This window comes from Vanellus vanellus (assembly GCF_965231255.1).
Source record: "Vanellus vanellus genome assembly, chromosome: 1".
In the NCBI taxonomy this organism is placed as follows: Eukaryota; Metazoa; Chordata; class Aves; order Charadriiformes; family Charadriidae; genus Vanellus; species Vanellus vanellus.
The window spans coordinates 40,027,133-40,149,028 of NC_138905.1; the positions used below are offsets into that span (position 1 = coordinate 40,027,133).

Genomic DNA, 121,896 nt, shown 5'->3' on the forward strand with positions numbered 1-121,896 from the left:
TGAACTCATTGAAATGAATTTTGGTCACTTCTGTGATAATTGGGTGTTGTAGTTTAGGGAAAACAACTTTTTGAATAGTGGGTGAAAATCACTCCCGAGCAGAGAGGTTTGCAAGACCACTTTAATTACCTGAACCATTGTTTAAATTCCTTGTAAATACTAAACTACAGTTAAGATAATACTTAATGTGACTTTGTTGGTTTTATTACATGTATGTTTTTCCTATGCAAATATCTGAGGTGATTTAATCAGTGATATTTTGAGGAATATCTGGTGAAAGTATCATTAAGGTAGAGTAACTAACGCTGTGTCTTCATTTTATTAAACACAAAGAGAGAAACTGGTTAGTGTAGTGAACTGGCCTCACTTCCTGCTTAGATTTCTGAAAAAAATATTTGGGAAAAGGCTTAATCTTAGGAACAAATTAGTTAAAATAGTCATGTTCAGCTGCTCTGGCAAGTTTAAATTTAAAATGTGGCGGTGTACAAGTGTGTTTCTACAGCATCACAAGCTGATCAAAATTGGACCTTCTGCCTTCCCAGCATCTTTCCTCCTCCTTTCTTGTGCCGTTAAGGATTGCACTGGGAGCTGGTTCAGGAAGCTGAACTGGCTGAAAACTAGCAACATTTTTTATTTTTTGGTAGAGTTAGTTTTTAAAAGACTCAGTGCCCTGGACTGACTCACCCTGGAGTTGTGTACCTGTCCGTGGCTGTGTGATCCAAGAGAGGGAGGGGAAGAGTGGCACTGCATAGGCCTGAATGGGTGAGAGACTGATGTTATGGGACTCCAGCCTGCAACCCGCTGCTTTGCATAGGTGTACAGCTGGCATGGACCAGCTCCACCATTGAAAAACATGGTCCTGTTTGTTTCCACACTGCTTTGCTGCTTCCTCCTTTGTGCAGGCAAATACTTGTATGGTTATGTGGTGAACTGGGTTGAGGTTTGAACTGACTTGGGGGAGGGGTGGGGAGGGGAGGGGAGGGTTAGGTTTAAGCTGGATCAGTTTGCTGCACAAACATTTGTGCTGGCACAAAGATGGGGGTGGAAGCAAGCAGTAAGGGGAGCAGGGTGTGTCTGTTTCTTTTGGTGACAGTGACACATTATGCCAGTTTAAAGTATGTTCGATACTGGCCTAATTCAGTGAGGTTAAGCTCGTAGGGCATTGAGGGTTTGAAGACATTGTTCAGTTATGGTTCATGGGCATATTTTACATCTAAGACCCCTTAATCCATAGCAGTGTGTCTCTGATTTCATTATGTACTTTAAAGGAATTTTAAGGAAAGAATCTGGCCTTTTGTATAGTAACTATTTTTTTTTTAAATTATTTTTGTTTGGTACCTATTGTTTCATTTAGATATACTTAATGGGGAAAATATGCTCCTGTTTATAACTGTTGTTCATCCATCAAATTCCTGAAACAATGAATTTGTTCAGCATGTATGCTGAGTTTTTAAATTTAAAAGACTAAAATCAGAAAAGATATTGATCAGAGTATCCACTAAGAAAACTGCAAGGTATTTTGCAGTAATAAGTAGATTAAAAAAAACAAACGACCAAACTTATGAAAATTATGAGGCTGACCTAAGACGTATATTATAACTTCAGGCAGTTTTCTAGGAGGCAGTGTGTGACTTTTCTTCTTAACTAACTATTTAAGGTTAGCGGTTTTCAAAATCTGTCTTAAGCCTTTCAGGCTATCACAGAAATTGTGTTTAATGTTTCAGGATATGGATAGGCATTCTTTTGGTTGGTTTTTTTTTCTTTTTTTTTTTCTCTCCAAATATCTGTTAAAATTGTAGACACTGTGTCCCCCAGCCATTTGCCTTTACTGCTGTGCCGTAGATTACCACGCTTAATGATCCTTTCCACCAAAGAAGCTGTATGCAGTGTTATGTGCTTTAGACATCATCAGCAGTTAAATCTGCTCAGATTTAGGTAGACTCAATCTACCTTCACTGGTCAGTTACCTTGATTAATTTTTCCTGAAGTGGGTTAGTGTGCTCTTACATGATTCACTCTGTTGCAAGTCTGTATGGGTGGTAACCTCTCTGCTGGGTGGCGATGAGTAACTCTGGGCAGTAGCTACTGCCAGAGGAGATGACCTATCTGCAGCTTTTCAGTGACTTTTTCTGAAACAAATGTAATGGGTTTTATTTTTGTCTGCTACTGAATAACATAATTTTTTTATCAAGCCTATTTTAGGAGCTGTTGGATGAGAACTGCTGTCCAGGATGTGTGTAAGTTGTGTAAGATTAGTTGTGTGTAAGTTGTAGAACAGCAGTCTTAATGTAACAGACTTTGAATTTTCCACTCGTGAGCATAGTCTTTTCTTGTTGGCCCTTCTGTGTAATCAGTGTTAGATGTGAACATTCTTTTTGAACTTGAACTGGTGATAAACTGGTGTGTGGTATTTTCTCATATAAGTATGTATGCCTATAAATGTGTGTCTGTATATGTTATGTATTCTCCAAGTATAATGTACTCTTCAAAGTTTCCTCTTCACTGCTTCTGGCAGGGTGGCAACAATCATGACAACCAATTTAGCTCACTTCTTATTGAGGCCCATCTTCCTGGAGCCATGTGATTCTTCAGAATTTCAGTCTTTCCCTCAAGCTTGAAATGACAACAGAAATAATTATCCCTTGGCTTCAATGAAAAGAACTAATAACTTATTTCTGATGTTTATACAATAAAATTTCATGATTAAAATTTCATGATTATTGCATGCTTGGGACTGACTATATGCATTCTTTTCTAATTAGTGGAAATGGTGTTGTGATTACTGACTGTTTCCTCCTCTTGTCTTAGAGTACTCTAATTTCATGTCTTATTTGTTCTTCTAAAATGCTTTCACATCCATATGTAGGGTAGTGAGATGAGAAGCTTCTTGTCACGTGAGCTGTACTTAGTCTGTCAGTAACTTGTCAGGTGGTCCAGGATAATCCCCAAACTTTTTGCCTGAATCTCAGTCGACAAAGTAATACTAATATCTGTGATAGGCGGTGTGTTCCTCTGAATTACTGCGATTGTACAAGCATTGTTGTGTGTCATTGCTATCATAGCTGCCCATGCTGGAGGGCCACCTTTATTTACTTCAGCTTCCAGAATCAGCCACAGTTACTAGACATCTAGACATGCCACTTCTCACAGAACTTTTTTTTTTTTAATGTAAATGTTCAGTTTCAGTATTGGCTGTTGGTAGAAACACCTCTGTGTTGATACGTTTTTGAACCATGATTTTTAAAAAGAATCCCAAATGTAGGGTTTAGCTTATCCTTTTTCTTTTCTCTTATTTATGATAAATGTGTATCTTATGGCAAACGTACTTAAGTATTTCTTGCTATTCAGCTTTTTCTTGTAAATGCGTGTGTTACTTTTCTGTTAAGGAAAATGTGATTCAGAAATACTGTATGAATTGTCTATGCTTATAATAAAAGCTGAGAACTGTAGGGCAGTTGGCATATCTGAGATAGGGATAGTTTTCCTGGACTGTACTCCAAACTCAGGAGAGACTGGGGCACCGTGTTTTTAGTATGAAGAACTGATTTTTTTTTTTTTTTTTTCCTTGACTTTTCTTCGTAGGGATTTTGGTCCTGGCAGGGTTGAGATGCTACTGCTGTCATTCATACAGTGGTGATGGTTACTGTAAACCACTGATCCATTACTGCGTGCTGACTCAATGGTGAAAAGTTACTTTAATTTCCTGCCTTTTCAAGGGTAAAGTAGACCTCTCTATCCTGTATGCCAGTACCTGGATTCCTGTGTTTCTGATGGAAGATATAGAACTTCAATCTATCTTTCACTGGAGCTGCGGTTTAAACTGGTGTATTGGTATTTCCACTGTTTTCCTGTGGCTGCTGCCAAAGAAGTTAAACTGCGTAGTAGTTCTTATCAGCTGGGATAACTCACCTTGACACAAATGAAGCATTTGTCTTTCAAGCAAATTTTCTTAAATGCTTTGCACAGGGATATTATCTTCTTGTACATTAGTATGACACCTGACGCAAGAAGCAGGTGGGGACATTTCATTCTTACCATAATTTGGTCAGTAAAAGTGCTTGCAGTAATACTGCTTGTTTAGAATCATAGAACCAGAATATTGAGAGTTGTAATGGACCCATTATGTGAACATTGGAAAGATGTTCATCAGCACAATATTAGATGTATTTCTGAGATGGAATGTCTTTATTTCATGGCTTGTAAGATGATTGACAGGGTGGAGAGTTGACTGGTTTTGCCATGCCTTAGGACAATGTGGCATCTTTTCCCCAAATGGAGATGTTGAGGCAGTAGCTTTAAAGGGAAAACTCCCACTGTTTTTTTCCCCTGCAGAAATGCAAACTTTGGTTTACATATAAACTTAAAGTGAAAAATGAACATTCTAGTGCTGTGTTCGATCTTGGTAGCAATGTATCTTACGCTGAGCTTTTCTGAAATGACACAGTAGCTTTTTGCTTAGCTGCACAACAGAGCAAAACAGAGCTGACTGTGCAGCAGTTATCCTTCAGACATGTCTAAATTTTTCAGTCTATTTATGAGTATCAACAAACACTTTGTGCATACTTTTGCCATGCGTTGAATGCTTCTATTTTCCTTTAATTTAGCTTAAAACTAGTAATGGAATTCCTGAGGTTTTGAAAGGAATAGCTCTTGGCAAGCCTAGAGTTTTGAAACCAAAGGCAAATTAAGATACCAAGCAAACACAGGGAGGGCTACTTCTTCAGGGAAGTATGTCAAGATTCTTCCGACATCTTAGAGTTTGTTGTATTTATGTTTTCTTTAAAAAAAAAATCTCTCTTTGCATTACTCCTTTAAAGCACAGTTGTTGTTATTTTTCTTTAAAAAAAAAAATCTTACTGGAACACAAGGGCACTTTTTTTTTCCCCTTGATGTCACTCAACAAGTTTTTCCTTTTCAGCTAACCATTAGAAGTAGAGGGTGCAATACTCCTTTCTTTGTAGCTGTCTGTATTTTTTAGTAATTCATACACTGATTGAAGCATGTAATTAGATTACAAATTTTATTTTAAATAAAATATGCTCTTGCTTTTAAATCACCGCAGTAATTGTAATTGAAAGTAGTTGTTATGCATCTGTCAGGTGGTACAATAATACAATCAAAAAATGTATTTACCTTTTCAAAGTGTAGTTGCGCTTTTTATAAAGTGTATAGCTAAGCTGCTTCAACTTTGTGGAAATAAGAGGAGATATGATGTAGTGAAACTTGCCTGGCTGTCACAGTCTTGTCCCTCTTCGGTGTCTGTGGTACAGCTTGCTGCAAGCATCTTCCCTCTTTTGTGCCCTCTTCCCACTAGTCCCGAGGTGTACAGTGTCCGTAGAAATCTTGCATGCTATCACCTTTATGTAGGTTTCTGCATTTCTTTGTAGAGTTTCGTGGCTCTGTGTGCCTTCATTCAGTCCTGTATTTCCTTGCAGTGTTTCTTATCGTAAACATTTTGAATGTCTCAGAGCTCATTGTTATCTCTCTCAAACTTAACTCGTTTGCTCGCCATTTAAGATGCTGCTGGCAGTGTTATAATCCTCTCTCGCCCAGGGCAGTTGTTTGGGAGTAGCCCTCTTTCCTCTTCTCCTTGAATCCACAGTTATGCTTTATTCATATCCTCCTTCTTCCTTGTCCAAACAACATTTTCAAGACCACATTTTCTTTTTCTGTCCTTACAAATGAAGCTTAGGCCTGTATCTGTCATCTGGAGTACTTCAAGTACCTCCTCCCTCTTCTGATATTCCTGTATGTTTAAAATACAGCTGGTACAATTTTTCAGTAGTCTGACTGCTAGTTTCCCTTGTCAAGCTAAAGCTCTTTGTCTTTGAATTCAAAGATCTGCATCTTGTGTTTCTGCATCAGTCATCTTTTTCCCTGCTACTTTTGGGGTTCAAATTTATCTCCCCCCTGTCTTCATTTATGTTTCATGTCATATTCTTCACTTTGATTTAGGAAACTTTTGAGTATAATTGTTATGTTATATATGTTAATGCTACTACAAGCGAAAATGATTGCACCTCTGACTTTTCTTCATGGGTGTTAGCGTATCCTGTTGTCTCTCTGCTTATACAGATGAACTACGTTTTTATCACCAAAGCTGACAGAGATCTTTTCTTACAGAGACCCGTCAAATGTATGTTGCTGTATATCTTCCAAATATGGTTCACTTGTCTGGTGACTACACTCTTTACTTTGGAGTAAGCAAAGAGCTCTGGTGGCATGCTTTAAACTCTATTGTGTGAATACGATGTCAGATTTTGTGGACTTTTATTATCGTATGTGATTTCAATTAGTAAATATTTTTTCTACACTTGGCAGGTTTCTTTGCTGAGGCAAATCAGATGTAATCTGCAGCTTTTATTTAAATGATACACAAATTGAGTTAAACTGGCAATAAAAGTAGTATAAAGTGCCATGTCTTATACTTGACTTATTGCAGAACTAAAGCTAATATTAACAGAGGTAATATTTTTTTTTTAATAAGGAAAGCCAAGTGACTTAAATTTGTGGTTTTTTTTTTTTTTAAAGTCTTGTGAAACTTTGGGTCTGAAGATTTCTGTGACTTGTGTTTTGGTTTTTGTTTGTGGTGATTTGGTGTGTGGTGGTTTTTTTTTTTTTGAGAAAGTTTAACTTTTGGGGCTCCTCATTATTTGAATGTTTTTGGCTGGTAATACAATGAAAAAGTAAAACAATTATAATGGCTAAAATAATAAATTTTAACATATAGCTTGATATACCTGTCTTAGAAATATTTTAGGACAGTGGAGTTAAATTGTGAATCTCTTTGGGTCATGGCAGCTGCCTTGTGTTTCATTCTGTTAAAATCTACTGACTAGACTTTAATGCCTTGAACTTGAGAGTGCGCTGCACATGTTACTCACCAATTTGTATTGCCATAAATGTAAAAGGACTAGGGCATTGGTAGTTTTAGTGTTCATTCTTGCAGGTGTACAACTGTTAATGCTAAAGTAAGCTGAATATTTCATGTAGGTCTATACAGTGTTTGTGCAGCTAGACTGGAGGTATTCTTAAATAATTAAATAATTTAAGGTTCCTAAAAGCATTTAATTGGCAAATGTTTGGATGCTCTGAGTGAGTGTGAATGCCTGCTTTCTTATCTTCCCCATAGCTGTCTCTTTCTTCATTTACTGTGTAAGTTTTGGGCAATAGTATTCAGGTCCTGAGCGAGCTTCCTCTGCACTTGCAGTTTTACTAGGAAGGATACCATTATGTTAATCTTTGTTACTAAAAAGCATTTGGTTAAGAGATTTTAGATTTTAAAAAGTCATGAACAAGCTAATATTAAATACAATATTATCCAATAAATTGATCTCTAAACTTGAACTTTGTGGTATTTATTTAATATTATTATAATAACATTGATGTGCCTATATTTAGAGAAATTCTAAGTAATACATGCCAATCGGTCAGTCCTGCAACTCCAGAGAGTGCTCCATTCCTAAAAATTGCTGGACTAGAAAAGAATGTATACAGGAAGGGAAAAAAGGAATGTGCTACATAGGTTTCAGAGTAACTGTTTTATTTTTTATTTTTTTCTTCCCTCCTCCTCCCTTATTTGGTAGCCAGGTAGATGAGTGAACCTTTCTTATCCAGTGCTTACATCCTTGCTCCCCAAGTTCCTGAACTTTTTCTGATAACAGAGGTGGGGAGAGCTAGTCTTCTGGGTCTTTAGTTCTAGAGCAATGTGTGTTTTGTCTCAGAGGTATAACATATACCAGAAACTTAGATAAGCTTCTAGTTTCTGTAAGACTCTTTGGGTTTAAGTGTATATTATAACTGTTATTTTAAGATACTTCTGGCCACTTAGGGTCTTGAAATATTTCTGCTAGTAAAGGGCAACAAAGTGCCTTTCAAAATCTAAAGTTCAAGTTATTTGTCTTGGATTTTCTGTGCCTCCAGTGAATGCGGATCATCTGACCTTCACAAATGTGTTTTCTTTTACTATGACTTTAGCCTATAAGTGTTAGTACATTTGCTTAATAAATATTTATTTCTTCCTCCTTCAGGGTTCCTTGTTAAGTTCCTATAAACTGGTCCTGTAGAGCACAACTTCATGTTTGTCTGCTAAATTTAAGTTTACTTCTCTTGCAGAGTTTGTATTTCTTATGTCAGCTGTAATATAGAATTCTATTTATTAAATGTATGTCACTTACTAATTTTAAATGGTGTTGTTTTTAAATAGTTTCATATCAAAGTAAAAAGTAGTTTAACATTGTCAGTGGTGTGAAAGTAAAAAAAACAAAAAACAAAAAACAAAACAAAACAAAAAAACAAACAAACAAACAAAAAAAAAAACGACTCAAACCCCTACCTTTCTAAAGGCTTGGTTGTGCCAATACCATATCGGTTTAGCATTTTTCTGTGAATTCGTCACTTTTGATATTAAAATAAGTCAACAGTTACTTATACTAAAGCCTGTGACCTATCCTGTCTCCCCCCTCCAAGGACTAAGTACTTCTGATTTACTCTGGGGCTCAGCCTGAGGCAAGCTGTGAATGGTTGTGTCCAGGTTTAAATATTGGTGAAGTGTTAAGGTTCACAGATACAAGCATGTAAAAATATTAATTAGCAAGCAGTTAAATTAAGTCTTATGTTCATATCTCAACACTGATAGCTTCCTATACTCTTATCTATTGATAAGTAAATTGGAGCACAATTTTGAGCAGCTCTTTATTTAGATTCTGATTCATGTAAGAATTGGATTAGTGTTTTGATTTCTCATTGAACTATAGGTGACAAAACTTAGCAAGATATGTTGGAAGAATAAGGTTCAACTTAAGCATATACTGGTCGTTTTGGAATTTGCTGGTTATAAGCTCTCCTTAGAAAGGATGATTTCTTTGTAGTTTGGAGTAGGAAGATGTCTGAAGAGGAGGAAACCTGTTCAGCTGAGGCTTTGAGGACAGACTGAAGTACTTAATGATAAGTGGTGTACTCTAGGGAAAGCTCTTAATAAAATGATTAAATGTTGACTACCATGAGATACTTTTGTGCTACTAAGTAGAGTTATATTAACCAGTTGTTATGTGATATGTCAAACTGCTCTTGCATTCATTTTAAGATGCCTCGTTGCCGTGGTATTATTAGGTTGATTGGCTCTAGTGCTGACTTAGAAAGCGAGCAGTGCATTAAAGATGGTGCATTGGATTCTTATGAAGTGTTCTATCATAAGCATAAGTTTTCATATTGTACCTGAAATACGTAGTTTTAGGCTTTTGCACCAAGAAAGTTAAGTATTTGTTTCAACATGCTATGCATTTAGTAGCTAATTGTTTTGAAATTGTCTGATTTTTTTTATGAAGTGCTCTAGTGCTTGATTACATAAAGTTCTAGATTTTTTCAAGAAAATAAACATATTTGAAATAAGACCTGTTTTCTAATCCTGCTGTCAGATGTCAAAATGTCTAGAATAGTCAGATCGTATTTCTTTATGTTGCCTTCCAGTGCCCCACATAAAAGTGTGTGACTTAGATGTATGTGGCTTTTGTTTTTTCTTTAAATGGAGTTATGCAAGTTAACATAGCTTTTATTGTTGATTAATAGCTAATATTATTGGTGAGGGGTAGGATGGGGAAGGAACAGCTAGTGTTCATTCTTCTATAGAAAGAAAATCTTCAGCTCTCTTCCATCACTTGTGTGCTTTCAGCTTTATGTTCTGCTCTGTCATTAGTCTGTAGAAATGCTAGCATTCAGATTGTCAAAAATTGGACATAACCCAGGAGCTGAAAAGAATGTAAACACTTGTATAATGAAATATATAAAACCTCCTTGTCAGCTAAGGAGGAATAAGTAAAATACTGTGTTAATGAGTTTTTTAAGTAGTTAGATATTAGGTTTGTTCTGTATGAAATGTTATTTCTCAAGTGTGCTATACCAATGAAATGTAGATTCAGAAGGCATTCTATATTCTTGACTTCAGAACAAACAAGGAAATATCACAGAAGAATGCTTGAGATGATGGAATAATAAAGCCTAGCAGTGTATGGTGAACAGTAGAAGTATTTTACGTATTACTTTAAATAGTAAATATTGTGGGCTGACTTAGCGATTTTAGAGAGATCTTGGTTTGCATTCATTGTAAAGGCTTTCTATGAATTAACTCCAATACCAAACACAACTTAAGTGAAGTCACATCATTGATTACCTTTCATTATGAATAGACTATTTTGAGGTGGGTAGTTATAGGAAATTTTGTAACTACATAGGGGCATGTTAAAAAGAACATAAAACAAGAAAGAATAAGGTGGTGGTGTTCTTGAAGTGCAAGTTTAGAGTTATGAATAAAATGTAACTAAAACTGTCACCAAAATGTTTGATGTTTAATTTTGTATGTTAAAAGCTACTTGTTGAGTTACTCATAGGCTAACCCTAATAACAAACTTTATTTAAATAGTCTTTGGGATTCAAGTCTGTATTTGTGAATATACTGCTTTTATGCTACTAGTGAGAGTAAAACCACTGTCGAATAGAAATTTTGTAAAATTTCAGGAATCTAGAAGCTGAGTTTCTTTTGCTCTGTGCTAAAATCCCATCACACTTTCCACACTTTCTTTCCAAACTGTGATATGGAGAAATAAAAATCCACCTTTTTTTTTTTTTGTGTGTGTAAAATAGTGTGTAATTTGGCAGTCGGGACTACTGCTTTTTTATATACCTTTTTTTTAAAGAAACACATTATTACTGAGACTTGAATTTTTGTGCTGGTGCAGATACACAGTGAGTAGTAGATCATTCCCACTTTCTCTAAATATATTTTTAAGTTGTTTGAATGGCACAGTTTAGCCCAGCTGCTTTACACTTGGGTGAAGTGTTAACAGTTAAATTGGATGGCAGGTTTTGGGGTTTTATTTTAACTCAAAAATAGTGACAGCGTAGCTTGGGGCAGGCAGTGCACTTTTTTCTACAGTTTGCTTTGCACAATTATCTTGTACATGCATGATTAAATTATTTGTAAATCAGTTTACACTATGCCTGACAGTATATTTTTTTGTTTATTTGTTTGCTTTAAGAGGCCATGATGTGAACTGCAGCAATTTAGTAGCTGATTCGTGAGTGGTTCAGTGTTTGTCTGCTGAATGAGGTAGGGATTTTGCTGGGGGGCTGGCACCTTGTTAGGATAGTGAATTTATCCACTGGCTCCTTGGTGATGGTGGTTGCTACTTCCCAGAACTTAATTTTATTTCCAAGAAAACTGTAAATGCTTCCCTATGAAGTGTGTGCATTCATAGGCACATATTAGGCCTGTGCCTAATGTAATAAATTGTACCAATGGGTTATGAGGTACCCTGTGATTTTTCATACAGATTTTATGCATTATTTATACATCTATTTTAGTACTTTTTTTTAAACTAAGCTACTAGATGTGCTTCATCTAAGGTTATATTTCACTATTGATGGCATAAAGTCTATAGTCTTGGCAGAGATTTTAAACGCTTCAAAACGTAATTAAACTTCTCAAAAGTGTCAGCTATAGGTGATTCTCAAGGGAAACTCTCAAATGAGTCGTGTACAGTACCACACAAGTAGGAAACTGAGTTCTGAGGATCTTATGATTACTTCTTGTTCCCTAGGCTATTTGATGGCCTAGATGTGCTAGAGATTAAAGAACTGGGCTATCACTTCAGTACACAGTGAGTTAGAAAAACGGCTAAAATTAACATACCCATACAAATTTGTTCTATCCAGTTTGGCCCTAGTTCAGTGAATATAGTAGACAAAATGTATCCCCTCAGCATCCAAGAATTAATGCATTTTAGATTGAATAATGTAAAAATTACACCACTGGGGCTAACTGATCCATGTTGCTGCTGTGTAGGGCTGTTAGAATGGGGGAAGTTAACATGCTCATGGTCCTGTTTGAACTAGGCTAGTGTGGTAGAACTGACTGCAAAAGTCACTGTCTCTGCTGCAATAGAAGAATTTGCATCAGTCTGCAGCACTAGGCAGGTTTCAGAATTTGACGGCAGCCCTCCTTGCAGCATACCACAGGCTTTCAGTTGCTGGCACAGCAGAAGCGAGGGATGAATATCATCTGGCTGCGGTTCCAACATATATTTAAAAGTTTTCCAGCTGTTTGTTTTCCCTTCTGCACTACAGTTTGCTGCCTTCTCACTTGTGATGTTGTAGATGTGTATAGGGTGACTGAAATAATGTAAATTAAAAGTCCTCTCTCCTTCCCAAGGAAAGTAACACCAGTACACGTGCTTTGCATAATGTTCTTGCTTCTCCAGTTACTTTCCAGAAGACTAGTTAAGTAGTATTGATTTCTAACTTAAACCCAACAATTTTCTCCTACTGTAGTTTTTAGGGGGGTAATGTACAGAAATCGATCTGTATATTCAGATAATCAACATAAATGGGTTGGAATTTGTGAAGGAGTTTAGGGATGTTAGGTGAATAATCTTTGAAATATTCAGGGTTAAATAATTTACTTGAAGTTGTACAACAGTATCAAAGCACATAGCATGTTTAGAATAAGCAAATTATTAGTGTGTTGTAATGATCAGCTACTATAGAGAATAGATCCAATTCAGATGTAGAACTGGAGCTGTGGAAACCTAGGGTGTTTCACATAGGTGAGCAGCCTAAAGGTTGGAGGGTTAAACAGAGGGTGTAGGAGCTGGGCAAGATAAGGTGAGGTGGTGGATGAGCATAGGGAATTGAATGGGAACTGATAAAGAAAGCAGGCTAGGAATCAATTAGGAAGAAGCTTGATTTTGTGAATATTTTGAATTTTGGGTGCTTGACTTAATAGGTGGTATTAGGACAAATTACATATAGAATTTGAATTACAGCATTTTACTGTCTTAGCCGTACCTAATTACGACATTTCTTAGTTCTAAATTACTTTCAAAATATCTGCATTACTGTTAGGCAGGGATAAGTGGCTTCTGTGTTTTTGTTTTGGGGTGTCTTCCAGTGTAGACAAAGGGGCTGCAATAAATCCCAGAGTATCTGGGATTAAAGTGCACTCTAATTAGCACAATGATTATTTCACACTCCTTCTGTAACTGTGCCTAAATTTTCTTCAGTTCCTTTCCATTTCTGTTCTAGAAAATAATGTAGCTTTTGCAGCTTATTTTGTTGGATTGCAGTTTCTGTGACATACTCCTGTTGACTAATTCAATTATATCTGGATGCAATGTGTTGTTTGACAGAAGCTTGTGTTTTGTTTGCTTGTACAGTCTGAGACACACCATTTTAATTTGCTTTTGAATTTTTTATATTAACTGCAAAAGTACAGAGAGAAAGAATAGGAGTCATGGTTTATCTTGGATTATCCAAACTTGCTTTGGAACATTATTGCCAAAGGCTATTACGCTTAGTGATTATTATGTTTATGAAGTTGTTGTATTTTCTCAAACCACAATTCTTGTAAAAGGATAATTAAGTTAAAGCTTGGGCTATTCTTTGCAGATTCTGTGCCAGCGCCAAAATATTTTCAAACAATATGTAGTTACAATTTCAAAGATATCTTTTAAACTTGAAATACTAAGTAGTGTAATAAGTTCTTAAAACACACTACTGTCCTTCCAGTTTACTGAATATTAATTTTAAGGTGAAAGTAAGCCGTTTATCTTGCACTGCCATTAGAAATCAAATGTGAAATGTGCTACTTCATATAAAGGTCTAAAGTTTATGTTCTTGCTCTAAATAAATCTTTGTGCTGTCAATCTTTTGTGGAGCAGAGAGACAAAAATCTTACTGTTTGTAGTTATCATTGCTGAACACTCTAATAATCAGGTTTACCAAATCACAAACTTCCAAAGGTTTCATGCTGTGTGTTAATGTAAAGCATAATTTGAGTTGGATAATGCTTGAGCTGGAGTTTGTAAGCATGCTTGACACCTATAGTTGACTTTTTGAAAAATGATGGGAATGACTTCCATCAGTCGAGTGAAACAGCTTAAATGTCAGGAGCTTAATCTTAACTTGCAGACTTAAGTGAAGTTTTGTGTTCTTACTTTAAAGAAAATGCAAATGTAAGCGGACTTTTTTTTTTTTTAAAAAAACAAAATCTGTACTGGCTAAATGATCGCTAATCCTGTTCCTAAACATTTAGGAACTTTTGAAGCTGTATTTGTGCAGAATTTTTGACACTTTTGACTTTTGTTGAAGTTGTAGAATGCCAACATGCTATTTGTGTAAGTCTAGATTTAACAAGCCTTTTCAATACCATTCTTGTTGTTGCAACTGAAATACTGTGCTTTTTATAGAAAACTGACTATTCCCAACTTTTAATCAGATTTAAGTATTTTCTTGAAATTGTACTTTGCACACGTAACTGTAGCTTTATATGAACTTACCTTTGCATAAAATATGTTGAAAGAAAGCAGTTTCAGAGGCTACGGCCTGTTTTCATTTCCTTTAGGTGTTCTATAGGTTTCTGTAAAAGTGATATACAAGTTGATCTATTTTAGCAGATGTCCGTAATATCTCTTTACATTATAATGAAGCTGTGTTTTTATGACCACTTTGAAATGGTCAAAGTATGACCTGTTGCCAAAAAAGAAGAGTGTGATTTCTCCTTAGTCTTCATGGTCCGTCCTCCCTTTTCTTGGCACTAGTAATAGTGTGACCTTCTGATCAGCAAGATCAGTGCAGTGGTCTGTATTGAAGCTTGTCTGACTAATTAGAAGATAGTCAGAGCAGGAGAGACCACATCTTTCAGCTGCAATTACCGTTAGATCAGCTGAAGGTAACACAAAATAGCATTCTGAGAAAGAAGAGCATAGAAGTTAATTTAAAATATCCCATCTCACAATGACTATCTAATTCACAAAAGGAAAACTTCACACTTCTTGATAGCTGTGCACCTATTTTCTATACATGGGAGGAAGCAGTATGTCCATGTTATAAATGGAATTTGTATTACCTAAGAAACATAGGCTTAGTTTTGAAAGAGGTGTTTTTGTTATCTCCTATCTCCTGTCTGTTCTAGTAGACATAATTCTAGCAGAGAATTACAAATTAAGAAAAGGCTCCAGGGAGATCTTATAGTGGCCTTCCAGTACCTAAAGGGGGCCTACAGGAGAGCTGGGGAAGGACTTTTTACTAGGGCATGTAGCGATAGGACGAGGGGGAATGGCTTCAAACGGGAAGAGGGCAGGTTCAGATTAAACATTAGGAAGAAGTTTTTCACTTTGAGGGTGGTGAGGCACTGGAACAGGTTGCCCAGGGAAGTTGTGGAGGCCCCATCCCTGGAGGTGTTCAAGGCCAGGCTGGACGTGGCCTTGGGCAACCTGGTCTAGTGAGAGGTGTCCCTGCCTATGGCATGGGGGTTGGAACTTGATGATCTTCAAGGTCCTTTCCAACCTAAATCTTTCTATGATTCTATGATTTTTGGCATTTTTCTGAGCTTCAGTGTCAGCATATAAAGAAGAACAAGTTCAGGGGGGGACAGATATGTAAATATTAGTATTGATTCATTTGGATTTCTCTGTGATTTCACAATAGTAAGAAAACTTTTTTTCAGGGAAGCAAGCAGGGTTGGCCGTGTAAAAGTGTATGGAGTGGCCCAATATTTAATCTGCAGTATTTAGAGTGGTCTTTAGTGAGTGTTACACAACTGGTTTAATTATCAATATTCACTGTTTTGGCTTTTTTTCTTTTTTAAAAGATGTACTGTCATCTTAGTTATTCCCTTTATGTAACTAATATCAAATGCTCTGGTTAAAGTACATAGGTACTATTCATAATACAAATGATGCATGAATAGAATATCACTGAATTTCTCCTGTTAATGGGATTTTTTACATCCTTCTGCCCACCTCCCAGTCATTCCTGTACCACACATACTTAAATGTGGCTACTGGGACACAATTAATGTACTGTGGTTTTTTAAATTGTGAAAGAGAATATTTAAGAGAAACTGAAAACTTTTAAAAGTTTAGCTTTAATGTTGAGTATATGGTCAAAAGACCTTTCACAATTCCAGCGGTTTTGAAAGCTGTCTGTCTGTAATGTAATGTCTGTAATGTAATCTTTGACATAAACCATGTCCCTTATTAACATGAGCATCTACTTATAAGAGTAGAAATAGCACCCGTTTTGTTTAACCTTAATATTTCCATTTCAGTATAAATACTTGTTGCTACCTATAAAATAATTGTGCTTTTGGTTATGTTCTACCTGGATTAGTGCTAATCCTTTGATGTGCAGAATAAATTAAGATGCAAAATTATTTGAGATTTCTCACTATTAAGTTCAGAATGATGGGAAGATTATTAGATGAAACTTATTCTTAATGCTAACTTGCAGCTTTACTGACTGTGAGGAGTGGTCTTAGACACAGCTGTTCGCAGGAATTTTTTTCTCTGTTCTCCACAGGAATGTATCTGTCCCTGTTGCTTGAAGAGAAGAGAAATCCCAGGTTTCTGGGTTTGCACTGAATCAGTAGCAAGCTTGTGATGTTAATTATGTATTATTGATAACATCTGGTTTTGCTATTCATAGGGCTGTCCTTTTCTGGATAGACTAAATAAGTAAGAACACTTAAATATTTTGAATTTGGAAGCATCAGTTTGTGGTAACTGAAGATGTGGCTTTTAAGGAATGACTTGGAAAATACAGATAAATCTTAATGGCATCTTTTAATGGTTTATGTTTACCTTGATATTGTTTAAAATATTATTATATTGTGTACATAGGTAAAGTTCTATGAGAAAAGGTGCATAGAGTATGATATACGTGCCTGTGCTGTCATGAATTTCACCAGTTTTGCTGGTGCTTTGAGGGGGTGTCTGTTAACTCAATGTGAAATGATCATCCGCACGTCAGTGTTAGTCCTCACAGGTTTGTTACAACACATGAGGATCTGTATTTATTTTTACAAGTAGCATGATCTATCTAGCTGGCACAGATAGCAGTAGCAGTGAAGAGATGGAGGCGCAGGCAGTTGGTGCCATAAAGTTTATAGAAAGCTCAAGGAAACAATTCCTTTTTATGAAATGAAGACTGGCAACCTATTTCAGAATCAGTGGAGTAAATACTATATTTGTGTGTTGTGAGACCACGTGTAAAACCCATCCTGCTTAAAATCCCTCACGCACGGTAACTAGGGGGTTCTTGTGTGTAGTAAAAGCTTTGGAATAGAGAAACAGCATGCTCAGGAACTAGCTGTGTCTGTATTACCATGCCGGGGGTACAAATGATTGTGCCCTTCTGCCTGTTTATAGCTTTGGTAAAGATTGAAATTTTTGCATTAGAGACTGTTAACTTGGATAATTCTGTGGGTTTGGGGAATAGGTAATTAATGGATGTTTCAGTCCAACTAATGACCAAAGTTCTTTGAACTAGTCAAGCATGCTTGCCAATATGTTTCCAAAACATGCCAATATCCAAAATTACAAGCTTGGTGGGCCATTTAGGCAGATTGATGAGATAATTTTTGTGTATTTAGTAAAACTAAGTTGCACTGTCCTAATGACTATTTATTCATTGAAGTTCTCACTGGTTGTTTACAGTGTAATCCATACTGATACATGCTTCATTTACCATGTAGGAACAATTTTTTTAAATGTTTGATGGGTACGTATTCTCCTGACCCATCTTTTCTCCTTGCCACGTATATATGTATAGCTTTCAGATTGTAAGGGAATGGTGGGAGACCTTTCGACAAAGTGCCCTTTTTGCCTTAGTATATATGAACAAAGCTCTAAAAATGGTTATGGAAAAGATTTTAATTTCACATGATCGAGCCTCCTATGTATGGACCTTTGGACTAGTTGTATTATCTCTAAGAATATAGTTCCTGTAGGTAAACTACTGTTGGCACAGCATGTCTTCATTTCAAAGTATTTCACCATTGATTTTTCTTCCCTTGTCTCTTGTACTATTGCAGGCAAATGTTTTAAACATAAAATTAAAAAGTGTATTTGTCAGCACTGTGTGCTGACTGTAAGTAGGGTATAGCTGGAGTTCCTTAGGAAATTTTGTGTATGTCAAGTTTACTGACAAGTTGTATGCTTTCCCCTTTCCAAGCCTGTATTCATCAGCTGTGTTTGATGTCTTTACAGTTGTGGGTTTGAAGGGTTATAGGCAGTACAATATCGAATAATACTTCTGTAAGTATAGAATTGCATATAAAAACTTGTAACTTGTACTCAAATTAAAAGTGAAGTGCAAGGCACTTAAATTGTATGATAAGCATAACAATGTTTTAACACAGTGGAAATTAGTCTGGTCATTGCCAGTTCTTGGACGGAGAATATATTCGCTGCACGGGAACAGACAAAAGCAACAAGATAGCTGTGCCATAAAATGAGGATCCTGGTTCAGACTGGCAGAGCGTTCCTCCTGAGGAATTGTGGCTGGACTTACAGTTTTCATGTCTGTTACAGTGTGTGTTGTGTTCAGCTGGACCTACCTCTCTCTTGTGGTAGCTGCAGTATAAATATTAGGTCAGGGATTACCAACAACAGTTGGTTTTAGAATTTATAGCCTAAATGGATAAGACAGGCATGCAAAACAAGAAAAATACATGTATTACATAAGTGATTGTAGATGGTCAGCAACGGTGGTAGCAAGGTCTTGGGTATGGACTAGGAATGAGCTGAACAACAAAAATGGAGTGAGAGGCAGATAGCTGAGATGAGGTGTGGTGAGAGGAGGAGCAAGGAAGTACGATGAAGACAAGAAAAGACAGAAAGTAAAGGTCAAGCAAATGTAGGAAAGACGGTCAGTGAGATTTACAGAGAATTTTCCAAATGTCCTGGAAACCAAAGGTCCTGGCCTTAGTTGCCTCTCATCCTGTCACCTGGGGTACTTGTCTGGCTTCATGATTGGTGATTGATGATTGGTGATTGATACTTATCACCCAACTAATCCACTAAACCCCAAAATTGGTAAAAAAGGGCCAATTGTTATTTTCAGGATATTTCCAAGTGGCAGTCTCTGTGGCAGGAGGTGGAATGCTGTAAGAAAGACAGGGAAAAAAAAATAATTGAGGTAGACAGAAAAGGAAGGAACACCATGTTCAGTCGTCATGCTTTATGAATCAGTTGTCATGTAAAATTGTTACTTGAACTGTGTGCTTCTGGAAAACCTCCCTTTATGCAGTACAGCGAGGTTTGTTTTTTTACTTTACTGACTAGGTGAAGCTCATTATCAAATATACTAGATCAAAAGTACCAGTTATGTTAATGAAACCTTAAAGTTTACACTTCAGGCTTCGTAGCTCTGTTACAAAGCAAACATTTTGATTTTTCTATCCAAAGTTGCACATACTTTAAAACTGTGTGTGTTCATTGATGTTATTTCCACTGTTCGATGTTTTAAAATACAGAGTAATCACTCTGTAATTTGTGTCAGTCTTGTATGTAATACAGTGATATTCTAAAATGTAGTCCTTGGCAGGAATATATTTCAACACAAAGTTCAAATGTAGTTTTTATTCTAAACCTGCTTTTGAAAATCTTTAAATAGTGGAGAAAAGGGTTGTTTTTTTTCTTTGATTGGTTTTTTAATGCCAACATTTATTCTTAGTCATAAGTTGCTTAAGGCTAGAGTGGAGGAGCCTAGTCTGACTCCTTTGTATTCTGATAAGATACTACATCTCACCCATTTACTCTTGAATTGAAAGCAGTTAACTTTCTACCTAAATAATGTATTCCAGAAAGTTTTCTGACCTTGATTTTGGATCTACTCAAGACATCAAAGCTCTACCAGTTTTCTTGTCAGCTTATTACAGACATTATTACAATGTGTTAATTATTTGGTGGTTATTTGTATATTATTATTGTATATTATAATATTGTATATTATTTGGTTAATTATTTGTATTTAATTATTTGGTGGGTTTTGTACTTAATGTTTTTTAAGAACTTTTTTTTTAATTCTCAAAGATTCTATCAAGTTATCTCATCTTGAAGTGTAAACTTTTTTTTCCCTTTGACCAATGGTTTCTGGGTGTAAATATTTATTAAACTAACTTATAAACCCATCTTAATCCATTTGTAATGCATTTACTGGCTTAGGATAGAACAACTCAGGTATCTGGCAATATCCCACATCTCTCGAACACATGAAACCAGCTCAAAAATCCTTACTGCATTTCTTCATAGAATAAAACACCATACAGGGGTCTTGGGTGACAGAGTGTTCAGCTAATAAAATTTAATTTCTGCGGAAGTCTTTCGTATATTTTTTAATTGCTGTATTTCATTGTGATAACTAGTAAAAACAAATTCCGTCTGTGGACTGTAGTGGTTCAGTTTAGCTGGTTTAGACTTTTTTTTTTATATCATTTCCTGGCCTTTCCTGAGCAGTTGAAATGTGTTGGAGGGAGTGAGGAGATCCTTTAACTACTTTACCGGAGTTTGAATATTAACAATGGTAACAAGCAGTTTCCCTTAAAAAACAAACAAACAAACAAACAAAACAAAACATGAAAATGTTTAGTTCACTGCAGAAATGCTAATAAGCTGGAGTAGAGAAACGTAATACAGGAAGTCAGCACATTATATAGCTATTATTCAGCTTTGAGTTTTCACCTACGGCATAAATCTGGAAGGGACTTAGTAAGTCCACTTACTTACACTTAAATGTGTATTTTAAATTGTTTTTTAATTTGCATTCATGTGTACTTAAAGTCTAGTTTAAGTTGTTGAATCATATAAATGAATACAAAATTTAAAATACAAATCATAGAATCATAAAATGGTTCAGGTTGGAAAGGACCTTGAAGATCATCAAGTTCCAACCCCCCTGCCATAGGCAGGGACACCTCTCACTAGACCAGGTTGCCCAAGGCCACGTCCAGCCTGGCCTTGAACACCTCCAGGGATGGGGCCTCCACAACTTCCCTGGGCAACCTGTTCCAGTGCCTCACCACCCTCAAAGTGAAAAACTTCTTCCTAATGTTTAATCTGAACCTGCCCTCTTCCCGTTTGAAGCCATTCCCCCTCGTCCTATCGCTACATGCCCTAGTAAAAAGTCCTTCCCCAGCTCTCCTGGTGGCCCCCTTTAGGTACTGGAAGGCCACTATAAGATCTCCCTGGAGCCTTCTCTTCTCCAGGCTGAACAGCCCCAACTCTTTCAGCCTCTTGTCATAGAGGAGGTGCTCCAGCCCTTGGATCATCCTTATGGCTCTCCTCTGGACATGCTCCAGCAGGTCCATGTCCTTCTTGTGTTGGGGACTCCAGAGCTGGACGCAGTACTCAAGGTGGGGTCTCACAAGAGTGGAGTAGAGGGGCAGAATCACCTCTTTTGACCTGCTGGCCACACTTCTGATGCAGCCAAGGATATGGTTGGCCTTCTGGGCTGCGATCGCACATTGCTGGTTCATGTTGAACTTCTCGTCAACCAGCACCCCCAGGTCCTTCTCCTCAGGGCTGCTCTCCAGCCATTCCCTGCCGAGCCTGTGTTTGTGCTTGGGATTGCCCTGACCCAGATGCAGGACCTTGCACTTGGCCTTGTTGAACTGCATGAGGTTGGCTTGGGCCCACCTCTCCAGCCTGTCCAGGTCCCTCTGGATGGCATCCCTCCCCTCCAGTGTGTCAACCTCACCAAACAGCTTGGTATCATTGGCAAACTTGCTGAGGGTGCACTCAACCCCACCGTCCATGTCACTGACAAAGATGTTGAACAGTACAGGTCCCAGTACTGACCCCTGAGGAAGGCCACTTGTCACTGCTCTCCACTTGGACATCGAGCCGTTGACCGCAACTCTTTGAGTGTGACCATCCAGCCAGTTCTTTATCCACCGAGTGGTTGATTTGTGGAATCCATGTCTCTTCAATTTAGAGACCAGGATATCATATGGGATGGTGTCAAATGCTTTGCACAAGTCCAGGTAGATTACATTGGTTGCTCTTCCCTTGTCCACTGCCACTGTAACCCCTTTGTAGAAGGTCACCAAATTTGTCAGGCATGACTTACCCTTGGTGAAGCCATGCTGGCTGTCACCAATCACCACCTTGTTTTCTGTGTGCCTTGGCAGAGTTTCCAGGAGGATCTGCTCCATGATCTTGCCAGGCACAGAGGTGAGACTGACCGGCCTGTAGTTCCCTGGGTCTTCCTTGTTTCCATTTTTGAAAATAGGGGTTATGTTTCCCCTTTTTCAGTCGGCAGGAACCTTGCCAGACTGCCACGACTTCTCAAATATGATGGCTAGTGGCTTAGCGACCTCATCTGCTAGCTCCCTCAGGACCCGTGGATCTATCTCATCAAGTCCCATGACTTGTGCACCTTCAGATTCCTCAGGTGGTCTCCCACTTGATCTTTACCTACAGTGGGCGGTTCTCCATTTTCCCAGTCCTTGTCTTTGCATTCTGTGTCAAGGGTAGTGTGGCTGCAATCCTTGCCAGTGAAGACTGAGGCAAAAAAGTCATTGAGTACCTCAGCTCTGTCTCTGTCCTGGGTAACCAGTTCTTGCGTTTCCTTCCGGAGAGGGCCCACGGTTCCCCTAGTCTTTCTTTTCTTGCTGACATACTTAAAGAAGGATTTTTTGTTTGTCCTAATGTCCCTGGCCAGATTTAGTTCTATCTGGGCTTTAGCTTGTTTAACCGGATCCCTGGCTGCTCGAACTATTCCTCTGTATACCTCCCAGGCTACCCGCCCCTGTTTCCATTCCCTATAGGCCTCCTTTTTCCTTTTGGTCATGTCCAGGAGCTCCTTGTTCGAATTAGAATAGATCTTTGTTTTCTTTCCATTCTTGTCTAAGTAAGTGCCAGCAAGCGTTATGGGCTTGTTATTTAAATGGGTTTTGTGCCAAAACATTTTATATCCTACGTTTTTAAACAAATTGTGCTGTTTTGCTAGAGTCCACTGAGTTTTCGCCCACAAAATGCTGTAGTTGTAGAATCTGTGAACAATTGGTTTTTATATCGTCTTTCTGCAGGCTTCTGAAGCAGCAAACTGTCTGTTTAAACTATGTAACTGAAGTTATCTGTCCTCTTCTAGAAAATTGTTGGATTGGAGTGGTATTTTGGTTGTTGCACCTGCTTTAAAATTAAGCTGCAAGTCCCATGGATGGTTCAGAATTGTAACTTTTTAAATGTTTCTGTTTAAAAAAAAAAAACCTGCCTAAATCTGTATTCTTCTGTGTTCTGTCTTTTCAGGTTTTCTGTGACTTTGAATTGACAATAAGGAGTGATCGCTTATTTAACTGCAGGACAGAATAGCTACAAAAGTGTATCTGTGGGCATAGTTTCAAAGGGCATTTCTCTTTGTGGCACTGTTGGTATAAACAGTGCTACCCCCTTGTTTGTGTTTGGCTGTTCATGTGGTGAACCTGATCAGGAAGCTGGTCCAGATTAAAAAATAACTGAGCAAGGAAAATAATGATTATTTTTAACCCAGAACAGCTAGGAGTGACATACTGATGTTTGGAAGTGATGGATAACTGAAGAAACATTTCTAGAAAATAAAACCTGAAATAGCTGAAATTCAGGTGGGTTTTTTGTTTGTATTTTGTTTCTCAGCAGCAATAAATGATATTTTTCATACATTTAGGTGAAGATGTACATATTAGCTGGAGGAGGAATGTAAGTCAATTTATCTCTGGTCAAGTTGTGGGAATGAAGATATGATCTGGGTATGGCTTGAAGTCCCAGCTGACCTAAGCACACAGCTAGTTGTAGTCCTTCTCCCCTGCACATTCCTGCCTTCTCTCGGTTGTGCCAGCTTTGTCACTAGGCCAGTGTGGAGGCAGCTGAGGAAGCTAAACTGGCTGAGACGTAACCTTCCAAAAATATATTTTCTGCTGGCCTTACTCCCTGAAGCAGCTCACCATGGTGACTGATAAGAGCCAGAGTTCACCTGTGGCCAGGAGCAGTAGGAGAGCACTTTGCTGTACCTCCAACTTGTGTTACGGTGTAGCCTTCAGACAGCAGGAGTGTCACTTGAAAGGTGGCTGCATGTATTTCTAAGGAGTCCTGCTCTCTGCACTGACCGCCTGTCCCTTCACGCTACTGTTGCATTACCTCTGCCTGGTTTTGGCAATCACCTCTCCCTTCTGTTCCCTTGGCACCCTTGCAGTTCTTCATCGCCTCCTGCAAAGTGCTGCTCAAACTGGAGGGGAAAGGAGAAGGGATGGGAAGGGGAATGAGCCTTGAGCTTGCAGACTTCAGTTTGAGGAATGCTCATTTACGAGATGTGGTGGCTGGCGTATGAATAGGGACTCTTCATAAGGGGACAACTTGTCTGCTTTAGCCAATAAAGCAGTTAATGTCAAGAATACTTCAGAATTGGGAACTCCTGTGAAGGTCTGCAGGACTTTCAGAGCATCAGTAGTACATTTATTTTGGTTTCTTGTTTGGAAGGCCTTTTTGAAGGCTAATAATAAAAAAATGTAACAGAAGAGCTACTGTTTGTACCTTTTAAGCTAACATACTCTACCAAGTGGTACTACTTCAATATCCATTAAATAGCACAGCTGGCACAGAATAATGTGTGTGTGATCTGTTTGGGTAGTGTTATTGTTGAAAGAGAGTATAATATAAATATGAAGAATTAATGTAGTGTACCCTGGGAGCACACATGTTGGTTGCATGTTGCTTGGTGTGGTGGCCCCCCCCAGCCTTCAAGTTACATGTTTTCCACTGTGGGAGTTCATAAGAAAAAACCCCACCAAATTGTGTAGTTGTGGAGGGTAAAGTTTGGAGGCTTTAGTCCCAAGTAAAGACAAGACCCTGTTGTGAAATTGATATAATTTTCAAAGGGTGCTGTGGGTGCTACTTTGAAATAGTCATGGCTCGAAATGGTACTAAAGTCTTGGCATCTTCAGCAGCCTCCAGAATTACTCCTTTAGGAGAGAAAAGGGGCATTCAGTATAGCCATCAGATGCTAGCAAAATGGATGGGCAAGGACATGCTTGTCCATGCTAGCTATAAACCAGCTTGTTTTCCATATGCAAGTTTTATTTTAAACTACATCAACCTTATTCTTAGTATCTAGAAGTTGCAGCAGTTTCAGCACAAAAGATTTGCTCACAAAGTAATACATAAACACAAAGCCAGCGTGAACTCGTATGTAGAGATTACCACTGGATGCAGTTGGTAGAGAAACAAAAAATCTATATGAGGGCTTTGAGGGCTACAGTATTTCAGGCAATATTTGACACTACGGTACTCAAAATTTTCCAGGTGTGTGAGGTTTGTCTGAGGCTGAAACTTAAGGCGACTGTCCCAGCACCAGGAAAGTTCAGTGCACTTCTTAAGCCTTTCATTTAGGATTTTTTTTTTTTTAACAGAATTGTGTCACTCTTTTATTCATTCAGAGGGGATTATAGCTGAGTCTTCATATTTGCTTATAAATCACAATCTTGGGATGACTGCTGTGTGAGAGCATGTGCTGCACATATTCAGGCATCATAGTTGTTGATTAGAAAACATGCATGTGTTATCAAGGCAAGAATCCAGAAAGGGTTTTTTTATACTTAAAGATTATCTGCCACTTAAGATAACAGGTGATTATTTCAGTACAATAAGGTGAATATGACTTTTCTGTGTAGTTGAAAGTACCAATGCTTATAAATGTAATGTGACACACAAAGTTGGCAGTTTAATGCTGAAAACCTTCCACAGAAATTATTTTCTAAATGACAGCTAGTCAAACTTGTTAATGGAAGGAATCTTATGGAAGGACTTGTTTAAATAAAAGTATATATGACTTTTTTTGGAGAGGGAAGCTTCCTTTTATTGTAAACTTCTGTTCTTCAAAACAGGCACCTTCACTGTACAGTCTTTCCAGCTACAAATTTGGGACAGCAACATGTCTGAAGACAAGCCTTCAGTAATGTTTTGGGAAGAGTTAAGTCTTAAAAAAGAGGAATAAAATATTTTTTTTTTCATTTCCCACCATCTCAATCATTTTACCCCAGATAACACGCTTCCAGGTGATAAAGATATAGTTGGTAATAGAGATTAGAAAGGTGTCCCAGGGGAAAAAGTAATTATGTAAATAGCAGCAAATCATGAGGTCCACAACTGATGGTATTGAAGAATTTTAAAATGTGACTGGGTTTGTGACCCATGTGTGCATTCTTACATTACAATTCATTATTTTGAAAAGTAAAAGAGAGCAAATGGTTACTAGCTTTGTAATGAAACCAGTGGTTCTGTGACAATTATTTTACAATGCTAATTAAAGATAAAATTAGCAATTTTAGGAAGAATGGTATAACAAAATTCAGTGCAAGATCCTACAGAGGAGCAAGGTAGTATTTGTTTCTCTGATCTCTTAAGTTACTTGACACTTGTTCTCTGACAGATTTCATATGCTTGCGCTCTTGTGTCACTTCCTCAACAAGCGGCAAGACTTGTGCCCAACTGGTTTAGCCAGGATCCCTTGTGAGTGACACAGGAACAAGAAAAAAGTTGTTAAAGCTGTCTCAACCTTCAGTTTCCATAAATCTTAGGATAGGTAGCTGTTCATTGTCAGTTTTTGATTTTTTTTTTGTTTTGTTTTTAATATATGTTCTAAATATCTGTCACTAGTCTGATTTGAAGGTGGGCTAACAGGAAGAGGAATGATATATGCAATGTGATGCAACGACAGTGCTATCCTCCTTGTCTTCGGCTGCAGGCTTTTCCACTGTCAAGTTGTCTGTGCTGTGGTCTGATCAGAGGACAAGTCTTACTGCTGGGACGACTGTTGTGGGAACAGTGATCTATCTTATCGAGACATGTTAGACATTAATCCTTGTTCTGCTGCTTGTTCTGGTGTGTAGACACTGATATAGGCACACACAAACACCCATGTTTCCATTGATGTTGAATGTCCTTCTAATACTGCTTTTACAGATCTTTACAATATTAGAAAGAGATTTATAAAAACGGGCAATTCATTATGTATTCTGTAGAAATGTATGTTTATCCTCTGCTAAAAGAAAATGCGGCGTGATGTTAACATTGGACAGCAGTTATCTAATGTGGTATAATAGTCATCCAACAGAATAAGGCTTTGTAGGGCTCTATATTGAGAGAGCTGGGTCGCTACAGAAGTTTCTCTAGTGTTTCACCACCGTTCAAGAAAGAAACATTTTATAAGACCCAGAAAGGAGCTTTATGAAAAAAAAAAAAAAAAAGGAAATCTAATACAAGGAGACAGACCTTTAAGCTGTGTTAGTTGTAAAGCACTAAGAAAAAATATTTTTCATTTAACAGAACTTTGCTCTCTACTGTACAAGTAGATCAAACTATAGTTTTTGGTAACTTCCATTTCAAATAGGAAAATACTTTTTAGGGCATGGATCAGCTAGACTAATGGGAGGAGTATGTTAAATCACTAACAAAGGAGTACTCGAAACTAAAGATGTAGGGGGGATGACAAGTTATTTAATTGCATAGAAGTTGACTGTAAGAGATTCAGCAGTGAAAAGGAGAAAATGGTTGTTTGGATGCAGAAATATGATTCTACTTGGGTTTTACTTAAATCTGCGGGGTAGATCCTCATAATCAGAATTTTAATCTGTTGGTGTAGCCCAGAGCATGGACAGGCATCTTCACAGTCAGGTTACCGTGGTTTAACAAATCAGCCACGTTAACTAAATGTGCTTATGCTCTTTTTCATTGCAAATGCAAAGAAAAAAACTTAACCTAAACCTGCTTTTTGGCAGATGCAGTTCAGTGGTCACAAAAGGTACCCTAAGATTGTACATCTTACTTATCAGCTACCAGTGAAGAGTCTATGTAGCTTTGATTTAGAGGAGTAAATAGCGATGGTTAATCTTCCCCTTTTATACAATGAATTGGGGTCACAGGGGAGGTAAAGTTCAATGATTATTAGAATTTCTTCTTGAAGTGGGAAGAAAAAATGCAGAAGTACATAAGGAGGCATTTGCAGAGAACTAAGAAAATCAGGAGTCTTAAATGTGATGAAGAGAGTTCTGTGCTGAAAAGGAAGAAATAGTAAATACAGAAGACAACCTATTTTTGAAAGAACCCAGATTTAATGATAACTTCGGAGGGTGGAATTGTCAGTTTTCCAAGAAACAAAAACCATGTATGAAAGCTAGATGTTCAGGTAAGGCCAGGTTTTCCTTGTATCCAAGTGCTAAGAGCTTGCTGATAGTGAAAGAGGAACCAATGAGTGGATGAAGAATGGCACATATTGCCAATGCATACTGAAACTGTATTTATCTATTTATTTATTTTTATAAATTTGGCATGGTCTTAGTTTTGATAACATCTTACTGAATCTGTTTAACATTTCAGTAAGAAAGACCTTGCAGGCTTTTCAGTGTTGTTTCTGTTAATGTATTACAAGACTGTGTGCAAAACATGTCAAAAACATAAAAGCAAAACTTAACCTTTCCTGAAATGTCTGAATGAACAATATTTCAGAGATTAAAATATTACAAAATATAAACTCAATGCTATTTACTTAATTACAAAATTTGGCACTTTGCTGGCTTTGAAGACTTGGCAAGAGCTGTGGGCCTCGAGTTTTAGGAGGCATTTGTGGTTAAATGTTGGAGAGCTGACTCACTATTTAAACAGTTTCAAGCCAGGCATCCTTTTCAAGAATTAAGCTAGATTCTGTCTTCCTCTTAGGGTCCATTACTTGACTGACTTGTTGTAGCCTTCTACTTTATTTTCCCGTCTCCTTGCCTTTCTCCTTGATCCTATATCCCAAAAGTTTTTCTGTAGCAGCGATGCTTAAAACTTCAGTTCTGTTTCTGCTGTTTTATTGTAAAAACGATGCTTTTTGTATAAGCTGTTCCTCAGAGGATATTTTTAAAGACATTCACAATTTCTAAGAATAAAATAATTTAGTAGTGCTTCCTTGTTTAACCTAATGTCGCGGTTTGGAGTTTGATGTTTTGGCTGTTTCTTTTAAAAGGATGTAGTTAATCTGGCAGACATTCACAGAAAACTATATGGTGGTGTGGATCTGGAGAAATTGTTTTAGTAAGAAATTGAAAAATATTTGCATGTGTGTAAGTTGTTTTAAAAATGATACCAAGTAAAATATAAGTCTTGTTTCTCTGGAAGTTTAGAATAGGATTGTTTAGAGGATTGTTTTTTTGGAGAGCAATTAAAGACTAGAACAAGGAATGTAGTCCCACATCCTCAAAAGGATTAATGTGGATGGTAGAGCAAACAGTTTGTGTGCTCCTGCTCAAGGTGCATTTTCATTAAAGACCTAGAGTTTTTGAACTGTACTGAGGTGAAGATTTGAAACTCCATTTAATGCTGTGTATATGTATGTATGCACCCATTGAATGGAACAGTTGTATCAACCTAGTACCTGGATGAAATGAGAGATTACCTTTTATATCACATTAGGATAGGCTAAAATAGGGGGTGCCACACCTCAGGGTAAAGAAACATGGGTCTTAACATGGCTTGCTAGAGTGAAGTGGAGAGGTGTACGATCAGTGTCACATAAATTAGTCTTAAACATCATGAAGTTTTTCAGTGTTGGCACAACGTTGCTGCCTGCTGCAGTTCTCTCTGCTCATCTAACTCAGCTGTTTGAGTTGGTCTTTAATCTTCAGTCCTACTGTAATTGTGGTGAATATAAGAGCTTTTCTATCAGAATGAGCATGTTTTTTTAAGGAATTACTGACGAACAGTGTTCCAACAAATGTTTAACTAACTTACCTAAATTTGAGTGTTTTGCTAAAATGATCACTTTTTAGGAGAACTGTAGATTAGTTTAATACTAACATGCTATTTCAAAATTTTATGTAATGACTTTTCAGGATCAGTTGGCAGTCCTGAGTTTCAACAAGCCAACAAGGCTCCTGATTTGCTTTTCTTTATGTTTTTTCCTGTTTTTTAAAATGGTATTAGGTATTTTTATACGGCACCAAAGCAGGGCGGGGTGAGGGGGAAGAAGTAAAAACATTACTGATCTCTCTGAATCCAAATATACTGAAACATATACAACAAACCAGACTGAGTCGTGAGGATCTGGGATTTACAAAGGAGGAGTAAGAACAGCAAAGAAAGCCTCCTGTGAGTTTGAGGAGCAGGCAGCTGGCAGCGGCAGGAGGTGCTGGTGGAGGAATGCTGCTGAGAGGGCGAGTTCCCCGTGCGATCCTGCATCAGCCTCCTTGCTGCGTGTTCAAAGAAGGCTCTGAGGGCAGAGCGCCGAAACGGCAAGCTTGTGTGCTGAAGCTTGTGTGTGGTTGCAATAATTTTGTTTTCATAGGAGCCAGAAGGCTTTACAGTTTAGCTTGGCTTTTGCCAGTGTTTTGCTTTGTTTTTTGTTTTTTGTTTTTTTTTCCTTTGTAAAGGGCTGAAGAGAGAAAAGGAGTGTACATTTATTACTGTATTTTAATCATAAGTCTGACAACATGCTTATTTAATAAAAATCTTGAGGTAAAACTCCACCTGTTAGTATAGGCAAAGTTAGAAACTAGATTCTGCAACTTCACCTCTACCATTCATAGTTTGTTTTCCATAATTGCAGCCAGCGGCACCAAACTCTTTCTCAGCATGTTTAGTTTCTTCTTAGATCTCCTTTCTCCTTCATTGTCGTTTTAAACTCTGTTATGATTTGTTAGCACTGCTGCTTTTTCATTCTTCTAGTACTTAGGCACCTTCAATATTAATTTTCTTAGTAATCGTTGCCAAGTGGATGAAGGGCAAGGATTATATCTGACCTTAGTTCAGCTTGCTTTACTATTGAAATGCCATCTCCTCAAAATGCATTCTTTGTTTGAGGGTGAATTGTTGTTATGTCGTTGTTTGTCAGATTGTGCAAGGCAGGGACCTTCCAGAACACCTGAAGGGAGTTGATTTGAAGGATGGCAGCATGCATGGGCAGACAAGGAGTTTTGTGCTGCTTTCTTTTGCTGTATTTCTCAAGAGTTTCATCCTGTTCTGCTGAACACTCGTATCCCTTTAAACCCCTGTGTTTTCACGGGAGAACATTCCAGCTCTGGCACCTCTTAGGTCTTTCTGTCTCCAAACATTAAAGTGAATTAGTCAGTCTTTGCTGATGTACAGAAATCTTTCATTTTTTTTCCAAGTAATTATAAAGTGAAGAGGTCCTTTTTGTGACCATTGGGGGAATGAGGCTCTTGGAGCTGACCACACTCAGTAATTACTAGTTCAGGGCAAATGCTTTATTTTAGTGCTGCATCTCTTATGTGCATGTGAGGTCTGGTACGTGGGAGTCCCGTGTTCTAGAAACCTAAGTTTTGTTTTCCATTTCAAAGAACTTGGCTTTATGGTAGTGAAGATATGCTAGCCAAAATAAACAGAAGGTCAAAGCATGGGCTATTTTAAGTCCTAAGTAGGATACCAGGATTCTTAAATCATATAGAATTTGCCACCATGGATTACATGATGACTCTGAAGATGCAGGATTTGCCACATCAGATAAGTAGGTTATCCATTTAATCCGTTGTATTAGCCAGTTATGAAATGGGCAGTATTCGGCTACCAGCAAAACGCAAAGGACTGATTGCAGTATAATTTCAGCCTTCTTCACCTATCTTCTGGAAGGAATAACATGACAATAAACCAATCGTTATTTTACTCAGTAACGTTTTTCTGGCATGGTAAGTTGATTCCTCTGTTTATTAGTCTGTTTGCCGTCTCAAATGCCTGTAGGACTTCCACTTTCATCCAAAATTTGTTTTGTGCAGAAAAATTAAAGCTGCTTCGCTGTAGTGACAACTCTGGTTAATGAGCAGAGGGTGTAATGTGTTACTTAGAAATTGTGTATGTATAACCTGAAATGCTCAGGTTTATACTCTGTTTGTACCTTATCTCTGAGGTGACAGTATCCAGGGGAAATTATTCCATGCTGTAGAATAACCATTAGCACCAAGAGTACTCAGAAACTCTGAGTTGAGAAAATTACTTATCATAATGTATCCATAGGGATTTGGCTGTCTTTCTTCAAGTATTTCCGATTGTGAGAGTTTAAAAGAGGAGAAAGATGTACTGGAATGAGCTTCAGGGAGGGGTAGGTTCTATGCTGTGTGGCTCATCATAGGGCAAACAAAAACAGAGACCAGAAGTTGAGTGGAGTTGCTAGCGTTCGAAGGAATCGAGTATGTAAGCTTCAGGTTGTGTCACAAGAAGATTTTGGGCTGGTAAAGGTAATGCAAATTTTGCCATTGTTTGGGGTGAATTTTTAAAGAGAGGATTTAATCCGCAATTCATGCAGTAACTCTTAAAGCATGTTCTCCTTTTGACATATTATGTTGTCAGTATCCTTCATGAAGGATCTAGAAAAATAGGCTGCTTTATAAATTGCATCCCATCCTTGCTGCTTAGATATTTGCAAAGTGAAAATTCACTGTTAAACAAATTACATATACCAGTTGTAATGAAATTTCAAGCAATATTTAACATGGTATGAAAGGGTGGAAATGGTAAAACATGAAGGATGTCAAATCTGAAATAAATCACTTTATATTTAGTATCATTCTGTAAAAAGGTGAGGTAAAAAATTTTGCCCGGGTGAGGTAGAAAAAAAAAAAGGATCTGTAAGAGGCAAAATCTCAAAATGTGATGAGTCAATTCCTACAGTTATTTTAAGTGTTAGCTCTCTTAAGTAATAGTTTTGAGGAGAATAATTCTTATTTTAAGGAGTTTTATAAGAGATGACAAAATTAACATCCTTGGAGGAAGGAAGAAGGGGGAGTTTTACTTCATACTAAGCAATTTGTGCATATTTTTATATAGATACAAATGATTGACCATTGTCATCACTTCTGATAATTCCTGAACTGCAAGGCATCAGGAGAAAGCCCTTTCTTGGCTTGGGATGATCCTTTGTGGAGACTTAATTCTACCTTTAAGCTGCAAATACAACAGACTTCATGTCTCTTAGGGGAGACTTTATGGGTTTTTAGAAAAAGAAAACAACCTAAGAAAAATCATTGTCTCCCATTTGCTTCTGTAGTTTGTAGTTTGAGCCTACATTCTCTTACCTGAGAGGAGGTTACAGAGGGGCACCCTCAAACTCTCCTGTTTCAAACAGGCTGACGCAACAGGCATCAGGGAACAAAAAACCTGCTTGTAGCTTCCCTGTGATACAGATTGTGGAGAGGTTCAGCTATGTTGCGGGAAAATATGGCTCCAATCTGGCATAAAGCTTAAGTCCACAACAAGGCAATTGTAAAGGCTTCAGGAAGGCTTCCCAGGAGCCTTCTGGTTTTCCTAGGAGGTCCCTACTTCTCTTAGGGCCATCAAACAGAAGGATGAAATTTGGCTCTCGGCCAAACGTGCTCTGCTTCACACCGGTTATTATATCTGCAAGGTCACGGTTTCTATGAAAAGTACAATTTTTGTTAGGTATTCAAGTAAACTTCTGTATTTCTATTGTGTGGGCTATTGCCAGTTTTTCTTGAGATGAGAATGCTTCGTGCTGAAAAGTGCCCAACATTGATGACTCTAGGGGTGGAGAGTCACATGCAAGTTACAATTTTTCCCTTTTGTGCTAAAGTGTCTTTTACATGGTAGATGTAAATTGAAATGACGCAATTTGAGCGTGAAGTAGCTTGTAGAGTCTGTTCTTTCAAAGTTTTAAGAACTTAGGAAGAAAACATGCTAGCCACAATTTTCACAAACGCTGGTTTCAGCTGAATACTTAACTTTTTCAAGTAACAGTCATCTTTTCTTATGTGTGTCTCATATTCCCAAACAACTTTAATTTTTAAAGAGGACCCAACATGGGGAGGAAAAGAAATGGTTAGTCTCCTGCGTTGTCACTATTAATAATCAGGTAACATTAAATTGAAAAGAGCTAGCAAACAAAACTCTGCAGCTAAAAGAACAATTTGAAAAAGTAAATATGAAAATATCTGAGAACTTGTTTTTTAAAAATAAATAAATGTTTGTCATTCTGACTGTTCCCCCATCCCACACAACAACTTGAATTTATTTCACAGAAGTTATCTATGATATTGACACCTTCCTAGCCTTGGTACAGATGACAACCACTATGTTGTCTGTTCCTTCCATTCTCCTCCCAAGTGTTGGGCTTTTCCTTTTAAAAAACTTAAGGATTTCTCCTGAAGCTGCCAAGTACAAGTTACTTTAATTTTTTTGTTTGTTTGTTTACTTGATTGATCTGAGCATTACTTATGAAGTTAAGAAATAAGCAGGTGTTGAAACCATTCATAAAACTTGCATTTAAAGAGTGTGGTAATAAAACTTGAAATTGAACATTGTCTTTTTGTTTGTTCTTTGATAGTAAATAGCTGTGAGAACCCAGTTCTGTAGTTCTGGAGTACGCAAGTATTATAGTGCTGGTGCAGCTAAAAAAAAAATAATCTTAAACGGACTTAATTTTTGAGCTTTCTGAATTGTAATGATTGATTTCGGTGTTGGTATAAAACATGGTGGCTAACATGTTTCAAAGTTTAGGTAAGCCGTGGCTAACACTTTACAATGATTATGGAACCCATTTTGAGAAACGTATCTTAGGAAGTGGCAGAGTTTCAACTATGAAGGTTACATCCTTGCATTGTTACTGAAGACAAAAGAAATATGAAGTGCCTGGCAATTTCAAGTTTTTAAAATAATTAACAATTTGAAAAATATTATTCTACTCACTATGCTAAATAGAATTATTTAAAGAAATTGATGACAAAGGTGAAATACTCCTCATTTTGATTTATCCGTCAATGAGTTTGCAATTTTAATATACTTCCAAAACTCGCAGCATTTCTGTTGGTTTGATTTTTATCGTAACTGCTTTAATTCCACAGAAATTGATGTTAGATGTGGAGGGTTTGATAATACTTCCTTTTACTCTACCTTTTAAAGCAAATATTTTAAATAAGAGCAGGAAATAAAAGTGCAGAGGATTTTGGTGTTCTGGTGGTTGGGATTATGTCCTTTTATTTTCTTTTTAAATCGCATAGGCCAAACAAGAAACAGTCTTTGAAAATGTTTGATGCTGACAATTTGAATTTAAAAAGTAGATGTAGTCTTCTAAATTGGGGGATTTAGAATGTTATAGGCAAAAATGGCAGTATAAGTGTGTGTTTATATCACTTAGCTGTGATCAAAATATTATCAAGTGGTTGCTAATATGCTTGATAATATGTGAATTAATAGGTTCAAGTGCTTGTCAGCCTGAGTACTAACAACCTGTACACAGGCACCTTTCTCCATTTCTGAAGAAGCTAAAAGCCCTAGTCATCTTTTTTTCAATTTTTAAAAATTTTTAAAGTACAATTTTGTGGTATAAAATGCCTTAAAATCATGTTAATGCACTTTAGAGAGCAGAAAACCTAACTACTTGTAGGTCTGAGAGCAAGACCTACAGAGGATCTAGCACTGTGGCAGCTAGTGGTTTGAAAGGCCACTTTCATTTGAAAAGAATATATGCAAAAGATTGGTTTACAAACAAGGCACATTTGCTTGTCCCTACCTCTTCTGAGGCATGCTATGGTTTGGGATTTTTCCTTCTCTGATTTTTAAAAGGTGTATGCTAGGAAGTAATGCATAAAGAAAATATCCCCCAAAGTTAATGTTTGATTTTGCAACCAGAGCATGTAGAACTAAGTTAATGCCAGTTTTTAGATCGCCTTTGCAACCGCGAGCTGACTTTAATGGGGCAACCAGTTATCATGAGCGAAAGGAGGAGTACAATTGCAGCTTGTCTATGTGCTCTTTCTTACACAAGGGGAACGTGCACGTTGTTCAGACCATTCCCAACCTGGGGAGATCGGAGAATTGCAGATGTTGGAATTTCTGTAAGTTTTTGACTGTGACTTTTTTTTTTTTAAAAAAAAAAGAAGCATCTACTGTGTTTACACACAGTCAAGATCCTTGACTTTTGAGATAGCATAACTTGTTGCCACTGCTTAGTCTATGAGGGAAAGAGACATGTTTTACTTTACCAAGACGAGTAATAAATCTTAGTGAAGTTATGGCAGTTCCTAACTTTCACTCCTGTTAACAAGGTTTGGATAAGGGCTGGTCCTGGTTTGTCTTGCCTGGGATTTTTACCTTGCAGTATTAGGGAGAAGCAGAAAATACTCTCCATCCCCTTCCCCCTCCTTGCATGACTGCATAGGAAATTCATGAACAGGAAATTACGGCTTCTAAATTTGACATTGTAGATATAACTGAAAAGAATAACTTTTAGGGTTGGGATTGTGAAAATGTCTACTTCTCTGTGTATGTTTAAGTTTGGGTAAATATTTTGCAATCGGGCAATATTTAAGAAAATCCCAAACAGAGTAAATAGCCAACTTGTAATTGGAAACAACCGGTTGGAGAATTTTGTTATTGCTTTACAATTAAAGGAAGTTAGGTGCTGTAAATTTATCTGCTTTCTTTTATCCATTATAACTCTGTTTGGATGACTTAAGAATCATTCTTAGGTAACTAAAACAGGCTAGTCTACTTTAGGTAGCTAAACCATGTGAAGGCTTTAAATCTTTGCTAGAGAAATCTCAGGGTAAATACCAGTGCAAACACACCTGCATTAGTGTAGCTTGACTGTGAAAATTTTTAATTTTATTATTTTTCTAGTGACTACCTGTAAGATTCCACCAGAGTGGGTGGGTCAAGCTTTCTGCTCCCTCTTTCCTTTCTCCCATCCTGAAGATTTTAGAAGGGAATTTTGTAAACTAAGTAAATCCCAGTAGTTGGCGAAGGGGCTAAGTTTTCTGAAAACTGGGCAGAGGTGACTAAGGCTGTGATTCTGTCCCCAGCTGGCTCTGGCACTTTGCTAGACTCTCCATTGAGCTGGTTTGGTGTGCTAAGCCAACAAAAATCTAACCTGACCAAAACCCGGAGTTAAATAATACAAGCTAGATTGGGTAAGGCCATCATAGAACCAGAGCCTGTGCAGATGGGTAAGTCTTGAATACAACTGTGTACAATTTTGTCCTAGATCAAAAAGCTTTTCTCTAAAGGGCAAATAAATTATAGGAAGGTTGTGTAATTTGCTGCAAGTTTCTGATACTAAATGCAACTCATGCACAGCAGAGAATCTTTGTTTAGTATGTGTATGCAAATACACATCTTTCAAGCAGTTCAATAAGTTTATCCTTCTGTACCTTTGTGAAATCTAGGTTTTAGTTTCAAGTTAAATACAAGTTGTTAATTATTTCCTTTTTTAATGTCTTATGACAGTGCGCTCAAAAATTCATGTGGAGTCCATGTCCTCCTTTTATGTTAACCAGAATGGCTTTATTGGGTCAGACTTGAAGTATTGGTTTGTACAGTTTCCTGTTTCTGACAGTAAACAGTAAATTCTGACAGCCAATAGTAAATATATATGGAATGAAAGTAAGAAGGAGCATTTTATGGTGATTCCCTAAGACCCTTTGAAATATCTGTAGCTTAGAGACTTTTTGAGCCAGATGTGACATCCTTGAGTTTATAAGCTTGTTATGGAGCTTGCATTTGTCCAATTACTTTCTGAATCTTTAAATTTTTGGAACTCATTCCCACAAGGTGTTCTAGATCACAAGGTTTAACTGCATACCATGTATAAAAGGTACTTCTGTGTAGTTTTTTTGAACCTGCCCCTTAATAATGTCAACTTCTCCCTAATGCTTGCATTTGGAAAATAGTTGTGCTTTATTTATCTTTTCCACGTCACCTATAATTCCGTACTCATCTTTTCTGTACTGTGTGGTCCCTTTTTCCAGGCTGAGCAGTCCCAGTAGCATATTCCTAGTTCTACTCTTTTTTTTTTTTTTTTTTTTTTGACAGGGGAGGCACAATTGCATACATTACAACATCTGGGGGTGCACTGTGGATTCACTGTGGATTCATACAATAGCATTGTATTTTTGTTTTGGCTCTTCTGGTTCTTTCCATAAAATTCTGTTTCATGTGCTTTATGGTAGCTATTGAGCTACTGTTTTCATTGAACTGCGTGACTACATGACTGATCTTTCCTAACAGGTAGAACTCTCATGCTAGGTGTGTTATTTTGCATTTACCGGTATTGAATTTCTGCCGTTCTCTTGCATAATCCTTCCTCAGTAAGTGTTCTGCAACTGTTATCATGATGCCTAGGACCTGGGATGAGTTTGGGACTACATTACACTTGATCTATGCAAAAAACAGAAGAGTGCTCTGGATTCCCGAAATGCTTTTAATCTGGGTGTAAGGCAGAGGACAGCAGCAGTATTGATAAGCAGAGCTGCAGAGGTCTCACACAAGTTTGCATAGACATCCTGAAAGGCTGATAAGAAAGGCTAATAATAAAGGTTTTTTTCCTGAGAATTTAGCCCTTCTCTCAAGTTTAAGCAGTGTCAAAGCAAACATCAAGTGCTCGTTTGGCAATTTTACAGAGAATGGAGGCTGCCAACTGTTAGCCTGATGGAAGCAGCCGTTGAGTTTTTGGTGTTAAATGTGAGTGGATAGTTAGTATAACAGTATTCCGGGTGGCAGGGCGAAGTGAAAACAGGCAATTTATGGTTAATGTCATGGAGCAAGAATCATGAGGGAAGCAGAGAAAGGGCGATGTGTTAGCCATACAAGTCAGCATTTGTGTATGTTCAGTAGGATAAGCAAGAGGGAGTAAGTTGTATGTGTTCTTCTGTTTGTCTGCTGTGGTTTGGTTCAGTATGTGCTAAGGATAACGGGAGCTTAGCATCTGTCATTTCGACACACTAAATTGGGTAAAGAGTGAATGGAGAATGAGTGGAGTCTCCAGTGTGACAGGCTATACGGCAAAAAGGGACACCAGATGATTTTCTTCAAAGACCCAGCTAGGCATTGAAATGCTGGGGAAGCTCTAAGAGACCAGTCTCTTGTCTGAAACTTCACTTAAGATGCATCCTAGCCATGAAGACGTCACTTGACATATTACTGCCAAAATAGGAAAAAAAAAAATTTTATTATTTTGCTACTGGCATCTTAAAAACAAGAAAAATTACATTTTAATGTACTTTTCTAGTTCTAGGTCAAATGATTAGTCCTGTGACAAGACATCATGACGCTTTGAGTATGACAGAAGCCCTGATGCTGCAGCAGAGGTTGGGAATATTAATGGCCAAATCTAGGTGAGTGATTTTTAATTCTGTCAGTTCCCTCCCCGATTCATTTCTCCTTCATAGTCTCGGTTCACATCTCTTCTTTGAAGTAGCATTGTAGTTCTTGGTTTTCTGAAGTATTGATATTACAATATATTGGAGGCAATAACGAGCTTGTATGATTATTGATTATGAACCCTTTCTTTGTCATTCTTGACATACAGTGCCTACACTTCATACATCTTCATATACTACAGCTTTCTACTTTCAACTCTAGTGATTTTTTCCAAACTACTTTGCAGGTTTTTTCATTGTTTTTTAAGTTTGCGGGCACCTGCCTCCAACAGATTTGATAAGTTATTTTATGCTGAATGCAAAGAAAGTTATGATACTATAACAGCATGCTGCTTTTTAGTTCTGTTTTCACTTTGTCAAAATGTTTGGGGAGATCTACAACTGGGCTTTATTAAATGCAAGCATCTGTGCCTGAAGGCTCCTAGAAGCATCTGGAGCCATGACTGCTGTATGGACCAGAGCTTGAAAACCTTAGCTGCAAATAAATGAGGTAACATTAGTAGGCTAACAAGACCAACATCTGAACATTACTGTAGTGAGGCACTGTGGGGTACCAGGGTAGGAAATTAGTAATAGGTGTTATTACCTGTATCTCCCTTTCTAAGCAAAATGGGCAGAATTCATAAGCAAAAAAATGGAATAGTTAAAATAGCAATGGGAAGCATGCGTGAAGACTTAAAAATAGTCTGTAATTGAGAGTGATTGGACTGATTAATAAAATTCAGGATTTCTCTTCACTATGCAAAAAAACAGTTGTGTATAGCATAGCTTCTCTCTGCAACACTAGAAGCAAAGAACAACCCACCCAGTTTCATGTTGAGTTGGGAAAAAGCTCTGTCAAATTAATGCATGTTTTCATGTTATGGCCAGAAATGACATTAGAGAATCTGTGACTTTGACTATGTGTCTGGCACTCTGTCTCTTTCTTACTGGATTAATCCAAGCCGTGTTGTTACCCTTTCTGTTAAGTTCTCCATTTCACCTCTGTAGGGGTTTGGTGGCAGATTTATACACGTTTATCTCTAGGGTAGCAGTATGTCTTTTGAGTGGCTTTTCTGGTCAAGAAGAGAAGAAGAGTTAGCTGCTCTTCATTGTATTCCTTGCACCTTATTTCTCAGCAGACATAGTGCAACTTGGATACTACTGCTGCATGCTAATACAAATGCCTGTCTAGAAAGCAAGTCCTGGTTTTCTTAAGGTGACATCAGATTTTTTCCCTATTTTGTCAGGAAGAGTTATCAACCAGTTCTGTTCTTCCTTCTTCTTGATTCCTAATGTCATGTCTCTTGTCTTGCTAGCTCTCTTCCAGGATTTTGCCCCACTTCTCATTTGTGTAGTGGAAATTTTAGTTCTTATCCAATATAAAGATGATGTAAGTGGGTTAAGTTTTCTTTTGTCTGACTTTCTTGTATTTAAGAAACATGAGAATTAAAACGCTCTGCAAGGTGGTGGAGGGAGGAGAAGCAAGTTGTGAGACTTGGTTCTATGAACATTTTATCATACTGTTTTATGAAAGTTTTACCATACATACAAAAATCTTTAAATGAAAATATATAAAAAAATCAAATTTTTGGTTTCCTTAATTTAGCCATGCTGTTCTGTGTTAGTTCAATATTTTACTGTTTTAGACCAAATGAAATAGACTGTGTAACACAATTTAATCCAAATGGAACTTAAATAAAAAAAAAACAAGTTTTAAAATATCAGTGTTGAATGTGGGGTTTTTTCCTTCCCATGACTTCAATTACATAGTTTTATGTACATTGCTATATGGGAAGTATTTAAAACTGGAAGCACAGAGAGAACTTCACTGCACGGCTGCCAGCACAGGGGCTGCCTGCGGGCCTGGAACACCTTCCACCCTCTTTTGCCAGCCAGCCCTGGAGCTGCTGAAGCCAGGGCAGCATTTCAGGATTGCCATGTAGGCTGGTTGTGTTGCCTGTGCCTGGTAACGTCCTACAGCCCAGGGCTTGTATGGGCGTCACTAGGGCTGTGCTCAGCAATCTAAGCCAGGGAGTGCTCATTTAGCCGGAACTGGAATCCAGGTAGTTGCCTTGCGTAAAGGCCCTGGTTTAGGAGATGAGAATAGCACCCAGTAAGTTGTTGGGTTTTGTTTTTCCCCAAGCTGCTACCATGGGAATTAAGATGACAAATCAAATGGGTCTGTTTGGTAGTAACCTGAAGTTGAATTATTGGTAGGACTTTAACAGCTTGGTGTTGCCACTCCTTAATGCCAAATCTAAATTCACTATTTAAAAATATTTGTAATATTTATGTTGATTTTTTTATTCCTTATGACTGCAAAATTCATCATAAAGAATTGTAATTTCAAAGAGCAATTTGTATTAGGTTGTTTTGTTGATGATACTCTATTTTTACTTCAACTAAATAATAATTTTGTTGGCTTTTTTCCCCCTTTAGAGATCACATGGTCTTCTAAAGAAGTCATGGGTAGCTGTTGTAGCTGTCCAGATAAAGAAACTGTCCCAGATAACCATCGAAACAAGTTCAAGGTAAGCAACGGATACGCTGTTCTGTGAATTATTTTGTTGCTTTCTTGCAGAGTAGGTTTGTGATAGAAGAAATTTTTATGAAAATAGGGTGGGAATTACTGAACAGTTAAAACATGGCAGAGTCTCAGGTGTCTGTGGCTACAGGTTTCTCTTGTCCCATTAGAAGTCCTCTCTTACCAGCAGTGGCAGGAATTCTGTAGACAGGGTAGGCTTTCTTATGACTATTTTGATCTTCAGGAAGGAGAAGAAGCCCTGTGGGTTTGGTCCATCTCCATTTCAGTTGGTAGGGCCCAAGTAAGTGTTGTTGCCTCTGGGAGGTTATGGAAGTTAAGAAGGGAGTCATAAGCATAAGGGAAGAGCTATTGGAGAAGTATGATTATGAACCTGGATGCGGGGTCAGCAATGGAAGATTTTACTTGAAGATCACTACTGATTATAGCATTTTGAGAACTTTTGTCCTTTACTTGAAGAAATTTTATTTATAAACGTGCTTCTGTCCCTGGAATTTCTAAGCTTGTGAACACTTGTTCATGTGCTTAACATGCTTAACGTGAAGCTGCTGAAGTCAGTGACTGTAAGTAAACATACCTTTGCATGGTCACACAAGTCAGATTTGCTTCTGTGCTCCAAACTGTCTCTGTGAGTTGGCAAAGGAATGTAATGCTTCCATAGTGAAAAATGATTCATGCGTTGCCTTAGGGCAACACTGAAATGAGCTTTAAAGCCATGGGAATTTCTGGAAATGTTTAATATTATCAGTACAGAAAGCTGAAGGATAAAATATTTTTCTGTTTTCTTGCTTTTTATGAATTTGACATCACTTTGTGTAACTAGTTCCTATTTTTCTCATTGTAGAATTTCTCTATTGTTTGTGTGGGTCGCTGATTTAGCAGCAGGGGGGAGAAGATGAAAGAATGTAATTTTCAAAATTAAGAAAGTTGGCATAAGCCTCAGTGGCAGATGAAACTATTCCTAATTCTTTTCAGTTGACTAGATTTCAAGTTGAAAATGCCTCTTTAAGGAGTAACATTAATTGATACCATAGGGAAGATTTTTTGGTAGCCTTTTTATTAAGTAAGAAATAATCCCACTAAAAGCAGTAGTGTGAGGTAAAATACATGTGGAAGAAAATATACGTTGTTTGAATTCCATAAAGGATGCAAATGACCTCCAACTGGTTTAAAAGCAGAAAGACTAAGAGTTTAAGCTTTATACACATGTTTTCATGCAAGATAACCATAGGCAATTTGAATTATTTGTTGACTTTAAAAAGGCAGAAAAAAAATCTAAAACAGTCTGGTGATTCAGCATAGTGGAAGGCTATACAGGTATGTGAAGGAAACTTTATCTTGGAGCCCCTTATCCTTTTTCATTCCTTTTTCCAACTGTAAGTGGAGTTATATGACAAAGCAAATATTTTTTTTTTTTTTTTTTTTTTTTTTTTTAGAAATGGGGCTCTGAAAGAGCCTCATTATCTGAGGTATGCCTTATCTGTGTGGAAATACTAGAATATGTACATAAAGCCAGTTTAAAAAAAATAAAATTAGACTTATGAATCTCTTCTACTTTTAAATTTCTTCTCAGATTTTACAATAATGTTATGCAGTCTCTTTCATACTGCTTTTACATATTATTTTAATTCTGGTTTGGGGAAGCAAAGGAGCTAGTTTGGTGAGGTTTTGGGTTTTTTTGTTTGTTGTTTTTTTTTTTTTTTTTAAACTTTTACCTTAAGGATTGCAACTTATATGACAGAGCAGATGGAGTGCATCAGTGAAACTTTAAGATTAGTAGTAGTAGTATTGGTACTCAAAAGAGTCCTTACCTAATGCTATTTAACTTCCTTTTTATAGGTTATTAATGTGGATGATGATGGTAATGAACTGGGTTCTGGCATAATGGAACTTACAGATACAGAACTAATTTTGTACACCCGTAAAAGGGACTCTGTAAAATGGCACTACCTCTGTCTCCGTCGCTATGGCTATGATTCAAATCTTTTCTCTTTTGAAAGTGGCCGAAGGTGTCAAACTGGACAAGGTATGTGGAAGTTTTGCATATAAAGCTTTGTGAAAATTTATTTGATGTTGGAAGACAATTTTCTTTAAAAAGAAAAAAAGTATATTTGCCTGTCCTTTGGCAAGGGTTATAAAGTCTATAGTTTTATAAGTGAATGTGGTTTCTGGATAAAAAGTAAGTTATGTTATGAGGAATGGTCTTAGAGTAAAATGAGGATTTGAGTTGCATGTAGTTTTGGGGATTGTAGGTCTGGAACACTTCATGCTTGTATGTGTGGATGCTTCTGGTCAACTTAGGAGGTGGTTTTGAGAGGGAAATTCTCCTACCTCAGAGATTGACTTGACTTTTAGGGAGGGGCAGTGAAACCTGGAACTGTGGAGGAATCTTCTCAGAACTCAAACTCTCCTTTTTTAAAATTTTTTAAAGACTGGAGCACTGGTATGAACTGGATATCGCTACCCTGTTACTGTCTTCAGTTACACACTTATGTTTCATCCTTTTCCTAAAACAAATACCACTTTCATTTATATCAATGACATAATTCTCAAATTTTGACGCATTTTTGTATGAAGCATATAAACTCCAGCTATGCTCATTTATTTTCTGTGTGGCTTTAATTGGAAAAACATAGTTACCTTTCCATTTCCCAGATCATGCTTGCCTTGGCCAAGGTTGGCTCCCAGTTAGAAGATCTAGGCTTTTCTCTCTCTCTTCACTGCAGCAGTCCATGAGGGAATAGCTGTTTTGTTTGACATCGCAGCCTTGTTTTGCATCTTTCTATTGTGATGTAGCTGTGTGTAGTTGGAATTCTTATGTGTTCATATGTTGTGAAATTAAGTTTCATTTTATTTTTAGCATTTACTAGTGTTTTTATTAGTAATGATGTTTAGCAATTGCAATTTTTTTTTTTTATTTCACTGTAAAAAATCAGGAACACTAAAGAACTTGATCATAAGCAAAGCTAGTCAATCTTCATTGTCCAAGGAGAGGTAAGGGCATACAGGGTTTTTTGGGGGAAAAGTTTAGAAGGCATTCTCAGTTCATCTCGTAATGAGAAATAGGGATGTTTTCAAATGTTACAGTATACTTCATACTAAATTAAATTTTCAGACTTCTGAGAAGAAAGTAATTAACTTTGTTTTGAAGAAAATCACTTCAATTGATTTTGCAGGTTTAATTTACTGCTGCTTCTAAACATGTAAAAGAGATACTAATAAAATTCAATTGAAAATACTATTTTGAAGGGTTTTTTTCCATGGCCTATTAGCAAGTCTGCAAAATTGTTCACCGAGTCTAATTGACTTCTCTGCTTCCCTTTTAATTACTTTTTTTTTTTCTTTTTTTAAATAGAGAAGATTAAGCAGGCTGTGTGAGCCAGCAACCCTTTCCTCCCTCTTTTGTTTCTTGCCTTCCTTACGTAATACTAAAATACTGCGAATATTGAGAAAAAAGAAATCTGGCTTAATATGTTCTCTCTGCTGCCATTTTGCAATGGAGCATTGTTCCTGAGACCTACACTGGGTTTTGTGGGCACAGTTGCAAAACTTCATCTTCACTTGGCAAGATGTTCAAGAAGGTTTTCATTTGAGAATACCCTGAATACTGCCCAGCAACTTTTACTGATTACATTAGTCAGTATTCTTGTTTGTGTTTTCTATTTAATCTTAAATTATATCTATTGATAAGTTGTCAGAATGCACTGATGGCGAAACATTGAGTTTGTGCTAGGTTTTAAAAACACTGAAGATGTGTTTTGGGAGCAAAGCTAATAGATAATTTAGGATGGAAAACTTGAAGTATCTGGTGTGTCACCAGATACACCAAATGATAGCTCATTTGGTATATTGTGTGACAGATCACATTAAATACAATGTGAATGTATTTAACAAAAATCAAGGTTTCATCAACTCTTTTTTGCCTGCAGTTTCAGTGCCTATTTAGTTCACCTCATCTTTTAAGGAATCAGCAATTGGAAGCACTTTTTAAACAAAGGGGCAAAGGCAGCTGAATTTCTCAGAAACATACTGTGAGCTTTTTAAAGCTTGTGAACCTATACTATTTTTTTTTTTAAGTTTATTTTTTTTGTCCACTGATTTAAGTATCCAGCGTGAATTTTCAGAAATACATGGAAAATTAAACATGGACCATTGTACTTGAGCTGGATCATGGATTGGGGAAATGTACTAGACGCAGCTCTACAGCTGCTGTGTTGCAAGCATGAAGCTTATTCATTGCACCAGCTGAATATTAATTGTTGAGCGTCATTCCTCTTAGCTCATTTGGTATATTCCCAGCTGGGTTTTTGTGAACTTCTGCCATGTGAAGCATTTCTGGTAGTTCTGATCTGTCACAGTTCTGTATCCTTAAATAAATATATGATGATGATAATTGCCACATATTAACATAATTGCACTTACAGAACTAGCTATTTAGGTAGGTAGTTTTTAGTAAAGAGTGTTTTAGGATTGTAATACTCACTTTAAAAAATGAGCACCTGCACCCACGTTTAACAAGCATGTCAACTTTAACTTCATGCTTTCAATGGAAGAATAATCCAAAGCTGCGACTTTGCTGGTGAGGGTAAGTTGGGGCGCTCCCTGCTGTTTAAAGGCAAAGTGGCACAATACACGCACAAAATACATGGTATTGCTGCTAACTTTGTGTTCTGTGTCTATCCTTTAGCCTAAAGCAAGTGGTTTGTTACTGTCTGTTTCACACAGTTTGTCCTACTAGCTTTCCATTTTAATCTTATTAAAGAAACTATACTTTTTCCCAGTGTTTAAATCCTTCTTTCCTATTGTGCAGGTATCTTATTTTTATGGTAATTTAATAGAAATCTGGTTGAAAAAATATGACCTTGTAGCACCACAGTAGTTTCATTTAGTGGTTTTTTTTTTTTTTTTAAAATTTATTTATTTAACAGATACCCTTTTTATCAGCTTAAAAAAAGAAAAAATCTTGCCCTGTTTGGTGATTTGTTTGTGGTTTGGGTTTTTTTTGTTACCCTTCATTTAGCACTCAAAACTTAGTTTTGCTCTTAACTGAACCAGTTTTCTGTTCTAATTTAACTTTTGGTGCATGGGAATCTTACTCTTCTATTAAATAAACATTCTAAAGGTTCTCACAGTAATTTTGTGTGCTTTGGTGCAATAAAAATTTCTTAACATTTTTGCTTCTTTAACAGGTATTCACTATGTGGATTCCAGTTCTATTTCTTGAAAGTTATATACATTGTAAGTCATGTTTCTTTTGTTAAGGGATTTTGATTTTTTTTTTCTTGTGTATTTATAGGAATCTTTGCTTTTAAATGTGCCCGTGCAGAAGAGCTATTTAATATGTTGCAAGAGATAATGCAGAATAATAGCATAAATGTGGTAGAAGAACCAGTAGTAGAAAGAAATAATCATCAAACGGAGTTGGAAGCTCCAAGAACCCCTCGAACACCTACCAGTAAGTATGGTTATAACGTCAGATGACATACCTGAATTTAATGTGATACTTAGCTGAAAATATAATTTAATTTGCATTAAATCTTTAAGTAGTTATAAAGAAAACTAATTTAAAGCTAAAAGGCTAATTACCAGTAATGCATTCTCTTGAGGTACTTGCTGAGGATTCTCTTTTGAGAATTCTAAGTCTTGGGAGCAAAACTGCTATAGTAAAGTTCTTCAGCTTTAAGAAATAAGTTCTGGGAACTTGGTTATTGCATAAGAACACTGCTTCAGTGAAGCAGTGTTCTTATGAACACTTACGAATACACCTATTGAATTGCTTTATAATATATCACCGTATTTTACTTGTAGCATTTCTGAGAAATGTTAATGTTGGGCAGTGTTCCAACCTTTTTATTAGGGAAGAAAGTAATGGTAATATCACACCTACAGTGGATTTGAAATCTTTCTTTTGCTGTGAGTAAATGGACGGGTAGAGTGAAGTCCTTTCAAAAATACAGGAGGATTTTAGGTCATCTCAGGCAGATGGCTTGATATTTGAAACTAGGAATTCCAGGTTGTTGATGATTTCAGAGAAATGGAAGCTTACCTAAATAAGTCCCTGTTTGTTAGGGAGACATGTTGTTAATGGTAGAAAGAGAAGTTGGATAAGGAGTTTACTGGGAGGACTGCAGTGTGTAATACACCTAGATTTCAGTGGTTGCTTCAGACATGTTTCCCAGTAAATATGGGGATGCTGTAGTCTGCAATTTGCTTTCTCTTTCCTTCCCTGCAGCTAAATTGAGTCTTGTGAATATTTAATACTGTTTTACATATTCTAATTTCTCTTTTGAAAATTGAAAATTAAGATATAAAGCATCTTACTCATATACAGTAAAATGTTCTATTTTAATATGGTTTTGCTTGTTTTCTAATTGAATCAGCTCCTGGGTTCAATGCACAAAGTTTACCTAATGGCTATCCGAGATACCCATCTTTCGGAGATGCTTCATCACATCCTTCCAGCAGACATCCTTCTGTCGGAAGTGCACGCCTCCCCTCTGTTGGTGAAGAATCAACGCATCCTTTACTTGTACCAGAGGAGCAAGTGGGTATTATTTTCCCCTCATATAACTTAGGTTTTACATTATTTCAGATTTTTCTAATGCTTGTTGTGTAGGCTTTCATTTATGATTTTTGATATCAGGTGTAATGTATTTCTGCTGTATGTTAACTACCTCACAAAAGTGTTTGCTTTGTCTCTTTGAAATGATATTTCAGTAGTTATTTTTAAACACATAAATTGTACTTTATAATGAGATCCTCATCAAAAAGCTTCTTTACATGTAAGTCTTCTACTTGGCAAATAGAAATCATGGAATAATTTAGGTTAGAAGGGACCTCTAGAGTCCTCTGGGTCAAATTTCAAAGTTAGGGGTGGCTGCACAGAGCCTTGTCCTGTTATGCTTTGAATACTCCAGATGAGGGAATTCCACAGTGTCTGAGCCATGTGTTCCTGTGTTTCACCACCTTTGTTGTGAAAGCATTTCTCCCTAATATGTAATCAGATTTCTTCCTGTTACAGCTGGTGTCCCTTGCCCCTTAGCCTTTTGCTGAACATCTCCAAAAAGGGTCTGGCTCTCTTTTCTTTATCTATTAGGTAGTTGAAAACAGCTATTAGATGGTTTCCTGGCTTTCTCTTAAGACTGAAAAAGGATCGCTCTCTCAGCTTCTCCTTATATGTCACATGCTCCAGCCCCTCTCTAATTATGGCCCTCTACTGGAATTGCTCCAGTCTGGTGATGTCTGTCTGGGAGCCCAGATTCAATCTCACAAGTGCTGAATTGATGGTAATAATCACTGTCCTTAACCTACTGCTTGTGCTTTTGATAACACAGACCAATGTACATTTGGTTTCATTGCTGCAAGGGCACACTGCTGACTCACATTCAACTTACCATCCACCTGGACTCCTGGTGCTTTTCTGCAAGGCTATTTTCAAGTCAGTTGGTGCCTAGCCTGTACTGTTGGTGTTGTTCCACACCAGGCACTGGACTTTGCATTTGCTTTTGCTGAACTTCATGAGGTTTCTATGAGGTCAGTTCTCCAGGCTGCTGAGATTCCTCTGAGTGGAAACCCTACCAGTCTGGGATAGACTGAAAACTTTCAGAGGGTGTGTTCTATATCATTTGGGTTGTTAATGAAAATGTTAGTCAAGTTTAATGAAATGTAGTGTGGTTTAGGAAGACTCCCAGGTGTGACAAGAAACAGTGTTGGAAACCAGAGAAGGTAACCAGGGCAAAGTGCAGTGAACTGTCTTGTGGGAAAGGATTTGTTAGGAGCCTCTAAGGAAGAGTCCAAGTGTTATTGTTGGAGTTATTGAAGAGTAAATGATTTTAAAGAATCACTGTAGGAATCAAGTGAGCTGTAAATAACACTTCTGCTTGTGGAGCTTGACAGAGAAGTTGGGAAGGCTAGATGCCTGCTGCTGTAAAATGCTACTTTTGCTGTTTGGGTATCCAGACAGAATTAAAACTTAGAGAAGGAATCCATTACTCCAGTCTTTCCCATTCAGTCTTGTGTTGATCCACGGTGGGAACTTGGAGGGGTAAACTAGTGGTGTATTCCTGCCTTTCCTAGTGGCACCTGGTGCCAACTCCTGCTCCTTTTTAATTCTGAGTGCCACAGTTTGTATGGAATTGTATATTTTTCTACCTCAGTTTCTGGTGTTACGAGGCTGTTGGCTCTTCAAGAAAGAATGGACTGTTCTTCCAGTAGAGCTAACCTGTCTTCTTATTGCTTAAGTCATACACAAGGTGAGATTGTGGGGTGTGTTAGGTCTTGGTTTGTGTTGTGGTGGGTTTGGTTTTTTTTTTTATGGCCAGTAAATTTCCTTTGCAGTGTGGAAATTACAAAGACAAATTTAGCAGAAGCAACTATTGAACTGTTGGTCAGTGTCACGGTAAGGGACAACAAAGTAGAGCTCTGCTTCACTGATTTGTCCAAGTGGACTAATGAGCTAAGTTGGAGCAGCCCAGGTTGCCCTGACCAGAGCAGAGCTGGAATAGAACCTGAAAAGCTGTAACTAGAGCACAACTGAGCTAAAACATCAAATCAAAATAATTATTAATGTAGGATGTAAATTCTATTCTTTTGTTAAAGTAATACTAACAAAACCATCAATGAAATTGCAGGTAAAAAAACCCAAAGCTGAGCACAGCTCAGCAAAATGTGAGAGATGACCTTTGCTCTTAAATAGCTGCTATCACAAGATTTAGTTTTCAGGTATTTTGATTAGAAAAGTGGGGAATTAAGAAGGAAACTTAAGAAGGAAAGAAATTTGGAGGGGAACACACACACACCACACCCCCCCAAATAGCATTTGAATTTCTTTTTTTTTCCCTTCCCCTTTTAGGTGCACACTTATGTCAACACTACTGGGGTACAAGAGGAAAGAAAAAATCGATCAAGTGTGCATGCGCCACTGGAATCAAAGCTTTCAAACACTGAAACAACTAAAATGAAAGAAGATCAGATGTGTACGGATGACAGAGATGGTCGGGTTCTCCTGGAGCCTGAAGGAGTTAAGTTTGTTTTAGGACCAACACCCGTTCAAAGGCAGTTAATGGAAAGAGAGAAACTGGAGCAACTTGGGAGAGACCAAGTTAGTGGCAGCAGCACAAACAACACTGAATGGGACACTGGGTACGACAGTGATGAACGTAGAGAAACACCATCTGGTAATAAATTTGTGTATGAAAATATAAATAGGTTATCAATCCCTAGTGCCTCAGGGGTCAGGAGAGGTCGTTTGACATCAACCAGTACCTCAGACACCCAGAACATTAACAACTCTGCTCAGAGAAGAACTGCACTGTTGAATTATGAGAACTTGCCATCCTTGCCTCCTGTTTGGGAAGCTCGCAAGCTGAGTAGAGATGAAGATGACAGTTTAGGACCAAAGACCCCATCTCTGAATGGCTACCACAATAACCTAGATCCAATGCATAATTATGTCAATACAGAGAATGTAACAGTACCAGCAAGTGCTCATAAAGTAGAATTTACACGACGTCGGGACTGTACCCCAACAGTCTTTAACTTTGACATTAGGCGTCCAAGTTTAGAACACAGGCAGCTCAACTATATACAGGTTGACTTGGAAGGTGGTAGTGACTCCGACAACCCTCAGACTCCAAAAACCCCCACCACTCCACTTCCGCAAACTCCAACCAGGCGCACAGAGCTGTATGCTGTGATAGACATTGAAAGAACTGCTGCTATGTCAAGCTTGCAAAAAGCACTGCCCCGAGATGATGGTACTTCTAGGAAAACTAGACATAACAGTACTGACCTGCCTATGTGAGCCTGGGAAGCATTAAATCATTTGCACCTTTTGTGAAGTTTATAAAATTGAAGATGCAAGTACTTTGCATTTCTTAACACTAACGCCTTTTATAGACTAATAGAACTTTTTCTGCATACTTCATGTACTTGTCTAACTAAAGGGAATTAATGTAGAGCAAATATTCATTTAGGTAACACTATTTCATTCTACAGTAGTAGTAATTACTGCATAGCAGCATCACCACCTTTCACAGTGCCTCTTTAAATTGATTACAGTCTGAGTGACATGCCAGTTTTGAATTTATAAATATTCTGGTCTGGTGCCTATACTTGTTAATGGCATTTATAACACTTTTTAAAGCCTCTTGATATGTGCATTATTAGCAGGTAAACCTAATCTTTCAAGATATGTATCTTATGTTCATTCCTCATTGAAGTGGCTCCTCCGGAAAGAAATGTATGTAATAATGCATTAATTCACTCAGTTTGACGTACACAAGATATATTGGTTCATCTCAAGGGTTATAAACACCACACCTTTTTTGTCTGGTTTGTTGTTTTGTTGGTTTTTTTTTTTTTTTTTTAAGACTACACGGGCAAGAAGGCCTCTAATTCCCAATAGTTTTCTTAACTTGTGTGATATTGGAGAGGTCACATCAAAGTTTGTTGATAGAGCTATAAACGCATCTAAACTCAGCCTTAAGCTCCTTCCTCTAGAAGAGAACTCTGAGTGGCTTATCAAGTTCCCTGTGACATCTGACAGAATTTTAATCTCATTAGAGTTTTGGGTTTGGGTTTTTTTTGCGAAGGAATTCACAGGTTGGCTGTACGAATTAAGGTTCTCTTGTCATTTCTTAGTTCAATGTGCCTTCCTTTCTTTGCATTTGTCTGTTTCTTTATCTGTTCCATAACGTCTTGTTTTAAAAGTCAAAATTTTGTACATAGCTTTAATTATTGTTCAGGGTCACTTATGTGTTTGTCTTTCTGCATTTGACAAAGAAAAACTCTTGAAGGTCAAATGGTTGTCTTTGTCCAGTGTTCTACTTTTTTATGCCTGACAGAAATATCCCAGCTCTCCAGCAGTATGCGTTATTGCACAACTGGAAAGGTTTATTATGCAGTTATTGTCTTCCTCTAAAGCATCAGACACAGGTTACACGGGAGGCAGGGTACTGGTCTTAGTTCTTTATAGAAAATTGCACGTTCTAGCAATGTGCATCCATAGTTGATAGTATACTTTAATTTAGAAAGATATGTAGTAAATTATCTGAAGGTAGTGTTATCTACGAGCATACTTCTTTTCCTTTTGCAGTTGGTCACAATGATGGCCGTTCAGCGTTAGAGGTACATCCAGGTAGAAAGTTGTTTGTTGAATATGCCAGATGCACCCTTAGCAGAAGTTTTTGGGTTTGGTTTTGTTTTGGTTTTTTTTTTTTAATACTCTGAATAATTTTAGAACTCTGGCAGTATTGCAGGTGCACCTTGGTACTAGCAGCAGCAAAGATTACTCTTGAGTCTGTGATTGCAAAGGAACAGATGCTTCTGTGAACTGGTGTGATGTAAAATAACCCTTGAACTGTGAGGAAAAACATGCAAGAAAAGCCATTTGGAGATCTGAAAAAGAATTAAGGGTCTTCAGGCAATATTTGAATTGAAGTTTTATAAAAAACAAACTACAATTATTTTAAGTTTTTTGAGTGTATTCCTGTTCCTTTGTAAACTTTTTCTTTGGTCTTCTCTCAGTTTAGTAGTAGCAGCAGAAGTAGCACCTGGCATACATGTGTCTTGCCACACCATTAAGGGATATCAGGCAACCTTTTCACTCTGACTTTCATTGTTCTTTACAGACTGTATGGTACTGAAATACTAGATGCGCAAAGAACATAATTTGCAGAAGTAAAAGATGGGAGTCATTGAAACCATTATGAGGAACTTAAATGAGATTAAAAAAAAAGCTCATTAATGATTTTGTGGTCAAACTATGCATACTCTTGTGATAAACTCGCTGACTTATGGGGAGACCTTGGTACTCCAGAAGGTAATGACTACCTAGAGCTAGACGTTTTACAGGTCTGCAGTGTTAGTGCTCCTTCACATCTTTGCCATTGCCTCACCTTATGCTATGGACCAGTCTTGGTCTGTACTGAAGAGAAATTGCCAGGTATTGCAAAATATTTACTGGGTTAATGATACCGGTGTGATAATTGTTCTTAGCTTATAGCTCGCTTAAATTTGTGAGCTGAACTAATGCTTCAGCATGTGTTTTGAGGCAAACGTGTTTGATCTAGCTAGCTGCCTAGAAATATTTGGTCCTCATCTGTATAGTATGAGTGTTTCAGAAATACTAATTAATTGGACCCTTAAAACACACCTTGTGAGGCAGGGAAGTAATTGACAAAGAGGGAAACAGAAGCTTCAGGTAGATGTGACTGAAGTGATCTGCTGAAATTACAACAGCCAGTCATATCCCCCTTTAGTTCCGGTGCACTGTCCTATGCATTTATCTGGAATAGTCTCAGATACAAGAGATGGTCTGAGTAATTTTTTTTTACGTTGTTGCAAGTTTTACAGTACTTCATAGGGGGTGTCGTCTTAGCTCTGGTCCCCAGAATTGAGAACATACTAAAATTTCAAATTTCTGTAGTCTTAATTATATTAACGAGCCTGATGATACATTTTCCAGGACTATTTTTTTACCCTCTTACATTTGATAGGTGGGATAATGCTTTATTGTTTTGTGTATGCTGCAAACATACTGGGTGGTCACCGTTACCTGTGCTACTCATCTTTAGCATTCCTTATTTTCTGCCCCTTGAAGTAGATGTAGTTGCAATGCACTTTACCCTTTGAGACTTGGTAGATATTTTTTCGATTCAGTCTCTTTTGAAGGCTGTGATATTAGGTTTAGTGTCTGTAATCTAGGATTCAGTTATGAGCTGAAATCTCTCCACAGTATTTAGATCATATTTATTTTGGGTCCACAGGTATATAGACAGAGAAACTACACATATGTAACCATTTTCTTTAGTAACTGAGACGTTAAATTTATATAAACTAGGTCCCACAAAACTGGCAGAATCTCCAGCAGTTCTACTTTTCATCCATAACATGCAGTTGGCTGCTACCCTTCAAGCACATTTGACAAGAGAAAGCCTTAACTGTAGGTATTCCTTTAATGCAGTGATTTTAGAGAGACATACATTAGTGTACCTTTGAAACAAGGAAACTAAGTTGACAAACCAGCTGAAACAGTGATCAAAAGTACGTAATAAAGGTGGTACTAGAAATATAGTTAGTGAGAATTTAATCCATTAGTTATATCAGAATTTTTTTTTCTCAAATTGACGTAAAGAGGCAAACCAATTTTTTTAATTTTGTGGTGTTTCTTGGTGACTCCATAAAACAATATAAAAAGACCATTCTGAAAACCTTAACTCTTGTTGGAACATTTTTTGCATACGACCGGGGTTGAACATGATGGTGTGCGTTGAAGCACTATTCCTGTTCCTATTAAAGTCTATAGAACTTTTACAGAAAACTTACGTGTTCAAATAGACATATCACATCATAAACTGCTTAATTCCTCCCTGCCCTCCCCCCCATATTTGGATATTTGTGTGTGTGTTTACACCTCTGACTAGGTTTGGGTGTAAAAAGTGCCACAGAAAGTTGTCAGCTGTACAAAGTCCAAACCAATGTCAAAACAGGGCTGCTCTTTTGCTGGTGACAGACCAGATTTTGCTGGTTTTATAACAGCATGTATTGGCTCAAAATCTGGCTATCCTTGTTTTTGTTTTATATTTAACCACTTCTCAATGAGACAGAGTCAGGAGAGAGCAGATTGTCTTTTTTCACTGTCGGTGAAGTAAAAATGCAAGTTCTGATTAATATCAGTTACTGCTTTGAGCATATAACGATGTATCTGATTTGGACCTCTATTTCTAAGCAGTATTCTCTTTGTGTAAGGTGGGATCAATGGTGAAATTCCTTTTCTGCACTGTACTAATTTATTTAATGGCTGCAAACAAGATGAAACTGATTTAGTAGGAACTTAATAGTGAATTTAAATCTGCAATTCTCCTCTTTCCCCTAAAGAAGTCTGGGTCTTCATTTGGATAGATAGAATTCAGTATTTTTGGAGTTGAATTATAAGAACTTTCCCATCTTTTCCTTGAGGTAGCATTCAGGCATTTATATTTGACAGTATTTACTTAATATAAACATAAGTTCATTTATGATATCTTTATTTTAAATTCATATACACTCCAAAAAAAAAAAAATCCAGAAGAAATTCCACCACAAAAAACTGCGTTAAGATGGAGTCAAGGTTGCTGATGTCCTTCTTGCAGAGCATATATGAAAAAGACAAGAAGTCATGAGTTAAAGATTGCGGAAGAACCTTAGGAATTGCTTCCTCTTTTCAACAAGATAAGTGAATAAGAAAAAAAAGAAAAAACCCAACAGCTTAGCAGCTGCAACTCTGACCATGTATATGTTATTTCTTGTGATACTGTACTGTGAGGTATGTGACTAAGTCTGTCAGATGTCTTATGAGGATATTATCCTAATATGGTGTTTACTCCAGATTAACGCAGTATTTTGTTTGGAAGTATGTAGGTGTACAGATAGAAATAGAATATGAGAGATAAAGTTACCTTTAAAGTTGATGAAACAAGTGTTGGACATTTCTATATTTTTATATAATACAAAGGGCATTCTGAAATTTTTCTTGCAGTTTTAGTAATTATTTAGTGTGGTAATATACATATATGTGACAATGTTTTCTGCTATATCCATTACTTTGGTGTAATTCTATTTTATGTAGCAAATATGTGTATATACAAAGGAGATTATGTACAAAATACAACTAAGAAATAGGTTCGAGCCCTTCAGAACAGGGACCGTCTTCCTCTGCCTGCAAAGTACTTAATGCCTTGGGGTCCCAGCCATAGCTCATGTCCGAGACCCGTGGTGACCGAATTGCCAAGCGATGAGCATGGAGGAGCAACTCCTTTGCTTTCCACGAGAAGCCTTAGTACAAAAGGTGCCGTGAAGCTCACCTTGCCGCTCCCCAGCGCTGGGGCTGTGCTGTATGTGGTCATTCCCAACGCCACCTGCCAACAACCCAGAGACCCTGAAGTCCATCTGTCCTTTGCTCCAGTCTTTCCCTTTGGCACTAGGAAAGGAAGTCTGAGGTAGGAGCTTTGATGTCATCAGGGAATCTTCCTTGTTAGCAGGGTGATCTTTCCGGAGCTTGTTCGGGCCTCATGCAGCATCCTTTGGAGCCAAATGAATGACTCGTGTTGACTTCAAGGGCCACTGGGTGTGTTCCTGCAAGATCATGTTCTGCTGACATAACAGCTCTGTTACACCTGAGGACCTGGTTGGTCAAGTTCTTCAGGAATGGTCTAAAAATACTGTAAAAATATAAATATATTTAATTACATGTACTGAAAAAAAAAATCCTATTTGTTGTGGTCAGAGTTCAGATTACTATGTGAATTTTGATTTCTTAGTCATACTTGCATATATATTACTTTAACTATTATGTATGAAAGAGGAAGTGATTCTAAAATGTGTGAAAGATCAGGATTACACCTGTTTTTTAATGGTTATATTATTTAGGAATGGATGTCAGCAAATTTAACTCCATATTAATGCAGTTTTTTTGCATTAGAATATGTGTGTATATCATACACCCACATTTTATATATAATATATTATATATTTGGTACTAACTTTGTATTTTCCTTGAAATTTTGCCAAATCTTGAACACAGATGTTCTCACTTGTAAGACTTTGGTACTTAATAACTGAATGTATAAGAAATGCTCTGGTATGAAAGGAAAGAGTGTTGTATGGTGTCCCACAATACAGATATCTCGACCAGCAGGCACATTGCCTTTTTCACATCTCGCTTCATTGCAGCGTCATCTTTCGTCTCCTGAAAAAGTCTGTGTTTTTAACTAAACTGCAGACCTGCCATTACAGTACAGCTGAATACCGCTCTAGCATGAAAGCTGACTGGTAGTAGTAAAAATACAATAGTCACCAGTGTGCCACAAATGCATTTATTAAATGCAGAAATAGACATTTCCACAAAGGCCAAAATCTTATGTTGTATGTTCCTTTCTTGTCATTACATTGTATGATAGTGTAAGATTATTGTATGTCCTAATTTGCATTATAAAATGTTTTTTCCTACTTAAAGGCATAAATATAGCAACTTTGTATAAAGGTAGCTTTCTAGATTTTTATTTCTTTTATATAAAAAAAAGTCTAAACAGTGGGAGTACCATTGCCAAATTGTTTATAAAATTTCAATTTGCCCTGTTCAATGAATTTGTTTTTACAAACATTCCTTATTTCTTTTTTGAAAAAAGTGATATTATACTATGCAGAAAGAGTGTATTTTTATGCCATTCCATGTTAATCTTAGAAAAAACTAATTTCACTTGTTTTAAGCTGTCATTAATGAGAAAGCTTACCAAATGTGCATTTTAAAAAAAATATATTATGTATTATGACAACATTTTTCCCCTTTACCAGTGCCAACTTCATTTTGGAAAAAAAAAAAAAATTGTAGCATGGCAATAAACTATTGATTTTTACATTGAAAATCGCCTGTGGGTTACTTCAGTATTTCCCAGTGTTAAGTGTTGTTGTATTGTATTTTGTTAGTATAACCTTTTTTGCTTTTCTTTAAATTGTTGCTTCGGATACCTATTCCTCCCTTCTCCTCCCTGCCCCTTGTATTCCACTCATTACTCAGTGATAAAAAAAAAAAAAACAGCACCCAGAACATGATGACCTGGAGTCTGTAAATTTTTCTCCAAGCTTTTGTTTCATTTCTGTTAGTGTTCTGTCACATCTTGCTCGTGTACTTAGATGTTTTTGTTGTTGTTGTTGTGGTAGTACTGTTGCTATTGTCTACTGGCTAATTAATCACGTGCCAGCAATTTGAATGTGCTCCTTCCTCAGTTATTAAATGACTGTGATTTCACAAAACCCAAATGGACTGTTAGCATTGTACTGATAAATTCAGAAAGAAAGTAATAAGAAAGTACAAGGCTGAAGTCCTGTCCAGATGGCCTTTTCTCTTTCTTCTGGAGACTATAAAATACTGTGGTGATTTATCAACATTCAGTATTTCCTCTCTTCTCCCTCCCAAGTCACAGTTTTAAGGCATAATTTCAATAAAGATGTTTCTAGCCAACAAATGAACAAAACCCTAGAAATGCCAGGACATGTTTTGTTTTCAGAACTTCTTAAGAAACAACATTATGTGGTCCTTGCATAGTGTTGCTAGATAACTTGGACATCTGAAAATTCAGTTCTCAAGAAGTTTTTCACGTCCCTGGCCAACAGTTTTGCAGCTTCCCTAACGGGAATGGCTGCTTAGCAGTCCATCACACTTCATGTTTCCATACAAAGATGATACAGAGTTCAGTAGAAACTTTGGGGTTTTATGCTTTCATTTAATAAAGCTTCCCAGTAATGTTTGGTTGAAATGCTTCAGTGCATGAATTCTGATGTGACAGTAGGTAAAATATATGCAGTTACAGAATTAATTGCTAGCAATATTCTAACTCAAACACCATGCAACTGATAGAAGTGCTTCCAATTAAAATATGCATATGATTTGCATTCTTGACCTAATGATGCTTTGTTCTGAAATAAAATTCTGAAGCCAGCTCAAAGTAGGTGGCATTGAACAGCCAAGTGTCAGAGAGCTGACCTTGCAGCTGTATGTGTACTAGGATTTCCAATAATTATATAAACTAGCCTTGTTAAAATCCTTGTACGTAAATTACAATAATACATGTTAGTTTTTGGTTTGGAGCACCCAAAGAGTTGGATTTTGTGAAGAGTCTCTGTTTTCCTTCCTTCCTTCCTTCCTCCCTCAAATTCATACCTGCTCAGAGGCTTAAGTGACTGGTTTGACTGAAGTTAAGCCTCAAGCGAGATACTGTGATCAGTTCCTGAATTACTGGTCCTGGAGAAACCAAGGAACAGTTGCTGCTCTATTATTCCTACATCATAAATAGCTTAGCTGTAAGCAGAAGGTCTCAATCTGAATTAAAGCACTATCAGTAGAAATGGAGACACATGGAGGTCTGATTGAGAATTCATCCTTGAGCAACTGAGCCTGTGCTTCGCTGGGCTGTCTGGTGTGTCGCATGGTCTTTGGGACTGAAACACACCCTCTTCCTTAATCCTGAAAAAGATGAGGTGATTTACAAATTATACGTGTTTATGAAAATATTAAAATGAGGCACTTTTTTTTTTCCTTCACTTGTTCACAGTGTGACCTTAAAAATTTGCATGAGCACATCAGAGGTGAGGGCACTGCACAGCTGGAAGTGAGAGGCAGGAACCTGTAACTAGCACTTCTGCTGGGCTCTTCCTATTCTGGTGTCGCTACTTTTACACATTATAAATCATACCTTAGCAATAATCAAAACTGTCTTAAACCAAAGTTTCGAATTCTGTGTAGTAGTTTTTTTCTATAAGAATTTAATCTTCCAAAGGCCATAGCTCGGTTAATTGTCTGAGGCACTTTAAAATCTTTTTTCCCCCAGCTCACACCACAGTAGCAGCAAATGTGAATTAAAAGGAATCATTAGTTCAGTACAAATCTTTATGAATGCTCTAATTCTGAGATAAAAAAAGTTAACATCATTTTAGTTGGGTTATTAGCCCTAGCCAAAACTTAAGATATTTTTCTACATAACTATGAGGAAAACTGAAGCTGTTCCAAGTTCAATTAGTACTCTTAATTTTCAGAACAAGATTACGGGGGAAACATACTTAACTCTTTGAAGAAAACAAAGCAAAAAGCCCAAAGAAGTTCAGAAAAAATCCAAACAAGAGACAGATGTGAAAGTTGGCAGAATTTTACTCATGTTCTTTTTTGCTATCTCCATGGGGATGGATACCTGTCTTTGGCCAGTTTGAAACAGTAACAAACAGCTTTGCAAATATCCCAAGAGATTTGTATCTGGCAGCAAGACGAGGAATACCACCTGGAATTAATTCTTGAGGAACAAGTCATACAAACTAATTAACTTATATATATGACCAGGTAACTAACAGTCCTTTTGCGTGGAGGAAAAGTAGTGATGGAACAAGGCTTGGATGTGGTCTCACACATCTGCAAAGCTGCCAAGACAGTTGTTACCAATTTTTTAATATTGAAATGAAGAGCGTATTGAGTGGGATAGTGCCAGGGTATCTCCTGTTCACAGCTTTTAATTGGAGATGTGGATGATACAATAGCAGAGATCTGGGACAGCCTGGCAGATGCAGTGCAGGCCAGGAGCAGTCATTTAAAATGCTTTTGACTGGTTTGAGAACTGACCTCCAGCAATATGATGAATTTAAACTGGGGAAACTCCAAGCTCCTTTGCTGAGGCAGAAATAACTTTGTACAGAAATACAGTAGAAAATAAGCGCCGAGATGGCAGCTCCTGGGAGAAGGGCTGCCGTGAGAGGCCGGCCTTACACAGAGCGCGGGAAGAGCCAACAGGCCTCCGAGTGGCCTAACTCATTACAAATAAAGCAAGCTCCTACGGCAGGGCTGTGCCTGCCGCGCACAGCCGGTGAGGAAGCCGGGCCCGGGCCCGGGCCGAGGCCCGGCAGGCGCAAGCCCGCACGGCACCTCTGAGCTCCGCCGCCTCCTCCTCAGGCACAGACTGCGAGTCCCAGCATGCCCCGCGCCGCCGGAAGCGCCGGCTCCTCAACGCCACTTCCGCCGGAAACTGTCCGGGGTGCTGCGGACCTGCGTGTTGGTTCTATCTGGTGGAGGCGGCGGCGGCGGCGGCGGCACCGGCACCGGCATCGGCACCGGCACGGACACGGGCACTGGCACCATGGTGAGCGGCGGCGCCTGCGGCGCGGGCGGCGGCGAGGAGGCAGGGGGGGGCTTTACGGCAGGGCGGCGGCCGCGCTCCCCGTCGCCACGCGTGTGAGGGCCCGTCGGCCGCGCCCCTCCCCTCCCCACCGCGCTTTGTCTGGCAGCGCTCGCGTGGGGGCGGCCTCGCGCCCTGTCCCGCGCGCGACGGACGGACGGACGGGCGGGCGGGCGGGTGGTGGGGGAGGTGGAGGCGGAGGCGGAGGCGCCTTGGGCCTGGAAGGTTCTAGAACGCGCGCGAGGAGGGTCCTTCAGGGCGCGGCCGGGCCGGGCCTGGGCTTCAGCGGGGAGGCCGCGGGCGGTTGCCGGTCCCGCAGGAGAGGCTGGCCGGGCCTGTCCGTGCCGGGCATCCGCGGCATGGCAGGCAGGCAGGCAGGCAGGAGGTGGGAGGGAGGGAAAGGAAGGCCCGTCTTCCCTCCCCTCAGTCTTCGAGAAGACCTGGAGAGACAGCGCCGGGTCCCCGAGCGTGAGAGGCCGCGGGCAGTGGCCTGCAGAGAGCTGCCCTGGGGAGTCTCCTACCGCACCCCTTCGGTTTTTCTTGCCAGAGGGAGGATGAACGGATACGAAGCTCTTAGCAGAAGTCTTGTGCTGATCACGCAGCAAAGTAAAAACTCGCAGAACTCCCTTAAGAGGGTTGATACATTTGTTCTTTTGGGATTTGATCCTAACTCATTGAAGGCCTTCAGTTCTCTGCAAGTATTAGTCTTTAACGGCATGTATTCATTACTGATAGGATTAATTGGCATGAAAATGCAAAAAAAAAATACTAGCGTTCAACAAAAATATCAAAACGTTAAAGCCCCAGCATGCTTGACAACTAGACTTTTTAGGTTCTCCTGGTTGTACCTATCTTCCGGTTGTCTGGATCTGATAGCTAGCCATGCAGAACAGCAACGCAGACCAGCAAGACAGATGTTGCCATAAAATAAGGTACTGGTAGCGAGTTTTCAGGCTAATAGATCTTATCAGAGGATATAGTGTGCAGTTTCTTGGAGTAGATTGCAATCTATCTTGTAACTCTTCACGTGATGACAAGAATGCAAGATAGATTTTTAAGAAGGAATCAAGGTGAATTTATCTTGAATATACCTTTTATCAAAACCAAATGGAGTAAAGAATGAAATCATTTTAATAATAAAAACATTGTTTATGTTGTTAGTGCCAGGGTTGTGTTTTTATTAAAGCTAAAGGAATATGCTTTTTTTAATTCTCTTTTAGGCATCCATTTCCCTTGCTCCTGTGAACATTTTCAAGGCAGGTGCAGATGAAGAAAAGGCAGAAACAGCTCGGTTGGTAAGTTTAATTCTCTAAGAAACTGGTAATACTTGGAGTAATTAAACTGTCTTTTCTGCTGTTAAATGTACTTTCAGTTTATGGTGATGTGAAACTTGATCTGTCTTACTGTTTTTTCTTGTTGCATGTATGTGAATAGAAGGTAGGAGGAGTGTTGTTTATACTAACAATTAGAGAAACTCTTTGTAAGTGTTCAAAACCCAAGTGCCTTAGCTCAGAAGACTGATGTTCATTGGAGGGCATTTCTTTTGGCTGCAAGACAGGCTGTTATGGTTTCTGTGAGAATTAAGTATATTTGATCTACTTATCAAGATGTAGCAGTTGAGAATCTTGAACTCAGACTCTCCTGAAAGGAGTGTGGCTGTGGAAGGGTTTGGTTAAGATGTCTCCTTGGACGTTATGGGCTAGTGTCTACTTCCTGTGCTAGTAGAAATATGTCCATTTCTAAGGTGTATTTGCTTTCATTGCAGTCATCCTTTGTTGGTGCCATTGCTATTGGTGACCTGGTGAAGAGCACTCTGGGGCCTAAAGGCATGGTAAGACAGCTGCAAGTTCTCAGTGGTCATACTTGTTAATTTTGTTTTAATAGTTACAGTATGTTTTCAAGCAGTATTCTAAATCTTCTATCTTTTAGGACAAGATTCTTTTAAGTACTGGAAGAGATAGCTCAGTAACAGTGACCAATGATGGTGCAACCATCCTGAAAGCTATTGGAGTTGACAACCCAGCTGCCAAGGTTTTGGTTGGTGAGTTTTTAACAGCTTGTCATTGGAGTACTTGGCATTTCTTCATTTGTAACTTTATCATATAGTTTTTATTTCCTCTTGGAAAAGTATTGAAATAATGTGAAAAATTGAAGGGAGGTGGGAGCAGAATTCCTGAAGTAAGGACCCCAAGGTGATGCAGGAGTTGTGGTATTCTGCAAAAGTGAAATTGGGGTATATGCTGCTGTTGTAAAACTATTCTGGTGTTTCATCGTTCTCTGTCAACCCTCGTTTGTCCCAGGAGTCAAAAGGGACAAAAGGCAGCTATGTGCCCTTCTTTTTTCACCAGGAAAACTCAGAACAAAGGTCTACTGGGCTACAGAGGTTTTCTCTGGTTCTCCCTGATTTAAACCTCTTTTTAGTACTTAATCAGCATTGTACTCTCTCGGAGTTACCTCTGTGATGTGTGCCAGAGGTCCAGTTCTAGTGAAAAGCAGGACCCTGAACAATTTGGTGTCAAGTTTCTTATGATTTCTTGTTTGCTGAGTCCTTGTTTATCAACGGTTCGTGTTGGATATTTGGTTATTATATTCTATGATCCTATGTGTATAGCTTAGTGCTTCTACCTGGCCCTACTTCCTTTTGATAACCATCTTTAGGAATGAGCAGAGGAGTAGTTCTTGACCATCACCAGACTGGAACTGGTGTCTAGATTGCAGATGTAAAGAAGGAATTTGAAGGATGCTGAGTTTGATTTGCATCTTGGGTTTTTCTGTGACTTAAAAGTGATCCCTCTAAACTATTGAGGAGTTAAGATTCTTTTCTCCAAACTAATGTGAGATAAAAATATTTGTGTAAAGCTGGTACTGGTGAGCAAGGTATTTTGAATCAAAACATTAATGTAGTAGCTTCTTTCTTTCTTTAGATATGTCAAAGGTTCAAGATGATGAAGTTGGTGATGGAACTACATCTGTTACAGTGTTGGCAGCTGAATTACTGAGGGTGATGTATTAGTTTTTCAGATATGTTTTTATTTGGCAATGTACCCCTGTGATACCAATAGGGAATGTGCTATTTGATGTTTATGAGGAGAGCTCCCAAAGTATAGGGATACCTTGCTCTGTTGCTGTTGAAATTGATAGGGGAAAAAGAAACCCTTAGATAAGGTGCCATCATTTTTTTTTTTTTTTTTAAGCTATCGTCCTTATTTTATTATTTATAAATTCACAAGTGTTTTAATTTGGTACATTTTAGAAAGTTATTTTATTTCACTATGCAAGTGAAACAGAAGTATCACTCTCACAGGTCACTTCCTGGATGTTGTGCCGGGCAGCGTTCAGCACTGCTTAGTTGTGAAGTTCAGTCCTCCAAAATCCTTTTCATAACATTAATGAGAAAAAAAAGTAAGGCATGTTAAATTCTGTTATTCTGTGCACAAGACCTGACTTCATACTGTTCCTTTAAATTGTGCATACAGAGTTTACACTGCCAAACTCTAAATCTGAAGTTACTATTATAGAGACTTCAGAAGTGATGAATTCTTGTTAGCAGAGCTTTGTGAGTAAGTCTAATCATCTCAGATCCAGGAACTGTGATCAAGAGCGTCTGAGAAATGATCCATGCCAAGTTCCTCAAAAAAAGTGAATTTGAAGATGGTGTGGTTTTTTTTCAACTACACTTGAAGTGAACAGGAAACTGATCTCAAACATGAAGTGAAAGATTGCTATTTTGAAGTATCTGTCTGGTTGCTATTCATATTGGAGTTAAGAAATTTTTTTTTTTTTGCATTAGTCAAAATTTCTTGATGATATTCCAAGGGCAGACTGTATTTGCCTAAATTGGAAAAAAAAGGCTGTCAGCAGCATGACTTTAGTTTCATTGTTATAGCTCTCTGGCTTTTGCTGCTATTCAGATTTTTTTGATTATTTGGAAGTGTCTTTCCTAGTTAAGTGTAAATGTACCTTGGGGGAAAAAACTAATTATTTCATTTAAATAGGAGGCGGAATTACTCATTTCAAAGAAGATTCATCCTCAGACCATCATTGCAGGCTGGAGGGCAGCCACGAAAGCTTCAAGAGAGGCACTTTTGAAAGCAGCTGTGGATCATGGGTTAGTGATGTACATTTGCTGTAACTCTTTATAAACCAGTCAAGATTAAAACATCAGTGAGAATTACTTACCATTGGGAAATTCTTTGCTGTCTTTTAAGTAATGTAAATTCTGAATTTATGAATTTTAACAGTTAAGATAAAAAGACTGCTTTTTCTTTTTTAGATGAACTACTGAAGCTTTATGAAATTATTTAAAATTATTTATGATGTGCAGAAACAAAATATGAGCAATAATTTTCTCCCTAGAACAAAAATCTGAGCTGTTATTTCAGATTTCATGACTATTTTCTTTGCCTCACACTTAGAGAGCACAGACTTTCTAAAGCTGAATGCAAAGGTTCTCCTAATTGAACTAGTATTTCAAACAGAAAGTTGTATTCTGGGACACTGGAGGGATTATGTGTAGCATTCCTCAAATTGGAACATGGTACACATAGATATAGGCTAGAAGAAGCGGGGAGAGGCTCACAGTGGTAGTTTAATGATAGATAGTTAAGGCTTTCAGACTTTCTGTTTTAACTGTCCTGACTTTATTTTAGTGATGACGAGGTGAAGTTCCGTGAAGACTTGATGAACATTGCGGGAACGACTCTTTCATCAAAATTACTTACTCATCATAAAGATCACTTTGTCAAGCTAGCTGTAGAAGCTGTTCTTAGGTTGAAGGGTTCCGGTAATTTGGAGGCTATCCACGTCATTAAGAAACTTGGTGGAAGTTTGGCTGATTCCTACTTAGATGAAGGTAAGTCTTTGTATCTTGGCTGTTGAGTGTGCTTGAGAAATGAAGCTGTTGAAAGTTACACTTCTATACAGATTTGTTCTAGGAAACATTGTTATGCTATTATTAAAGTGATTAATAAATATGAGGGGGTTTTGTAATAATTTAAATTAATTGTTCTTCTTTTCCAATGCAAAGTCTTACAAGACCTTTCTGTTACTACAGGCTTTTTACTTGACAAGAAGATTGGTGTAAATCAGCCAAAAAGAATTGAAAATGCAAAGATTCTTATTGCAAATACTGGTATGGATACGGACAAGATTAAGGTATGTGTATTACTGTTGTGAAACAATGTTTTTGTAAATGGAATGAATTTTTAGATGAACTCTTTGTTTTATTTGATTTAGATTTTTGGCTCTCGTGTTAGAGTGGACTCAACAGCAAAAGTGGCAGAAATAGAACAGGCAGAAAAAGAAAAAATGAAGGAGAAGGTAGAGCGAATTCTTAAGCATGGAATAAACTGCTTTATTAATAGGTATGTATTTTCTTGGAAAGAGTTATGAAGTAGCAAGATTTTAATGTTGTATGAGTGTGAAGAACATTATGCCTGTTGTCTGTAAAATTAGGTGGTCTTGTCTAATGCTTAATTGATTCACCTCACTGAGGTTGATGTTAATTTCTGTGCTTCCTCTTGTGCACCATGGCTCCTCTCTTTTTTTTTTTTTTTCTTTTTTAAAGAGGAAGAACTGATGTTATTTAATCTGGTGTCCATGTTTAAGTCCAGTTGAAGCAATGTCACTATGTTTTTATACTAACAGATTTATTTAGTTGTAAGTGCTAGCAGTGTTGTTCACATCCCTAATTCCCCTTTTTGGGGGAAAATTGGTGCTGAAAGTCTGTGCTGCTGAATGCATTTAGTTCAGATTGAACCAGCTATGTTTTGTCCTCCCTTTAAATGCTGGTGCTGGAGTGATGCTCCAAGTTCAAGGCGGCCTCTGTGCTCCCTGCCATGAACCTTTTACACGCATCTTTGGAACTGTGAATGATAACCATTTTCATATAATGATTCATTCAGCTCATAAGAAATGTCACAATCTGTTACTTATTTTTGTTAGCAGTGAACTTCTCTTTTAAAGTGTCACAGTGCAAAAAAAAATATTCAGTTATTTAATGATCTGAGAATTGCTTCTGCCTTTCAGTAATTCTCATTTGAGCGCAACTGCCATACATACGAGCAGGTTGACATCTGGTGCTTCAGCTCATCGTGTAGTCTATTAGTAAGCTGATTAGCTGGTGCTATAGTGAAGGATGGAGTTGTAAGAGCACTGTTTTCCCCAGTAGCAAATATTTACTTGTGCATCTTAAAACTCACTTTCAAAATTTGTATTAAACATCTGTAAGAACCTGTATAATGAATATCATCGTCTCTCCATCTATGTCACGTTTCACATACATTGTGTGCAAGTGAAGGCAAAATGAGTATTCTGTCCAGTGGACATGGTACAAATATAAAGACTCCTAGAGTCAGGCGCGTTGGCAAACTGATGGAAGAATCCTTTGAGGTATGCAAAAAAAAATCCTTAACTCCACAGCTGTTATCCAGTCTGCCTGTAACACAAGTAGTTGTTCAGGTGGGGTAGCAGTCAGTTGGTGTAGCCAGGCTAGTGGTATTCCAGTTAGGTTGACTCTTGACTTTCAGATTCATTCCCTTACAAAATTTACTTCTGCTTATAGTCATACTGTAGTTCCACTTCAGATCGGATACTGTGAATGTTAGCCAGTTAAATACGTCTGAGGAGATGCTTGGTAAAGGTCAAGGCTATATGGATGCAGAGTTGGTAGAATCTTCTCTGTGCGTACCCAGCAGCACCAATTATCTCTTTTGAAGATAGATTAGAAACTTCTTTTTTGACAGAGGTGGTGTCTCCCAGCTCCTGCTGAATGTCTGCAACACTCATCTCTAATTCGAAAGGGAAAAGTTACTTGGCATAGCGCTCTTGAATGGTTGTTGACCATTCAGCTTTAGATGACTACTTTGTTCTAGAGAGAATGGGATGCATATTAATATGGCAGTGCATACTCTTCTCTGTGGTCTGCTATTTGTGTATGTTAGAAGCCTGGCCATTTATGGTTCCCATAGAGTTGTCTACTGTTCGGATTTTGTAGTGCTGAAGGAATTAAAGATGTTACTTAACATGTTACTCAGTGCACTCTGCTAGAATAGGCAGTTAAGTACCCAGCAGGCCCTTAGGAGCAAAGGACTTAAAATTTAAAGTGTATGGGCCCCTGATAGTGTGTCTTGAGGGGAAGGGTATGTCAAAGAGCTATAATGGTTTGAATTCTTTTTTTTAACTTTGTATGTTTTCCTGTCACTGCATTTGCTTCTGTGTGGTGTAACACTCCGTGTGTGACAGGTGTCTCATACTGTCTGCTTTTATAGCTTACAGAAATCTGTCCATGTCCATGCTACTGAGAATAGGGTGTCCTTTTTTACTCTGGTATTTAGAAGGTTTGTTCGTGTGTAATGAGAAGATGTGCCTGTGTTTTAATTGTAGACAGTTGATCTACAACTACCCTGAACAGCTCTTTGGAGCTGCTGGTGTCATGGCTATTGAACATGCAGACTTTGCTGGTGTAGAACGTCTAGCTCTTGTTACAGGTATGTAGAGTACCTTGTCATATGAAACCTGGAACGTCACTTTATTTGTTTGATCTTTACTAAATGTTAATGCTTGATCACCTAGTTTGTAATTTTTGCTATTAAGTGGCTCTGTGAATGTGAAAAATGCTCCAAATAAGCTTTATTTTACAGCACTTAAATAGAAACATATATGGAGGACCCTATGAAATTGCCCATAAGAAACTTTGAAATTACTTTGTTGATTTATCAACTGCTATATAACTGTCAGTATTTTTTTAAGAAGCAGGAACAGGTTTCTATCTTTAGCATGTTATACTTTACATGTAAACTTTTGATTCTGAATCCTCCCTGTGTAGTGACACAAAATTTATTCACAGTTGCTAGAGGAAAAAAAAAAGGATCATAATGCTAACTGTGGAATATAATTTAGCCAGTTGGTGCCAGTTAGTAATTTTCTTTCGTATTTAAAAAATATTTTCAGTTAAGTCCCTGCTTGATAAACTTGTGAAATGGTTGTTTTCTAGGGAAAAGATGAAACTTAGAAAGAATAAGGTGATAAATCCACAAGTTAATTAATACAGTATTGTTATAAATGGCTGTTGTTGGTTGTAATAACAGAGAAAACTAAGAGAGTCATCCTTTGTTAAAAATGTGGGCCTGAGTCATTGACTTGAAGTGGACCTCAAATGACATGAGCAACCTGGATATTTTTAGTTGTGGTTGGTGTAAATGTGACTCCAGTAACTAATAAAAATGAAACATCTGGAATGCTACAGATGATTCTCATTCTTGAAGTTTGAGGTGGTTATCTGGAACACCATAAAAAATTAATGAAAGTGATCAAGAGAACGGATAACTTGTTTTGTTGGGGGAAGGGAAAAGATACCAACTTGTTTAGCTTACCAAAACTGAAGTAGCAATTGTGTATAACTGTGTAAGCACATTGACACAGGCAAATGCTTGATTGAGAGGAACATTGCTTATGTTCTGGAACAAATTCAAAGCAAATTTTGTAGGCAGAGCAAATGGACCATATCAGACCACACTGGATCAAATAGTATAGCTGAAAAAATGAGGCAAGCTTTTAGTAAGCAGAAACTGTCTACTACAAATCTTGTCTTTCCTTGTACTGTGACAACTATAGCAGTGCTGCAAGCTAATGTGGAATAACTGAGCATACATTGGGAGTGAATACATGTAAATAGTTTTCTAATTTGAAGAGCCAAGTACTAGAACAATATTCCATTCTGAGGCATTTTTGTCTTTCTAATACCAGTTTTGTTTATGATATGGGAGTTTACAAATGGTGCACTATGTCACTGCTACGACATGGCACAAGACTTGTGATTCAGGAGAGCAGTGGCCAGCAGTTCTTGGCCATCATTGGGCCAGCAAAATGAATGTTGGCACAAGCTCAAGTTTAAAAACATAACAAACTTGTTTTAGTATTTTATAACTACTTCAGTCTGTTTAAAGTTTTGGTAGTATTTACTGATGATGTTTTAATACTGGCAAATAGCAAAATTTAGTCTCTAATCCAGACAGAACTCAAAAGCATTACAGCTATTGTAGTTCTTGTGATGTGAAACAAAGTATTGGTGTTTCAAGGACTTGTCAACATCAATGGAAGGTTTCTAGTGTCATAAGCTGACATTGGAAAAATTTGGCTTGTCAATATTGTTAATTTCAATCTATTTTTGTGCAATTAAGATGACTTTTTTTTTTTCATACCCCCCCCCCCCCCCAGTTAGATGGATGCTTTCATTGTGAGCTCTTTGACTTTTGTATGATCTTACGTTTGTAGGTGGTGAAATTGCATCAACCTTTGATCACCCTGAGCTAGTAAAACTAGGAAGCTGCAAGCTTATTGAAGAAGTTATGATTGGAGAAGATAAACTCATTCATTTCTCTGGAGTGGCAATGGGTAAGTTTTACCACTACTGGCATGTTGTAACATTTCTGTTAACTCTCTGTTAACACTGTTCATTTACCAGGGTAGCATAGGAATTTTGTAATGATTCATGTAACCATTTCTATTAAAGCTTTGCTCTTCAGTAAAAATGTTGCAAAGATGTTCATGGTTGAAATTGTTCATCTGCGTAACATTAAACATATGCATAAACATTTGTAAGGATGAGAATTAAAATTTCTGCTTTGGGAGATTGAATTGACAAGAAAAGTAACAACCTGTCATACTTCAAGAACTTGAGAGCTTGTTCTGTAAATGCCAATATTGTAAGTTTCCAAGGAGGTGTTTTCAGATAACATTCATTTTCTAGTAAATGAAGTACGGTGTTGTGGAACAGTTAATTGATAAAAGCAATAGCATAGTGTACATCACTTGATTCTACCTGTCTTCATGCTTTCTTTTTGCCCCAAAATTGATCTTATGTAAAACTTGACTGCAGTGATAGCAAAACCATTACAAATGCTTTGTGATACCCTCTTTTTGTGTCTTTGGTTTTGTTTTTTAACCTTTTCACATTTGCACATTTCAGGTGAAGCTTGCACCATAGTGTTGCGTGGAGCAACACAGCAGATTCTAGATGAAGCAGAGAGGTCTTTGCATGATGCTCTCTGTGTTCTTGCCCAGACGGTGAAGGACACTAGAACTGTGTACGGTGGAGGTGAATATTAGATTCTTCGTACTTTGTACATGATATATGTTTTGTATTATTGTTTGTCAGGTATAAAACATCTTTGTGTCTTCAATTAATAGGTTGTTCAGAGATGCTGATGGCTAACGCTGTTGCAGAACTTGCCATCAGAACACCTGGCAAAGAGTCTGTTGCAATGGAGTCCTTTGCTAAGGCTTTACGAATGGTAAGTTTGGTTAGTCAGATTGCTGGATTAATAGACATAAAGCTTCACTAAGTTTACTAACTTCTTCAGATAGTTGCTTCTCTTCCAGAGTTTTGCTTTTCTAAAAGTAAAAAAAGGAAATTTAGCAACATATCTTGGATGAACAAAGGGGGAAAGGTTACTGTTTTCTCTCTTAAAAAAAAAAGTATTGGTGTTTTAATAATTCTGCATGTTATAGAATTCTGAATGTTGATATGCTAGCCCTCTTCTAATTGATTCTTGCTTCTCTTAACCTGCAAGGTTAAAAGTGCAACAGAAATACCACGTAAAATCTGGGCTGATTCAGTTGACAACTGATTTAGAAAAGAGCAACCCTTCTGTTCTATTGATATCCTAGTGATATTTGATTGTATTCATGCTCTAGTACTATCTAGAAGTTTCTAAACTTGCACTGGAGATTGCATCTTAGTAGGAAAGAAGAGTATCACAGTAAACATTTATAGAATATTACTGCGTTAACAGACTGTCAATTTGAGAAAAATTGCCTTCCTGTATTTTAAATTAGGGAAAACCTTTCTTAGGAAATGAAAGACTGTAGGAAAACATTTCTCCCAAGAAAATTAAAGAGCATGGTAAGACTTGGCATTACCTCTTCAGTCAGCACATGTAATTTGCACTGCTGTTACTTAAATGGTTGTCATGGTTTAACCCCAGTCAGCAACTAGGACCAGGAAGTCACTTGCTCATTTCTCCAGATGCACACACAGACACCCACCCCGCAGTAGGGCAGGGAGAAGAGGGAGAAAAAGAAGGGAAAGGAAAAAAAAACCACCTTGTGGGTTGAGATAACGGACAGTTTAATAGAACACTAACGAAAGAGGAAAATTACAATAATAATAATGGTAAAAGAATATACAACATAACGTGATACAACACAAGTTGCTCTCACCATCTGATGATTGATTGCCCAGCCTTTCCCAAGCAGCAGTTGTGGTTTTCTAGCTCCTGCCAGCCCCCATTTATATACTGAGCATGACGTCTGTGGTATGGAATATTCCTTTTGCCAGCTTGTCCTGACTATGCTCCCTCTCAGCTTCTCTGGGAAGCTGAAAAAGTCCTTGACTAATGTAAACATCACTTAGAAACAGCTAAAACAATGTGTTATCAACATTCTCCTCATACTAAATCCAAAATGCAGCAGCTACAACAAAGAAGATTAACTCCGTCCCAGCTGAAACCAGGACAACTGTGAACAGAACGATCTGGTGGTTAACGTTTACCAGCAAGCTTATGTTCTTAAAATGAAACCATTTCTCCAGTTGTAGTCGGAAATTATAAGAAAGAGACAGATTTCTTTCTGTCCGTGTGCAGTGAACTGACAGATCTGCTAACACGCTTCTGTCCTCTCAACCACTGTCTTAACAGGGTCTTAAACAAAATCCTTAGAAAGGTAGTGTGACTTTTTTCTTTTTCCCTATCTTCTGATCACTGTAACAGATCATCTGCCATGTTTTTGAAACTTCCTCTTCTTGAAACTGAGTAGTAAACTAGTAATATCAAAGTAAGTTTCGTGTTTAATACAGGGATTGATCCCTAGTAATTTAAAACATCCTGTGTTTGTCCCCTTAGATCCCTACAATAATAGCTGATAATGCTGGTTATGACAGTGCAGATTTGGTTGCTCAGCTCAGAGCTGCTCACAGTGAAGGGAAGACTACTTATGGACTTGGTAAGGATTTAAAATTACTTCTGTTACTGGACTGCTGTTTGGGAGGGGGATTAGGCTTATTAAACTTGGTTGCATCTGTTTATCACTGGTATATTCAGCTGGAAAACTGGTGTTGATTTCTGTTTGCTTTGTGTAGAACGTATGCATACAATGTTACGTTCCTTTATTGTTCTAACAGGCTTTTCACAATAGAGTGAAAAGCTTTGGTTTTGAAGGGGATGGTTTCCGCCTGTGAAAACCACTTTCCTTACTTACATTGAGTGTAGTTATGTGAAGCTTAAAAAGAAAGGCATTGATTTAAAAATAAACAAAAACCCGACACAACCAAACACCTCCTCCCCCCTGAAAAAAAATTTAAAAAAAAGCTCTGGAGAAGAACTCTGAAGTTGATATACCTAAGGAAATAGCTCTGAGAGTCCTGTTAGGATGTTTCTCATCTTCCCAGTGTATAAACTTTTCACCAATAATTTTTTGTATGTAAATGCAACATGTTAGGCTTAAATCAGGAACCTTGAAGTGAAAGACTATTTAATACTTCCCTTACTATCAATATGTTGATAAAACCACGACAATATGGTTAATTTGAGCAGGTAAGTTGCCTTACTGTCAGCTGCTTGTAATTTCCTTGAAAAAAACAAACAAACCCAAAATTAAAAAGAAATAAAAGCAACCTTTTAATGTATCTCTTCTTCCAGATATGAAAGAGGGTATCATTGGAGACATGGCAGTCTTGGGAGTAACAGAAAGTTTCCAAGTCAAGAGACAGGTTTTGCTGAGCGCAGCTGAAGCAGCAGAGATGATTCTTCGTGTAGACGACATTATTAAAGCAGCACCGAGGTATGACCTGAGTATCTGCATGGGTCAGTTACGGTGGCATAGAGCCATTTCCTTCATGGAAGAGTAACTGTGCAGAAAAGACTTGTTCTACAGATGTGTTATTTGAAATGAAGACTGAGGTCTGACCCGCTAATGTTCCTGTCACATTATTTCTTTGCATCAGGAGCATGAACAGGCCTTTAGAGCCATCAGTGTGCCTGAGCAATGCCTTGGGTCACCAGCTACTCATGTGCCACACATAGTACTAAAACATCTGCAAAAGCAGCTGACCAAAATGTAAAGGATAGTGCTGCTTTTTTTTTTTTTTTTTTTTTTCTTTTGGCAAGAACTGTAGTGAAATGCCCCGCTGCTTCTGAAGTAGAATCTGCAGCTAAAACAAAACCACATTTGTTAAAAAGTTTGTGAAGAAGTGCCACTTGCGGGCAGGTTATCCCATGCGTGCCTGCTACAAGGTAGTTTGCACCAGTTTGTGAACCACAGATTTTTGCTGTGGTCAGAGGCGGTGTATTAGCTGTGAGACAATACTGGTTCTGTGCTGTGAGATAAAGCTAGCACTGAACACAAAATACCAACTAAAAAATAAATACAAAGGTGGGTGGGGAGGCTGGTGGACATCGGCGTGAGGAGGAATTTTCTGATTTTTCTTTTTCTCCCCAGAAAACGCGTACCAGACCATCGCCCTTGTTAAACTTTCTTCAGTACCTGAGGATATGTGGACCAGATCTCACCTAGTAATTTTTTTAATGATCTAGTTTTTGTGAGGTTATGGAACAGAAGCTTGAGACGAGCAGATCTCCATCAATGACATGAAATTGTCTTCAGTTGGTTTTAACTTATTTCAGTTTATAAGTGTTGTGGGGAAGATTCACTTCAAGTAAAACAGGGGTTTTATACAACCCTATTCCTTCTGTTCCTCTCCAGGTTCCACTTAAAACACACAGAAATAAAAAAAGTAAATTCAAATTCATCAAAGTTGTATTTGTCTTTGTGTAGAACCAAGAAGGGCAGTTTCATTAGAAAAGCCGCAGTGCTCGTCTTCAGGTACTTCAAACAGCGACCAGGCAAGACAGCACAAAGGCTATCCTCGGGTCTTTGGAGCTTCCTGGTTTGGGTCGATTCGTTGTGTTTAGTGTGAGTGGTTTATTCCAGTCCTGGCCATATAGGCTTTGAGTTGGGATCCTAGAAATATGTTCTGAAGTGAACTGTTACCCTTTTCTAGGGATGCTGGAGTACTACTCGTTTTTTGATGATGAAAGGAAGAGAAAAAGCAGAAAAGGGACCTTGGTCAATGCCCAGAACTACACCTTGAGGGAATTTATAGCTTTTTACACCACAAATTTTCTGTAGATAGGGGTTCTGCAGGGGTGGGGGGTGAGAGGAAGATGCAGTTTGGGAGAGAGATCAGCATCCTGGACCAAACAATCCGTGTTTGACTATAAAGTACTGGACTGGGGCTGACTTTACAAACACTTATAATAGAGGGCAGTTAGTGGAAAATGTGCCAGACTTTCCTTTTTTTGTTTTCCCCCCTTTCATACCAGTTGTGGCCTACCTTTATATTCTCTTCCCTTTTCCAGTGGTTGCTGCAAAGGCAACGTGTTTCTGAATTGGACTAGTTTCTCAGGTCATAAAGATGTTTGTTGTGCCTGCGCCACTCTGTATGCAGATCCTTAATGACTGTAGGCAGAGACAAGCGGAGGTGCCAGCTGGGCGTTGTGACCCTCCTGGCCCTGACACAGCACCTTGGCCAACAGTGGGGGACGTCTGCCAAAGCAGGAAGATTGCACAGATACTTTCTTGATTTCGAGTAAACATTTTTCTCCCTTAGGTTTCCTGAAATGAAGAGAATCTGCTTACAGAATGTTCTTCCAAACTCTCAAAACAGACTCTTCAGATCTCTAAAAGTAACACTACTGTGTGGAGTGCTGTGTTAAATACAAACCATTGACAAGCAGGTGAAAGCATCTTCTAACCCACCCCCTCAGATAAAGTACCAATCGGTTCCATAGCAAATAAAACATCGCACTTGGATGTTAAAAAAGACCCGCACTCTTGTCCTGCTGAATAATTTTGTAGGAAAAAATAGTTTGTTGGAAAAGGTTAGGTAAAAAATTTGGAAAGGGGGAATTCGGTTAATTACAAAGAAGGATGGCTTAACACAGTGAGACACTAGTACATTTTATTTAATTTAACGACTAGTATGCACACTACATGGGTGCCAGCCAGATCCAAATTCAGACCTCATTTAACAAGACAGCAAGCGCTAGTGGAGTTTATGTATTTCCAGATAATTTTTCAAGCATGTAAATGACATTAAGCAGTCATGAACTGGCATTGAATCAAACCTTTTCTGGGAAGTCAACTGTGGCTCTGCAGGCTGCGCTGGTAAGACGGTTCCAGTGATGAGCAAGGCAGAGAGGGAAGGGGCTGTTCTGCGCCACTGAGGGCTCCCCAGCCTTTTTAAAACAGGCTGTCTTTTACCAAACTCAGTGATCCATGCTAGGGAATCAAATGATAAAAATGTCATTTTGAGCCAGATTTCTTTTCTGTGTAACACAATTAAAGCACAACATACTTTAAAAAAAAAAAAAAAAAAAGAGTTCAGTGTATTTTGAAGGGAATCAGAACTGGTCTGAGTTGCAAGCTGGAGAAATACTCAGCTGAAGTCAACTGAGTAAAGTTTCCCTCGGCTTCAAGGTCCGTGCAAGCCTGTCGCGGCAGGCTCCCAGCCCCGGCTTTTATTCATGCGAGTCTTTGCAGCTCTCGTGGATTTTCCGTTTCAGTCAGGCTTTGATCTTCTTCTTTACTACCGCATGAAAACTCATTGTGTCCAGCTGCCCTTATAGGCAGCGTTGTTGGTTATGTTAAAAAACATCATTTAAAATGCCTCTTGGCAATAACAAAACAAGAGCGGTCGTTAATTTTCCAGGATGAAGGTGGCAGCTGTAAGAGGAGAGCTCGCTGGTACTGTTTCCTTGATAGCGCAGCCAGGGCTCCGCTACCGCTTCCCACGCAGCCGGCAGGGAAACCTCCAAGCTGTTGCTGCTGCGTTTTGGAGAATTCATTTGAGACAAACCTTGAGGGTTACTTTAGAGCTGTGACTCCCGGCAGCGATCACCTTGAACAGTGGTTTCCAGCTGAGCTTGGACACCTCAGCAAGGTGGAAGGGAGACGAGCAAGCCCATGGGCTTCCCATGGGTGAAGAGCAGCAAGTCCATACGTGCTCTGTACAGTCCACCCATGGAAAAACATCTAAACTGTGTCTTCATCTCTACTGCAAACTCTGAGTGGTCCCCGCATGGGAGGAGGGGGAAAGGGAGGAAGTCTTTGCTTGAGAGAGAGTGCTGGGTGCTACGCAAAAGGGGATGTCTGTACAAAAGCGTTTTGCTGTCTAAGCTGGTGCACCTACTCCTGAAGACTAGCCGGGCGGTGTGGTGCTCCCTAGACACCAGCAAGTGAGGGAGAAGTAGAGGGTGGGCAGCGTTGTGGGTGCGCTGCCACCTTTGCCAGAGCGGGCAGCTGAGCATCAGCAGGGCTCGGCTTCTGGCTCGGGCTTGGCGGCAGGAGGTGGTGACGGTTTCTCATCAAGCGTGATTTCTATCACCGCCCCTGACCGCTTGCGGGGTTCGGGGGTCTCCTCTGACCATCTCCCCACCCTCCGCACCCCTTTGGCCACTTTGGGCGCGTTCCTGCAGGGGTTGTGGTCGTAAATCACCAGCTTCAGGCCGGGGAGGTGAGCCAGGCTGGGGAAGAACCGGATGGAGTTGCGGTCCACGTCGATCACCTCCAGAAAAGGCATGTCCAGGAGCACGGAGGGGAACTCGGACAACAGGTTGCCCGACAGCCAGATGGTGCGGAGCTCCTGCAGGCACCGCAGCTGGGAGGGGAGTGTGCGCAGGGCGTTGGAGCCAGCGTGCAGGGTCTTGAGCAGGCTGAGCTCGCACACCACCTCGGGCAGGCACTGCAGGCAGTTGGACTCGATCCAGAGGGTCTTGAGGTTCTGCAGGAGCCGGAGCTCGAGGGGCAGGCTGCAGAGCTTGTTGTTGCCCAGGTAGAGGATGCACAGCTGCTTCAGCGTACACACGACCAGGGGCAGCGCTTTGAAGTTGTTGAAGTCCAGCGCCAGGATCTGCAGGTTTTGCAGCTGCTCCAGCTCGGGGGGCAGATGGTTCAGGTTGTTGTCGCTCAGGTACAGCTTCACCAGTTCCCTGAAAGAGCAAATGTGCAGCGGCAGGCGCCGCAGCTGCCTGCCGCTCAGATCCACCATCTTATCCACCGGCATCTCTTCTAGGTCTTCCAGGAGGTACTTCTGGCACTCGTCGGAGGGCACAAAAGCAACTATGGCTTTCAGACTGTTGCCCATCCCGGGACTGACTTTGTTTGGGGACCGTGGGGACTGCAAGGGACAGGGACCCGCCTTGGTCTTCTCCTGCTGTGCACTGGCCTGCCGGTAACTCTGTCTTCCCAACATAAGGCTCTGTTTACACGGCACCAGCCATTAATCTCAAGGGCTTTGAAATGTTTCTGATAACCGAATGAGTGTTTGGTGACGGGGATTATGGACAGGATGACTTACAGCACAGGTCTCCCTCTCCCGCCCACACTCCCGCGCACTCCCCCGAAAACATTCCTTCTTGCCTCTTCCTGCAATCTCTAAACGTTCTCGGATTTTGCCCCAAACCATCGCCCCGATGCCCCCAGCCCCTCACGTCTCGCTCCGGCCGGGCTGGCTGTGCAGCTGGCGCTGGCGGCGGGGATTGGCTCGGGAAAGTAAACACCACAGAAGACGACAGTTTTAAACACAGATGTTTAGCTTTCATGAAACTTTCAGCGAAAACGTCGGATGTAATCGAATTGCTGTTTAAAATACCTGTCAAGACTTGACTGACTTTCCAGATGAGTGGCGCTTTTAGGGATTTACTTTGCAAGGTGCCAAATACATAATTTCAGAGTGTAACTTGCCACCCAGTACTTATCTTAAACCTTTAACACAAATACTTGGCAAACCGCTATCTTGAGCTGTTCTCCTCTTTATGTTCCTAATTTAATGGTGTTTACCATAGCCTCTGGCACTCTTGACTCTGTAGGGCCTTTTTCGTTACATTATGTTTTGCTTCTTGTCTGAATCCCAGTTTAATACGCTCGCTATCGCAACCTGCCAAGGCTGTTCTCCTGCCGCCTTCCGACTCTGCTACTGCAGTTTCCATGTCCGTATCAAAATCTGGTGAGAAACCGCCATGGATTTAATTCCATCAAGATTCTCGCTTGTTACGAGTGAGAGGAATACGATGTTAAAAATTATGACTATTTAGATGCGATGGTGTAAACTGTTCCCCTCCTCCTCTCAGCGACACCCACCGCTATTCAGGCCAGGAGCAGCTCTGATTTCTAGGAGGAGCCTTCCCATGTGTAGGCACCTCTGCACATACTTTGGCTTCTTGAGCCGCTGCTGTTTTAAGCTTTCTTGGGGTTTGTCCTACCTGTGTGTTGGCCACGGCTGTACCACCGTCTTTGGGTGCGAAAACAGGCAGAGTGTTTTACGGTGAAATAGCCTTTCTGACAACTGCCTCTCTACTTTGACATCTACAGCTCGTTGCTGTCATTTTCCACGCTTACCATAATTTAGGGAAGATGCTTTCTTCAAGCAATCTGCAGTCAGTTTCTGGGCGTCAGGTGCTACACAACCAAAACACGTGACTGCTGGGAGCCGTGTATTCTTAGAAAAACAAAAGGCAGAGCAAACAGAAGATTGAGAAAAAGGCAATATCAAACAGTGGTGGCCTCTGGATCTCTGGTCAAATCTGGTAATAGATTTGCTTTCAAATGTAAAACAGCTCTTAGTTATCAATTGAGTATAGGCTATAGGTTGTTTACTGGTCTTTTCCCTGCAAGACGAGTGGCTGTGCCATGCAGCAGTGATGCTATGAAATGTATGGAGGGTTTCCTGCGGGAGGAGGACAACAGTGAGGGCATCTGGGGACCAGTATGGGAGCAGGATGGAGAATAGCCAATGCTGTGACCTGAGTGCCATAAAATAGTTTTTGGATGGAGTCGCTGGGCAGAGTATCAAGCCTGGAGATACATCGCAGTCATCTGTGGCTGTGCTGTGGAAGAGAGGAGCTGAAAATACTCTCTCTCGTGACAGAAGGTGGGACGTGCCGGGAGTAGCACCCCAGCAACAAGAGCCGCTTCGCACTGGATGAGCATCTCGGAGCAGCCACTTCTCTACTGCTTTACCACTATGTGCCCCATCAGAGGACCGCTGTGGGGAATGCGTCGTTCCTGAATTTCGCAGGGCAGCCTTTTCCAAGCAGTCACCCTGGAAAGAGATCTGACTTTTAAGAAAATATTCCCGTGGTTCTCAGCGGGTTTTTGCATTCATTTCCATTTCTAAGCAGCTGTGGCACCTCCTGAAGGCAAAGCTCCCCTCCCCGTTAAGGCACTGTAGGCTGCAGGTGTGGAAAAACAAACGCATTTGGCATAAATAATAATGAATTTACATCCCTGGCAAAGGCGTGTCCCTTAGACAAATCTCTTCGGATATCTTACTGATCAGAACAACATAAAAGCCTAAGTAAGAGTATATTAATAATATAATTTAGGCATATTTTTCTAAATAATCCATATGGAGAGAAGTAGCTTTGCAATATTCCTTACGTCTATAGACATAGATAAATACATACTTTTTTCTACTTGAATTATTTCTACTTAATGTAACTTTTAAGCTGCAGAAAACTATTTCTTAGGGATCCCCGACATTGTAGTTTAATCATTATTCCAGCTTATCAAAAAAAGTCACGATGACCTTTTGTTGCTGCATTTTGTACCTCTGTTGGCTAAATGAACGTCTGCTTGGAACACACTGTGAGATCAGAGCATTTGGGAAAAAATAACCTTCGCGTGGTGGGATAATAAATAAAATGAGCAATCTTGATCCTTCTGAGAATCAGCGACTCAGTGGAGGCTCTAAGCAAAGGCAGTCCCCTCAGTAGACCCAGGGCGGAGCTTTGAAAGCCACTTCACCTCTTCAAAGTTACCCTGATGCCCTCCAACATGAGCATCCATGACTTCCCAGAAGCATTTGTGGCATTTGAGGAAAAGCTCAAGCGATAAAAGCGCTCGCTCAGCACAGACACTGTCTTGCCCTTGTCAAAGCGACACTGCCCTACCAGATGCCCTGACGACATCTGCTCTGCTGCGCGTCCAGTGGCGCGTGTAGGCTCCTTGAGAAATGCCTTTGCTTTCTGAAAGTTCACAAAAGACCACAGCTCTCGCTCACCGTTCTCATTTCCAGCACCCAGCTCCTGCGACTCCTGCAGCTGGGACGGCTGTGGGACAGACAGCGTGGTTGCTTGCTGAGAACACGCGTAAAAAACCTCTGAGTCCAGAAGGAACAGGGAACGCTGCTCAGAGCTAGACAAAAAAAACCCCACAAACAACCCACAATAAAATGGAAATCAAGATAAGAGCTGTGCGTTAATATTCCTGCATTTTTTGAGATATTTTTTTAAAACAAAACATTAGAATAGATACAGTGATGCTTTTTCAGCTCCAGAGCTCTGCACGCAGCTGTGTGAGGACACCAGCTCAGCCTTTGCTGAGAGCAGGCTGTGGAGCCCTCACCATTTTGGAGGTGAGTTTGAAAAAGCAAACCATGTGTTTCAAAATCCAGGGGACTAATGAAGAGAGCTCTCAAATCATTGATTTTAAGCCTCTCACGCCCCTCCTCAATCAGCCTGACATAGCCAGGAAGGAGACTTAAAGGAATAGTTTTTACGAATGTCTTTAGTGTGCGCTCATAATGATTTGCTTTAGATTTATTTAAAGTCTGTGATGCGTGTTTAGACCCCTTCTTCACTCACAAATACCGTCTGTTTGGTTTTTTTCTGTTGTTTTTTTCTTGGCTGGAGCATTGCCGCTAGAGCGAATGGTGACTCCTGCCTCCTCCGTGTTTTTGACATTCATTCTTCTCTACGCTCTGTCACACATCTGCTCTCTTTTGGTGGGGTCACTAAGTTCCAGTTCACCTTCATGTGGTGAGCAGCCTATTTCAAATAAGCAATATGTATTGCAGGGGAATAATCATTATTGCTCTTTTCCCAGCGTTCTAGCATAGTCTTTTGAACAAAAACGGCTGATTATTCAAATTTAGCCTTAATGTATGCTGGGCTGCAGTACGTAATTGCTCACTGCGCTTTCTCTGGCAGAGGAAAGATTCAAAAAGTCTCGTAAGTAAATTGCAGACTCAGTCCTGAGCTTCCTCCCAGGCAGCTAATGGGTTTGGGGTTGCTCTCTGCCAGATCAGAGTCTCTTTTTGACACCATTATTTTTCTGGCAGCTTGACTTGAACCCAAGTGTCAGACAGGGGTGGGAACCGCTAACCTCAGGAAACTCGCGGGATAATAAATCCAAGCGAGCGCTTCCAAATGTCTTGCTGAAATGTGTGCAAAACCACTGGCTGTTACTCTGTGTCGCAGGCTGTCATCTTTTTCACTTTTAAGACCCACTTTTTGGGGGTGGCAATCACATTTATGTTTGGACTGGAGCTCTCCCATAAAGAGGGGATTAATCTTCAGTTGTTAGGGGGGGACTTGTCACAACCCTGTCAAATGTCCGTCTGCTCAGTCCTGCTGAAATGTCTCCGTGCTAAAAGGGAACAGTTATATATTACATCTTCTTTCTCTGCGTTGGATGCTCCTGGGCCGCTTGTCACTAGGGCGAACTTGAAAAGCAGCTTACTCGGAGGGACCCAGGCAAGCCTGTGGACCGCCTCGTCTTTTCCGGGCTAATGGGAGCCAAGCTCACCCCATTTATTATATTTATGTAAAAGACATTAAGAATTGTTAGTAAAATGTCTATTTGGTCTAGACTGTGCCCTGGTTATCTGTGCCTTAGTAGCTCCACTGGACACCGCTATTTGCACAATCCAGCGGTTACTCTCAGAGCAAATTAATCGGTTTTCTGCCAAAGCACTGACCTCCTGTGATTGATTGACCTGGCGAACAGCCCTCGGCTGACAACGGGGTATAAAAAAGGGACTTCTGAGTACATGAGTGTCATTAGACTCTGAACCGCTTGGAGCCATGAGGGTGATACTGTTGGCTGTGGTTTACATCCCGTTCACCGTGGCCGTGGAACGGTAAGAAAACACGTCCAGCAACACTGGCGCGTGTCTCAACTGGCTTCCCGGCATGACCCGTGCTTGTTGCTATCTGAGGTCTCAAAAAGAAACAAATTTGAAAAAAAAACAGAGTACACGAGACCTCTAGAAAGGAGAACCAGTTAATTTTTATGTGTTTATTTTATTTGCGTAGAATCCCCCTCGTTCGATTCAAATCCATCAAGAAACAGCTGAAGGAAAAGGGAGAATTAGAGGAATTTTGGAGGAATCACCACCCGGATGTTTTTGCCCGGAGGTACCTGCATTGCTTCCCTCCAGATATTGCTTTATCGGTAGGAACTGCTTCAGAAAGGCTGTATGATTACATGAACGTAAGTACAGTTTTGGTAATGCAATCATAAGGACTCGTTGTTCTCTTGAAGGCAGATTTTTTTTCCCCAGCACGTTGCAAACCTAGTTTCTCAATGAAATTGTAGGGCTTGAGATGGCTTGTTGCTCTATGCTATAAATATTAGATCATAAAAAATTAGTTTACCTGGCTGCAAACTAAAGCACTTATAGATCTAGGCTAGCAGGGGACCCGGGTAGGAAGTTGATGCAGTCTGGCAGTGGTAGTCCTGTGACAAGTTTTATTTTTATATAGATCTGTATTGGACTTGGTTGGGTCTCCACACAAATGTGAACGGTTTGCCTGTATCAATCTCGGTTCAGGCTTGGGTTTTCAGTAGCGGAATCTGATTACTTCATTTAGCTGTATTCTATTTATCAGAAACTTGGATGTTTGTGTGTTATAAAAAATCCCCATAATCTCATTTATTAGATCACACGGAGTCATAAATCAGTGATAACAAAGACCCAAGTAGAGTTTTTATTTTTCAGCTTTTATCTCCTGGGCTTAATGTGTATTAAATATTTGGGACCAGCCTGGGTCTCACCGTAACCTGGCTGAATTTACCATCTGAAGTGAGAAAGGAAAAAAATGAGTTTCACTGGATCTCAGACAGGCAAGCCAGCAGGTCAATGATTTTGTAAACTGTCTTTCCTGGGTTTAGTGTTCTGTCCATTTAATTACGCTTATCTAAAGGAAAGCTAAGTTGCAGAAATGTTGTGGAGGCTGCATCTGAACAGGGAAAGGAAGGGAAGGGAAGGGAAGGGAAGGGAAGGGAAGGGAAGGGAAGGGAAGGGAAGGGAAGGGAAGGGAAGGGAAGGGAAGGGAAGGGAAGGGAAGGGAAGGGAAGGGAAGGGAAGGGAAGGGAAGGGAAGGGAAGGGAAGGGAAGGGAAGGGAAGGGCAAATAAATTCAGCAAGAACTTCGTGACAGTTGAGGACCAGAAAGAAAAATGTTGAGAGGAGGTGGAGATGTGTGTGGAGAAGAACAAAGGAGACTAAAACATTTCAGCCTGCTCTAAAGCTTATCAGAGAGGGATAACTGTCAAAATAACAAACCAAACCCCACCTAGCTAGCATACCCAGCTAGCACCAGGAAAAATTTTGTGGTGGTTTCAGTGTGGTGTGATTGTGGGTTTTGTTTGGGTTTTTTTTGCACCAACATGTCTTAGAGCTGCTTCACTTTCCAGATTGATCAATAAAGGTTTGTTTAATACAGGAAGGAATAAAATCCTGCTGTATAGCTGGATATTCTCTTAAATGGCAGGCATGCTTGCATTTTCATGATTATCTCATTCAGACCATAAACTCCGGGATCAGATACTATATTCAGTGTATTAATTAACAAGTATGCACTTGAAGATACATATTCAAATATTTGTATTGCTACAAAAGGCTTGGCACTGGGCATTGCTTTTCTATCTGCATTTGAATTCCAGAAATGCCTCTTCCTAAAAATAGGTCTCTTAATGCTGAAGTGCTCTTCCAGGGCCAGATAGGGGCACTTAGGCACTTGCATTCGGGATGTGGATAAGCTCTTCACTCCAGCATTCACGTGTCCACAGATTATCTCTACCTTCAACTGGTATCCAAGGGCGGTCAGTGGTTTCTTTATCCACTGGATGAACTTTGTTCAGTACATCAGACACAGTCTCTGCAACGGAATTCATTTTTTAACTTGCTAATAGCTAACTGCTAATTACAAAGGAAAAAACCCAGCCACCTGTGACAGCAATTATGCCACCGGTCAGTCTTCTGACACTGGTGGAGGTGGGTTGTGCTGTCTTTGCATCACTGATTTCTTACTGACAGCAGCAGGGAGCTGCCCAAAAGCCCTCATGGTCATGCGAGAGCATCATCTTGGGGCTGACCTTGCCACCACTGAATTCGGTGCAAGAGGGCGCGTTGACTTCACGGGGAACCTGACTGAGCCTTTGCTTAAAAGGCTTTAAAAATGCCGCACAGTTATGCCTGCAGCTGGAGTGATGCCTGCTGCCCGCAGCCGCTCCTGGAGCCAGACACATCTCCCTGTGGCGTGCATTTACGTTTAGATGAAATTGCACCCAACCCCCTGAGAAAGCGCTGCCTGATGCTCCCAAGTGTGCCTTTTCCTCAGGAACAGCTCGCCAGGAGGCAGGCCGGGGCTGACCGGGTTGTTCCTCCCCCAGGCGCAGTATTACGGAGTTGTGAGCGTGGGTACGCCGCCCCAGAGGTTCACCGTCGTGTTTGACACCGGCTCCTCCAATTTTTGGGTCCCTTCTGCTTATTGCATCAGTGAAGCGTGCAGTAAGAAACGTTACCCTCCTTTACACTCCTCATGTCTCGGGTGCCTCAGCCATTTCTCCTTTCCCAAGGCTCGCCGGCAGCAGGGATTTGAGAGGGGAGGGTTTGGAGAACCCCTGAGGGCTGCTATCCCCTCCCTGACTTGCTCCCCCTCTCTGCCCCTCCGTGCCACCCTGCACCCAGGGCAGGTGCTGGTGGCAGCAGCTGCCAACCATCCCCTCTGCACCCCGTGGTGCCTGAGGTGAAAGGCATGAAAATAATCCAGGGAGAGCTACAAAGAGCATTGGAAACGCCCATTTTTGTTTGGATTCCCTGCCTACCTTTAAAACCCAAAATAATCTCTGAGGTATTCCGAAAACAGAAAAAACCTTCCATCGACAGCTTCCTCACAAGACAATCAAAAGTCTGGCTCTCCTGCATGTCGGCTGGTTCTGCATCGGTGAGGGGGACTCATTGCTGGGATGTCCCCTCGGTGGACAAGTGTTGTTTGTTTTGTGCAGGGGTGCACCAGAAATTTAAGTCCTTTCTGTCGGATTCGTATGAGCACGGAGGGGAAGCCTTCTCCTTGCAGTACGGCACGGGACAGCTTCTGGGCATTGCTGCCAAAGACACGCTGCAGGTGAGCCTCCACCTACAACGGGTGTCAGCCTCCAGGTCAACCAGGTTTTCAGGGTAGTTTGGATGCTGGCCTTGCCCTGGAAAACCTTGCCTGGTTTAGGTAAGCACGGGGCAAGGTCCCACCAAGCCAGGTGCTGAGATGTCGGGGTGATGCTCCAGCTTTGGGCTACCCAGACAAATGTCTAAGATTTTATTTTGCATTTCTGCTTCTCTCCTTGGGTCCTGTCCTGGTTTTATGAAGAAACATCCACAGGATTAAGGTATTAAAAGGAATTGGCGCAGCCTAACCGCCAAATGGGCACCTGTTCTCTTGATGCAAGTCACACAAGGATATTCAGGCTTCACACATGGAATAAATCTGTTGATATGGATCTGAAATGTGGCTAATTTCTTGTAATTGATGGTGTCTTTACTTTCACTTGTACCAAACAGATAAGTAACATCTCCATCAAGGGACAGGACTTTGGTGAGTCAGTGTTTGAGCCAGGAACAACCTTTGCTCTTGCCCACTTTGATGGCGTACTGGGCTTGGGCTACCCCTCCTTAGCAGTGGGCAATGCTCTGCCTGTGTTTGACAGCATCATGAAACAGCAGCTGGTAGAGGAGCCGGTCTTCTCTTTCTACCTAAAAAGGTCAGTCTTTAAAGTGACACCATCATAAAAGGAGCAAATCTATTTTAATTGTTGAGACAACCATGCCTCTGTATACATCTTCAATTCTAGAAAGTAATTTTCCCCATGGTTTTTTTTTTTTTTTTTCCAATTGACACTGAATGATATGAAGTGAAAAGGAAAAATGTGCTGGGAGGACAGAGAATTTTTGGATGGACAGTTATTCTTGTTGGAGCTGGTCATAAACAAAAGAAAAGCTCCCAGCTCAGACTCACCATGTCTGAGTTGCCAGAGGTTTCCTTCTGGCCAGTGGAGATGAAAAGAAATGCCATGCTACACCCAGGTAGCCACATTTCAGAAAAGGAATGTTGTAACCTCATCTGGACCCAGCTGTAACTCCACCAATTTATCTACTGTTTATTCCGAGGTGAGAGCAGCAATTGGCTCAACCTGCTCCTGATGCCTATCTTAGCCCTTGGCGGCCTACAGCTGTCTTCTCAGAGGTTGTTTGGAGGCTCTGAGTAGGGACGTACACAGTAACAATTTAGAAATAATCCCTCTCAGCCATTCATATCTGAATTTAGAAAGGGCTGTGGTTTGACTTTTACTTTTTACGTGTAATCTCATCAGCGCATGCTGGCACACTCCCATGTCGGTGTTAACCTGTCTTCTGCTTTCAGAGGAGATGACACCGAGAACGGTGGTGAGTTGATCCTGGGGGGAATAGACCATTCCCTCTACAAAGGTTCAATCCACTGGGTTCCAGTCACCGAGAAAAGCTACTGGCAAATACATCTGAACAAGTATGTATGTATGTATGAAATACCTGGTGGAATTCACCTCACCGGGTAAAACTCGCAGAGGCAGAAACACCTAGCGATACAGATGTAGGATGACTCGGCTGCAGTGTTTTACCCTTGTGCCCCTCCAAAAAGGGGTTTTCCAGGATGGGACTGGAGGTTATTAGCTCTCTCAGTCTGCTGTGACATGGGGAGCAGGTTTCTGGGACAGCATTTTAATGTGTTTTAATATGATACACCAGTGGTCAGGTTGACTCTTGGTGGACTATTCCGTTATGAGCTTAAGGCACCCAGGAACTGAATCCAGCTCCAGGTCCTGCTCTCATCTTTCCTGTTAACCTTGGTCAAAGCCAATGTCCCTTCATTCCTCCTCCTGCTGTCTAAATCAATGAGGACACATAGCTGTGGGTGAGGACAAATGCATGAGCAGGTGGCAAATGATTAGGGCTGTAGGAGTCCCAAGAAAGAAAAGCGGTTCCACAGACAATATATCTTCCTCATGCAGTTTCCTCTTATTACTTTCTTGTCTCCTAAAGACATTCTTGTCTTTTAAGACTGGCGCAGCTTGGCAGCTAGTTTTAACTTCAGCCCGTACTCCGGTATTTTAGCTAGCAAGATTATGTTGCTGCAGTCACAGTGTATATGCCATTTGCTTAAAGATGCTTTGTTTTTCACTTGCAGCATAAAGATCCAGGGCCGCGTGGCATTTTGCTCCCACGGCTGTGAAGCCATCGTTGACTCAGGCACTTCTCTTATCACCGGGCCCTCTTCACAAATTAGGCGATTACAGGAGTATATTGGGGCAAGTCCATCGCATACTGGAGAGGTAAAAACTATACAGCCAGAAAACAGCCAGAGAGGAACAGAAACTGGTATTTGGTGCAAAGAGCTTATAGGGTGGGAAAATAACCAAAAAAATTGCTCAGAAATGTCTCAGTGAAAGCCTTGTTTCCAGGAAAGCACTGAACTCAGAGCCAAGCTGGTTTTGACCCATCTGCCTTGCTGCCCCAGCCCAAATGTCTACCTTTTCTCCCCTACTCACCAGTACTGGTGTGTAGGGAAATAATGGGGGCATCTGTTTGAGGAATTGATCTGTACTCTACATCAGAGAGAATTTTCTTTTGGAAAATCAGAGGATTTTCAATGTCCCCAGCTATAGCTGTTGGCTCCCCTGAGCCAGGAGGGGTTTGGTGCTGATGGCCAGCCCTGTCAGCATCAAATGGGAAGGGAAAGGTATCGTAATTACAACCCGACAATGGTTCCACTGACAGGACCTCTCTCTGTCAGCTTGCAGCGGAGCAGGCGGTGTCGTGCCGGGGCTCCCGGGAGGGATGCACAGCTGTGATGCTCACAACGCACAGCTGTGATGCTCACAACGCTGGCTCCTGCTGGATGAGCCACAGGGCGCAGAACAGACCTCACTGTCTCTTATTCTCCCTCCTGAACCTTATTCCTCTGTCTTCTCACTCATTTTCCTCTCTTCCCTGCTGCTCTCTCCTGCGCCCCCCTTGCTGACACTCCCCACTGCTCCTCCCCATCCCTGCCTGCCCTCTGATGAGCACCTCCACCTCCTCCAGCACCCCAAAACAGCCCTGATGTACCGCTTCATGGCCTCCCTGGCCCCACACCTGCAGTCCCCAGCCCCCTGTGCCTCTCTGGGGGTCTTGCATGAGCTGAGGTTGCTCAAGGTAGGTTAGGCTTTCCCACTGCCTTGCCTGTGGGACAGGCTGGGACATCTCTCTGTGGCCCTTTGCGTATTTCCTCTGGCAATTTTCAGATGGCACGACTGAACCCTTGTAACGTCTAAAGCGCTGTGACAATGAGCCTGAGAGCGCTAAACCACCCACCTTCAGGGAAAGAGCAGCTCATTTTACTGTGCCTTATCGCTGGCCCCTGGCTGACTCCTGTGAGTAATTACCACCGCCACAGCTCCGGTGCCCCAAGTAATGCTGCCGTGTACCGTTGCTGTTAACTTCACAGGCGTCTTGATCCTGACCCTAAACTGTACTTGGAAGAAAATTAAGAGTGTTAGGGTTGCCCGGTGCACTGGGCAATGATGAAAGACAAAGTGGACTTTCAATCTGCCTCCTTTTGTAAGGGGAGGACCTGGAGCTGCATCCATGTAACTCATGAGGCTTCTGGTTCTTTCTCAATTAAACCTTAAATTTTGTTTTTATTCACATTTTCAGGTAAATGTCAATCAGTATGCTTCAATAACAAGTTGGTTTTATAACGGTACATAGTAATGGATAGATAAAATACGTATTTCCAATACACTTATATTACTGTAATATAAACAAGAAACATGTTATTGCAGTATAAGTTTATATACTCCAGTGCTGATGTAAGAGCACTCAGCCAACATCTCAGATTCTGCAAAATTGCATCCTGAAAATAAGACCTTCTATGACTGTCTTTGTAGCAACCACAAACAGGCTGAAATTTACCCCAGTATAAGTGGGTGCATCCATCAGTGATTTTACCAGAACTTTTATCTCTTTCCAGCAAGGATTAATTTGTTCTGGATGCACTTGCTATGTAAATGAATTATATCTTGCTTCTTTTATCCTACAAACCATATTACTGGCTTTTTTACCCTTGTCTTCTGTATTCCTTGGTTTATTTTCTTCTAATGGTATGACACCTGATAAGTATACACAAGATTTAGGGCTGTGTTTTCATAAAGCAGATTTAACAACAACAAAAACGGTAGATTCTTCCTTATAGGAAGCCTCTAAAACAATGACTTTAAACACTACAGTTTACAGCAAAGATCCCTCTGGGGCTTGGAGCATTCTGCAGTGCCATTTAACACACCAGTTGTTTCATGAAATAACAGAAAGGCCAGGAAATGATCTTCCGTGTTACTGTAAGTGAATGTATTATTTACAGAAATTAATGACCATGCCAGAGTTCAGTCCTTCTTCTGCTCTTTAAATCCCATTCCAGGGCAGAGTATAAGTATAAAGTGCTGTATTCCTCACTGGCTTTTTTTTTAACCTAAATCGATGATGTTATGGGAAGGAGTGGGGTAAGCTGTAGCCATAGGGTGCTCCCTGTGTGGGCCGGAGGCAGCTCCCTCCACCCAGTCCCAGCCAGAACATTGGAGGACTTCCACTTCACTCAGCAAACCTTGCTAACATGGGTTTGCTGGGGCTCACGCTTTTGGGTTTGCTTCTGAGTTGTACAGGGGGGTGGATGTCAGAGTCCCCCTTCACCGCGTTCCTTTTGGGGCTCTCAAGGATTTTCATCAGCCCTGGGACCCCAGGGCCCAGGGGCTTTGGTGCAGTGGTCCGGGCTGCTAGGCTGGTTTGACCCAGTGCAGGAGCTGGAAAGCTGGAGGGCAGTGTTGGGCCATAAGTCAGCCTGATGCTGTTTCTCTGTAGAAAATTCACTTTTACCTGCTGCAAAAAGTCTTGAATTCAAAAGGCAATACTTAAAAAAAGGCAAACCGATCCCATCTCAATCAGTGCATCGCATACAGTTTCTTGTAGACTGCAGAAGACTGTCCAGCTTGCCCCACATAAGCTTCACGATCGGACACCACGAGTACAAGCTGACAGCAGAGCAATACGTCGTAAAGGTGCGTATGTATGGCCTCCCCGCTCCCCGTTCCCCACTCCTCGCTCCCTGAGCCGGGGCTGGAGCAGGCTGCCGCAAAGACACGCGCTTTCCCTTCCAGGAATCTATTGAAGACCAAACCTTCTGCATGAGCGGCTTTCAGTCTCTCGACATCACCACTCGCTCTGGCCCGCTCTGGATTTTAGGAGATGTCTTTATGTCTGCGTTTTACTGCATTTTTGACCGTGGGAATGACAGAGTGGGATTTGCAAAAGCTGTTCATAGGAAGGATTACTAATGCACCGTAATAGCATTTATTCTGCCGTAACACAAAGGTTAATGTAATGATCTTCCACACACGTGTGAAGAAGGGCTTTAACTGAAACTCTGGACCTAAATGCAGTTGTGTGTCTTCCCCCTTCACAGGCTTTAAGGTCTCTGGGGTGATCCTTGTCCCAAATTACACAGTTTGGTTCAATCTCTATCTGTTTACAGCTGAGAAACCATTTTTCCTCAATAACTGATGGATACCACAGCTCTCAGGATGAAGTGAAAACAGCTCAGCACTCAGATTTGCAAAAGCGCAGGAAGGATAAAAATGCTGAACAGTGCCAGGCTGACAAGATAGCAGTTATGAGTGGAGGAAACTAATCCCAGTCTGGTCTGGGATTAGTTTCTTCTTTTTCTTTTTTTTTTTTTCTTTTTCCTTTTTCTTCTTGTGTGCTAGTTTCCACCTCATTTCCTACTGCTTTCCTTTTCCCCATTATTTTCCATGGTTGGGGTTTTGTCCAACCTCATTTGTTTAGCACCATATAAAATTCTCTTTATACGGGCTTGCTCCAACCAGTTTATATAAAGAGGAATTTGACTGGTGGCCATCAATTTCCACTACTGTTCCTCGCATACAATTTCCTGCGCCTTACACCATCTCTCAAACCTGCTTTTTCCCTTGGGTTCATTCTTGCTTGACACTTTTCTATTCCTCTTTTGGATCTCACCATTTATTGTCTGTATCTTAGGTCAGACGCTGCTTTTAGCCTCTGCCACCTCTGCCCCTTGGCTGTGCGGGCCGCTGGGAGCAGCAGCAATTCGCATTCCAAAACGCAGACCACAACCCTTGCAAAGGGAGCTGCAAAGGGATACTGCAGTGTCCCTCCACCTCAGATGAGTCACGAGAGCAACACGCCAGCACTAAACATCTACCGTCCCTCGCTCGGCCACTTCTTGTCAGCAGCGGCAGCAGCTTCAGCGCTGGCGGAGGCGTGAAACAGCCACAGGTAGCTGCGCTGATTTGGCAAAAGAAGATTCACCTAAATTATACCCATTGGAGTATTTGTTTGGATTGCTAAAGCTGACACTGCCCCGGCACACGTGAATAAAACTTAACCAAGCAAAATCTGCTTTGGTCTTAGCGCTGTTTCAGTTTCGTTTTATGTTTTCTCACAGTGGTTGCAGTGCTGGAGAGGAGGGGGAGGAAAGGGTTCAACACCAATTGAAAATCCAGGTTGCTCTGTGGCATGGAGTGGAGAGGTGAGATGTGCTGGGGCTGCTCATCTCCCCCTAAAGCCAAAACATGTCTGCAGCCCCAGCCCTGGATACCTCCCATGCAGGGCAGGGCCATGGGGAGCTGGAGACCAGTCCGGCTGTGGCATCGTTGGGGCAGGGGCTGGTGGCCCAAGGGGACTTGCTGCTGCCGCCTGTCTAGATGTGCTTAGCACAGACCAAACGCAACATCCATTACTGGCCTTGGCAGCATTACGATCACAGGCCCTTAGATTTTAAGGCCTCAGTTGTAAGACCGTAAGTATTATTAAAGCGAGGTGAGTTTGCCTGTATCTCTGAAATACTGATCTTACCTTCCAGTATGAAATATTCCCTCTCTCTGGTGCGTGTTTTCACATCTCTCTATTTGCAGCCACATTGTGTTACACAGTTGGTGTCCAGTCTATCAACCCTTAGCAATGGGGACTCTGCTGCCCCTTGTCTCTTTTTGCAGACAAGATTGAGCTGTACGAAGTTACCGCGTATTTCAGGCCAATCTTGCCTTGTTTCCCCTTTGTCCATATCACTCTTAAAGGACATAGTGACCATGAGCTAACTTATTTGTCCAGAAAATGTCATTTTGGCTGTAAACCAAGACAAACAGACAACTATAAAGCCCTATCACTCATTTAATAGCAGCGGGCTATTTTTATTTTCCCTGCTGCGCAGCAGACTTAATACTCTGGTACATTTTCCATTATTTCTAAAATACATATATATTCCTCAAACACGAGCTTGCACTCAGAGTTAGAGATCTGTTATTTATGGCGGAGGATTTTAAGGGTGGTGGGACATGTCCCTGCAGCTGGTCGGTCCCTGCACCGACATCTCGGCTCTACGAATTCCATCACAGAGTGGGAACACAGCCTAGAAATAGGTGGAAAGTCAGGCAGCATGTGCAGGGACTGGCCCTCTCTTTGTTCTGATATATCTCATCCTTCTCAAAATTAACACCATTTGATGGGAGCAAGCTGCTGCTCCGACTTACTTGTCTATCCTGGCCCTATTCTCTCCTCGTTCTTTTCCAGCTTTGCCAACGTCTGTAGGTCTGCCTTGCTGTTCCTGGCAGACATCAAGCTGACTTGCGTGGTAGGTCAAACCTTTGCCAGAAGTGCTTCTTGACGGTTCAATACAGTCAAGACGACTGTGTTTCTCAAAGTGCCTTTATTCATGCAATAATTTGTCATTGTTTATGCCAGTGAACATAAATTGTAAATTGTTGGGTTTGCTAAAATAGTCCATTTACCATGCTAAGACAAAGAGTTTACCAAGAGAAGTGCCTAAGAGAGCACATCGTCCCGAAAGATTATTTAATACAAATCGGAGCCTGCAGATGTTTGCAAAAGTGAGATAACAGACTAAAAGAGGAAAGGAATTTTTCTGGTAACTGATCCCAGCACCAGCTTCTTTACAAGCAACGAACAGAATATTACAGCTAACCTGGAGCTGGCCCCCTATGTGTGAAATGCTATTTGTGTATCTCAGATTACATCGTGGGACTTCAGAGCTGTCATTCCTAATTTAACATGCGGCTACATGTCTAATAGACACCTCTGTGGAACTTAACTGAAGCTTTTATCTGCCTAATGGCTACTGCGTGGCCACCCTCAGCCTCCATCAAAGAATGAACACAGTTGCTGGGCCAGAGAGTGCTGGCAGAGTGAGTGGGAGAGGCGGCAAAATCATTGGTCATGAGATGCGTAATGTCCTGGTGGAAAGAAGCAGTGTGCATCCTAGCTAGCAGCCAGGCTGAGAAGAAGATGATGGAAGATGAGCAGAGCTGGGCTATGAGAAACTTGGAAGGCTTCTTCAGGCTTAGCAGTGCTGGGATGAAACATGCTGATGTCTGAGTTGAGGAGGATGAGCACTTTCCTCCGACACCTTAAGCCCTGGTGGAAGCTGTGCGAAGGATGGGAGTAAGGAGGTGTGGTGGGACTGGACCCTCAGTGCAGATTTGTAGTGGGCACTTCAGAGTCATCTCTAATTTCTGGCTTAAATTCCCTTACAGAGAGAAGCACAGTTCCTCAAGCTTATGTAATGTGAGGAGAGAGCGAGATAATAGGCCAGACTTTCTCCACAGCCGCTCAAAGGCCTTTCTATACATGCATGGCCGGGGGGGAGTATGGCCAAACTCCCCCAAAACCTGTATTGCTCTCCTGACTTTAACAAAGTGCGGTAGAGGAGTGTTTCAGGCTCCCAAGGAGAACTGCAGTTACTAGCCGTGTGACTGGAGCTGTCTGGGTATCCTTAAAATGTATGATTTATACTTAAAATTTACTATTTGTTAAGGTTAAGTTTGTTGGTAAGTGCAGTTCATTGACAGCTGCAGGTGCAATTAAATTGATGAACTATTGAATTAGAAAGTGGGGCTTCAGCTAAAAGAAGAAATAGGGAACAGAGAAGAAAGAGGGAATGCTGGAGGAAAATATTTTTTTTTCTGCTGGTGTAGGGACGGGAAAACTATGTGTTTCCACCATTGTCACAGTCCGATAGGGTCCTCTTCCCCAGCGAGAGTCAGCAGTCTGGAGCTCTGATGATGGAAAAGCTAGAGGATGCTGCCAGAAGCTGGGTATTGCCCAGTAAGGGCCATCCAGAAAATAGGACCACTAGGCTAAGCTGCTGTTTATTTCAATATAATGTCACTTTGTTGAGGTTCTCATTTTGTTGGCCAAACCAGAACATAGCAACTTGATTTGCCTGAGGACTTGTTGCGGAGTGGCAAGGGTGAGGTCACACCAGAATGTCTTACTCCAAAACTGTGATCAAACCTCACTACTCAGCTGTTGTCAGACACCGGCGTCACCTCAATCTCATAGTGTGAAGAAGTGCCTCCGTAGATGCCTGGAAAATCTGTGCTTGGTTTTTCTGCATACCTGAAATTCCCATAATATGAGTTTAAACAGCTCTTCCTTGGGCTGTGTCCCTTACTTCGTAAACTGATGGGGATATATAGAATCATATAATCATAGAATTGTCTAGGTTGGAAGAGACCCTTGGGATCATCAAGTCCAACCATCTACCCTTCTCTACAAAGTTCTCCCCTACACCATATCCCCCAACACCACATCTAAACGTCTCTTAAACGCATCCAGGGATGGTGACTCAACCACCTCCCTGGGCGGTCTATTCCAATGCCCGACCGCTCTTTCTGTGAAAAATTCTTTCCTAATGTTCAGCCTAAATCTACCCTGTTGGAGCTTGAAGCCATTCCCTCTTGTTCTGTCATTAATCACCTGTGAGAAGAGACCAGCACCAACCTCTCTACAGTGTCCTTTCAAATAGTTGTAGACAGTGATGAGGTCTCCCCTCAGCCTCCTCCTCCTCAAACTAAACAGTCCCAGCTCCTTCAACCGCTCTTCATATGATTTGTCTGCTAGGCCCTTCACCAGCTTCGTTGCCCTCCTCTGCACTCACTCCAGCACCTCGATATCTCTCTTGTATTGAGGTGCCCAAAACTGGACACAATACTCAAGGTGTGGCCTCACCGGTGCTGAGTACAGGGGCACAATCACCTCCCTACTTCTGCTGGCCACGCTATTTCTAATACAAGCCAGGATGCCGTTGGCTTTCTTGGCCACCTGGGCACACTGCCCGCTCATATTCAGCCGCTTGTCAATTAGAACCCCCAGGTCTCTTTCTGCCAGGCAGCTTTCCAGCCACACTTCCCCAAGCCTGTAGCACTGCATGGGGTTATTGTGGCCCAGGTGCAGGACCTGGCACTTGCCCTTGTTGAAACTCATACCACTGATGTTGGCCCAATGATCCAATCTATCTAAGTCTCTCTGTAGAGCTTCCCTATCCTCCTGGGAATCAACACTCCTGCTTAACTTGGTGTCATCTGCAAACTTGCTGATGATACACAACTATGTCCTTATCAAGATCATCAATAAAGACGTTGAACAGAAATGGTCCCAACACTGAGCCCTGAGGCACACCACTTGTGACCGGCCGCCAGCTGGATTTAAATCCATTGAGCACCACTCTTTGGGACCTTCCAGTCAGCCAGTGCTTGATCCAGCGGATCGTATGCATTGTATGCTCATCCAGGCCGTGCGAAGCCAGTTTTTCCACGAGAATTGTATGGGGGACAGTATCGAATGCTTTTCGAAAGTCCAGCTATACAATATCAACATCCTTTCCCTCATCCAATATTCTGGTAATCTTGTCATAGAAGGAGATCAGGTTCGTCTGGCAGGACCTGCCTTCCATAAACCCATACTGACTAGGCCTGATCCCCTGGTTGCCCATTATGTGGGTTTTGATGGCACTCAAGATGACCTGCTCCATGACCTTCCCTGGTATCGAGGTTAGACTGACAGGTCTATAGTTACCTGGACCCTCCTTTTTGCCTTTCTTATAGATGGGTGTTACATTTGCCACCTGGGACCATTGGGACCTGGTGTGTGCTTTTGTCTAGTGTCTTTGAAGAATTTGAAAGGATGGCACTGCTCAGGCCATGTCTAATGTATACCAACAGGAGTCGGTTCTCAGACTGAAGAAGTAGAAGTGGGGAGGGTGGCTGATTTATTTTCAAAGCCTACCCAGATGAGATAGCAGAGTTCTGCTGTATGCGATAACCTACTGGACAAGCTCCTCACCTAAGCTGTTGGCCAGAGGAGCAGGATCAGGCAGATCTGTTCATTCCCTTCCCAGCTTCAGGGTGTCCTGAAGACTCCCAGGAGCCACTGGTGTTACCAGCTACCCTGGTAAAGATGCTGGTTTGTTGCCTGAAATGCAACCTTCTAAGCAAGATGCCTGGGTGGACCTGCTGTCTGTACAGTCCACACCACTTGCTGGCTGTTGCAGACCCCATAATTTTCCGCGCCTCCCCTCTTTCTGTTCTTCCCAGCCCCTCAGCCACCTGGTCTCTCCCTTGTCTAGGATGACCATCTACCTGGATACTCTCATGTGGGAATGCTGGTGTCATGCTCTGGACTGTGTTTGTGTAAATGTGGGTGAGAGCTAAAAACAAAGAGCTGCCACTGCTTTCAGGGCCTGCTTTAAGACTTCTTGTAGAAGCAGCAGCTGAAAGGTCAGGTTCCTACCAGGAGGTTTAGGGATGTGTCTTGGCCACCCCTGGAGCAGCAGGAGCCACCTAATGCTGGCTCAGGTTTGGGTTAATGGAGAATGTCTGAGGTACATCTGGGCAGCATGGGAATGGGGAATGGGAGAAAGAAGCAGAAAGTAATTTTTGCTAGCAGTCCCGGCCATTGGGTTGTCCCCCTAGGATGACTGCAGCCTGCGCGCACCCAGCTGAAGATTTCCGCAAGAGTGGAGCCCTAAGCTCAGTTGCCCCTGCAGCTCCATCACCTCTTGAGAGAGTGCCACAACCCTGTCACCACTAGAAGGGCCACCTGGGAATGGTGTTTTACAATAAACAGCCACTAGGTATGTCACATACATACTCCAAGGAGCAGAGATCAAAGCTCAGACCTCCCATGCCCAGCTCATCAACAGTTTTGCCTCTTCCGTTTTTCTTAACTAAGTTAAACATTTAATCCTTTTATTTTTCCACTCTGTAGTGGCATAGCTTCAGCAGGAGCGGGGCAGGCTCTTGCCCCACACAAACGAGGAGCCCGATTTTTCAAGCGTTCCTCCAGGCAGCAAGAGATGGTGGACTGAATCTCTCCAGGCTGAGGACAGAACTGAGCCCACACCTCCCCTTCTAGCCACTTGAGTAGAAACTGAAACTGTTGGTGGGTCTTACAAGGATGTCATGGACCTTAATGTGAAGGAGTGGCCAAAGGTAGCAGTGTCCAGACAGAGCCACCTTGGCTCTTCTGATAACCTCAGTGTTTCCTCTAGATGAGCCTACACAGCTCGCTGCCGTGTGGGCTGGCTGGTTTGCATCCACTCCTGAGGCTACCAGTTCTGCCCATAAATGTTTTCCTCACAGGGTCACAGATTCCAAGCCAGCAACTAACTGGCTTAAAGCATTTCACCCAATGCCTCCTATTTTGGTGCCAAAATCCTCTGTTGGATCTTGCTTAGGACTTGTCTGAGCATCGTGTCTGCCCTTCTGCACTTTCAGCAAATCTATGTGAGAACCCCTTTCAAGAGAAGACGAGAAGTTCAGTCAAACCCAGGGGAAGCACGGTCAGAGTTTTCTTTCACTTTTCTCATTAGAAAATTCTACTATGGCTGTTTCTTTACTATCCAGGTTTTCCCATAAGTGCTGCATCTCAAACATCTCTGGAGCAGCAGCAGAAGTAAGATTTTTTCCATCACTGAAGTTCTTTTGTTGTGAAGTTGTCCCAGAATCTGTTAAAGGTGGTGCAGTGTCAGCATTTGACACTGTACTATGACTATGGAAGCTCGGCAAACTCCATCGCTGAAGGTTTCTCTCAGGATCTGTTATGAAACCTGCTATATTACTACCATGAGGTTCATGTTTGGGCTCCCCTATCACAGTAGGAAGTGATTGATGCACCTCAGAGCCTGGGACATATGTAATCATTTCTGGGGGGAAAAAAGGCTGGTCCAGAAGAGACACATTTGCCTCAGTTAGGCTTCTTTGCAGCTTCTCTTCTGGCATGCCTGTGGTACGCTCTGTTTGCGGATCTGGTTTGCCCATCACATCAGGTGCTTTCTCCTCGGCTTCAGAGATGATGACCTCAGGAACTGGCTTGTTTGTCTCAGATGAGGTGTCACTGTCGCCGAACTGTGCCTCGTTCCTTGAGGTCTCAGTTATGGGTCCTAGATCTCTGCTACTATGAAGTCTATTACTTCTGTCAACTCCTTCATGTTTCTTCTTGAAGCTCGAAGTAGAGTGTCTCCCTCTTGTGTGCATTTCCTGCAACCGTCTTATGTGCCCCTTTTCATCTGCTGGGAAAAACACCGAATTCTCACTTGTCTGCCGACTGTAGCGCCGGTGAGCTGGGGACGAAGGGCCCTCATGAACACTGAGAAATCTCTTGACTCTTCTCAGCACTGAATGTTGTCTTCGATGTTTCTCCTCTTCCCAGGGCCACTCTTCTCCATAGAGGAATTCGGTATCAGCCAGCCTGCCAAATAAAGCCGGGTAGTACGTGTCACTTATGTATAGGAAGCGTGTGGTCTGCATGCATATATATCCCACTGTCTCAGCAGGAAGACATCGGAATCAAGGCCCTAGTGTGTCCCCAAGAAAGGGCATGGAAGGGGTGAAAAAGGGGTGAGGGTGCCAGGAAATAGCATCCATGCCTTTGGACCAGCCAGATCACACAGAAAGCTCTCCACATCCGGATATCTCCTCCTGAGGACCAGGCTGGGAAAGCATCCAGCCAGGCATCTGGCACCATTTCATATTTGGGCTGCAGCCCTCTGTGGCAGCTCCACATGGTTAGCCTTGTGCTTAGGGTGAGGGAAAGGGGAGAAAGAAAGCCTGCTCGGTGCTGTAGATACTTTTCAGGAGAATCCTTCAGGCAAAAACTAACAACAGGAAAATGTTACCCCTGGAAGCAGAGTGCGATGGTTTCAAAAAAATGTTGGAATTACTCAGATGGCCAAATCTCACTTACCTCTGAGGCACGACAGTGTGTCTGAAATTCCCACCTGTACCTGGTACTCTTCTGCCCAGCCTTGGTGGTTCATGAGAACAACTATTGCTGCGTCTGCCAGGCAATTCAGTACACATTACTGACTCAGTGCACCCCAGAAGACAAGCCAAACTGGCCCAGTTGCCTGTCCTAAGGGCAAGAATGGCAAAGGGGCTCAGGCCAAACCTGAGGTGAGGAGCAAAGGGAGGTAACATTAACCCAGAGGGACAGAGGAACTTCATCCGGCATTTGTGAAGATCACAGAATAGTTTGGGTTGGAACGGACCTTTAAAGGTCATCTAGTCCAACTCCCCTGCAGTGAGCAGGGATATCTTCAACTAGATCAGGTTGCTCAGAGCCCAGTCCAACCTGACCTTGAATGGTTCCAGGGATGGGGCATCTACCACCTCTCTGGGCAACCTGTTTCAGATATTGGGGGGGACTGGAGAAGACTTCGGATTTGGGCTCAAGTTTTATATATCTGCTTTGGACTTGGATGAAATTCTAGACCTTGTTTTTGAAGTCTGCATAAGAACTACCCATTTTTTTTAGAGAGGTGAATAGAGAAACAGTTCAGAGGAGAAAATAATTAATAAAAAAAGTCAACACATCAGAGCTGTTTGGATTTCACAGGGGCTAACGGAGCTATTTTTCATTCACTCCTCCCTTCATTTTTTGTGTGAATGACTTCTCATTAAAATATTGTTTGCAGACTTAACAATGTTTCTTCTTTGCCACTTCTTCCGCTAGCAATTACAGCAAAATAAATTATATTCTATGAGTTTTTCTTCTTTACTTCTTTACTTTTCTTTTGACCATTTCATAGTTTTTCCGGAAAGAAATAAATTCTGAAAAGGCTGTGTGTGATAAAAGGAACTTGTATAGACCATTGTTTTTTGTAGTAGAATGCATGCAAAAATGGAAAAATAAGAGGAATAAAAATGAGAAAACACCAATTTCCAGGACAAATGAAGCAAAAAATTAAGCATATTTTATTTTGATAAAGGCTGGAAAATTTTGGAAAAATTAAAAACTTCTTGAGATAAGTTTTAAAGTTAAAAAAATGGGTACTATAAAGTCTTTTAAAAAGATTTTCAGATAAAAACATCTACTTGCCCTGGTATTTGTTCAGGCACGGTGGTATTTACACTTACTGACCTCTTCTACAGTACAGCATGTCACAAATGTTTAAACTCAACAGCTTCTAATGTAACTGGCCTATTGATTTCTCGTATAGATCCTGACAACGCGGGGCAATCCTATATCCTCTACATGTTTCTTTATAAAGTTGGTTGATCTCTGCAAATAACCCCTCTTTGTTACCCCTTCACAAAATTCGACCACTCCAACTTCCATGCCTAGATTATTAGCCAACGAAAAGTCATACAATGTTTAAGATCATTTCTTGTTTATCTTCACCAAAAATCTGGACTGATTTTAGCCATCATCTGCTAACAAAACAAGCAAAGGAATAGCTATTTTGCTAACTGGGGGGGGGGGGTGTAGGAAGAAGCTGTAGTAAATAAAAAAATTATTAAGAAAAGTCAGTCACTGCCTTCAGGTGCTATCCTGCACTCAGAGACTATCAACAAACCCTCCCTTGCAAACATACTCTATTTATTAATTACACAATTTAAGCAATGGGTGCACAACTCATATGAGCACATGGGCCACTGGAGACATCATCCCACCACCACCAGCTTGTCTGCTCCCTCCCAGTAGCATCATTTCCCATCTCCATCTTCCCCGCTCACAGTACCGTCACAGCCTGCAGCCCTGTGCTGACTGTCCATCAGTCAACATGGGCTGTAAGGGTGGTGATCTTTCTGATGGCATTAGTGCCACTCACCCCATTTCAATAGTCGATCCAAGGAACGAAGGAATACAGTAATCAGCAGCTGCTTTTGTGTAGGGCGGCCGGGCAGAGGAATCGTTCCAGTAAATATCTTTTTCCAACCTTGGTAAGTTCATGTGCATCTCGTCCACAGCCAGAAGTGAGACCTTAGATTTTTTTGGTATAAATCATGTCACTTTCAACATAGCACAACATATGAAATAATCTGCTTTGTACTCCCTACGTCAACATTTCCTTCAGAAACCCTTTAAAGTAAGCTGTGTATGCTGGCCTTGCACTGGGAAGAGACTTGGTATTATCAAACATACCCCATAGACCCTCCTCTGCTCATGAAAGCATAAGATTTATTGTAACTTGTCTTCTATGCTGCAAAGCTCTTTGCGTCAGATTGAAGTCCTTTCCTCATGCGTGATGTACTTAAATGGACGTGTGAGCCTCCATGTGCTATGGGAAATCTGTGTAGAGTATTAGTTGTGCTCCTTAAAATGTCCAGAGGTCAAGAAGCTTTCTGATAGGCTTTGTCCACATTTTGAGACATTTAGAACCAACTATGTGACTATCCTGTTCTAGGGCCTTCCAATATATTTTATACAAAGGGCTCAGAGGCACCCCTGGGGCTTTGAGCAACCTGGTCTAGTGGAAGGTGTTGCTGCCCATGGCAGGGGTGTTAGAACTAGATTATCTTTAAGGTCCCTTCCAACATAACCATTCTATGATTCTATGAGTAGCCTGAAGTGGTGTTAAGCCAGAGAGCATCTTTGGTAGCATGCAGGCCTTTCCCACTCCTGTGCGTACCTGCATTGCTTGCTTTGCCAAATATGCTGGTTACTTGCCCTGCCCATCCTCCTGCTAACACCTGGGCTCTGCTTTGCAGCCTCAGTGGTCCCCAGCAGACATGGGTTCCGACAGCAGCTCAACCCTACGCATGCCTCTCCCTGCAAGGGGAGCAGTGGGTGCCATGGGACCTCTTCATGTCTTTGGGCTCCTTCATGGCATGACAGACAGAGCCTGTTTGAGAATTGTGGGTATATCTGCAATAAATCTGTACCTTGGCCATCTCACATCTCCTGCCACTGAGGGCGCTGGCTCCTGTGCTGACCACAGATGCTGCCATGGGTGGCAGCATCGCCACGTTAATCATGGTATGGGCCCTGCTTATTCGTTCAGGGCTCTGCTCGGTATTTTTGATATCTTTACTGCATTTTTTTTTAAAGGAAAATTCATATACCACATTGTAATCTCTAGACATTCAGATTAGCAAAACGTGTTTTCATCTCTGCGGGAATAGACGGCTTTTGGATTTTGCAGGATTGACCTACATTATGCATTTTTTGAGGCATAAAGTGAGCTTATAGTTTGAGGTCAGCTGTTTGCACGTTTAGTCAGGCATCAAGAAATGCGAAATACCTAAATCAGGACGCATTAGCTTGTAAAAATAAAAACTGGGGATCACAGCCATAGATACTCCTTCAGGGTAAGAACTTGTTTTGATGACACTTGTTGCCCTTAATTTGTACTGTGATACAAGAAATAGGGTTAAATGTAATGATAATCTACGGTACAGTAAAGCTGCAAGAAAAAATAACAACAGCAACCTGTAAATTTCTATCGATGCACCAGTTAGTTTCAAAATCATCATCATCTTCTCCAAATGGATTAATAAGTTGTTCAGCGACCTGAAAGGAAAACGAGACAGTGAATAGAGGTTGGCATGCCATGTCAGGACCGCTGCCGCAGAGAAAATAGGATCTGATTTTTCTCTCTCTCCCTGCCTGTCACTTGCAATCATAGCATAAGCTCTGGCATGATGGTTTTGCCAGCCTAGCGAAGGAACAGCTTGCTTTCCCTATAGATTCATACCTCGGTGCCTCGTTGGTGCCGTTAATCATGATTGTCAGAGCTGGCCTACTGGGAATTGAGACATGTCTGGGCCACAGTAATTGTCACATAAGATAGTCATTACCTTTCCTTACTGTTGTCTTGGGCTGATTGAAATGAACGGTTCAGCAGCTAGAAGCTCTGTTATGGTCTGCAGTACTCCACCAGCCCATTGGGTCAGTATTCCCGAGCCCTGCAGCTGGAGTCTGCTGGATGGAGTACAGCTTGTCTCTCCAGCTCAGCCCTCAGCCCCTGCTTCTTTACTGGGGGTGATGCTGATGGCATCCCTCTGAAGCCTTTCAGGGAAAGCAGCCCGCCACAACACATGACTCAAGTGGACGCCGTGCATCATGCTAGCCAAAACCTAGAGACAGGGTCCAAGTTTGTTTTTTAATTCAGACTGCTGTTTGGGGTTTCTGTACATGAAGTGATTAAAACTGAAGGGGAGAAGACCATCCTGTGGAGGAGGCAACCAAAGAGTGAGCTCAGGCACCTCTGTGGTGAGGCTTCTTAGTCTGGTAACTAGGCTGAGAAAAGAAACCTCTCTGGCTGCCCATAGCCTTATCCAGTCCTGTCCCCCCAAAGGAATAAATAAACAGAAAAACAACCAGAGACTGCCCCCCCCCCCCATCCCCGTGATCACCAAAGCACATTGCGGGGAGAAAACTCATAGCTGCTGAGGGAGAAATAAAACGATGGAATAGGAAAATTTTAAAAAAATGAAAATGTTTTAGGAAATTCAGACTGCTTCTCTATTTCTCAGTTCCTTGGAACACAGAGGTTAAATATCCCCTCCCCTTCATGCTTTTGTCCTTCTGTTTGTCTTTTTAAGCCCCAGTTTTGAAGTCGATCATGTTCTTGCTGACCTTCCCAAGCCTCCCTGGTGTTCACCAGGGCCATGCGCAGGAGCAGTGGCCAGGTCCTTGGCTTAACGTGGGTGTGGGTGAAGCGACTGTATGATTCTGTGATTAAACAGCCCTGCTTATGAACCTCACTGTGGATGGCTAAGATCTAAATAACTTATAAGACAGTCACTCCCTGGCCATTTATTCCTATGTGCCTCTAGGTTGTACCAGTGGCTAAGCACATGCTGACTCTCATAGGCCAGCACTTCCCAGGCCAGTGGTGGAAGACGACAAAGGAACTGCTGAGCAGACTAACATGACAAAAACACCCACAAGGCAGGAAGAACAAAAAGAAGACAGGGGACGCCTCTGCTCATACTTGTTGGCCTGCCCCATGGCATTAAATTTTGGGTATAGCTATAGAAGTGCTGCAAGAGGAATGAGCCAGAGTGCAGACTGCGTTGTGGCTCTCCAGGGAAGACACTGGATCAGCTCAGTGTAAACCGGGGGATCACCACTCAAAAATCCACTGCAAAACCTGTCACATGAGCTAAAAAAAGGGAGCAGGGCTGGGACAGAGGGAACAGCAGCAGTGGCCTTTTGCTCGGCTGACCTGGTCCTGGCATGTGAGACATGACTTTATTCTCCAGAAAGTAATGTAGTGCTGGGCAGCTAAGCCCTGTATTTGGACTGTCTGTCTATCTCTGTAATGAAAATGGGGATTTGGAAGTGTTTCACGTGATGGGAAACTTTGCCCCTGTAGTGTAGGTGTAACAAACCAGGCCCGAGGCCAAGGAATGAGCTCAGTTTAGCTATCATTTCTGAGGAACTGCCAAGTTACTGGAAGTCAATAGCCTGGGGGCCTTTCTGCAGCCTGGCAGCCAAAGCCCAGGGCACTCAGCAGGAAACGGGCTGTAACCTTCAAGACAGAAATATCCTGACTTGGGGGCACTGCAGGTTCGGACAAACCTCCGGTCTGAGGGAGCACTGCCGGTATTAAAATTGCTTTTTAAAACTGCTTCTCCTCCCTTTCATTCTTTTATGCAGAAGATTTTCAGCTACAATGGCATCTCCTACGTGCCATAGCCAGGAGTTGGCGGAAAGCCCTAAGTCTAACTGGAAGAGATGCTATGACAGCCTTGGGTGCTGATGAAGGGGAAACCATTCCCCCCTCAGGAGCACCAGCAGGGTGGTCAAGAGGAACAGCTGACAGTTTTGTAACCCACTAGTAAAAACCTGGAAGACATTGCCTAGAGATAAAGGCTCCCATTTCTGCAGGAGCAGCACTATCCCCCTGCCCTGCCAGCCTCCCCTCCTCTATCCTGCTTCCCCTCCAGGCTGGTCCCTACATGGCAAACCCCTTTTCCCTCCCAATTTCCTAGGACACAGGACCAGAGGAGCTTGCCCTGCAGGCACTTTCTATCCCCTGCGATCTGCCAGCTTGGTGTGTTGCCTTCTCTACTCCACCTTTCAGAGCTGGCTGTGGGAAGGGGGCTCTAAAACTGGCCAATTTTGTGCAATTTATAACCTAACAGAAAAGTTAGCTCTAAGTTTCCAGCCATGATTAATAATCCCAAAAGGAAATCTTAATGCACATAGACCTTAATGTACTAATTTGCTTTTTATTTGAAACTTTTTTGAAACTACCTCGATACTTACTGCAGAGGAGAGAACCGCCGTGAGGTATGTGACTTAATTACTCAACTTTCAGATCGATGGTGATACATTAACTGACCAGGCATCAATGGGCTGATGAGTAGCATTCAATTCCTTCTATAACTCATCTTTTTAATGAACGTTTTTACGCGATGGGGTTGTAGCCAATATTGGCTGTCACTATTTGATAACCCTCTGGAACTGGAGACCTTTAATTGCCTGCATCTGATTAAGTTAACAGCAGATACTAAAGGCTGGCTTTGATCATAAGAAGAAACTATAATTCAGTCCTTTTCAGCGCGTGCCAGGTCTGCAGCAATACTTCCCCATTGCAGAGCGGAGTGGGAGAAAGTTTTTTTTTTTTAATCTTTCATCTGTCATTTTATAGTCCCAAGTCCTGAGACCCAATTTTGCTGGAATAATACTTCTTTGGGGAGTTGTGGCTGCACTGGTCCTACTGAAATGGGTTCTTTCAGGTTCCCAACTGTTTCTTACTGCAAGATCAGGAAGGTAGAATTAATAATGTATTGAATGATGTTTCTTTATGACCACAGGACACTTTGGGCTCAATCTAGCTTTGCTGTAACTCCATTAATCGTTGGTGATTTTATAGTGTGCCACAAATCTGACACCTTGACTTCAGCTCTGACACCTTCACCAGCTCCCCTAGGGAGGCTTCCCCCATGACTTTTCCAGAAAGCCACTTTACCTTGAGCCATCCCGCGTAGAAGAAGAACTGTAACAGTGTGAAGATTGGAATGTAAAGATCTAAGTCATGTCCCTGGTACCCTTGGTCAGTATCCAAAAATTGGCGCCCTATCAGGCAGGCAAAGAAAAAAGTATAGACTGCGAGAGTAACAACCTGCAAAGAACAAAACTTAATTGAAATCATGCAATCATACAATCTCAGGCATAACGCAACAAATACCCAAAGGCCTCTAAGTGCCTTTCGCTATATACTTTACAAATCTGTAGGGAGGTTTTACAAGCAGAGAGGCCACAGGAATAATTATAGCCGGGAAAAAGACCCAGGAAACTTAAAAACATTTCAGTGCTTCTCTCCCCTCTCCCAAATTATGCAAGGCCTTGAAAACATCTCTGCATTAAATATGACTTAAATAGTTAGCCAGATGTCCACAGCCCCCTGTAAGTCAACGAGTGCTCAACAGCTCAGAGACTCTGGTCAAGTCTATGGATGTTTTGCACCAAACTCCCCTTTTCTGGAAATTGTATTTCAAAATTTGTAAAGGATAATGTCTCAGTACCTGGGTATAGACCAGTGGAATTCCAACCCAGTCATAACCAAACAAAAGACTACACCAAGACCGGTACTTATTCATCTCCTACAAGGAAAAAAAAAAAAAAAGAAAAAAACAACCCCCAACGAAATAAAATTGCATGACATTCAATTCCAAATGATGAACTTTTTGTTACAATTCATTTTTGCTCATGTAAAATGAGCAAAAATGGGCTGACCTGCTGGAAAGCAGCTCTGTGGAAAGGGACCTGGGAGTCCTGGTGGACAACAGGATGACCATGAGCCAGCAATGTGCCATTGTGGCCAAGAAGGCCAATGGCATCCTGGGGTGCATCAAGAAGAGTGTGGCCAGCAGGTTGAGGGAAGTTAGCTTCCCCCTCTGCTCTGCCCTGGTGAGGCCACATGTGGACTATTGTGTCCAGTTCTGGGCTTGCCAGTTCAAGAAGGACAGGGAACTGCTGGAGAGGGTTCAGCAAAGGGCTACAAAGATGATTACGGTACTGGAGCATCTTTTTTATGAGGTAAGCCTGAGGCATTTGGGTCTTTTTAGTTTGGAGAAAAGAAGATTGAGGGGGGATCTTATCAATGCTTATAAATACTTAAAGGGAGGGTGCCAGGGGGATGAGAACAGTCTTTTTTCAGTGGTGCCCGGTGATAGGACAAGAGGTAATGGGCACAAACTTGAGCATAGGAAGTTCCATCTAAACATGAGGAGGAACTTCTTTACTTTGAGGGTGGCAGAGCACTGGAACAGGCCCAGAGAGGTTGTGGAGTCTCCCACTCTGGAGACATTCAAAATCCGCCTGGACATGTTCCTGTGCAACCTGCTGTAGGTGACCCTGCTCTGGCGGGGGAGTTGGACTAGATGATCTCCAGAGGTCCCTTCCAACCCTGACCATCCTGTGATTCTGTAAAAAGACAAGGAGATAAGAAAGTGTAGTATATGTAAATTGATGTCATAATTATATCCAGCACCCCATTGTCACATTTGAATATTCACTTATTTTATGGAGTTGTAATGCTTAGTATAGTACATATTTCTTCATAAATTATCTTATCTACAGTCTAGTAATACATGAAAGACAATATATTATATGATAAATAGATGTTTGACCACTTAATGAAATATTCAGGGAGATTATCTTCACTGAAACTGATATTAAAATCTTCAATTTTTTTTTTCCTGCAGCAATGGAACAATAGGAACTTACAGTGATGTTACATTAATTTTTCACTCATCAATTTGTTGCTTCAATTAATACCTTCTTAGTAATATCAATACAATCCCAGTGACGTCCTACTGTGTGTGCTTGAGTGTATATTGGTACACAGAGAAAAGTTGTACAAATCTTCAGTAAGATCATTTAGATGACACTGGAGAGTTGTGTGCACTAAATCAAATTACATAGGTGAAAATCTACTCCATAGCGATTTCAGATTGGTTTTCTGTAGATTTACTTTTTCTCCTTACGTTCATCAGTGTCTGCAGATCTACACTGTCTCGAATCCTTCCCTCTTTTCGTGCCCTCGATGCCAAATTTCCAAACCAGACAAATGGAACCCAGTATTTCAGGTGGGGAGACTTCAGGTCATCAAAAATTTTTCTTTCATATCTTGTCATAAAACCTATTTACATAAAAAAAGATGCAATTTATTCTGTGCAGTCAGTGCAACTGATGTTATAAATTTTGAATATGTTGGAATCTGTTTATGTGATATTTGCATAAAACTATGCAAAACACTATTTATAATTCTAACCAGTAGCCTCCTCCTCTTTTTTTTTTTTTCCCCTAGCTATTTTGCCAGGGTAGATCTTGCTTGAAACAACTTCTTTTTGCAGTAGCTACCTACACAAAATCCCTCTTGATCAATATATGCAATAATTTGCTATTACTGTGTTCCCATATCTGACTGATGACATATTGTAGATACATATAATGCTAAGCATTGTGCAGGTTAATCTCTAGTTTCATACTCTGCTTTCAGAAAAATAAGGAACTGTATACATCAGTCAAGAAACTATCACTTTTCAGCAATGATGGCTTTTAGCAGCATCTCAACATATGTTATAAGGGCAGTTACGTGACCTTCTGATTCTGATAATATTTTGGTAAATCTGCAAAGCAGTGAGCAAGCAACAAGAGGATACAAGTGTGTGCACGAAACAGAGCTCAACGGAGAGCGTGCCTTCTGCCAGCGAAATACTGCCCTGCCAGATTGTGCTTCATGTTTTCTTTGGGGTTACGAAGGCGTGCAGAGATGGAAAAGGCGTGCAGAGATGGAAAAGGAACCACGCACAGAAATCCCGCTGCTAGCGGGACGCCGGGCCAGGCGACGTGCTGCGGGGCTGCAGGCTGAGGCCGCTCTCTGCCTGGCAGTTTGCCTTGCCGGGGTGCTGGGAAGGTATTACGTTTCCTGCAGAGTTCTCCTGGCCTTGTGAAGCCCTGCTTCCCCCCGCCGCAAGCAAGTCCAAGGTCAGATGGCAGGGGAGACAGGGCTGTACGGGACGCAACCTGCAGCAGAGCAGCTCGCTGCCTGGGACTGGCACGGGAGCTGCTCTGGTTTTCAGAGTGACACCTCTACTCCCTTGGGTAAGAAAGCTCTGTCCTCCTTCCACCCAGCCTTTGAGAAAAACAATTCATGAAGGGGAACTTCACATTTTCCTGTGTCCATATCCTGGATTTTCTGGGTTTGGAGCAATCGTCAGGGTCGGGGGATCTTAGTTTTCACTCTGGGTTGTGTGTGTGTTTGTCACCTACAAGGGTGGGTATAAGGCTTCTTTTGTGGTGTTGGCACTAGCTCCGAAACAGGACAAAGTTAGCAGCATGGCAGCTCCAAAATAAGTGGCTCAGACAATTAATTACAAGTTTGAGTGCTAAAATTTCAATAAGGGAATGGAGAATAGATAGGAATTTTTTTCTAGTCTCCAACTAGTAACTAAGAATCGGCCCGTTGTGGCTAACGCTGCTAATGATATACGAAGCAGCAAAAATATAACTATACACAAACTCAGTTGTGTTTTGTATAAAAATGTGAATAAGATAAGAGGAGATTTGTTAAACAAGGTGACCTTCTTAAATATTCTGTTGTTGAGGAAAATGCCACTGTTGTACAGTTGCAACAAGTCCACACAGGAGGTACGAAATACTGCAACTACAGAGAAGGAACACAAGGGCAAGACAAAAAAATCTGAGGAAGAGGGAATGTTCGGCAGCAAGACACAGTACTGCAGTATTGTGGAATCTGAGAACAGAATATGATACAGCTTTTAAAAGATCCCTGGGCAGTTTGCAGCCAGCTTTCATAACTAACTACACAGAAATAATCAGGCAACAAAACAAATTGACCTGCTAGTCACGACCCCTGACTCCTAAAAGTCTGTCTTTCAAAGGCTGAGTTTGATTTTTGGCTGGCCAGCCTGCTCATTATGGGGCAGGAAAAGATGTTTCTATCAGGCTGAAACAGACAGACAGAATATCAGAAAACTGACAGTCTGGAGTAAACACTGGCTGCAAGTCACTTGAGAGGTCCTGGGAAGTCATTATCTGGAAGGACACAGCCTGAGGGGGTCACAAAGAAGAGCAAAGCTCCAAGGATCAGTTCAGCTCTCCAATGAAACCGGGTACTCTTGTTCAGAAAAGCTCAACACAGCGTTGTTATTTTAAGAATAGCATTCAAATTGCCATTATTTTTAAAGGTAAGGTGTTTGTGTTTATATTAATTAAATATTCTCTTTGATTAATATTAAGAATGCCTAGTATTCTTATCAAATATGAAAATATGAAACAGTTCTGGATTGCTTTTACTGCTGGTGAAGATTATAGCAATACAAACAACATGCAGTTCCAAACTGCTTGCTGTTATTGCAGCGGTAAAGAAACACTTTATATTCCATCAAATACAAGGGAGGATATCGAACCTCAGTTATTAAAATTAAATGGTTTCTAAATATGGTCATACTATTTTTACTCAAAGAATTAACTGAGGAACTCTCTGAACAAGAACACTGGTTTTGACAAGCCGTGGAGGACTGGAGCAGCTCCAGAAAACTGGAAATATTTGGCAAATACTGTGCCAAGATCTTGAAGAGGATGATCTAAGGAATTACAGGGCACTGAATCCTTGCAAAAGCATGAAAAGCTTGACATGGATGTAATCAATAAAGAATCAAAGGACACTAATGTGAACAGTGTCAGCCAAAGTGGTCTTATGGGAAAAATATTGATGACAACACAAGCCTGGCTGGGAAAAGTCACTTGTGCTTTACCTTAAGTGATTTGGAGAGTATCCAGTTCTCCTGTCAAAACTGAATGGTTTGAGACAAGACAAGACCTATGCCAAATACTCTGAAGGCTAGTGGTTAGAGAAGAAGGAACTGAAAAGAGGTCATCTCCCATATCTCCAGAGTGCACGAACAACGGTCAAGTAGATAAAAGTTTCACTTCCTGCTTCTGTGTTATGTGGGAAAGAATTAATCTAGGTACTTGACTCCAGTAGAGGCTTTGGGACTGCAAAGCTGTCCGTAGGTATTCGTGTAGTTGGGCTCACACTTCATGTTTCTTTTCAGCATTTCCTATCAGCTGTTTTGGGCTGCTCTCTGCCCAGCTGCTGATTCATTATTCATGTTTTTCAAGACTCAGGTTCTTGAGCACCCAACGTCCCTCTTGCACCTTGCAGCCAACGGGATTGGTACGCTCAGGACTGCTGTGAGGCAGCTGATGCCGAGGGCATATGTGCCGCAGTACTCAGCATCATAACATCATGAATCTACATGCATGTACTGCCTACAGGTCCATAAGGAATGCTAAAAGATTAAAAAGAGTTTAGAAAAGAGTTAAGAGGAAGATCCAGCACTGATGACCGTACCTTGTAGGGACAGGCTACAGAGAGTGAAGATCCTAAGTTTATTCAAGCCTTTATGCACTCTGCTATCAGTTAGCTATTGACAGAAAAATGGTGTTTTCGTCTGACTAGAAAAAGAACAACCCAATAAAATTCAGTGACTAGAGGATGACTTTGTGCAAGTTCAGACTGAGAATAAAATTTCACTTTCCAACAGTGAGTTCACCATTGTGAATGTCAGTTCACCTAGGATGCGGCATAGTCTCCAGTATACCCAGTTGAATTTTAAATCAGGGCCGGTTATATTCCTAGAGGGTATTGTAGCTCAGTCAGAAATTGCAACATGATAAAGGATGTTGTGAGGAAGCTTTTTGCCTTGTGTAATGGATGAGTCAGACTAGATTATCATGATAACTGTTCTCAGATTTAAAATCTATGAATTTAAGCAGTTCATTTGCTGAAAAGAGAAATGCGTAGCAATAGTTACACTGTGGCAGTTCTCAGTATGATAGCAAAAATGCAAAATTGGCACAAGTTGTTTCAATGACGACTGCGCTGTCAATATCAGATTCTGCCGCTCACGTTCATATTAAATGCTGCACTCCCATGCAGTCTGATATGTAATGCCATAGGGAGCTAGGGAGGGGATAATTGCAGAGTAGTCTTAATCACTGGATGTTAATACGAACAAAATATACCCTCAAGTGCTTAGTACCGTATCAACAAAAATTCTGTGGCACAATATGTGTTAAAACCTACAGAATAAATACTGAAATACACAGAGCTGACTACACTATCAATACTTAGTTATACAGTTTATAGTAGAATATTTTCCACTGTTAAAAAAACCCCAAACAACCAAAAGTTGTTTTCCAGTCTACAATTTTTGTACAACGCTGTGACATTTTGTCTCTTTTGGAACAGATTGTCTTTAGCAATAGGGAGGCAGAGCTGGATTAGCCTGCTGGAAATGTTGTAATTTTCCAGTGTGTACTAGAAGCAGATTGCTGGGGAGAGTGACAGAAGCTCCCTTGACCTCTCACAGGCTCAGGTAAACAGTTTTGTTGAACAGAACAAGGAAGAGAACTTCAAAATCCAACTGACTCCAGCACAAATTATTTTTTTTTTGTAAGATCAGTGCATTCTGCCTGGATTTTTTTTTTAGTATCCAAAGCTTCTCACACATATTTGAAATATGTATATGTATATACACACTGCATATTTTAACTTGCTACAACTTTGCTTACTAATCTCTGCCAAAGGAATAATTTTAAGAAATGCAAGACGTTCAGTAAAAAATGTACGACTTCTCCTATTTGGAACAGATCCCCACATCTCTGCACTGGTGCCCTGCCCCTGACACTGACCCTGCCAGTCAGAAGGCACGGCATCACACCTTGCCTTTACTCAGTGGTCAGTCCTCCATAGACAAACAAGTCTTATACAGACAAGTCTTACACGATTGAACTCTCTTCCCCATCATCATGCTCTCTGTATTATCAAAACAAACAGAAAATAAAGACATGTTTAATATGTAGCATATTTATCCCTGAAAAACTAAGCTTAAGGTGAAGTTGTAAATTTAAAGAAAAAACCCTTGGGGTTGGGGGTTTTAAGTATACCACAACAGTTAAAATGTGCAATCTACTTAAAATGCATTCTACTTAAAATAAATCGAGATAAAGCTGTACTTGTGAAGTGCCTGCAGAGATCAGTCTTTGATACACAAGACATCCTAGACATCGAGGCAACGCCATATAACAAGTCACCATTCCTACTGCATCATACGACAGCACAACTACATTATTTTTCACGCTTTGAAGAATGCCGTACCTGCTCCATGTACCTATGTGTTTGGTGCAGGCCTACTGCCTCCGAGAGCAGACCCACACAAGAGCCCCAAATTCATTTCATTTCTATAGTGTTGCTAGGTGAAGACTTTAAGAGCATTAAAGACGCACATTTATGGGCACGTTATTTAAGCCACTGACAAAAAACGTGGTAGCATTGACATGGGTTAATACGAGGCACACATGGGGCCAAAGAGGAAGGAAAAAATGAGTCTGGCTCCTTCCCTCCCTGTGCCCCCACCTCTGAGGGAAAGGAAAGACATTTTGGGAAGAAGGCCTCAAATGTACCTGCTCCTACCACGTGGTCCATGGTGGGGAACCTTTTGTACACGGCTGTGCTCACAGAGCGAAAGATCAGCAGAGATGTTAAATTCACGTAACGCATGAGAGTCCTCCTCAACAAGCGCCCGTATTCATCTCTGCCCTGGACACAGCTAGAGATGAGGAACATCAGTCGATCTGGCCATGGTAAGTTTACAAACTGGTTCCACCAGCGATTCACCACCAAAGTAACGTAGAAACCTGGGGGTTAGAAGCAAAAAAAAAAAAAGTCCAGTGCCTGTCAGGATTTCTGTTTTGGTTACTTTGATTTAGCTTGCAGGCTCTTATTCATATCACTAAGCTGCCACATTTCCCAGAATAAATGCAGTAAGTCACGTCAAAACCCAGGATGCAATCAATGCTAATTATTTAATAGACACTGCAACTTAATGGCCCATTCCAGCTATCATCTCATACACACGAACTTCCAAATTTTCTCTTCTGTAGTAAACCCTGAGTGGATTTAGTGCTTTGAAAGATCAGGCACAATGTATCAGTGTTAGTGGGCACTATACATATATATATATGGAAACTTTACTCCTTTGTTGGTATATTAAGAACAGAAGCATAAATGTTGATGTGACAAAACCCACTTGAGTTTTAGGAGACCTGTTGGAAGCAGATTATTTTATAGTGAGCCTCTCACCTCCCATAAGCCCCTCAGCTCTGAAATGTTTCCATGCACGGACATTCACAAAATGCCTGAACAGAAACAGCATTGGAGAATAGTTTCACATGTAACCCGTACTTACCAAGCACAAAAGTTACTGGGATTTGTTCAGCATATTTGTCACAGTAAATTGATAATTTTTCAAAGAACCGTTTTTGGCTACCTGTAAGAAAAAATCTGCAGCAAAAATAAAATGTATCTGTCCATTCATAATATTCTGGCACTAGCTACAAAGTGCAAATATGTATAAATAATCAGGTATGTGCAATCCGGAGCAACCCTGGCTAATGTCTTCAAGCAAATTCTTAAAGGTAAAGTGCTGAACACTTTTGGCATGTAATAAAGAAGCCGGAGGAGAAGACAATATTATTCCTTGGTCTTTGCAGTTTTCTCATGACTAATTTGACTGGCACTACTAATTAGGATCAATACACCTGGAGAATTAGCTTGCTATCTCATACAGACCAATGATGATAGCAAGCCATAAGTCTTCAAGTGGAGCTTGCTCTCCCTTTTCAGAGGGCCACTTAATAAAAATGCTCAGGTCTGCCTGAACTGCAAAAGGTTATCAGTCTCTAACTGTTCTTATTTGAAAATGCTATGTTGTTGCAGCAGTTTTTTTACTCTTACTCCTACGAAATTTTTCTTCTCCACAAGATTAAAAAAACAACTGTATTTATTTTGCAGTGAGGGAAATATTCACCAGATGATAGAAAATGCGTGGAGAATGGCAGCATCTGCCTATGGAAAAAGATACCTAATGAAATACAAGCAGCTTAAATACAAACAATTTTTTTTATTTCTATAGATGAGTCTTACAGTTATTCTTTGATTTCATATAAAAGGGACACGTGACAAATATTTGGAGGGTTTTGCTTACAATTGTGCAATAAAACCTGGAGCGCATAGAGAAAGCTTCCCATGGTCTTTAATTACCTAACATTTCTGTAAAACTAGGTTAATTTAAATAAATGTCAGACTCTGGTGTTTCTTTACATATTAATGCTGTAATTTTCTTTCCAAGTTCACAGGTATGGATTACTGAACATTTTGGAAAATTAGTGATTTATCACAGACAAACTGAGGCTCATTTTCTCCTTGCTTCACATGAAAAGCAAACACTGGGGTCTAATTACAGATCGAGGTAAGAGCTGAATCATGATTTTGATACTTCTGTGTAGTGTGTTTCATCAATTAAAAGTTTCACTGTACTAATTGATGCATTGCACCTGTCACACCGGTGTTTAATTTACACCTTGGGGGAAGAAGCAACTCTGCTAACGTGTGACCCCCCCAGGTGCTGGGTGACACACAGGTAACAGCCCGTCTGGTTTCCACGCAGTTTTGCTTGGCCCTCTGCAAGCTTAAAAATAAGGTTTGCCACGCCACCCTAGCCTTAAGCAAGACTTTGCTTTTCCTAACTATATAACCTGGCTCACAAATTATTACCTTTCAGGGTTGTTAAGGAAATTACCACAGAGCAACTGAAGACAGAGTTTTGCAAGTAGGACGAAAGGTCTATACTTATCATTTAAGGCAGAGGGGCACGCTCGCCACCACCAACTCGACATCAGAACGGTAAAAGCTATCTAATATAGGCTAGCTATGGGTGTTTATTTAGCCTAATTTCTGTAGGATGGTTGCTCAACACTGGGCTGAAAGTAGAATCAGCTGAATATGATAGGCAGTATTTTATTTATACCCTACATGCTTTCTCTAGAACATTAAAGTAAATGGAAAGGAAAGGACATTAGAAAAGGTCCAAGGAAAAGCCAATAACTATGTAGTAACCTCCCCCCCAACCATCATTCGTCAGCCTAACACCACGAGGTGTGAAACTTCAGTACAACATTTAATGAGATGTGAATTGGAAAGAGTGTACCTGTATAATACACTTATCGCTGTGTAAAGAGTAGCAAAAACAATAAATTCTCTGTACAGCAATTTGTAGATGCTGCCTTTCCACTTTAGGAGTAACCTGTGAAATCCAAAGAAAGTGGCATTTGCTACTTTGCTGGAATAAGTGACTGTCATCGTCTTGGCAGGCTGTGCCTAGAAACAGCAGAAGAGAAGCAGAAACCGACAACATTTTAGACAGCGTATCCTAACCTGAATGCCCCCTTGTATAGACAGATACATACACATATAAGGATAAAATAGTATATGTATATATAAATACATGCTGTGTGTGCTTCTATATATATATAGAGAGAGAAATTGAAAAATCTTGCAGGTACAAGCCCCATTGAGACCTGCAGATTGACTGATGCAAGGCCCTATTTGGGCTTTACCTCAAAGGCCACCCAAAAGCGACAGCTAGCACTGAATGCAGCTGCCTTCCTGGGCAGCAGCGGCAGGGACACGTTACACCTCTGAAACCTCTGCTTACTCTCAGTTTGCTCCGCTCCGATGGGAGCAAACGAAAGGAAGCAGATTCGCCTGAAATTTTTTTCAAAACTTAGTCAGCACTCCAGCAAGAGAAGTCAAGCTAAATTGCACAAATGCACCTTCCTCCCCAGCCGGTATTTTCAGCTGGCTTTGGTAATTATACTTATCTAAAACCAAATGAGATTCGGAGACTGCCTCTTTCGTGACCGGTTACGACAGCAGCTGAGATCAGCTGGGGAACCCTGTTATTTCTCCGCTTGGCAGCTAGACGTACTGCTCATCGATACTTCAGCATGGCACGGCCGTGCAAAAAAAGCCATAGGGTTGCTCAGGTAGGCAGCGTGCAACGCAGTGTCATTAAAGCAGTACTAAAAGTATACAGGTAAATATTTTACGCTGGGTTTGTTACTTGCTTACCCAGTGCAGGGAGATGCTACAGGAACTTTTATGTACTAACAAAAAAAACCTAACTCCAAATGTGAAAGCAGTTTTGTAGAGCATGCATGAAAGGGGGGAACTAAGACAAGCACAATGCCTCAGGGTACTTATTGTGCACCATAAATATGATTCTTGTCTATATTTTCTTGATGCCAGTGTAGGTCATTTACTCTCAGAAAAAAAATCTGAACCCATAGTTAATAGATGGCTGGATAGTATTTTATGTAACTTGGCTGTGTCTCTGATGCAGAGCATAAAGTAAGCCATTAAAATTCAGCTGTAAAAGTGCCACTTTTTCTTTTAGTCACCAAGGGAATCAGCAGGGAAAAGACACCATAAGCCTCCTATTGCTGACAGACTGTCTCTTCTTGTCTGCAGAATGGCTGCTCAAGGTTTGCCAGCGTGTGCTTGGAGAATTTTTTTTGTGTTATTGTTTTTTTTTAAGATGCATGGGTTTTATTCTTTAGCATCCAAATGATAGTTTTCCTGTTTCTGTGACTTGGCATGGGCCTTTAGATTTTTTGTTGTTGTTGAACTCCAAAAAGTTCAATTCAGGAGCCAAACTGGCTCACTGGCGTGCAGAAATACAGTCCTGTCTGCTAAAAAGCCCGTGGCCATGATGCAACACTTAAGAAAATGGAAGCAGAAATTTCCATCCTCCAGCAGATATGGGGCTTTATAAGGAATGGGAGAAGGCTGTGGGAGGGGAGGAATTGGGTAAGAAAATACTCTTAATGATACACTGAGTTTCCTGGGATCTATGTAACAGGCTTTAGTCCTTGCCCATTAATGCTAGGGAGTATGTGTGTTCAAGCCATATGTCAAGAAGTGTCTTTCTATCTCCCCACTAATAGCCAATTTGCAATGGAAACCTCCAGTGGGACTGCCTGTGTGTGAGGGCTTAGATACAGAAAAGATATCTGATAATGTGAGGGCTTATAGCCTGGTGGGAACCCAGATCCCCAGCATAATGCAGTGCAATGATTAGCAGATGAAGTTAGACAAATGCAGTCTGAATTAAAACATAAATTGCTGACTGTGGGGGCAACCAAATATTGGAACAGGGGACTGGATAAATGCCCCGTAGTTTAGGATCTTTAAGATGAGAGCATATAGTCTGACAAAAGATGATCTTCGGGAGGAATTCACATAGCTGGGACATACATGGTTGGGGCTGAGTGGCTCTGCTGGTCTCCCCTGCTATCTGGGCATCTGTGAAACTTTCTCTCCAGTCCCTTCTGTCCTGGGCCGTGGAAGGAACAAGATTGCCTGCAGTGCCCTCACAACATCTGCAGCTCTTCAGGAACGCAGTAATTAGTGTCAAATCCACAGCTCTCAGTTTCTGCATATGGGGTTCAGGAAGGAGTCAACCTCCCAGGCATCAGTGACTAGACAGTGCCAGAAACTGGCCTCTAGCTGAGCTGGACAAAATGGGTCCAGCTCCTCTACAGAGCTGCAGCAAATCCTGCCTTACAAGGCCTTAGTGGATGGGGTTTGGCCACAATTGCAGAGCTGTAATGATAATAGAATTCAGGATTAAGAATATTTCCCCCCAATTAGACTGGGATAGGAGTTTTCTCCGCGAAGTGCAATTTGCCTGCTTGATTCAAGCAACTATAATTCACTTAATCAGATTCCAGCCATTTTTCTTAGCACTTTACTCAATGCCCTCGGCTCGGAATTGAAACTCTTCACAGTAGCTTAGGAGGCACCGGACGCCTGCAACTTTTTCTTTTTGCCTTTGAAATGAGGCAAAGAAAAGTGGGACTGTTAGAGCAATTTTAGGCTTCGGTGCCTTGGTTTCCTTGCCCTGCCTTGCCTGGGATGCACTGTATTTTGGTTTCCGGCTAAGCAAATGCTTTGTTGAACATTTGTCATTGGGTTCATATAGGGACTTCACGGTAATATAATGTAATGTCCTAAAATATACATTAAGTCAGATTAGGTGACCTAAGATTCCGTTAGACTATACGAAGCTATGAAAGACAGCTATGTGTCTGTCTGATAGCAAACACAGATTTAAATCTGCACTTGTGTTTTTTACTCTGGGAACAATCACAACCACTTGGGTACAGTCCCATCCACCCCCCACCATCGGGAAGTTTTGGCAGAAAGCCTTGTGCTGGTTCTGGTTCTTGCGTGGTGGTCCCAAGCCCTTGGTTCATGGGCAGCATGTTGACTGAGAACCTTTCCAACATTACTCATGGTTGTAGGAAATTAAAAAGCTAAAACTGAGACGGACAGGAAGAGCAAAGCATAACGATGCCCCCCAGCACATTCCTTCCTGAGTGCTGTTTTGGCCCTGGCTGCAGAAGGACAGAGAGCATTAGATTAGATACCACAGGAACTGGTGCCACGAGAGACTTTCCTATTAATTGTGTTGCCCTTAACTTCATTAGCAGATAGAGGGATAGGCTTTCTGCTGGTGTGGATTTGCGCGTTTTGAGGACATAACACAAGATATGCCCATTTTATGCCTGCAGAGACTTTGGCTCATATCCCTGACACTGCTTTTCCTTTTGCTCAGTGTTTGTTCCCTCTCAGAAACTTTCTCAAGCGCAGGTTGAAATGTGAGTTATATATTACTCCACTTTTGCTAAGATCATCAGAAGCCTTTAGGCATAAACACCTAAAAATAAATTTTTTCCCTCCCCTTACTAATATTGAACCCAACCGTAAATGGGATTTTTGCCCGGCTGAGAATTTCGGGATGCATTAGGATTCAGAGAAAAACCACAGTGAAAAATAACAGCCATCAGTGTTTCCTAACTGACCATGAAAGGCACATTACAGAATGTATAAATAAATAGTGCCTCTGTGCTGACCTACCCCTTGTCATTGTATCACCTTATTTCTTGGTTTATGGCACAGTAGAGAAAGTAAGCGAGAGAGATTTGAGTTAAGCCAACTATAAAAGCATATTAAGCGCACGCTATATCCACTGACCTGCTATTTTGATTCGGCAGTCCAAGCCCGAGGGCAAATCCTGGACCCTTCCTCTTCCTCAGACGTCCCAAACAAAGTCCCCTTCAGGTCTGCAATTGTCACCTTGCTCTTCCCTTAACCTGAAGCAAGGGGTTGCTGCTGCCGAGCCCCAGGAGGAATGGACTGACAAGAACAGGGGTTAAAATGTCTTTCCACTTCTGGAAGTCTGTTTTTGCCAAGTACTCTGTCCTGTCAGTTACAGAGGGAACAAACGCAAGCAGCAGCAGCAGCAGCTGCTGATCTTGCTCTTTTTCTAGTCTATAATTATAACGCCACTTGCCATCGGAAGGACCCCTTTCATTTGAATAAGGAATCTTGCGACGGTTTGGCTGGCACCTCCAGTTTTCTACATTTTATTTCCCATTGCCAAAATGGGATGGACAAGAAGGGAGCATTTTTCTCTGAGATTTTGCTTGAAAAGTGTGATCTCTCTGAGCCAGCCCTGCGAAGACAC

At 40.7% G+C, this 121,896-nt stretch overlaps 5 protein-coding genes across 6 annotated transcripts; 3 read left to right on the forward strand and 2 right to left on the reverse strand.

The window, feature by feature from the left end:
* Positions 1–41,409: 41,409 nt before the first annotated feature.
* FRS2 (fibroblast growth factor receptor substrate 2) lies at positions 41,410–51,337 on the forward strand (the record flags this gene model as incomplete). The annotated part of the gene is made up of 5 exons (XM_082490989.1): positions 41,410–41,475; positions 43,326–43,512; positions 46,783–46,941; positions 47,867–48,030; positions 50,338–51,337. The coding sequence occupies 5 exons, from the start codon at positions 41,410–41,412 to the stop codon at positions 51,286–51,288; spliced, it is 1,527 nt and encodes a 508-aa protein (XP_082347115.1). The 3' UTR covers positions 51,289–51,337.
* A 9,704-nt stretch (positions 51,338–61,041) lies between these two features.
* On the forward strand, positions 61,042–74,983 carry CCT2 (chaperonin containing TCP1 subunit 2). The gene is made up of 16 exons (XM_082484014.1): positions 61,042–61,144; positions 62,401–62,475; positions 62,946–63,011; positions 63,110–63,221; positions 64,105–64,181; positions 65,176–65,288; positions 65,830–66,032; positions 66,234–66,334; positions 66,416–66,543; positions 68,564–68,667; positions 70,454–70,573; positions 71,148–71,276; positions 71,369–71,472; positions 73,081–73,180; positions 73,876–74,017; positions 74,675–74,983. The coding sequence occupies exons 1-16, from the start codon at positions 61,142–61,144 to the stop codon at positions 74,703–74,705; spliced, it is 1,608 nt and encodes a 535-aa protein (XP_082340140.1). The 5' UTR covers positions 61,042–61,141; the 3' UTR covers positions 74,706–74,983.
* A 2,560-nt stretch (positions 74,984–77,543) lies between these two features.
* On the reverse strand, positions 77,544–78,380 carry LRRC10 (leucine rich repeat containing 10; the record flags this gene model as incomplete). Its single annotated transcript, XM_082491223.1, has 1 exon — positions 77,544–78,380. The coding sequence occupies one exon, from the start codon at positions 78,378–78,380 to the stop codon at positions 77,544–77,546; it is 837 nt and encodes a 278-aa protein (XP_082347349.1).
* A 4,720-nt stretch (positions 78,381–83,100) lies between these two features.
* LOC309671799 (cathepsin E-like) lies at positions 83,101–91,750 on the forward strand (the record flags this gene model as incomplete). The annotated part of the gene is made up of 9 exons (XM_082483095.1): positions 83,101–83,156; positions 83,332–83,509; positions 85,693–85,810; positions 86,308–86,426; positions 86,858–87,057; positions 87,717–87,839; positions 88,518–88,662; positions 91,321–91,419; positions 91,519–91,750. 9 exons carry the CDS (start codon positions 83,101–83,103, stop codon positions 91,693–91,695), a joined length of 1,215 nt encoding a protein of 404 aa, XP_082339221.1. The 3' UTR covers positions 91,696–91,750.
* A 6,506-nt stretch (positions 91,751–98,256) lies between these two features.
* Positions 98,257–121,506, reverse strand: BEST3 (bestrophin 3). 2 transcript variants are annotated; one of them, XM_082498520.1, is made up of 10 exons: positions 121,404–121,506; positions 117,514–117,683; positions 115,714–115,808; positions 114,929–115,162; positions 109,420–109,574; positions 107,956–108,033; positions 107,400–107,552; positions 103,907–103,987; positions 102,306–102,457; positions 98,257–99,943 (listed from the first exon to the last, which is right to left on the reverse strand). In XM_082498520.1, the coding sequence occupies exons 2-10, from the start codon at positions 117,663–117,665 to the stop codon at positions 99,037–99,039; spliced, it is 2,007 nt and encodes a 668-aa protein (XP_082354646.1). In that variant the 5' UTR covers positions 117,666–117,683; positions 121,404–121,506; the 3' UTR covers positions 98,257–99,036. The 2 variants fall into 2 exon arrangements, with proteins under 2 accessions (XP_082354646.1, XP_082354647.1); XM_082498521.1 differs by lacking the exon at positions 117,514–117,683 and having other exon boundaries at positions 115,714–115,794; positions 121,404–121,487.
* Positions 121,507–121,896: the final 390 nt, after the last annotated feature.

Coding starts and splice junctions, on each gene's coding strand:
- CCT2 (XM_082484014.1), top strand. Junction 66,033..66,233: donor TGATTCCTACTTAGATGAAG/GTAAGTCTTTGT, acceptor CTGTTACTACAG/GCTTTTTACTTGACAAGAAG. Junction 66,544..68,563: donor ATAAACTGCTTTATTAATAG/GTATGTATTTTC, acceptor TTTTAATTGTAG/ACAGTTGATCTACAACTACC.
- BEST3 (XM_082498520.1), bottom strand. CDS start 117,665: ATGACAGTCACTTATTCCAGCAAAGTAGCAAATGCCACTTTCTTTGGA. Junction 115,809..117,513: donor GCGATAAGTGTATTATACAG/GTACACTCTTTC, acceptor TTTTTGCTGCAG/ATTTTTTCTTACAGGTAGCC. Junction 102,458..103,906: donor GCATCGATAGAAATTTACAG/GTTGCTGTTGTT, acceptor AAAAAATCTAAG/GTCTCACTTCTGGCTGTGGA.